The sequence below is a fragment of the Lemur catta genome, chromosome 11 (genome assembly GCF_020740605.2).
Source record: "Lemur catta isolate mLemCat1 chromosome 11, mLemCat1.pri, whole genome shotgun sequence".
In the NCBI taxonomy this organism is placed as follows: domain Eukaryota; kingdom Metazoa; phylum Chordata; class Mammalia; order Primates; family Lemuridae; genus Lemur; species Lemur catta.
Genome location: NC_059138.1, coordinates 3,855,765 through 3,977,660, shown reverse-complemented (window position 1 = coordinate 3,977,660; position 121,896 = coordinate 3,855,765). Strand labels below are relative to the sequence as shown.

The window sequence follows — 121,896 nt, the reverse complement described above, 5'->3', positions numbered from 1 at the left end:
AAAAATAATTTTTTGTAGAGACAGAGTCTCACTATATTGCCCAGGCTGGTCTTGAACTCCTGGCCTCAAGCAATCCTCCTGCCTCTGCCTCCCAAAATGCTGGGTTTATCATGCGAGCCACTGTGCACAGACCAAGGCTGCTTTTCAACATGTAGTTTCTAATTCATTCTTTTCACCACTTCAAAGATATTTCATATCTTCTGGGTTCCATTATTACTATTGAGAATTCTGCTGTCAATCTTAATGTTTTCTTGAAAGTCTTCTTTTTTTTTTTTACACTTAATATTTTTATCTTTGTCTTTGGTTTTCAGAAGTTCTATTCTAATATATCTAAGTGGGATTTTTTCTTTGTATTTATCCTACTTTGAGATTATAGAGCTGTTTGATATCTTTCATCAATTATGGAAAATTCTCAACCATTATTTCTTCAAATATTTCCTCATCTTTATTCTCTCTTTCCTCTCCTTTTGTTACTCCAATTACAAATATTTCAGTCCTTCTACCTCTATCTCTTACCTTCTACTGTTTCCATCATTTTGTCCCTTAGTGCTTCATACTAGATATTTTTCCCTGACCTACCTTCTGATTTATTAATTCTCTCTTCAGCTATGTCTATATGAGGTTAATCCCATATATAGTCATCCCTTGGTATCTGCAGGGAATTGGTTGCAGGACCTCCCACACATACCAAAATCTGCAGATACTCAAATCCCTTATATAAAATGGTGTGGTATTTACATCTAACCTCACATCCTCCTATATACTTTAAATAATTTCTAGATTACTTATAATGCCTAGTACAATATGTAAATGCTATGTAAATAGTTGTTATACTGTATTGTTTAGGGAATAATGGCAAGGAAAAACGTCTATACATGTTCAGTACAGATGCAATTTATTTTTCAAATATTTTCAATCCTTGATTGGTTGAATCCATGAATGTAGAACCCACAGATATGGAGGTATTCTCTATATAGTAATATACTGTATTGAATTCTTAATTTTGGTTATCATATTTTTCAGTCCTATAATTTCCATTTAGTTCTATTTTATAGTTTTCAATTTTCTGCTAAGTTCTCAAGCTTGTCTGAATCTCTTAGAACATGTTCAGTGTATTTATTTTAAAACTTTTGAGTAAGAACTACATTATTTTGCTCCCTTATGGGTCTATTTCTATTGTCTGTTGTTTCTCTAGGCTTCAACTTACTTGACTTCACATACGCTATTTATTTTTTATTGTGTGTAAGACATTGTATATTAATTATTGCAGAAATAATTTGAATCTAATATGTTATCTGTTGTAGAGAAGATTTACATTTGCTTTTAGAAGGTGCCTAGGGACAATAACAATTCTATATAATGTTATTTTAATATAGGCCTTGGGATGATTAGAAGCTGGGGCTTAAGTTCATCCTTTTTTTTTTTTTTTTTCTTTTTTGAGACAGAGTCTAGCTCTCTCATCTGGGCTAGAATACATCGGTGTCATCATAGCTTACTGCAACCTCAAATTTCTGGCCTCAAGTGATCCTCCCACCTCAGCCTCCCAAAGTTTGGGTATTACAGGTGTAAGCCACTGTGCCCGGGGAACCTGCGACCCTGGGGCTACATGTGGCCTTCTGGATCCTTGAATGTGGCCTTTTGACTGAATCCAAATTTTACAGAATAAAAACTTTTAATAAAGGAATTTGTTCTGTGAAGTTTGGATTTGGTTGAGGGGCTGCACTTGGAGATCTGGAGGGCCACACGTGGCCTTGAGGCCACAGGTTCCCCACCCTGGTTGAGTTTCCCAGCTCAAAGCATGAACTTTTTCCCTTCAGGGTTCCCCTTATCTGTAGGTCCCCCTCAAAATATTACATATCTGCTCAGATTCTCAATCTCTCAGTTAACTCTTTAGGAATTGGCAGATGTCCTGGGAGAACAGTAGCCCTAAAGCTGGGCACACCTTCTTGGGTTTACTTCTCTGGATTTCAGTCCTATAATTCTTTACTGTCTTGTTAGTTCCCCAAATGCCTGCAAACAAATTATTCTTATATTTTGTGCAGATTTTCTAGTTGTTTTCAATGGAAAAGTTGTTCATCATTATTTAGTCTGCCATTTTCAGAAGATCTCTAACTCAACCCTTATTAAAATTTTATTCTTACCAGACAAGCTAATAGTAAACAAAATACAGGTTTTTAAAGTTTATGTCACTTTCTGTTTCTTAACTCATTGGTAAAGATGCTATTAAAGTACTTTCTAAATAACTGAGACACAAGGCAGATGGCCAAACAAGACAAAGGAAAAGATCTGGTGAATTCACAAACTATATAGCGTGTCTGAACAATGGAGATAAAAGAAACATTCCCCAAATTAGGTTGAGCAGACATTTTCGCTTTTAAAGGGCAATCCCATTTTCAGTTTTTATGTGTTATTTGTTCCCTGAAGCAAATTTCTCTTTATGCAAAGCATAAAGTAATCAGATATTTCATCAAGTAGAACAGAACTTGTTTTTCCCTTCCTCTGTGACCTGGGGTTGTGCACACCATGTGTCGTGCCAGGGACATAAACAGCACCAGGGTGCAGGTCCAAGCAAGGCAGGTGACCTTATAAGAAGGATTATAGCCCAGTCAGGGATCAAAACTAAACTTATCACTCTAAACCTGGGCCAGGGTAAGTCAGCCAAAGTGGACATGAGCTAAGGGGGCAAGGTGGCACCGGTAGTCAAGCAGGCCGCAGCGCCCCCGGGGAGTCCAACAGGCCTGGAGAGGGCCCAGCAGCCAGAAGGATCCAGTGAGACACTGTACCTGCTTTCATCTCCTTCTGGTCCAGAACCAGCCTCTTTCTGCATGGGACTGGCCTAGAGAAATGCAAGGGAAGGGAATTTCACACTGGCTTCTGTGGGCAGAGAGGGATGCAGAATTTTATACCTCTCCTAACAGAGGCAATTACAGTCTCTAGAAGCAAAGCGAGGGTGATTATTTCCCCAGAGCTGATCCTATTTCTCTCCCGGAGTTGACAATGATTTCAGGACAGGGATACTGTTTGTTGATAATATCTGCCACTGTGCTAATGTGAAACTAAAAAAGAGATGAAATGCACAAGCAAAAAAGCATAAGGAAAAAAACCAAGACAGGGTTGCAGGCTTCTCTCTCACCTTTCTCTAAGAGCCACTGCTCATTCTGCATTCTTGTGCATCTGAGAGGCCAGGGCCCCCTGTACCCTTTCTTTTGTTTTTTTTTGTTTTGTTTTTCTTTTTTGTTTGTTTTTTGAGACAGAGTCTCACTCTGTTGCCCAGGCTAGAGTGCTGTGGCATCAGCCTAGCTCACAGCAACCTCAAACTCCTAGGCTCAAGCAATTCTCCTGCCTCAGCCTCCCAAGTAGCTGGGATTACAGCCATGTGCCATGCCCGGCTAATTTTTCTATATATATTTTTAGTTGTCCATATAATTTCTTTCTATTTTTTTTTTTTTTAGTAGAGATGGGGTCTCGCTCTTGCTCAGGTTGGTCTCAAACTCTTGAGTTCAAACGATCCACCCACCTCGGCCTCCCAGAGTGCTAGGATTACAGGCATGAGCCACTGCGCCCGGCCTGTCACCCTTCTTTTGTAAGGAAATGGGGCAGAACAAGACTACTTCACTTTCCCTGCCTCTCCTGCCTCATCTGTTTCCACCTAATAACCTATTAATAGCAGCTCTAAATTAAAAGGGAACTTGAACTTAGTGATCCTGTCATGATCACATCCTCATCCAAAGCAGGAATTCCTTTTAAAGCACTCGTATCTACTGGTTGACAAGACTCTGCTTAAGTACCATCAGTGTCAGAAACATTGTTAGGGCATTCCTTTTATTTTCATTTTATTGTATGTTAAAACGCATGCAGAACAAAAGAGTGTGCCAGCCAGGCCATTCTCCATCCTTCTTCAGTCTCCCTCCCTGTGGTACCCATTGTTAGGTTTCTGTGTGATTTCATAGGAGGGCTTTGTACACACGACATATGTACAGAACACCCTTCCTTCAAACAGCACCACACACATACTTTTTAAAAAGTAAATGACAGGCCAGGCGTGGTAGCTCACACCTGTAATCCTAGCTCTCTGGGAGTCCGAGGCGGGCGGATTGTTTGAGGTCAGGAGTTTGAGACCAGCCTGAGCAAGAGTGAGACCCCGTCTCCACTAAAAAAATAGAAAGAAATTAGCTGGGCAACTAAAAACATATATATAAAAAATATTAGCCGGGCATGGTGGTGCATGCCTGTAGTCCCAGCTACTCGAGAGGCTGAGGCAGGAGGATCCCTTGAGCCCAGGAGTTTGAGGTTGCTGTGAGCTAGGCTGACGCCATGGCACTGTAGCCCGGGCAACAGAGTTGAGATTCTGTCTCAAAAAAAAAAAAAAAAAAAAAAAAAGCAAATGACAAATAATTCTATATTAAATTCAATTTTTGAGCACTCTAATTGACAGAAAGTTGTATCTAAAATTGGACTGGAATTCCTGTGGGTTTCAAATGGTTAGTCCTCGTTTTGGCTTCTAGAGCATCACAGAATGAGCTGAGCTCTTCTAGGCGGTGCTGGTTCTGCACAGATTTCAAGACAGCTGTTGCTACCTCCTCCAGCCTGCTACGTCTCTCCCACCCAGCCCTTTACCACGCATTCACCACCCCCCAAAATATTTCAAATTTCTTTAACTATTCCTCCTGTGGCATTGTGGAATTAAAATAATTATATGTATTTCTTGCCAAAGAAAAACATTCAGAGTAGTAAGCTTGCTTTGAGTTAGATAAAAGGTTAATTACTTTTGGTGAAAGGTTTGTTTGCTTGTTTTTGCTGTTATAGCATCATTATCTATTGCATAGCATATATTATGATAGCTGAAGACTTTCCATATCTGAATTATCTGAATTTCACTTGCATAAATAAGATAATCAGATACTCATGTGATTTTTTTAAGTTGGAAAAGTAAACTTTAAGAATCAAGATAACCTTTAAAAATGTAAGGAGATCCTTTTGTAGCCCCTAAGCATGATGATGGGGTTTTCACGCTCATATATAAGACGTGCCTCCCTCAAACCTTCTTACCAGGTTACATGTTACCCATCCGACATGAAGGAAATGTATTTCCTAAAGTGAAAACAAGTTTCAATACATTTTATTGTATGGCATGTTTATCGATACTATCAAATTCACTAACTGAAAAGAAAATAAATGGATTAAATTGAAAGAAAATTTTAACTCTCAGCTATATAGACTCTATATGAACTAGAAATTCATTAACCATGATAATCAACTAATTAGGCTTCCCTCCTCAGAGTAATGAAAATGGAGCTACCTCAGGTTCTAGATTTATCAAAGAATTTGTGCTTTGACATGAAGATCAAGAATTGCGGGAGATATTTTAGGACAAGAGGACTTTCCCAAATTCTTAAAATGTATGTGCAAGGAAGGAAAACACTATCTGAATCAGTTGTGTCCCAGTTTTGCTTTTGTTAGTTTTAATCTGAACTGCAGTTTCCTCACCATGTCATCATCATCAAGAATGAATATTTAGTGAGCATTTACTATATGCCAGTCTTACATAAATCATCTGTGTAATCTACGGTTCAACCCTGTGAGGTTCATGCCCTTATTAACCCTGTTTTACAATGAGGATCAGGCTCAGAGAGGTTAGCTACCTTGCCCAAGGACACACAGCCCAAAGTGAGGGAGTTGGATTCACATGAAATAGCCTGAGCCCCACCTCCCCCACAGGAGCTGTATTTTCCTCAATCTATATTACTCAACACTGTCTGCCAGATCTCCCTGCAGGATACTTCTCAGATGGTTCTTTTGTACAAATCTTAACTGTCTCTTGATTTGGATATGTTCAACTCTGCATTTCTAACCTGGCATTCAAGGCCTTTTACAAAGTGCTTCAACTCATCCTTTTAGACATAGAGAGATCTACCCACTGCCCCTAGAAATGTAGTGCCACCCTTTTGTTAAACCAGATTATTCCTATCATAAAAAATTACTGCCTACCCCATCTGAAAATCTGAAGGCAAGGATGGTGAAATTCATATTATTTCCTTAAATATTAATGCAATGTCATATATAGTTATTTGTGTACATGAATTATCTCCTTTAATATCCTATAAGAAGAGAGAAACTAATGTATAGCTCTTCCTGTACCCCTTCTTGGGAACTCAATATTTCCTGAAGACACGAGCTGCTGGCTTTTTCCAGAATTGGGACGGGAGGGATTTGGGGCCTCGTGGGGGTGGAATTGCTCACTGGCCCTGCTGTAAGCTCAGGGAGTCACCTTGGGAGCTAGACAATTACTAGCTTCTTTCAGTATCATTTCTACCTTGTTTTGCCAACAAGGAAAACTGTTAAGCCTCAGGCCATAGGAGTTAAATGGGAATGTCCCTCCTTTCTAGTCAAAGCCAGTGCCTTGGGCTTCAGTGCATTGCAAACTTACCCGGGAAAAGAGAATTCAAGTTCTCATTCAGTTTGGGAACAGTCATTCACTAGAATCTCTTGCAGCCTGTCTGGAAACCAGAATTTGACCCTGTGGGTTTAGGTTGAATGGTTATGCAATGGAGTTAATTGTGGCAATCAAAAGTACCTTTGCATTTTTCTTTTACAGTGCCCCCCATAAGGCTAATGTATTTAAATTGCTGTGATATAGACAATTAAGAATGGCCCCTCACCTCTTTACAGTAAGGGTTTACAGTCCTTCAGCGAGACAGAGAGAAAAAAAAATTTCCTTGACTTGTGGCCTTGCAAACCGACGGCTGGCCAACACTGCCTCCTGGTGTCTAAGGTAGGCACTGCCTCACTGATTCGGCCATGAAGCCATGGTTGGTTGGAGGGGGAGGTTTGGGAGCATGAGTGAGTATGTATTTACTGGCCAGCATAAACTACAGATTTAAAAGTTTAATCATATTATATAACGGATGCCAAACAAGGAACTTTTGACCTTTCGTGTCCAGGATTCAAACCAGGTCTACAAAGTCATACACTTTCATGAGCCTGGCAGGTAGGAATGGGAATGGCAAAGGCATGCCCTTTATGAAGGCATTCGCTTTCCTCAATTTTTAAAATGTCATATGAATCCAAAAACACTTCTGAGGACCACATTAGGCTCTAAAGTACCAGTCTGCATTTAAAGGATTTAAAATGGGAGAAAAGAGATTTTCTTTCTTTTGGAGCTTCTTTTTTATTCTGCAAGGTTGCCAAGGCTAGTGAACTGTGCTGCAGAGTTTGCAAATACAGGCTATGTGTTTTTCCCTGTGTGTACCACAGCACGATAGGGGATTCTGTGCTCTTGTAACCAACGTTGGCTTCATGGGCACGTGACAGGTCCCACGCTTAGGATGGTCCCATGCTTGGTTCATGACTGTAGTCACTATCTTGAAATGCTTAATGCTTTTTGAACCAGGGCACCCACATCTTCATCTTGCAGTGGGACCTGCAAATTATGTAGCAGTGTGGTCCCCAACCCCCAGGCTGTTAGGGACCTGGCTGCAGAGATCCACCGCCCCCCTCTCCCGTCCATGGAAAAATTGTCTTCCATGAAACTTCCAGGGGTGGGGGGTGTGCACAGCAGGGGAAGAGCGGCAGGGAGCGAGCAAAGCTTCATCTGTATTTACAGTCGCTCCCCATCACTCACATCACTGCCTAAGCTCCATACCCTCCCCTTCCCCGTTTGATGGAAAAATTGAATGTCTTCCATGAAACTGGTCCCTGCTACCAAAAACGTTGGGGACTGCTTATGTGGCAGGTCTTGCAGATAATAGAATTTGTTACCTTCGCCTCTTTTCTCTTCTGCCTCTTTCCTGCCTGTACTCTGTTTTTGGTGCCGTGCTAGGCCCTAAACCTTGCCTGGAAGAAGAGAAGAGTTTTGGCAAGGGCAATGGCAATCTGCCCCATCTTTTGCCTCCTACCCGCAGCATCTGAGACCAGGAGTGTGTGTCCTTTTTCGAAGCTCCCCTGCAAGGGTCACCACACAATCGACAGCGAGGCCCAGGCATTACCAGGGTTTGCTTTATCGTCACTTACCAGATCCTCTCTAGTTATCATGTTTATTTTTGCTCCCCACCTTTAAACAGTTAGTTACCCTGATGGCAAACAGGTATCTGGTACAAAAGCACCTGAGGCTGACTGCTCTGTGGCTTAGGGAACGATTGTGACCCATCTCCTTAAGAGCTTACATTCAGTGTCGTATCTTTTCTCTCTGACCACATCTAGCAGGTTTCTGCACTCCTGTACGACTGTCTGCCTACCTGCCTAACCTACCGTCCTACCTGCCTACCATCCTACCTACCTGCCTATGAGAAAGCACACGTGGAATGCCAGCGCCTTGCCAGATGCTGCTAATAGGTTCCGTACCTCCACACCCTCTCATCTTCACCACAAACCACAAGGTTAGTAGTTTATTTCTGCATTTTCCACTTGAGAAAACTGAAGCTCACAGAGAGGTTGAGTAACTTGACTGAGCTGGAAACCAATCTCAGATCCTTCTGCATCCAAAGCCCATTCTTCTTCCTATGTCCCAGTGGTTCTCAAACTGTGGTCTCCAGAGCAGCACCTGGGGACCGGTTAGAAATGCCAATTCTGGCCGGGTGCGGTGGCTCACGCCTGTAATCCTAGCCCTCTGGGAGGCCGAGGCGGGTGGATTGCTCGAGGTCAGGAGTTCGAGACCAGCCTGAGCAAGAGCAAGACCCCATCTCTACTAAAAATAGAAAGAAATTATCTGGCCAACTAAAATACATATGTAGAAAAAAAATTAGCCAGGCATGGTGGCGCATGCCTGTAGTCCCAGCTATTCGGGAGGCTGAGGCAGGAGGATCGCTTGAGTCCAGGAGTTTGAGGCTGCTGTGAGCTAGGCTGACGCCACGGCACTCACTCTAGCCAGGGCAACAGAGTGAGACTCTGTCTAAAAAAAAAAAAAAAAGCAAAGAAAGAAATGCCAATTCCAGGCCCCACCGCAGACCTACCGAATCTGAAACTCTGGAGGCGAAGCCCAGCGATCTGTATTTTAACAAGCGCTCCTGGGCATGTGGATGCCGGCTGGAGGCTGGGAACTGCTGTTCTGCACCACGCTGCACCCTATTCCCATCTGCCATCCCCTCTCACCACATCCTGGAACTGGCAACGAACATTCTGGATCCGTAGATGGTCCCTCAGGTGAGTCACGTCTCCTTCACCCGAGCTCCATCCAGGTAGGTCCATCGCAGGGGCAGAGTGGACCCTGCGTCTGGGTCCCTGCCTTTTGGTCTTTGCCTGGTTACCCTCTTCAAGCTTGCAGATCCCAAACTTCACCTCAAATGTGCCCTGCCCCCCACTCCTTCAGGTTGGTTAATTATTTCACTTCTCTCCCATACCCCCAGGCTGAAAGCCAAAGTTCTCTCTTATTACTCCGTGTACATCATCTTGAAAATATCCCTTTCATTTATCCTGACTCTTCCAGCCCTGGCACGCTGCAGGTCTCTCAGACCCTCATTACTTCTAACCCTCCCACCCTTCTACCTCTTGTCTCTACGTCAGCCTACCCTACACACGATTGAGAGTCTTTCTAGAGAGGGTTCCCGAGCCCACAAGCAGATACAAAAACTTGCAGTCCTTTGGCCTCCCCCTCCCCACACAGCCCTTTCTCTTTCTTCCTTGAGTTAGGAGCATTTGTGTGCTTGCCTGATGTGACGGTTTCTAGAAGGCATTCGATATATTCAGCCTCAGTTTTTTTTTGTGTGTATGTGTTTTTTCAATAGTCACATTGACTAGCTGATTAGACATCTGCCATTGGGAGAGAATGTGAGGGGCATTCCCAGCATTTTTGCAGACCAATAATGAACGTTCCCAATGACCCAGAACAAACTCCCAGGAACCCAGAAACTACTTTTCAGTGACTGCAATGGGAAGGGCCCTACAGCTGAAAGCAGGGAGCTTTTTAAGTGACCATAGAATCACCTTCGGGAAAGTGGCCTCAGGGCCAATTTAAGAAGCAGACAGGTTCTCAGTATTAGGCCTTAATGACACAATTACCACCACCCTCCTTATTTAGTCTGATTCATTAAGCCCTTGCTTTCCATTAACTAAATCCAGGCCTTTTGTTGCTGGTCGAGGTAATAAACGGTGAGTGGCACCTTTCTGCAGCACTCACTTGATTAGTTTAAAATGACCTCATGCTAGTGCTACCCCAGCGTGACTCAGCCTGATGTCATCGACTCCTGTTAAATGACTGCTGATTCCTCGAGCAATCAGCACCTTCCCTAAAGCTTCAACATAGAAGAGTCTTGAAAGCCTTTTGTTCTAACTTTTTCTTTTTGGATGCTGTACAATAGGTTTTAACTTTGAGTTAATTGTCTCTCTTGACATATTAAGTCTTTAATGTTTAGTGTCTTGCATGCAAACAACTTGTTGAGAATGAGCCACCCCTTCATTTCCAGTTTTTAGTAAAAGCTATCCTCTAATGAGACTAAGTGGAATAAAAAATCTAAGTCCAAGAACCAGTTTACTCTGGTTAGAGAGTGTTAGTGTTTCAGTTCATGAATTATTAATAATAACACCTGACATTTGTATAGCTCTTCTTGTCTCATCAAAGCACTTTCACATTTATTATCTCATTTGACCTTCAGGCGGATGGGGAGGGCGTTGGGAGCTGCCTTGGTGAACAGCAAGGGTGAGCTGGTCAGTTAGCTGCGGGTGGCAGGGAACGCCATTCTTAGAGCCTCTGCAAACAAGAGGTTGATGCTAAGAAATCTAAATATCAGTAATACCTTAAAATTTTAAAAAGTGGACTGGTGATCCTAGGAAATATTAATAGAAGAAACAGGAGTTAAGAGGAGGAAGAGTTGGGGTGGAAGGGAAGGAGAGAAAGAGGGAGAAAAAAAATTCCTATGAGTGGACAGCAAATCTCAACTCTCCGAACCTGAAGAAAAATATATCAGCCAGTTTTAAAAAACTAATGGGCATCAGTAGTTTCAAACTGACAGCATCCTCTTTTTACAGACAACTTCTGGACTTTTTAATATCACCATAGTGAGCAGCTAGAATTGGAATGGTGGGGATATTTTAAAAGTTCAGAACTGGGAACTCGAAGAGACAAAAGTGTGCACATGGGAAAAGAATTTCTGTTCAACACCAGGGTCAGACTGACCTTAGGGACAAGGATGTCTCTGCTCTCTAAAGTCCCAGCCTTGGGCTTACAGTGCCCCCAGCTGCTCCCATCTCACTCTTCCCTGCGAGCATTCACCTGCTGCCGGGTGTTGAGAAGAGCCTCCTGCCCACACCGTGGCTGCTGGGGCCTTAGTTCTCTATGACTCAATCCTGTGCAGCCTGGCCCCGGCCTGTCACCCAGTTGACTAGATCTGTCATGTGTTCCACTCTTATGTAAAAACTCACTCTAGGGCTGATCTGGAAGCCTACAAGATTGAGAATTTGGTATTGGTGTTGACAATAAGATATTTAAAAATAACGTGTACTGAATATGTGTCCTACAGGGTTTTCTGAAGCAGCCTGGCTGTCTGGCTGGCAAGGAATCAATCAATAGCTGTTTATTGAGCATTTATTTTGTGTTGTACACGGTAATAGGTGCCGGTAACAAAAGCTTACATTTGACAAGTGCGTTACTGGTTTCTAAATCATGCTCATAATCATCTCCCCACTGAATCTCACACCCTCTGAGATAGGCCGGCAGTGTAGGTATTCTCTCCTTTTGGCATACAAAGAAAGAGGCACACTAGACTTCACTAATTAATGACTGCGATTTGCCAAAGTATGATCGTTTTTATTGACTTCCACTGCCTGGGTACTTCACCTAGAAGGGTTTTTTTGTTTGTTTGTTTTGTTTTGTTTTGTTTTTTTGAGACAGAGTCTTGCTTTGTTGCCCGGGCTAGAGTGAGTGCTGTGGCCTCAGCCTAGCTCACAGCAACCTCAAACTGCTGGGCTTAAGCGATCCTACTGCCTCAGCCTCCTGAGTAGCTGGGACTACAGGCATGCGCCACCATGCCCGGCTAATTTTTTCTATATATATTTTAGTTGGCCAGATAATTTCTTTCTATTTTTAGTAGAGATGGGGTCTCACTCTTGCTCAGGCTGGTCTCGAACTCCTGACCTCGAGCGATCCACCCGCCTCGGCCTCCCAGAGTGCTAGGATTACAGGTGTGAGCCACCGCGCCCGGCCTTGTTTGTTTGTTTGTTTGTTTGTTAGTTATGGAATCTTTATACCTAAGGGAGATGGGGAGGAAACTGCTGGCTCTTGATCAAGAGTTTCAGGCAGTATGAAAGGTAAGATGAACTGTAACAGAACTTTAACGCAATTGGCAGACAAATTTGTAGGGTAAATGTGAAATGATTAAAAAAAGAAATAACGATGTACTAGCATGGTAACTAAGGATTGAAAATTATGGAAGTTTATATGGAATATTATTGTTTTTTATTGTTTTTGAGGAGCTAGAACATGCATTCAGTAGACATAGCTCAATGAATTTTTACATATGTATAAAGTGGTCTTGATCACCATCCAAAACAAGATATAGACTATTTCCAGCACCTGACAATGTTCAATACCCACTCTCCCCACCCAGAGCGAAGAGCTATTCAGAATTCTATAACCATCTATTAGTTGTGCTTACTCTTAACTTTCGTATACATGGACCGTGGACCCAGGCAGTTCCTACTTTTTGTGTCTGCCTCTTGCTCGACATAATGTCTGTGAGATTCATCTTGCTGTGCCCAGCTCTAGTTCCTAGTTGTTAGTTGTTACATAGTATTCTATTTATTTTTTTTTTTGAGACAGAGTGTCACTTTGTTGCCCTGGCTAGAGTGAGTGCCGTGGCATCAGCCTAGCTCACAGCAACCTCAAACTCCTGGGCTCAAGTGATCCTTCTGCCTCAGCCTCCTGAGTAGCTGGGACTACAGGCATGCACCACCATGCCCGGCTAATTTTTTCTATATATATTTTAGGTGGCCAGCTAATTTCTTTCTATTTTTAGTAGAGACGGGGGTCTCGCTCTTGCTCAGGCTGGTGTCAAACTCCTGACCTCAAGCGATCCACCCGCCTTGGCCTCCTAGAGTGCTAGGATTACAGGCGTGAGCCACCGCACCCGGCCCATAGTATTCTATTGAATGGCTGTGCCATTATTTATCCATTCTACTGTGAACAGATATTTGGGTTATTTCCAGTTTTGGGTTTTTATAGCAAAGGCACTAGGAGCATTTTTGTACAGGTCTTTTGGAGAATCTATGTGTCCCTCATCTTGGATATGTAGTTAGAATTGGAATGGCTGGGTCACAGAGTTAAACTTTAGTCAGTATTGCCAGACAGTTTTCCAAAGTGGTTGTACCAGTTTACACTCACACCAGCAGCGTATGGGATTTCAGTCTCATGAACACTTGCTACTGGATCCAGAAGCTTGATCCGACTGAGGTGGGATCTCTTTGGCAAGACCAAAGGTATTAATAGTAGTTTGTTCTTTATCAGGGCACACACAATGTCTGTTTTTCATTCTTCTTTCATGTTAGCAGCCATTGACATTCAATGTTCAGATCTATTAATTCACTAGGGGTTGCAAAATGGTTATATCCTAATTCTATCTTTCATTTTAATTTATAAACTGAAATAATTTTATAAGAATAAACTACCCCTCACTTAAGTAACCCATTGGTAAAGTTCATACAGGAAAGTCAGGATAAATGCTTATTTCCTTTTATTTACTAAGTTTTCAAATAATGAATTGGTTTCCTGTCATCCTTAGAAGGTAACCAATTTAAAAAAACATACTATTATGAACTTACAGATTTTAGCCTACTTGGGTTTTAATTCATCGCGTTTCTTACCTTTCTTGAAACTCAACTGGTTCCATCTCTGGCCAGCGGGGGCCTCTGTAGGTTGGCTCTTATGTCCTTTTGCCATAAGCCTCATAGCCTTTGCTCGCCTCCTTGCTTCCTGATAGGTCAGGATGTTCTAGGCTTATCTTGTACATTTCCTGCCCCAGACCTGGAACCAGCCAGTTCTGTAAGACGCCTTCATTTATTTTAATGGGAAATGGGTTTCAGGACTATGATCTGAGAACTAGGCATGCTTTTTCCTACTGGGTTAATATCTTATGAATTCATATTAATATTTAAAATTCAATCTGTAGAAAAATGCAAAAATACCCTTTGAGAGTGATAACAGTTTAACTAAGTGGTCTGTCTGCTAAATGCATTAGCATTGTGAAGCATGGGGTCAGAAGGGCTGCTCAAATTCCTATTTTGTTGCTTACCAGCCTTGTGATCTTGGACAGTTTCTTAACCTCTCTGGGACTTGGATCCCTCATCTATAAAATGATGATAATGCCAACCTCGGAAGGTTCTTTTATTAAGACTTTCTAGGTTTAGACAAGGTAGGCTCCATGAACTAAGACATGAGTGTCCACAGCAGCCTTAAGACTCTCACACCTCTCCATGAGCCCACTCCCAATAAAACTCCTTCCTGACCTTTTCCTATGTGTGCAACACTCTCATGTTCATGCAACACCTAGAAAAGCAATAATGCGGATGAGTATTGACCATTTTTGTTCACCATTACATCACCGGAGCCTAACATAGGCTATGTGGGAGAAGAGGAAGGAGCTATTGAATCTGTTTGGTGATTATTGAACTTTTCCAACTCTGTAAAGAAGGTATTCTTATATTCCAATGTTGCAGGTAAGGAAGCTAAAACTAGAGGTTAAGGAACTTGTCCAAGATAATAGAACTTGTCAGTGGCAGAAGAGCTTAGAAACTGAGTCATAGGTACTACTGAAATTTGTGAAAAGTTTTAAAGTAATGCATCCTTCCCTAAGAGTTAAAATCAATTTCTAGAATATATTATGGTCTTTTGTGTTTTTCCCCTTGTATTCCAGTACTTTCTATCCCATAGACAAAATTGCAAAGCCAAATAAAGGAGTTGTTGTTGTGCTTTTTTTTTTTTTAACTTCGTGATTGGTTCCATTGATCCAATCAATTTAGCTTGAGAACTTTCATCATTTTTCTCTTTTGTTAACGGTAGGTACTCCCGATGAGGACTGTAAATATAACTGGATTGCTATGAGGTTGGCTGCTGCGATGGGCTGTGTGGAAATACTTTGATGATCTGCCTGCATGTATGTTGCTGGGGGGAATCCTATTTACTGTGTCATGATAAAGTTCCTGAGAATTGAAAGAAGAAATCTGCCATTATCTGACTACTCTTTTGGTGAACCTGTCCCAGTCTCTTGTTAGGTAGTGTGTTATTTCCAAGTGTTCCCTCCTGCGCTTACATTTCTGCCTCCAAAGCAGGGGTGGCAGTTGGGGGGTGTGGTCCCTGCCATTTTCTGAATTCTTATTAAGGGCCAGGCACACTTTACGTCCACGTTATTTAATCTTCACCCCCTTTCTATGAGGTTGGCATTGTTTCCCCTCCTTTTAAAGCTGAATGTATTAGTTTTCAGAGAGAGTGAGCAACTTGCCCAGGGCAGCTCAGCTGACAGTGGCGGAATCCGAACTTGAGCCCGTGTCTGTTTGGCGCAGGGCGCCTGCTCCCAGCCATCGCTCACACCACCTCCTGCGAGAATGGTGCCCAGAATCGCCTTGCTGAGTGACAATCTTTCTTCTTTCCGGAATGAAAACAAGTGACTACCACTAACACAGTTGATCCGTGTCACACCTGAGGAGCGTGTTGTATTGGAGTCTGGTTGCTGATCTGCCGTTTAGTTTCTAAACCTTCCTGTATCTATAAAATGACTGTGGTAATAGGACTGATATCACAGAGTGTTGCAGGGATTAAATGGAATTACTCGTATGACAAAGCATTCAGCACAGCGGCAAGTGTTTAAGAGTGTTAGCTACTCTGGTTATCAGACAGCTCCCAACTTAAACACGGATCAAGTCCAAAAGTCCATTTTACATTTGGTCGTTTGAACTCAGAACAGAGCCATCCACATAAAGAATAGTAGACATTTTCTGTAGTTCCCCGTAAACGTGGGTCTAATGTTGCTAGCAGGGGGCTGAGGGGCCTGGCGATGCATCCTAGGTGCTGGGCCGTGCGGGAGGAGGCAGAAGCCACCGGCCCCAGGCCTCTCTTCTCAGCAGGCGCGGTCCAAGGGCCCTCAAGCTGCCTCAGGCCGCCTCAAGCCTTCTGTTCTATGGGAGGTTCTCTGCTTCAGAAATTATCCTCTCCCTGCAGTAGCAATTAAATATTCAGTGCCTCTGGCAGCTGTCCAACTTTAACAAAATAAACAACCCCTTGCCCTCTGTGCCCTGCATCAAGGCTCCCATCTCCTTGTGGCTGCCTCAGGAAGGCACCCATTGATTTATGGTGGTAGTAGATGCCCCATACCCCTTAAGCTTCTCTGAGTTGTTTACGTTTTTAAAGGAACTGGATGGAGAATTTCAGGAAGTGACACAGGGAACAATTCCAGAATCTGCAGTGCGGGAGGTTAACAACGCCCTTCTTGGACGTTGTGAGAATGAAGTGCTCCTCAGACGATTAATTGCTTCCGCAGTCTGTTTTCTGACACTTTTGCTGCGGACAGTGCTTTAAGGCAGATCAGCTATACCTGGACTTTCACCTGGGATCATCTCTCTTAAGCTGGCCTCTTTTCCTTCATCACCTCTTTCTTTCTTCCATTTCTTGAGCCAGTTTTTCTAAGAGTCCCTGGATTTTTTTTTTTTTTCTTTTTGCAGAGAGTTCTAAGATAGAGGGGCTCTGGTAAAACCTGGGAGGATGCGGGGACCCCTGATGGGGTCTATGCTTGTTCAGGACCAGGTCAGGGGTTGTCTGCGCCTTGGTGGGATGAAACGAGTGTGTGCAGTCCAGTGACAGAAGATGTGTTTTATGGATGACTGATGACTAAGGTGATCATGTTGTCCAAGCCAAAAACTGGGACACATTCTGACAAGTACAAATAAATTTATGGGGACAATGGAACCGAATAATTGAACTGGGATGGAAGCCAAAGTTATGCAGCTGACTGAGCTGGGCAGAGCACTGGGAAGAGGGGATGAGAGTTCTGACATTTCCGCATCCCTGTGTCAGAGACAGAGAGGAAGACGCATCACCCACGACTCATTGCGCTCCTTCCAAACACGAGCGAGGTCAGCTCTGACCTCCTTGCGGTCCTGGTGCAGTGCCCGCCCTCTCTGCCCAGCTCTGGGCACACATCTCCAACCGGCTGCCAGAGCATCTGTCCGCGGACACCATAGAACAGCCTCAAAGGGAACCTTCGGATCCTTCTTCAATCTCAATTCACGGCTTCACCATGCATATAGCCTGCTAAGCTATTATTTTGTTTCCGTCTTCACTTTTTTTTTTTTTTTTGCGAGAAGGCCTTGTTCTGTCACCTGGGCTAGAGTGCAATGGCGTCATCGTAGCTCACTGCAGCCTCAAACTCCTGGGCTCAAGTGGTCCTCCTGCCTCAGCCTCCCAAGTAGCTGGGACATATGACAGCCACTCTGTTAGGTAACTGAGTTCCGAAAGGAGCTGTATATTGGGGTGTAAAGATGGATGTCTGTCTTAGAGCATTTGTGCTGCTGTAACAAAATGCCTGACACTGGGTAATTTATAAAGAACAGAAATTTATTTCTGACAGTTCTGGAGTCCAAGATCAAGGGGCTGGCATTGGTGTCTGATGGAGGCTGCTCACTGCTTCCAAGTGGCACCTTGTTGCCATGACCACCAGAGGAGCCCAGTGGTGTGTCCTCACATGGCCCACGAGGCAGAAGGGCTACAAAACACTCCCTTCAACCTTGAGCCCTTTTATAAGGATGCTAATCTCACTCACAGGGGTAAAGCCCTCCCGAATTAATCGCCTCCCAAAGTCCGTCCCTCTCAATAGCATTGCATTGGGAACTAAGTTTCAGCATGAATTTCAGAGGCAACACCGTCATTTAAACCATAGCGATGTCCACACACAAGCAAGAGGGCGCATGTTCACTAAACCGCAGGCTGCCAACTCTTGCGGTGGGTGTGTCCACGCGAGCCAGAATCTATCTTTGTGAAAATTAAAATTCAGCCACTTGAAAAGTGTGAAACTACACTTACACTAGCTCCAGAGTGGTAGAGAAATCTGTATCATGATGGCATAAATATTCATCTTTCTATACGAATTAGGGAAAAAGGAAATTACAAGCAATCTCTTCTTACCCACTCAGAAGAGTTTTGGGGAGTGTTTCAGCTGAAATATTTGAGTTACTGCTATAAATTTCCTTCTTAGGAACAACACCTGAGTTTAGAATAGGAGAGATGGGCAGAAAAGGGAAACTCAAGAGCTAGATGGATATTTTCTGAAAAAGCAGAGAGTTCCTAAGGAGAGAAAAACAATGACTACTGCAAGGAGGAAGGAGGCTGTGTGGGCTGAGTTTGGGGCAGTCAGGCTGGGGAAGAGCGCGGTGAAGGGGGTGTTGGAGAGGGTGTGCAGGCAGCAGCCGTGTGGACATTCACCCTCAGCCACTCCTCTTCAGTGTTTGCTTGAGGATGCCGTGGTAACTCAGAGTGCTTTGAATGATTTTACTGTCCAGCCAGTGCTTTTTTGAATGAGACTGCTTCAAGGTGCTCACCGGGAAGCTCACAGCTTTGTGCATGTTGCAAGTGCAAAACAACACAGCTTGACATGGGTGCTAATTGCTTTTAAGTTGAGCTTACCTTCTTTTTTCAAGGCAGAAATAAGGTAATTAGCTTGGAATGACTGCAGTATTTTTCAGTAGTAGTTTTTCTATAGCTTAATGGGTTAAAAACTAATTGTTAATGACATCAACCTGGAACATTTGACTTGGACATAATAATTATTATAAAATCATAATGATAGCAACAACAATAATAATAGTTATCATTTATTTAGTACTTGCTATGTACCAGGTACTATTGTAAGGGCTTTCCATAAATTACCTCTTTCTTTCTTTTTTTTTTTTTTTTGAGACAGAGTCTCGCTGTGTTGCCCCGGCTAGAGTGAGTGCCGTGGCATCAGCCCAGCTCACAGCAACCTCAAACTCCTGGGCTTAAGCGATCCTACTGCCTCAGCCTCCCGAGTAGCTGGGACTACAGGCATGTGCCACCATGCCCGGCTAATTTTTTCTCTATATATATTTTAGTTGGCCAGATAATTTCTTTCTATTTTTAGTAGAGACAGGGTCTCACTCTTTCTGAGGCTGGTCTCGAACTCCTGACCTTGAGTGATCCACCCGCCTCGGCCTCCCAGAGTGCTAGGATTACAGGCGTGAGCCACCGCGCCCGGCCATCATAAATTACCTCTTTACTCTTCACACTAAGCCTGGGAAGTAGGTACTATAGTCTCCTGCATTTTCACAACAGGGAAACTGAGGCACAGAGAGGTTAAGTGACTTGCCCAAGGTCACACATGCATAAAGTCAGAGCTAAAATTTAATCCAGTGAGTTTTAAAAAGCCTGTACCTTTGACCACTATGGACTATTTAGTTATGAATTACAAAAGCTTTAGTACCATGACAGTGAAGTGTCTTTGGTCACAAGGGAGAGCTAGTGAGAGGACATGAATACTTTAACACAGCTCATCTTCATTAATGAAAAAAACTTCTCAAATCATAAGTAATACTGAGTTTAGGTCTATTTCAACCCTTTTTAATACCCTAGTTATAATCAAAGTAGCCAAACGAGAGCTGCCTGATTTTGGCCACACAAATCTAAAATTAAGAGAATTACTAATCAGAGGAAAGCAGCCACTGAGGATCAGGGCAGTAATGACACTGAACACATTTTCCATATTATAGTGCCTGGTATTTTTATGCACTAACTTTAAAACTCAGAAAAAACCTTCTTTAGGCTGGGCGTGGTGGCTCACGCCCGTAATCCTAGCACTCTGGGAGGCTGAGGCGGGAGGATCGCTCGAGGTCAGGAGTTCGAGACCAGCCTGAGCAAGAGCGAGACCCCGTCTCTGCTAAAAAATAGAAAGAAATTAGCCGGACAACTAAAAATATATAGAAAAAATTAGCCAGGCATGGTGGCTCATGGCTGTAGTCCCAGCTACTTGGGAGGCTGAGGCAGAAGAATGGCTTGAGCCCAGGAGTTTGAGGTTGCTGTGAACTAGGCTGACACCATGGCACTCTAGCCCGGGCAACAGAGCCAGATTCTGTCTCAAAAAAAAAAAAAAAAAAGAAAGAAAAGAAAAGAAAAAGCCTTCCTTACAGGTAAGAAAACTGAAAGCTCAGAGATAAATTATTTATACAAAAACATACTGAAGTTTCTGAGATGAGATTTGAACAGAGGTCTGAGAGACTTCAAAATGTGGGCTTATTCTACACTGCAGTAAACAAGGACAATTAGTGTTATACATTGTTGTTGGTATAAGTCCATATAATTAAAAATGTTGGGATTAAGAATACAGCATGATTTTTACCTTATTTGCTATCAGCTCTGGCTATCAGGAGCACAGTGACTACGTGTTTTTCTGCAAGCTACTCTTGCTTAGAATCCATTTTGCTCCTTGATAAGTAAGGCAGCACAAAGAACAGTAAGATAAGACACAGGATCATGTTGTAATTTTGCGCCCAGTGTCCAGATACATATTGTTGCAACTAGAGTTTTGGCTGAAAACAGAGCCAAACTCAGCAATTCTTGCTTACTTCTCTCTCGCCTGCTACTGCTCAGCAGCTCCCACTCCATTCGCTGGGACCTCTTTGAGTTTCCCAGCACAACTTCCCTGCCCGAAAGGAACCAGGTCAATATCCAGTGAAGATATTTTTGAAATGACTTTGTCTTGGTTCACTCATTCTACTGCAGTTACATGAGCGTTCTTGCTGCGCGTCTTCTAAAAATGTTCTAGAATGAACATCAATAAGGAGAGGAGAGAGACCCATGGAAAGCTGACTCCTTCAAAACTTGTTGCTGGTGAGATTGCACAATGGCAAGGAACACTTGGACCTGGCTTTTGGCAGTACGCTCTGTCCACATTGCTGGGAGTCCAATTTACACTCCTCAGCAGTTTTGCTCCCTATTGGCAAACGAATTTAATTTTTATTGAATACTACTCAGTCTCTAGAACATATAGTGATTGCCTGATGGGAGTTCATGGGCATTTGTTACTGCAAATAGAAGACATTCAAGGTAAAGAGCTCAAAAATAGAAAAATGCACTTGAAATTATAAAAGGACCGGGTTAGTCTGAAGGACTGACCTCTGAGGCTCCTTCTGGCCTTGACATGTATTATACCTGTGCTTACCAGGTGCTGGGTTTGCAATGCTTTAGCATTCTTCTGCTTCTCAAGAGAGCCTAAAGAGGGTGCTCAGAACAAAATTACATTTTAATCTATGCTAATTTTCAAAGTATGAGCCTCAGTGTTCTTATCTGATTAAGAGAGGTATTTATAATATCCACCTCGTGGGAATGTTGTGAAGATTAAATGTGATGATGTACTGAAAATGCTTTGTAAATGAAGACATTATTGTGATTCAGTTCTCCATGTGAAATAGATAGGAAATTGTTACAAATAAACCCCAAATGCTGTTTGGTAGAACAGAGGGAACTTATTAAAATACAGATCCCCAGATTTCATCTTTAGTTTCTGGCCGGTAGACACAGAATTAGTGATTGATTCTGATGAGATGCATACGGAAACACTCAGCCTATCTTGTTGAATGAATAAATGAAGGCAATGTGACTTGAAATTAGAAGGACGAATGAAATTTGAACAGAGTCTTGAAGGATGAAGAGATGAAGTAGGTGAAGAAGAATGTTCTAGACTGAGGGGCCTGACAGTATAGAGGATTTGAAAAACAGTGTGTGGTCTGGTGTGTCCAGATGTGTCAAGGGGCATAATGTGAGATGAGATTAGAAAGGTAATTTAGGATTGATCATAGAGGACCTTGAATGCCACAATAATGAACCAAATTGCTATTATTGGACCAAATTCCATAGTGATAGGGAATCATTGAAGGTTTTAGGGAAAGAAGACTGACATGACATATAAAGTTTCTGTATTTTGTAAACGATGCCCCTCATAGCAGTACAATTCTCCTGAAAGATGTCTTGTAGAGGCAAAAGCCTGGAGCCAGGGTGGCTGGCTGGTGGGAGGCTATTGAGTAGCTGAGCAAGAGCGACAGTGGGAATGAAAAGCAGGGGTAGAGGCGCAGGGAAGTGGTGGGATTGAGTGACTGGGACTTGGCAGCCGAGCGTATAGGAGGAGAGTGAGGAGGAGGGGTGTAGAGGACTGATTTTCCAGTCTGCATAATTGCCATGGTGGAGATAGAAACATAGCAAAGTTAATCTGAATATATTCAGTTCTCTAGGTAATTTCCTTAAGTCTTGTGGTTTGGGGTCTGTTATTAAGTCCTTGACACTCTCAACACACTCCGGCCAATCAACTCTTGCTTGGACCTTTTTCTCCTGCTGTTGCCAAGACATCAGTGAGGTCCATTGAGTGCAGTGACAGGCCCTTCCTCTTAAAGGAGAATGCCAGCTGCTTTCAAAGGAAGGGGGTTCTAATTTTTTGGTACTCCTTCCTCTGTCTGCATCCTCATGGCAACAAAGAACACACAGATCGCTCCTGCCTACAGCTCTGAGATTACGATTCAGAGCTGCTGGGTGGGCAGTTTCTGAAGAGAGTCTTTTAGTTCTTGTGTTCTTTTTCCTTCTTGGCCCAGCACAAGTAGTTAAATGCAGGAAATTAAGATCACATTGTGCAAGTACTCACGCATTAAATTCCATCAGATGGACGATCTCTAAGCCCTGATTGTTTTGTTCTTCAGCTGCCTTCATAAGCATAAATATGAAGACAGCTTGAAAGGTGTTTATGACAAGGACAAGTTCATTTGAGAGTGGTGCTGGGGTGATGGAGTACTCAGGAGAGTGATTATGAAGCCGTCACATCATCCCCCATGGAGGAGATGCTGAATTCTATACAGGAAGTGTTACGGTTTCCACGTTTCTGCCTGCGGAGCGGGCGGAGTAGGAGGCCATTGTCAGATAGAGGCACAATAAAGAGATGCCTCTTTTGGCTAAAAAAAGCCAACTAAAACACTTCTTTCATTACAAGTGGAACACCAGACATAAGTAAGAAAGGCAGGCTGGGCTACTCAAACAGAAAAGAATCCTAGTTATAATAATATGCATTTAGTAGTAAGACTTTAGCAAAGTATATTGGAGGGAGCAAATCTCCTTAGCGATATAATTGATAAAAATTGTACTCAAAGAGCTTCTTACAGATGCAATCAGTTTCTAATTTATAGGAGTTTATAATCTAAAAGAATAAGAGAGAAGAATATTTGGAGAATTGTCTTAGTTTGCTCTGGCTGCCGTGACAAAATACCACAGGCTGTGTGGTTTAATCAACAGAAATTTATTTTCTCCCAGTTCTCGAGGGCAGAAATCTGAGATCAGTGTGCTGGCATAGTTGGATTCTGGTGAGGCCTCTCTTCTTGGCTTGCAGACAGCCACCTTCTTGTGTTCTCACATAGTGTGTCTTCACACTGTGTCCCAGTGGTCTTTTCTCTTCTTGCTGATCAAACCCAATTTCAGCCATATACTTCAGAGGAGATGAGGCCCTTCTCCAGCCCAAGGGCGTCGACTTCAATAATCTAAGTCAACTCAGTACATCAGTCCCCTTACCAATGATTGCTTTGGCATAGCCTGTGGGTTGAATTGTATCCCGTAAAAAGACAAGTTGAAATTGTAACCTTTGGTACTTGTGAATGTGATCTTGTTTGCAGACGTAATTAAGACGATGTTATTAGGGAAGGCCCTAATCCAATATGACAGGTGAAGAAAACACCATGTGAAGATGCAGACAATCACAGGGAGAATGTATGTGACAATGGAGGCAGGGATTGGAGTGATGCATCTACAAGCCAAGGAATGCCAAGGATTGCCAGCAAACCACCAGAACCTAGGAAAAAGGCATGGAACAGATTGTCTCCTAGAGTCATCAGAGAGAACATGGCTCAGCTGACACCTTGATTTTGGTCTTTTGGCCTCCAGAACTGTGAGAGCATAAATATCTCTTGTTTAAGCCAGCTGGTTTGTGTTACTTTGCTATGGCCACCCTAGAAAAACAGAGCCAGTTAATGAAACAGGAGGGGAAGCAGCTGGGGACTTCTGGGCAAGAGTTTCCTCCAGCTCCCTCTTAGAAAGGGACTCAAGATGGGGTATTGGGTCCCTGTTTTTGGTCCATTACAGTTTTGGTGCATGGAGTGCTGTTGCCATCTCAAAACTGCAAGGGGATAAGCCTGAGGACAAAGGTCCACACGCAGGGCCTCGGTAGAACTGAATGGATGTACTCCTGATGATGCCATTGAATTGCTGAGTTGTCCTGGAATTATTGGATTTCTTACTGTATGACATGATAAATTTGCTCAATCCTCGTGCCCACTTTTAGTTAGGTTTTCTGTTACCTGCCTACAAAATATCTTTTTACATCAAGGGTTAGTGGTCAGGAAATCTTTTATTTTCTGCTGGCTGCTGACTGTGCCCACCATTCCCAATAAGTCTTGTGCAGAGGAGACACTCCCTAAAAATGCACACGCTTTATTACTAGCCAGTCCCAAATTCCTATAAAGGCTTCTTCCCTGGTGAAGTGGACTGGGTCATATATGAGGCTTGAGGTCCTCCTGGCCTTTGTACATGTTTCCCATCCCAGAAACACTCTCCCACCCCACATTCTCCTTACCTAGCTACTCTCTACCACTCTCTGGGTTTCAGCTTAGATACCAATGCTTTGAGAAGCCTCTACTGATTCCCAAGTCAGGGTTAGGTGCCCCTCTATTGGCTGTCTGGGTATCCTGGACTTGCCCCATCTTAGCATTTACAACACTGTATTGCAAGCCTGTTTACTGTCCCTATCTCTCACTAGACTCTTGAGGGGAGATACTCTGAACATCCTGCTTACTGTTGCATGCTCGGTTTAATACAAAGCCTGACATATAGTAGATACTTAGTATATGCATTAAGCAAATGAAAATGAAAGACATGGCAGTGCCAACAGTCTGTAATCTAGAATTTACTACGACGTTTAGGCCAGGGCTATGAAAAACTGGGAGCCGGACATGGCCTTGGAAAATGCAATCTTTGCTCCCAGCCTTAGGGTCTTATACTGGCATTCGTCCACACTTCTGACCTTTCATTTTCCTCTCATCTTCTACTTCTCTCTCCAGTTCTACTGAACATTTTCTAGGTCTGGGCCTATTTGATCCTTACAGGTAAAAAAAGAAATGATAATGGCTTACCTAGGAGTAGCCAACTAATCTATTACTTCTTCTAGGGAAAAAACATAATGCTTTAAGTAAAAACTACATGAAACTACATGTTTCTAGAAAGCTCCTAAAAAATTAATGTCAAGAATTTATGATAAGGCAAGAAATAGGAAGCAAGCGTGACTTTCAGTACCTTTGTAACATAGTAAGTAGGTGTTTGCCTTTTTTGGTCCCTGGTTTCAGCAAAACTTTTTGATAATTATCCCATCATTGATACTTGAAAACCTTTTCCAGTAATGATCTTGGTGCAATGTTGACTCACTTAAGGTCATTCATTCCCTAACGCTGAGCAAACATTTGTTTTACAGATTTTTCTTTTTAGAAGAAATTTTGCAGTGTTAAGTATAATAATTCCAACAGTAATTTTTTCCCTATATAGTGAAGTTTATTCATTCATTCAACAAACATTTGGGTTCTTCCCATGTATGTACCAAATACTGTGTTAAGCATCTGGTCATCAACAGTGAGCAAAACAGATTCAGGCCCTATCCTAGCAGATCTTACAGTCCGGTAGGGGAGACAGACTACAAATAAATACATATAAAAAATTCTGCTCCAAATGTTAGGACTGAAACCAACAGATTGTTGAGATAGAGGATAAAGTGGGGGCAAGGGACCCAGTCAAGGTGATCAGGGACAACTTTCCTGAGGTGACATTTGAGTCAAGACTTAAAGGATGAGAAAAGAGCCAGGCCTCAGAAATGGGGTCACATTCACGTAAGTCAGTTAAAAATAAACCCCAATCTCTCCAGTACCAAGGTTGGATGTGTGGGCCAACAAGCCTCGCTGCCAGCACTAAATATGGCGGGCGAGGGGCGGGGCACGCGCGTCCTGATTGGCCGGCCTGGGAGATGCGTCACGAGGCGGCCGCGGAGCATCCGGGCTCCTGGCGGCGGCGCTGCGGCTGCTCACGGGAGACGCGGCGCGCGGGGCAAGCGGGTGTCCGAGCGCACGGCGGCGGGGCGCTCCCGGGCGGCCGGCTGGGCCCAGCGCCGCGCGTCCCGAGCATGGCGGGCTCCCTGCCTCCCTGCGTGGTGGACTGTGGCACCGGGTAAGAGCCGCTCGGCGCCCACCCCCGCTCCTCCGCGGCCCCGCTCCCGGCCCCTGGCGTGTCGCCCTCACCTGAGGTCGAGCTGCGCCCGCCGCAGGGGGTCTCAGCGCCCCGACCACCTGGGCAGGTGGGGGCGCCGGCACCAGCTTCCCTCCAAGATTCACTCTGACGTTGTAAAACCCCCCTTTCCTCTCCAGGAAGGGCCACTGGAGGAAGGGAATTGAGAGGGAGGGACGCGGTGCCCAGTTGAGTGTGCCCCTCTGCTCCTCGCCGCGCCTCACGTGGCTGGGCGGGGGTCCCCGGGACCCTCGGCACCTCCCCGTCCCGCCGCTGGCGTGGATGCCCTGTCGGGGATCCCGGAGCCAGCAGGACCTCAGCCTGTAGGAATGCCGGCTGGTGAGGCACAGATCACTGCAGCTCTCTCAGCGTCACTTACCTCCTCGCTAACGGTGTCCCTGCCTTCTCACATTCTTAAAACTGGCCCTCATCCTGTGCCCTCGTGTGCGTGTCGTTTCTCCTGGCTGATGATGCTTTACCACCTACTTGTGGCGATATTTGCGTTGATTACCAGCTTGACACCTTTTTTATTGCCCGCTCTGCGCTTTTCCACTATGAAATGGCACACTCAGGCCAAGCTCTTGATTTACTTTGCATAGATTTGCCTTTTCTCTTAGAAATGTGTTTAAAAAGACTCCATTTTGAAAAACAGTCGAAATTTGGGAAAGCCATTTGTGGTATTCTGTATAGGTTTTTTTTCTGTTTTTTTTTTTTTTTTTTTTTTTTTTACTTTTTGAGTGTGATCGCTTCTTTTGATGCTAAAGATATTCAAAAGGGACCTTAGGAAATGTCCTGCAATGTCAGTGCTCCAAGCTTGGCTGGTTTAGCTCATTTTAGAAAGGTGATTGCTGAATCCGTCTAGTTGGTAGTTTGGGAATACAAGTTTGCCTGCTTGCATCATGGATATAGTGCTTAATAAAATAGCCTGGAAGTAAATTTAGTCTCTTAAAAGATTTTTCAAGAAAGGATTTTAATCATTTCTGCCACCAAATATTCCATGGCATGTTCACTTTACCCTTGATTCTTTTGTGTGGAAAAATGCTCTTGGTTTGGTTTCCTTGACAACCTTGTGGGGGTGTCTTTAATTTGCTACAGTCCATCTCCTACTTATAGTTCTTTCCTTTGCTGCTGAAGCGACCAGTTGTGGTTACAGGCTGGAAAAATCTGCCTCTTTGCTGGTGTTAATTATTCTTTTTGATATACACAATTGTATTAGAAGTTTTGTAGCTTTTTATCTTAGAAATAGTTTTTCTACCTAAAACACAAGCCAAAATCAGTACTGATACAACTCCCCAATTACTGGCGTCCTTATCAGGCCCTCTCCCCACAATCTCATTGTTTACCCCATCCCCCCCTCAGGTCTGGTTGTGTCAAGAGTGAAAGCAACATATAAAAGTATTTTTCATTTCACGTTTGCACGTGAGATTTTTACTATTTTTGGTCCTGCAAAACTATTGAAATATAAAGCATCTCTTGGTAGTAATAAAATAATGCTCATAGAATTTGCCATACCTTTATATTAGTAAGCTGGGGACCTTACTCATCATTCTTGCTATAAATATCTAAAATGTCATGTTCAGTTTTGACCTTTTTAGGTAAGTGATTGATGTAACTTTGCTTACTTGGAGATTAAACTTCAGTAAATCATTCGTTTGTGGCCCAAAGTCATGCTTCGGGCTTTGGTGTCAAGACTTAGAAACAGTGGCAGGGAATCTTCCCAGTGGGTTTCACATGAACATATTCTGTTGTGGAGACTACTGTGGTTGTTGTGAATTCCCAGTGTTCAGTGTATGGCCAGAAAGAGCACCCTGAAAGAGCCTGAATTTATGTACTTTAGCACGTTAGTAGTTCTTATATTTCCCAGAGAGCTAAAATTGTTTTTGGATTGACGTTTGCCTCAAAATAGGACAAAAAATGGTAAAATGCAGATAAAAATAACCAGGACTAAGGAAAAGAAGGACCTGGGAAGTCACCCAAACTTTTAGACCGGTGGTTGCTGAAGTTGGGCCTCACGTTTGACCTTAGTTTTCCTGTTTGACGTCATAGGAGTCATTGTTAGTTACGTAATTAATTCCTATTTTCAGGAAGGAAGAGAAATACTTGTTTCTTAGGTTAAAAAGCCTTCTTAGTATGAAATTCTAAAGGAAATATTTATGTTGAGTTATACATAGTGGGCACTAGTGGGGGGTGTAGTGGGCACTAATAATTTAGTAGACAATGTGCTAAACTGTTTTTTATAGCAAACAAATTTCATACCAGCAGCCTCAGATCCTCTGATAAACACTGAGACCAATTGAGTGAGCACAAATGTGCTAGGGGCCAGGATAGTGTGGACAAAGGGATCAGCTGGATCCAAAAATAAAGCTTCATCTATTTAAAGGAATGACTAGGCTGCATAGTTTTCAGAGAATATTTCACAAATCCAGTCTCACTTCTCTTAGCCAAACTTTTCAAATGAGGATTTTTGTATTTTAAAACTTATTTTTGAAAGAATTTCAAATCTGAAAGCTGGAAGAGAACAAAATATTGGCCAAGCACAGTGACTCACGCCCACCATTATCCCAGCATTTTGGGAGGCTGAGGCGGGAGGATCGCTTGAACTCAGGAGTTTGAGACCAGCCTGGGCAATGTAGTGAGACCTTGTCTCTACAAAAAATAGAAAAATTAGCCAGGTGTGACAGTATGTGCCTGTAGTCCCAGCTACTTGGAAGGCTGAGGGAGGAGGATTGCTTGAGCCCAGGAGTTGGAGGTTGCAGTGATCATACCACTGCACTCCAGCCTGGGCAACAGAGTGAGACCCTGTATGAAAAAAAAGAAACAAAAACAAACTATTATGTATTCTTCCAGTTTCACCAACTGTTAACATTTGCTTTATCATTCTCTCTGTATATCTATACATGTTATTATTACTTTACTGTATTGTTTGAGAATAAGTTACATACATCATACTCGTTTATACCAAGATACTTCAGTGTATATTTCCTGAAAACAACGACCTTCTCATATAATCATAAACCAGTTATCAAAATCAGAAAATTTAACATTTATTTATTTATTTTGGAGAAATGGTCTCACTTTGTCTCCCAGGCTAGAGTGCAGTGGCATGATCATAGCTCACTGCAACTGTGACCTCCTGGGTTTAAATGATCCTCCTGGCTCAGCCTCCCGAGTAGCTGGGACTACAGGCACTTGCCACCATGCCTGACTAATTTTTTAAATTTATTTTTTGTAGCGATGGGGTCTTGCTGTGTTGCTCAGGCTGGTATTGAACTCCTGGGCTCAAGCAGTCCCCCTGCCTCGGCCCTCTAAAGAATTAAAGGTATGAGCCACTGTACCCTGCCCAGAAAATTTAACATTTATGCATAGTATCCTATATGCCATATGCATACATGAGAACAGTCTCAGTTATGTCTTTTATGGAATTTCACCCCCCCTCTCTCATCCAGCACCATGCATTGCATTTGGTGTCATGATGTCTTTTAAGTCTCATTTAATCTACAGCGGTTCCTTAGCTTTTTCTTGTCTTTCAAGATGTTGACGTTTTGGCAGCTATTTGTTACCTGATGTTTCCCTATGATAGATACAGTTTATGTATATTTGTCAGGACTACCACAGAAGTGATGTTGATCCTTCTTAGTGCATTCCATGAAAAAGCTTAAGATAGGGATTTGCCTCTTTTTTTTTTTTTTTTAATGAGACCGGGTCTCACTTTGTCACCCAGGCTGAGTGCAGTGGAGCCATCATAGCTCACTGCAGCCTTCAATTCCTGAGCTCAAGGGATCCTTCTACCTCAGCCTCTGGAATAGCTAGGACTACGGGTACATACCACCAAGCCTGGCTAATTTTTATTTCTAAATTTTTTTTGTAGAGATGGAGTCTCACTCTGTTGCTCAGGCTAGTCTCAAACTCCTGGCCTTAAGCAATCCTTCCACCTTGGCCTCCTTAAGTGCTGGGATTACAGTTGGGAGCCACCATGCCCAGCCTTGCCTTATATTTGATGAAGGTCATTTGGATAGGGTGATGTCTACTAGGTTTCTTCATTGTTCAGTTACTGTTTTTCCCTTTGTAATTAATAAGTCATTTGTGGGGAGATATGTTCTTCTTTAAACTTTCACCCATTAGTTTTAGTATCCATTGGTGATTTTTGCCTGAATTAGTTATTATAGTGATGGGTACAAAATGGTGATTTTAAACTCTAGTATTGTCTCCACCTATTAGCAATTTTACTATAAGGAAGAGCTTTTCCATAGTCCCCATTTATTTTTCTTCTGTGTGGATTGTTTTATTGTAAGGGTTGTAATCCATTTTGTCATACTTATTATATTCAGTGGATTATTATCTATTGATATTATTGCCATTGTTTTGATGCTTAAATTGTCCCAGATTTGGCCACCTAAAACTCTTTCAAGCTTGCTTCCATGTTCTTTAGACATGTCTCCATCATTTTTTGGGCATTCTGCTATTATCAAAAGATAATGACAGTCTTGTCATGTATATGTCTTTTTGTATTTTTTTTTTTTTTTTTGCCAGAGTATCGCTGGGATAGATTCCTAGAAGTGGGATTTCTGGGTCAAAGGGCAAATTTGTATGTAATTTTGCTATACGATGTGAAATTCCACTCATTAGTGTGCATTCTCACCAGTGATGTGTGAGAATACCTCTGTTTTACAGACTCATCAACAGAGTACATTGTCAAATCTTTTGATTTTTACCAACCTAGAATACAAGAAATTGTATCTTACTGTCTTAGTTTGCTTTGTATTTCTATAGCAGAATACCACACACTGGATAATTTATAAAGAAGAGAAGTTTATTTGGCTCATGGTTCTGGAGGCTGGGAAGTCTAAGAGCAGCTTGCCAACATCCGGGGAGGGCCTTAGTGCTGTGTTATCCCATGGTGCAAGGTGACAGGCAGGAGAGGGCAAGATTGAGAGGAAGAGAGAGGGTCAACTCGCTGTTATAACAATCCACTCTCCGTAGCGGACCCAATCCCATGATAATGTTCATCTGTTCATCAGACTGGATTAGTTGCTGAGTGAATAATCCATTCCTTAAGAGTGTGGCTCCTCTTAATGGTCCACTTCTAAATGGCAATTAAATTCCAAGATGAATTTTGGAGGGGACATTCAAACCATAGCACTCAACGTAGTTTTAATTTTGATTTGTTATTATGTGGGAAGATAAGCATCTATCCATGTGGTTGAGAGTCCTTTGTATTTCTTTTTTTCTGTCTCTTCCTTTACCTAACCCATTTTTCTCTGGGCTTTTGCTCTTTTGCTTCTTTATTTTTAGATGCTCTTCATATATTACGGTATATCAGGGGTTCCACAGACCACCCCCCAGCTTCAGTGATTGTTACGAGGGCTCTCAGGACTACAGTGAAAAGGTACAAAGCAAAAACATGTGGGAAGTGTCTGGAAGAAACTGGGTGCAAACTTCCAGAGTCCTCTCCCAGTGCAATCATGTACCCGATTCCTCCAGCATCAAGTTGTGACAACACAAGTACAGTGCTGTTCATTGGAGAAGCTTGTCAGAGACTCAGAGCCCAAGGTTTTCACTGGGGGTGGTCATGCAGGCACCCTCCGCATGGCATGCACCAGAATTCCAGAGTCCCAGAAGGAAGGCAAGAGTTTGGTGTAAACTGCATTGTTTGCACAGTGTAGGCACACTCTTGTCATTTAGGGAACGGTGGGAACCCTCCAGAAATCCAGGTTCCCAGATGCCAGCCAGAGGCCAAGACTACAAGCAGATCTTTCAAGGGAAAGCAGTCTTGGGCCTGTTAATGCTTGTCTTCACGTAAGGATATTAACCCTTAATGATATGTTGCAAATATATTTTCCCTATTTATCATTTGTCTTTTATCATGCAAAATTTGTTGTTTTTTTAAAGTAATCAGATTCATTAATCTTTTCCTTATTTCTGGATTTGGAGTCATAGTTAGGTCTTTTTCATTCCTAGATTACATGGTATTTATTATTATTTTTTTTTACTGGTTTCCTTTTTTCATTTAAATCTCTAATCCAGTTGGAATTTATCTTGGGATATATGGTATGAGGAATGGACGCAGTTGGATCCATTTTTTTTTCCTTTTGGCTGTCCTGTTTATCTCAACATCATTTATGGAAAAAACTGAATAACTGGAGATGCTGCCTTTATTGTGTACTAAATTTGTCTATTCGATTGTGTTCATTTCTGGATTTTGTATTGTGTTAGTTTGTTGGTCTATTCATAACCACAGCACTACAGTCTTAATTAGTGAGGGTATTTGAAATGGTTTAGTATCTGATGGTGCCGGCCTCCTCTGCCTATCCTATTCTTCCTTTTTAGGGCTTTCCCATGTATTCTTGCTTGTTCTTCTTCCAAATGAACTTTATATCAGCTTCTCTGTTTCCAAGGGAAAAAGCCTGATGGCATTTTGTATTGGAATTATAGTAGTTTATTTAATGAGCATCATCATCTTTATGTCTTCCCATCAAAGAATATATGATATATCTTTTTATTAGTTCAAGTCTGTTTGTATCTTAGGAATATTGTGGTGTTTCTTCAAGTAGATTTCTTTCTTTTTTTTTTTTTTGGAAACAGAGTCTTGCTCGGTGACCTGGGATAGACTGCAGTGGCATTATGGCATCTCACTGTAACCTCAAACTCCTGGGCTCCTGTCATCCTCCTGCCTCAGTCTCCCCTAGTAGCTGGGACTACAGGTGCATGCCCCTGCACTAGGCTAATTTTTCTTTTTCTTTTCTTTTCTTTTCTTTTTTCTTTTTTGTTTTTGAGACAGAGTCTTGCTCTGTTGCCCTGGGTAGAGTGCTATGGCATCAACCTAACTCACAGCGACCTCAAACTCCTGGGTTGAAACGATGCTCCTGCCTCAGCCTCCCAGAGTGCTAGGATTTACAGGCATGAGCCACCATGCCAGGCCTAATTTTTCTATTTTTAGTAGAGACGGCTCTTGCTGGTGCTCAGGCTGATCTGGAACTACTGAGCTCGAGTGATCCTCTGGCCTCGGCCTCCCAGAGTGCCAGGATTACAGGCGCGACCCACCATGCCCTGCCCTGGTAGATTTCTTGTTAAGTTTACACCTAGGTGTTTGATTTTCTTTTTGCTGTCATAAATGCTGTCTTTTTTTTCATTTTAATCTTATGTTTTTTCTGGAGTATATAAAGGCTATTAGTTTTTATGTGTTAATTTTATAACTTGCTGCTTTACAAAATGTTTATCTTATTTATATGAATTTTTCCCTTGATCTTTAGGGTTTTCTGGATATAAATTTGTCATTGGCAAATGTCCTTTCCATTTTTATGGACACTAATTGCTTTTTAATTGACACATTGCAGGGGCTAATACCTTCAAAACAACATTGAATAGGAGTGGAATTAGTGGACATTAGTAGTTGTGGTGTTTCTAAAACAAGTAAGATGCTGGTTTTTTGGATTGCTGTTTGTGTATATACGTGCACACACATAAAATGTGTATGTATACATATGAATATATGTCATGTTAAGAAAGTAACTGTTACTTTATATTTTCTTGACATGTTTATAGTATGAATGGATGTTGAATTTGCCAGATATCTGTATCATAAATGGAGTATGTAGTTTTCTTTCTTAGCCAGTTAATTATTAATATATTAATGGGTTTTCTGATGTTGAACCACTCTTGCATTCTGGATTAATCCCCACTTGATCATGATGTATTATTTTTTGATGTGCAGGTAGATTCTGTTTGTTAATATTTAGACTTTTACATCGATATAAGTGGGACCAATTTATAGTTTTGTGTTTTGGTGCAATCTTTGTCAGATTTTAGGGTCAGTGTTACATTTTCTTCACAAAACAAATAAAGTTTTCATTTTTTTGTGCCCTGGAATAATTTAAGTAGTATTAAGACTATCTGAGTTTAAAGTCTTGGTAGTAAAACTGGGCTTAGTGCTTTCTTGTGTGTGGAGTTCTGCTCTCCCTATTTCTTCTATGTCTATTTAGATTTTCTGTCCTTGTGGAATCAATATTAATATGTTGCATTTGTCTAAAAAATGTCCACTTCATCTAGATTTTTCAAATGTATATATATAATAGCCTCTTCATTTTTAAAAATCTCTGTTTTTATGGTTATTTTTCTTCTTGTCACTCAAATTTGTGTGTTATCTTTTCACCCCTTTTTCCTGACGGTTTAGCTAGTGGCTTATCTAATTTGCAGATCTATTTTCAAAGTGCAAGCTTTGGGGTTTATTAGTTCTATTATTTTACTGTGTTTGACTCATTTATTTCTGCTTTTATCATTATTAATTTCTTCTGCTCTTCTTTATTTTGTTTTCTTGTTTTTGTTTTGAGTGAGGGAAATATTAATAAATTCATTTTTATTTTTTCCTTTATGTTGAAAAGGTATTTAATAGTACAACACTTTGGCTGCTATGTCTTTAGCCGTATTTATCCCTTAGATTTAGATTTATTTTTTGTTACCATTTTTAAGAAATTTCTGTTTTCTTGTTTTGAATTTCCCTCTTCACTCAATATTTATGTGCTAGCATGTTTTAAAATTTGTAGGTGGAAGGACCTTTTTTTTTTTTTTTTTTGAGACAGAGTCTCACTCTGTTGCCCAGGCTAGAGTGCTGTGGCATCAGCCTAGCTCACAGGAACCTCAGACTCCTGGGCTGAAGCAATCCTTCTGCCTCAGCCTCCCGAGTAGCTGGGATTACAGGGATGTGCCACCATGCCTGTCTAATTTTTTCTATATATTTTTAGTTGTTCAGCTAATTTCTTTCTATTTTTAATAGAGACTGGGTCTTGCTCTTGCTCAGGCTGGTGTCGAACTCCTAAGCTCAAATGATCCACCTCGGCCTCCCAGAGTGCTAGGATTACAGGCGTGAGCCACTGTGCCTGGCCCCTTTTGTTTTTAATTTCTACTCTTATTAGGTTATGGTTAGAGAATGCTGATAGTATTATTTCTGTTCTTTGGACTTCATTTTTTTGTGGACTAAGATATAGTTTGTGAATTCTTTATGTTCTTGGAAAGAAGGTATAATCTCTATTTGTGAGTTCAGAGTTGAACATATATCTATATTAACTATCTTATTGATGTTATTTAGGTCTTCCAATTTTTTTTGTCTACTTAATCTGTCTTGGACTGAGAATAGTATGTTAAGGTCTCCTATTATTAGTGTTTTTCTTGTTTCTCCGTGGGTTTCCTGTATTTTCTGCTTTATGAAAGTTGTTGCTGCCTTACTGGGTACCTGCATATAAATAACTTGTACCTCCCCTTGAGTTGTTGCTTTAGCATTGTAAAGTAGTCTTTTAGTGTTTTCTCCCCGAATTCTTCTTTGTCAGATATCAAGATGTGTGATCTCTGCTTGCTTCTTCTTGTGTTTGCCTGGTATGTATATATTTGTCCATCCTTTTGTAATTATCCTTTCTGAATTGTTTATACCCAACATATTGTTGGATTTTGCTTTCTAGCCAATTTGAAAAGGTTACCTTTTAATGGGTGAATTAAGCACGTTTGTACTTACTATGATTGATATATTTCACCTCAGTTTTGCCATATTTATGTTATTTTTATACATATATGCTTAAATATAATCTTTTGCCATATAGTCAGTTTTATTTGATTTATATCTTTTTTGGTGGACTTTAGGATGGATTATATTTTTGTCTAATAGTTACCTTTATATATAACCCTATTGTGTGGCTGTTTTCTGTTGGCTCTCAACTATGAGCAGAAATGAAATTAGCTTATAATCTCTTCTTCCCCTTCCCTGTCCTCTCTTCCAGGATCTGATTTGAAAAAAGAAAAGAAAGGCTTTTCTAATTAATAACTATTAGACAGTTAGCAAGTTTATTTTATTTTTATGTATGCTATTTTTGTGTTGTATCTATATTGACAGACTCTAGAGCCATTCATTACTACACTTTTTCCCTTATAACTACCATAAAACTTCATTTATGAAAAGTTCTCTGAAGCATTAGTAGCATTGATTTTACCATATATCATACATCCTTTTTTTACTATAAACGTTCTTTCATACTTTGTTGGATGTATCATGGTATAAATATACAGTCACTTAACACTCCTTCATGGAACCTCCCAAAATAAATGAAACTAACCAAAACAGAGAAGAAAATAGCTAAAACTCATATCACATTTTATGAAATTTACAGTGGAATGTGGACCCATTTGCAGGAGGATATGAGATGTGACATCACTGCCCATCTCTGGCAGGTTGCAGGTGTCTAAGCATAAGTTCCTGAAGGCACCGCTCACAGTCCTTACTGCAGGGCTGGGAGCTCAGGGATGAATAGCCCATTGCCAAAGAAGGCATATTCTGGCAGCAGTTCATTTCTGTGCTACGAAATAGCAAGGCATGCTGGGCTAAAGGAGGGATCATGTAGTAATACTGTCTTTATGTTCTTTGACTTTGCATCCTAAAGGGGAAACCTATGAGGATGACCAGCTTATATTTGAGCAGGAATTGCTGATATCTCAGATAAGCCATTTCCCCTTAAACTTCCTGTCCTCCACAGTGAGCTGTGCAATTAGATGTATCCCCAGAACAAAGGGTTTAGCAGACTTAGTGGGAAAGTATACCCAAATTCAGGCTCTGACTGCCCACTGTTGCAGCAAATTTTTCTTTCTTAACCAGCCAAAGGACTGCATAGAGATTTCAAGACATTGTATTCAGTATCTATGTAAGCGGGGAGAAGGGTTGTTTTGTTGTTGAGCAAAGAGCAGGTCCAGAGAGAACTGGTCCCATTCAAAGCTGAGCATTAAGCTGAAAGGACCCATCATGGGAAAGGAATGTGGCAAATAAAAGTAGGTGAAAAATGTACTTTGGAAGGAGTACTTCAAGGATTAGAGTGGAATTTTAGGTAAAACCATCTTGCTCTCAAAAAATTTAGACATGAGCTCAATAAAAGAGGAAAGAATTAATTAAAAAAGATTAAAAGGAAGGTAAAAGGAGGCTATGAAAGTGAGTTGACATCCATAAGGAAGGAAGTAGAAAGGAAACCAAAATCATTTCAGAAATGAAAACCATGTTGAAATTGCAAGAGGTAGTACCAGTGGTTCTGAAATCTTAGTTACATGAAGGATAAACTTTGGGAAATGACATAGAACACAGTGGGGAAGAACAAAGAGATAGTAGTGATTAGAGAGAAGGTAGAAGCTATGGAAGAGAATCAGATCTAGCATAGTCAGAGCTGGTGTTTCTTAATGAGGGAACAGAGTAAGTGAAAAAGATGAAACGTGTAAATGAAAGGTGAAGAAAGTTTTCTTGGAATAAAGGATCGTATAATTATATAGATACAAAGGCTCATTATGAACTGGCAGAAATTCAGTAAAGAGTCATTAAAATGGAGACATATCCTGGAGAATGTAATAAGCCTGAAAGATAAAGAAAGAATCTTACACATATTTAAGAAGGAAAAAAGCAAACAGGCCACCTATAACAGAAAAAATAAAATCAACCCAGTCTCATATTTTTCAGCTATGTAATTTGCTAGAAGGTAATAGAGCAATGTCTAAGAATGGGGGAAGTTGGGGAATAGGGGAGACAATGTGATTGGATTGAAATGTCATTAAAATGTAACATAATGACATCTTCAAATGTGCAAAAGCTCAGGTGTTACAGCATTTCATAAACCTCACCGAAAAATCTACTTGTAGATATAACCCAGCTAAATGAAAGATGAATCAACGAGGAGTCCACAAATGGAGAGGTTGAAGTATGAAAATGCCAGCTTTAATAGTTGAGTAAATACTGACCCAGCCATAAAAATACCAGCATAATGATAACACTACATAGTAAAAATTTCTGAAAGGCAACATAATGGGGATTATTAGGGTTAGGGCAGGGGAGTGGGAGCAGGGGGATGCTTTGTGCTAACTGCTTCATCTTCATAATCTGTAGTTAAGGAATACCGTTTCGTTTTTGAAGTTGATAAATTGAGAAGCCTATTATACTAAAAACAGACTTTGAAATTTACAAATTAGGAGGAAGAAAAACAACTAATAAGAAAACAGATCACTGAGCAAAAGATAGAAAACAAAGGCAACCACAAAGAATAGTATAAAAGCTAAAAGCTAAAACAAGTGTAAGACTTAGGTACTTTGCTCATGAGGTGAACTCACTTGGTATTGACTCAACTAAATTCATATTCTTAACTAAAACTATGTTGGTTACATATAAGTTACAGTCATTCAGAAAGTAAAAGGATGGTAAAAAATACAGCAAACAAATGCAAAGTAAAAGAAAGCAGGAATATCATTTGAATGCAAAAGAAAAATAAGGGTTTATTATTTTTTTGGTTCATTTAAAAAGTTTTGGTTTTAGCCTTGTACTCTGACCGTTGCCAGTTGACTTGAGTCCAAGAACCCTTTGCTTTACACATTCCAGAGAATCAGCTTCAAGAGAGCGCTGGAGCCAGGGAGGAACAAGTGCCCTGCAGTGTGGGGCAGGAGAGGGGCTCTCCCCCTGGCCTCAGTATTTCAGGTACCTGTGCACCAACCACCTCCGGAAACTTTGAGAGTCTGGGGTGTATGTTGGGCTGGTTCTCGGCTCTTGCCTCTGCTGGCTTTCTCACATCTCCAAAGTCAGTTACCACAGGTCCTCAGCTTTCCAGGGCCAGAATCTTGCTATTGTCTCCTTCCTATTCCTGTGAGTTAATATTGCTTTTAAAAAATCATTTTGCTTTTGTTTTAGTGGGATTTCAGGAAAGAGTGATATTAGATCATATGTTTGGTTTGCCGTTTAAACAGTTAAAACATTTTTTGAACACCATTTTTTTTTTTTTCCCAGTGAGATAGGGTTTTGCTCTGTCGCCCACCATGCTGGGCTCAAGTGATGCTCCCACCTCAGCCTCTTGAAACTATAGGCATGTGCCACTATACCTAGCTTTTTTATTTTTATTTAGTTTTTGGTAGAGATGGGGTCTCCCTTTTTGCCCAGGCTGATTTTGAACTCCTGGCCTCAGGTGATCCTTCTGCCTCAGCCTCCCAAAGTGCTGGGATTACAGGTTTGAGCCACAGTGCCCGACCTAAACACCATTTTAACTGGAAGTCAGAGTTCACTTTATAATGTTCAAAATCCACAAAGGGGCAGTACCTCATGATCTTATGTTTACCAAATAATGTAGGGGCAAAGAAAATGCATTTAGATGGAAAAGTAGAAAAGTATGTTAAGTAATATAAAATTTAAAGGCAGATCAAATAGACACACAAAAAAGATACTAGATTTAGAGAAAATAACACCGTTGAACTTATATATTGAATTCTTTGTTCTATAAGCAGAGAATGCACTTTTCTATAGAACAGCCAAGCAACATTAAAAATTGATCATATATTAATTTATAGTGAATAGTATGGGATTGTATTATTTAAAAACTTATATCATTAAGATCTGGGAACAGTTTTACTTTTTTCAAAACCATCTTTAAACCGTGAAGATGTTAGGGGGGAGTAGAGCTATTCTGATTGAAGTTTGGGATTTGAGACTGGCCCTCACAGGGGACTTAATCAAAAGAAGCTCCCTGCAGGATAGAGTTTGAGAACACTATTTAAAGACGTAAAGATGTAAAACACTGTTTTAAGATGTAACATTTCCACTTTAGAACATAAATTAATTGAGCTTACATTGGCACCTTCTGCTCAAGACACATGGTTGTAGGAGGAATTTCAATTATATATAAATATGTTGAGTGAATGGTAGATTAATTCTCCTGACTTTGCAGAATTGAAAGTCTACATGTTACTGCCATTGAAAGATAGTGGCATTTAACAAGAAGAGTGAAAGAGTCTTTGCATGAGGTCTGTTTAAAATGTTTGGGGCAAATAAGGATATATTATATTTATAGAAAGAAACATTGGAAAGATACACTAGAATAGCAGGTGGATGGAAGGCAGAAATGGGGTAGATGGGTGTAGGAATAGGAGTGAAACTTCTTAATGGAGACCTTTTCATACTGCTTTGAATTTTGAACTATGAGAACCTTTTTTGTTTAAAAGGCAGAGGTGTAACTATTGATATTGCCTTAGGAAGTATTGATTCTATTTCCATAGCCTCCGCTTCTGTCTTTCCTGATTACCTTATGAAAAAAGGTCTTAAGTTAGGGTAGGAATGGAAGGAAGGTGGTCTTGAATTTGAGAAAGTGGCTGGCAATCAGTAGTTTATATAATTTGCAGAATGGTGCCTGCCTCTACCATGCTATCTTTTGGAAGGTAGTGTCAGAACTAACAAAAACCAAGGGCAATTAATGTAAGAGTTGATGGTCTTGAATGCTTTGTACACAGGTTTGGGAAATTTGATTAATGTAGTTTTTCCCATTTGGGATAAAAGATATATACATAAAACCAGAAGAGTAGTAATATGACATTTTAGCATATAGAGAGACTTTCAGAGTAGACACATAAAGAAAATTATTCAGGAAAATAATTGGTATATTTGATCATCTAAACTGTTTAAATGATTACATTTCAGAAATTGTATAACTCAGGGTTAAACAACAAACGGAAAAATTAGCAATATATGTGAGCAAGCATTAATATCCTCAGTATGTAAGATTTCACACATATTGATAAGAAGACACTAGAAATTTAGTAGAAAAGTTATCTAAGGACAATTCATGGAAGAAATAGATATCACTAGTACATATCAAGTAATATTTAGTAGTAAGTAAATAAAATTATTATTTTATTTTTATTTTTTTGAGACAGGGCCTTGCTCTGTTGCCCAGGCTGGAGTGCAGTGACGTGATAATAGCTCACTGCAACCTTGAACTCCTGGGCTCAAGCAGGCCTCTTGCTTGCCTCTGGAATAGCTGGGACTACAGGTGCACACCACCACACCTGGCTGATTTTTCTGTTTTTATGTAGAGATGGAATCTCGCTCTTGCTCATGCTGGTCTAACTCCTGGCCTCAAACAATCCTCCTGCCTTGGCCTCCTAAAGTGGTAGGATTACAGGTGTGAGCCACCACACGTGGCCAAAATTAGTGTTATTTTAAAAAATTTTCTTATTTTTGAAGCCTTCCCTAAGTCCCAGATAAAATTATTCAATGAGATCCTACTTTTACTTTTGAATTGGGAAATATTTTCCAAAAATGGTAACATTTAACATTGAGTTGGGGATTATTACCGACATTGTGGAGATGAAGAAACAGGTATGGAGGGATTAATTTTCTTGCCTAAAATCACATAGCTGTTGCTGGTATTTGAACCTGCATTGTGGCACCATTATACTGCCTCACGTCATAATTATATACTGGTTGCAATTGCTTTCAAACTGTATTATGCATCTGTTTATGGCAGTAACTATAAATCTTCATTTTGGATGGTTGTTTGATATTTTACTGAATGGATGTAATATAATTTATTTACTATATCCTCTATTTTGAGTGTTTCTAGTTTTTTGTTTTGCTATTGTAGTGCTTCAGTGAACATTTTTTGTGCATATCTTTGTGTAAATGTAAAAATGCTTCTGTGGGGGTAAATTCCTAGAAATGAGCTATTTGGATAACAGTGTATATGCACGAAAACTATCTGGGCAATAGAGTATTTGCATTAAAAATTTTGATAGATCATGTGAAACTTCTCTTTATAATGACTCTTCAACCTTTTACTACCACCCATGTATAATTTATTACCACCTTCAATATTGGCCCAGATTTGGAATGGTTTTGCATTAAATTTATAGGCAGATTTAGTGTTATTTGATGTTTCTTTTAAAAATATTGATTGATCCTGTATAAGATTAAGGCGTGTCTCTTATTTGCTTGTATATGGAGCGTTTACATCATATAGTTCATTCTTTTTTTTTTTTTTTTGAGGCAGTCTCACTCTGTTGCCTAGGGTAGAGTACCGTGGCGTCAGCCTAGTTCACAGCAACCTGGAACTCGTGGGCTCAAGTGATCCTCCTGCCTCAGCCTCCCAGGTAGCTGGGACTACAGGCACACGCCACCATGCCCGGCTAATTTTTTCTATTTTTTTTTTTAGTTGTTTGGCTAATTTCTTTCTATTTTTCGTAGAGACAGGGTCTCGCTCTTACTCAGGCTGGTCTCAAACTCCTGAGCTCAAGCAATCCTCCTGCCTCGGCCTCCCAGAGTGCTAGGATTACAGGCGTGAGCCACTGTGCCGGGCCCCATATAGTTCATTCTTAAGGGTAATATTATTTTGTTGTTGTTGCCATTCTGAGTGGAATCTTTTCATCCAGTATATATTCTTGTTACTGTTAGATAGGAAAGTTGTTGATTTTTGTCTGTTCACTTAGTAACTGATAAACTTACTAAATTCCCTTATTTCTTTCAGTTTTTCACTTAATTTCCTTAGATATTCCAGGTATTCAGTTATTATCTGTAAGTAATCAAATTTTTGCCTCCTCCTTCCCAGTATTTATTCCTTTTATATATTGTTTGTGATTTATAATATATGGTTCTTCTAAAACAATGTTAAATCAGAATAATGATAATGAGTCTCCTTGGCTAATTCTGACTTTAATAGGGATGCTTCTAGTGTTTCATTTTCTTTTGACTTGAGAGATTTTTTTCCCCCATCATCTCTTTCCAAGGATAACTTGTTTCTGTTTTTAATTTTTTTTCCTGTTATAATAGATGGAGCCTAGATTTTTTTCCCACTACCTCTTAATTACATAAATAGTTTGAATTGAAAAGGATTTCTTACATTTTTTTCATATAGTACCTGAACACATAGTGTTCTAAATAATACGAAATTGGTACATTTGAGTCTTTTCTTCTGAACTTCTGACCAGTACAGAACTTCAACATTATAGATATATCTTACTTGGTAAAAATGGTAGGTGGTTTTGTTAGAATATGAACATGAGGTTGGGAAGCTTGCATTATATAAAAACATTAAAGGTAATTGCATGTGGTGTAGTTTAGGTCAGTGATGCCTCGGCTGGTTGACCATCAGGACCATAGGAGGAGGGCCAGGGAAGTGTGTAAAATGCAGATGCCCAGGTTTCTTCTCTGGAGATTCCCATTAGTGAGTCCTGCACAGGCTGTAGGAATCTGTATTTTTGGAGCTTCCCAAGGTGATCTGATCAGCCAGGTGTGTTTGGTTCTTTCTGGATGCCTACCCAGATGATCTTAAATTTGCCTGCCAGATAAAGTAAGCCATGTTACAACAGAAAAGCTGAATTTGAAGTCATGTATCTAATAGGTAAACATTTTGAGGAACACTTTGAGGACCTGGGCCATGTCATTCCACCTCCTAGCCTGTCCCCCCCCCCCCATATATCCTCAGTCTCTGAATATCCTCAGTGATTAATATGGTGCCTGCTACATAGTTTCTAGTTAGTAAACTGGTTGAAAAAGGGAGCTTTCTTTGTTTTCATAATGGTATCTTGAACACTTTCCATATTTATGAATTGTGTTTTAGCCAGGTGGGGTGGTACGTGCCTGTAATCCGAGCTACTCCGAAAGCTGTGGGAGGATCTCCTGATCCTAGGAATTTGAGACCAGCCTGGGGAACATAGTGAGATGTTGTCTCATTTTAAAAAAAAAAAAGGAATTATGTTTTACTGTTTTTTTGGTCTTGCTCTTTATGTGGTTGAACTGTTATGTTATCATCTCTAATGGGGCATGCCAGTCTAGCATTGAGTTGTCCTAGGAAAGAATTTGAGGAAATGTACTTTTTAGATTATATTTACAGTGTTATATTTAACGTTGTCATTGAAGGTTGAGCCTGTGTTGGTGGAGATTTTATTAAAATTTTAACGTTGAATGTCTCTTCTTGAAAAACCATGTTAGATGTTTGTTACATTGTGATTATTCAAAGTAACAAAACCTCAAGTGTATTTGATACTATTGTATAAGGAATAGCACAGGAAAATTGAAAGATATTAAATTACCATAAAGTGATCTGAATAGTTTGTGCTTTTGCCAGTGGGTTTTTTTTTTTTTTTTATAGCTTCAGTTCTGCTTAGGAGAGCAAAATCTTTTTTTTTTTTTTTTTATATATTTTTTTTGAGACAGAGTCTCACTTTGTTGCCCGGGCTAAAGTGAGTGCCGTGGCATCAGCCTAGCTCACAGCAACCTCAGACTCCTGGGCTTAAGCAATCCTACTGCCTCAGCCTCCCGAGTAGCTGGGACTACAGGCATGAGCCACCATGCCTGGCTAATTTTTTTTGTTTATATATTTTTAGTTGGCCAGATAATTTCTTTCTATTTTTAGTAGAGACGGGGTCTCACTCTTGCTCAGGCTGGTCTCGAACTCCTGACCTCGAACGATCCACCCGCCTTGGCCTCCCAGAGCTAGGATTACAGGCGTGAGCCACCGCGCCCGGCCAGGAGAGCAAAATCTTATAGTAAGTTGTTAATACATAAGAGTATTAACATATCTTCATATCAGTGAAGGAACAGGGTAAAAAAAAAAAAACCCCAAAAATCAAACAGAAACTTAATGTATTTTCATATTAGTTTTCCTCAGTCATGAAAATCATTGTTTGCTTATGTTATTGATATTGAAGGTACCCATGCGACTCTATGCAGAGGCCTCCTTTCAAGGCCATACTGTCTTAAAGAATCTGAAGCTTCAGAATCTGAACATTCCAGCAGCTGTTGCTGAGTGACATCATCGATATTTAGTTGAATTTTAGAGCTTTGGGCCTAAAAGTGCTCAAGTCCATTTCTGTAGTCTGACCTTTTGCTGCTGTGGGGCATAGTTATGATTTCAGGGTACAAAACTTTGGGACATAGTTGTGGAAGGCTGTCTGGTATCTATTAGATTCACCATTCATTTGTGCATTTCATTCTCACCACTACACAACTTAGACTGTCCACTGTGTACAGCAGAAAGAATGAATGCTGTGACTTGGAACATAGAACACATTGCTTTTTGTTTTTTCAACGTTTGAAAATTTTAACTTAGGAAATATTTCAAACATAAAGAAAAATAATAATTAAAACTCGTATAGGTAGCATTGTTCTAATATTTATATATATATATATTAACTCAGTCAATTATGATCCTAACCCTAAGATGTAGGTTATATGGTTATGCCATTTTACAGATGGGGTAAGTTACCTAAAGTTACACATTTGGCAAACAGCAGAGCTGGGATGCAAACTCAGGCAGTATGATGCCAAAGTGCATGATTTTAACCAATGCAGTATACTTGAAATACAAAAAATAACAGCCATGAATGATAATTAACACCTAATCTTAATGAATGTTAACTTTTTACCACATTAGTTTCAGGTTTTTTAAAAAACCCATTATATATTTAATATATGCAAGTGGTTTCTCATCTTTTAAGTAGAAGATTGTAGTAGACAATGTCTGTGGTCTTTTCTGGTTCCATCAGATGCTTTTTCTAACTTTTAGTATCCCTCTTTCACACATTGCTCCTGCTCTCAGCAGTTTGACAGTTATTGCTGTTTTTTTTTTTTTTTTTTTCCCAAATATCTGAGGCCAGACTAGGTGGCTCATACTTGTAATCCTAGCACTCTGGGAAGCCAAGGTGGGAGGATTGCTTCAGGTCAGGAGTTCAAGACCAGCCTGAGCAAGAGCAAGACCCCGTCTCTACTAAAAATAAAAAAATCAGCTGAGTATCATGGCACCTGCCTATAGTCCCAGCTACTTGGGAGGCTGAGGCAGGAGGATTGCTTGAGCCCATGAGTTTGAGGTTGCTGTGAGCTAGGCTGACACCACGACACTCTACCTGGGGCGACAGAGTGAGACTGTGTCTCAAAACAAACAAACGAACAAACAAACACAACCATCTTGTAACAATTCATTCACCAGATATATATGGAGTGTTTGCTGTGTGCCAGATACTGTGCTGGGGGTGTAGATACCGCCATGAGAAAGGACCTTGTTCTGGTTATCGTGGAACTCACAATCTAACAATGTGGGAAAATGGATTTATTTAAGTGCAAAGTGCATGCTTTTTTTGGGGGGCGGGGGTTGGCCAATGTGACTTGTTAAAAACACAAAGTTAGATGATTTTAGTGATTTCTGCCTGCTTATTGGATTCTTTAGGCTTCTTTAGCTTTGAGTTAGTTATTCATTATATTTACTGTCTGGAATATAATTTCAGAATCATGGTCAAATTGGGCATGATCTGGAATTTTAAAGTTCATTCTATGTTGCCTCTATTCTGGAAAGCCCCTGAGCTCTGTGTTGGGTGGGTCTGGGAGCCCTAGAGTGGAGTTCTTGTGGGTCCACTTGGTTGTGTCCCTTATTCTCAGCTCTGTGGAACTTGGGAGGGCTTCAGACGGGTCTTGTCTCCAGAAACTCCTTGCAAGGCCTGAGGGGTCTTAGGGCCTGTTCTGCCCTGCTTCCTGTGGGATGACAACCTTAGATCTGTGGATGCTCAGCAGTAAGGTGTGATTTAAGCAGTGCTGACTTGCTTTTTTTCATCTCTCCAAACCTTATCTATGTACTCTGTGTTCAAAAATAGTAAAATTAGCATGTAGAATACATTTAAGAATCATAAAATTAATTTATTAGAATTTGGAAATATTACCACATCATCAAAATTTAATATCAAGCATCTTGAAATAATTTAAAAAATAGAATGAATTATTAAAGTTATTTTCAACACTGCTAAGCCTTGTTACAGGATGATGGTTTGGTTGTCCAGACTTGACAATTAATTAGAGTGGTCCTAATGGAGAAGGAAGCACTGATGAGTCTTTTCAATTGACTTATTGCCTGTCAGTTTTTCATTTCCAGCAGATGGTTCTAAGTGATGTTTTTTTACCTCCCCCTCCCCATTTTTTTTTATATTTAGGAGATTAGCAAATGCTTTTGGAACAGAGAGTAGTATTTTGGCATTTGTTTTAGTTAAGACTTTTGGAATCTATCATACAGAGTATCTTGACAGAAAATGGGCTCCTTCTGAAATGAGATGATAAAGAGATGCTCCTGTCAGATGATTCTCAGGAGATGGCAGTAGCTGTTTCTAGACATATGCCATGACATTTTAAGAAAATTATGTAACCATTTTCCAACCCCCCGCCCCCCAAAAGTTGAGGAAGTTTGTATAAAAGTTCTAGGAAGTAAGTATACTTCCTACAGAACCTGTGCTGGAATTTGCGTGCATATTTATATTCAAGTTCTTTTTTTGCAGTTCACTAGCTATTTGGCTTTGGGTAGCTTAATTAACTTCTCAGTGCCTCAGTTTTCTTGTCTGCAAAATAGGGATAATATACACTTTATTCACAGGGTTTTTATAAAGACAGAAAGAATGTGAAAGCACTTTTAAAGTTATTAGGGGTACACAAATGTAATTTATGTATTAGTATATATGTTTCTTTTTTCCAGTAGAAACAAGCATAATATTTAAAATTTTTGCAACTGCTTTCTTATTTGGAATTAGTGTTTGGTTCCCAGTGATTGATTCTTTTTTAAAGGGAATATTCTGAGGCTTGATATTTTAGGACATGGAGAGCTTATAATAAGACATTGTTGGAATGTAGATGAGAGTATTGTTATCTAAACATGTGTTGATGACTTTGTGCTTTTAGGTACACCAAGCTTGGCTACGCAGGCAACACTGAGCCACAGTTCATTATTCCTTCATGTAAGTAAAGCTCTATCCTTGGTTTATAAAGGATTGTGTTTCTCAGAATTGTTCTAAGCATTCTAATTCTGTTTTTCAAGGTGTGTTAATTTACTTACCATCATCTTCTTTTAGGAGATTGTTTTGGTTCCCACACCTTTCTAGTCGTTTGATTCCTTTCTGATGCAGCCCTTTGTTACTGTCATTGGAGTTTGTCAGCTTGGGTGGTTGGCAGGGGTCTTTTATTTAATCATAAATGTCTGAACTGCCTAGAAAAAGTATATCTGATTCTTTAAGATTAATTTGTAATTTTAAATAAGTACAGTTCTGTTAGCTTAGCAACTTCATGGACTGAATATCTCCCGTACCACACTATTCACTCTATTGAAAGATTTTTTTTGGAGGGGTGGAAATGAGAGGCCTTGTGACTATTTTTGTTGTATTTAGAAGTATTTTGTTTTTGTTTAATTTTTAGCCAGTACAAAATGATAAGCTTAAAAGAAGAAGTGTCCTCACATTCTGGAATGAGTTCCTCCTACCCACTCTTTATTTCCCACAGGAGTCTCCCCAAGGTCAGGTCAGTTGTTTATAGGGTAGGAATCTCTGAACTATCTAAATTTCCGGTGATTATTTGGAAACAGCTTTCCAAAGAGTAAGATGTATCATTAAAGAGTGAACTGAAACTCTGCTCCCTAAATGTAGCTATTGTAAGATTAGTGTGATCTTAGGGATTCTAAGTTGTTAGGGGGTAAGTAACATTGTGATGACAAACTCTTGTGACCAGAATGGAACTGGGACAGTGGAGGAATGTCAGAGGCAAGGAGCTTGACTAGCATTTATTCAAGGGAAGGCTGAAGCCTTATTTGTCGAATGTGGGTATTCAAATCACTGGAAAGTGTCCTCCAGATTACTTGAAAACGTTTAAATGACCTCAGTCCCGTTCCTTGCCTGCTGGATAACTGACCACAGATGTGATTTTCTAGATCTAAACACTCCAGTGCCATGAATGGGTTGTCCTTGATGATTGGTGTGATTGGTCCACTATATCTTCATTTTAAATTCATAAATGAATCTTAGTCTGCTCAGATTGCCATAACAAAATACCATAGACTGGGTAGCTTAAACAATAGAGATTAATTTTATCCCAGTTCTGAAGTCCAAGATCAGGGCGCTGTCAGGGTTGGTTTCTGGAGGCTGAGAGAGGGCTGCCTTCTCTGTGTGTCCTCACGTGGTCTTTGTGTGGGCGTGGGGGCTTGGGGCTGGGGACAGAACTCTCTGGTGTCTCTTTCACTTTCTATAGAGCCACCACTCTTACCGGTTTAGGATCCCACATGTAACCTTAACCTTAACTACCTCCCTAAAAGTCCTATCTCCAAATGTAGTCCCATTGAGGGTTAGGGCTTCAATATGTGAATTTTGTGGGGATGTGGTTCAGTCTGTAACAATTGGCATTCTGTAGAATGAATTGATATTTTGTGAATTTTATTAATGTGAATGCCCTAGAACTTGATCATTCCATGCCGAGTTGATAAATTGAACTTCCTGACTTTTCAAAGCAGAAAATTCGATTTTAACCTTGTTAAGTGCAACACCTATAAAAGGCTGACCTTACACCTTTTGCTTTAATGTGCTGCCAATTTAAAGCATTCAGTTGGATGCTCCATTTAACCTGTCATCATTAATAGAGAGGGGAATTGAAGACAGTTATTAGCAGGATTTCATTCACTTTCAAAAGGCAGGAGAGCTCTCAGGCTGGTGCTGTCAGAACCTTAGCAGTGGCAGAAGCTAGAAAGATAATAAAGATGTCAAAGAAGTGGGAGTAAAAGAACAGTTACATTGTTGGCTGAATTTGTTGCAAAGGATAGAGAGGCCCCAGGAGGCAAGGCACAGAAGGTCCTCGGGCAGAAGTGATGGTGGTGTAGGGTAGGCATAGGGCCTGGGTTACCTTGGGCAGTTGGCCCACTGCTTGTCTTGGTGCTGGGAGTGGAACCATTTTTCTGGTTACGTATGTGCTAAAGTGACATCAGAAGAGAAAAGGTGGAGCTTTTGTGCAAATGTGCGGCTGTGTGGTAAGTGCTGGAGCAAGACTTTCTGATTCGCTGGGCACAGAGGTGAAACACCACGGGGTGTGGGGAAACAGGACGGGAGGTTGCAGCTCCCAGCAGAGCAGCCGGAGGTGTGTTTGGAAACGTGGAGAAGGGCTGGATAATGAAGGACTTTGAAGACTCCTCTTAAAGAATTTTACTTTTATTTTACATGCCAGGAATTTTCAAGATGTTTCTGAGGGCCTCCATCAGAGGCCTGGCCCCTGGACTAGTGAGCGCCAAGCTCTGCCCCTGCGCTCCAGGGCAGCCCTGCTTGTATCTGGTCCGTGAGAGCTTCTGGGCAGAATTTGCTTGATTGTTTGAAGAAAGTTTTTCCCTACCCTTTTTTTTTTTTTTGGTTATTAAGTTGTTTGAGGATATTGGGAGTCATCTGACTGCTTCAGGCAGAGGAAGTATGAGGGAGGAGAAGGGAGGGGTCAGAGAAAGTCAGTACCTTTCAGACCTGTTTGGTGTTTGGAGAGTTCAGGTGTGCTGGTCCAACAGGCAACTGGGTAAAAGGTTTAATGCTCAGGGAAGAGATCTAGACTGGAGATAGAGATTGAACCCTGAGATGTTTTTGTATTGTTATTAAATAAAGCCTTAAAATTTTGATTTTAGAAAAAAAAAGGCAAAAGAAAACATAATGAAGACCCATGACCCATGGACCTATCACCTGGAATGAACATGTCAACATTATTTCATCTTTGTGTCAGAGTAAATAAATGACCCTTTATAGAGTACTACCCACCTATTTTTTCCCCTCTTCCCTTGCCCTCTGCCTCCTCTGATGGGTATTTTCTGGCAGGTTTCCAGTGCATGTTTTATCCTTACATTACCTATATAAGGATGCATTGTTTTAGGAGTTTAAACATTTCTAAAATGGTATCAAACTATAACTAACTTTATGCGTTGTCTTAAAAAAAACCCTCAATATTATGTTTTTAACATATATATACACACACACACACAGATCTAGATCAGAATTCAAACATGTGAATGTATAACAATTTTTTTTCATTTGGGTATTTTCCACATTTCTTATTATACGAAATGGTTCAATAAATATCTCCTTATGCACATGTGCTAGTTTCCTCTGAGGAAATAATCAGAAATGGAATTGTTTCATCATAGAGTGTACCTCTTCATCTTTATTAGGTATTGACAAATTGCTTTTCCAGGTGGTTGAACTGGTTTATATCCCATCAGCAATGTGTGAGAATGACTGTTTCTGCTTATTCTTGACAACAGTTGTTATTGTGAAACTTAAATTTTTGCCAGTATAATGAATGTAAAATGATGGCTAATTTTTTAAAAAAATGAGTTTTCCCTCAACTCCAAGGTTATTTTTTTTGAGATAAGTTCTCATTCTGTTGCCCTGGCTGCTAGAGCTGGAGTACAGTGGCCTCATCAAAGCTCACTGCAACCTCAAACTCCTGGGCTCAAGTTCTTCTGCATCAGCCTTCCGAGTAGCTGGAACTTTAGGTGCATGCCACTATGCCTGGCTAATTTTTTTTATATTTTGTAGGGATGGAGTCTCACTCTGTTGCTCATGCTACTCTTGAATTCCTGGCCTCAAGTGGTCCTCTCGCCTTGGCCTCCCCAAATGCTGGGATTACAGACATGAGCCACTGCATGCCTGGTCGATGGCTCATTTTAAAATTTACATTTGTCTGATTATTTGTAAGGTTGAGGACCTTTCATTGCCTGTTCATATCTTTGCCCATTTTTCTACTGCATTTTTGTCTCTTTTAGGGAGTTACAGGAACTCTTTGTATATGCTGAATACTGATTTGTTGCAGATATCTTCGTTTATTCCATAACACTTTTAAATGATTTTCTTAATCATCTACATATTTTAAATGTTGATATAGTAAAATTTTTGTCTTTTCCTCTTACAATTTGCTTCTATTTAAAAAAAATGCATTTCTACTCCAAAGTCATAAAGAATTTCTGTATTTTCTGCTAAGAAAATTTTAAGTTATTTTGTTGAATATGGTATGAAAGAGGTAGCTAATTTTTTTGTTTTGTAAGTGGAAGGCCAGTTGTACTGAAGAGTACATTCCAATTTGACATGCTTCTTTAATCATATTGAGGTATCACATATGCCTGGGAATATTTTTGGTCTCTCTGTTTTGTTTTATTGATATGTTTATCTATCTCTGTTCCAGTTTTGCAGTGTTAAATACTGTTACCTTATCATATGTCTTTATCTCATAGGTCCAGTTCCTCTTCATTTTTTTTTTCTCAGGGAAGCTTTGGCCTTTACTCTTTGCTATCAATTTTAGAATTAGCTTTAAGTTCCATGAAAAATTATGATGGAGTTTTGATTAGAGACACATTATTTATAGATTAATTTGGGAAAAATTTGACATCAAATTTGGATTTGACATTTATGGACAGGAATTGAGTATTCCTATCCTTGAATATCCATGATTGAATGTTTTTATCTGTGAATCTAGTATATGTGTTTTATTGTTTATTAATGCCTCTTGTGTTTTTCAGTAGTGTTTCATAATACTCTTTTCTCTCTCTCTCTCTCTTTTTTTTTTTTTGGAGACAAGGTTTCGCTCTGTTGCCTGGGCTAGAATACAGTGACATCACATAGCTCACCACAACCTCAAATGCCTCGGCTCAAGCGATCCTCCTGCCTCAGCCTCCTGAGTAGCTGGCACCACCTCGCCCAGCTAATTTTTCTATTTTTAGTAGACACGATGTCTGGGTCTTACTCTGATTGGTCTTGAACTCCTCACCTCAATCCATCTTCCTGCCTTGGCTTCCATGCTGGGATTACAGGCATGAGCCACCTCGCCTGGCCTCTTTTTTTTTTTTTTTTTTTGTGAGACGAGGTCTCACTCTGTCACCCAGACTAGAGTGCAGTGGTGCATCATAGTTCACTGTAACTGCAACTCCTGGGCTCAAGTGATCCTCCCAGCTCAGCTTCCCAAAGTTCTGGGATTACAGGTGTTAGCCACTGTGCCTGGCCTATAATGTTCCTTAAAAAGCTTTTACACAGCTTTTGCTAGATTTATTTGTAGGTACTTTTATGTTTTTGTTGCTATTGTCAAATTTTTTTTAAAAAATTACATTTTCTAATTAGTCATTGCCAGCATATAGGAATGCTGCTGAGGTTTATAGGTTGTTTTTGAATCCAACAACCTTTCTGACCTTTCTTATTTGTTCTATTAGTCTGTAAATTATGTTAAGTTTTCTATGCAGACTATTGTATCACCTACAAATAATGGTTATTTTGTTTCTTCTAATTCTAATACTTCATGTTCCTTTTCTTGGTGGTGGTGTGCTAGCTGGAACTTCTGCTAAGATAGTGACTAGAACTGGAGATGGCAAATGCTTTTTTCTTTCTGACTTTTAAGACAATGAGATTTTAGTGTTTAGTGATTGCTGTATAGGTTTTTGGGGAAATGCTTTTTCAAATGAAAACAGTGCTCTTCCATTCCTAGGTTAATCGTATTTTTTTTTTCTTTTCTAAATCATGAATGGGTGTTGACATTTATTTAAGGCTTTTTCTTTATTGAGATGATCATACAGTTTTGGACATTTATGCTCTCAATAGGATGGCTTACATTAATATATTTTCAAATACTGAACAGTTATTTAATTTTGGGGATAAACTTTACTTGGTTATGAAATATGAAGTATATGCTGAACTGTAATTGCAAATATTTATTTGGGATCTTTGCATCAATATTGAAAAGTAAGATTTCTCTGTAATTTTCATTTCTTGTACTGTTTTCATCTGGTTTGTGTATCAAGATTATCCTGGCTTCATAAAATAAATTTGTCAGCTTTCTTTTTTTATTCCCTGTAACAGTTTTCTTAGGAATTATTTATTCTTTGAAGCTTTAGTAAAATATGTAACAGTATTTTGAAAATACATTGGATATTTTTATTTTAAAAATTAATAATGTTGTGTCTCAACTGCTGTAGCGAGTGTTCTTAAATATCTATATTTAAATCCTTAGATACACTCTTCCTGAGATACAGTCTTCCTGATAGATAATCTTACATAGATTGTCCTCAGGTGATTTTTTTTGGCTTCACGTGACATTTTAGCATTTAGGAAAATAGTCTGTCTCTTCTGGTTACCCACATTCTATACTCATACAATTTTTTTTTAACTGTAGACCTTTTACATTGTACTTTATTAAGTTTAATCTTGTTAGTGTTTTTCCTTTTTTTTTTTTTTTAAAGAGACAGGGTCTTGCTTTGTCACCCAGGCTGTAGTGCAGTGGCCAATCACTGCAACCTTGAACTCCTGGTTCACTTGATCTTCTGGCGTCAGCCTCCCAAGTAGCTAGAACTACAGGTGTGCACTACCACGCCCAGCTAATTTTTAAAATTTATCATAGAGATCTGGTCTTACTACATGCCCAGGTTGGTCTCGAACTCCTGCCTTGACCTCCCAAAGTACTGGGATTATAGGTCTGGGCCACCGCACCTGGCTGGAGAGTTTTGTTTTTCATAAAGGGTTGCAGGCTGCAGGCTGACCATCTTGCAGGCTGGGAAGCAATAGCTTCAGGCAGAAGCCAACAGCATGTACTTTGAGGGTATGCTATAGGGAACAAGAATTTATGCTGAATGGGGTGGCTGAATATACATAGTTAATAAGCTATATGAGGAGTTATGAATATCTATGAAAGGAGAAACATGCATATGTGCAATTGAGCTTCATGTCCCTTCATGGAATCCATGTTTGGAAAATGGCAGCCTTAACACGAACTGAGGGTGGAATTTTCAGCCCTCTGATGTCAAAAGGTGAAGCAGAGGACACAGAAGCCCTCTCTGCACAGCCTTTGTAGATTGGGCAGAACCACTCCATGGTTGGCATTCTCTTATCAGGAAGGAATGCTGGTCAGTTGTCATATTGAAACTGCCAAAAGTGGGGAGTAATCATGAGATTGGTTTCTGTTTAGCCCTTAGGGAAGAAAGCCTGATAGCTGTTAGCCAGGGGGGTATAATGAAGCGTGTCTGACCTCCTGTTCCATCATGGCTGGGAATTCAGTTTTAAGGTTTCTCTGGGGTCCCTTTTGGCCAAGAGGGGGTCAGGATTTTATTTTAGTTCACAGTTCATAAGGTAGGAACTTACATTATTGATTTGAGACTGTTTCTTTTCTAATGGAAGAATTTAATGCTATTATCCCTCTTAACACTGCTTTAGCTGTGTCTCATATATTTTGATATGCTGCTATATTTTCATTTTATCCTCTCCATGTATTTTTTAGTTTCTCTGAGACTCCTTTTGACCTGTGGATTATTTAGAACTGTGTTGTTTAATTTCCAAGTGTTTGTTGTTCAGGAGATTGTCTCATTATCTTTCTGTTACTGGTTTATGGGTTAATTTTATTATAGTCAGAAAGCACAATCTTTATGACTTAAATTCTTTAAAATTTGTTGAGGTTTGTTTTATGGCCCAGGACAGTGTTTATTTTGGTACAAGTTCCATAGGTATTTGAAAACATGAATATTGCTCTTGTTTGGTAGTGTTGTATAAAAATGTCAATTAGATCCAATAGGTTGATGATATTGTTGAGTTCTTCTATATCCTTGCTTATTTTCTGTCTATTTGTTCTATCAATTGTTGAGAGAGGTATTGAAGTCTACAGTTGTAATTGTGGATTTGTGTATTTCTCCCATCAGTTTTGCTTCACATATTTTGCAGCTTTGTTCTCTGGTGCATATACATTTAAGATTGCTGTCTTCTTGATGAACTAACCCTTTATCATTATGTGATATCCCTGTGTATCTCAGTGGTTAATTTTCTTTGCTCTAAAGCCTACTTTTTCTGATAGCAGTGTAGCCACTTGGCTTTCTTTTGATTACTGTTTACATGGAATCTCTTTTTCCACCATTCAACTTTCAACTTACGTATATCATTACATTTGAAGAGAGTTTCTTATAGACAGCAGAATTCATTCATATATTTTAATCTACTTTGCCAGTATCTTTTAATTGGTGTATTTAGACCATTTACATTTATTGTAATTATATGTGCTTTTACTGTTCATTCTTTTTGTTTCTTATTTCTGTTTTGTTTGCTATCTCTTGTGGGTTACTTGAGCATTTTTAAAAATGCCATTTTGGTTTGTCTGTGTGTAGTGTTTTTGAGTACACCTCATTGTATAGCTTTCTAAATAGTTCTAACCATTATATTTTGTGTCGTGTATATATATAATATGTATATATGTATGTGTGTGTGTGTGTGTGTATATATATATATAATATGTATAAAATCTTTCTTAGTCTACTAGTATCAACATTTTATCAGTTAGAGTGAAATGTAGAAACCATACCTCCTTTTACCCCCATTCTAATAAAACTGTCTTAATCTTTCCTCTGTATACATTGAATCTCATGAGATTCACATCAGTGTTATAATTTTTGCTTTAACTGCCAAACATAATTTAGAAAACTCAAGAGGAAAAGAAAGTAATTGTTGTTGTCCATATTTTTGCTCTTTCCATTGTTTGTTCGTTCTTTCTGTTGTTCCCAGATTTCTTCTTTCATTATTTCCCTTCTCTTTAGAGAACTTCCTTTAGCCATTCTTTTAAAGTAGATATGCTGGTGACAAATTCTGTTATTTTTGCCTTCATTTGAAAATGTCTTGATTTGCTCTTCATTCTCTAGGGATATTTTTGCTGAATACAGAATTCTGGGTGGAAAATTCTTTTAGTACTTCAAATATATTGTACCGCTTCCTTTTATGCTCCGTGATTTCTGATGAGAAATTTTCTTGGAAGCTTTCAGAATTTTTGGTCTGTAGTTTTTAGAAGGGTTTTTTTTTTTTTTTTAAATAATTGTATTATCTGTGTTATCTTGGTTGTTGTTTGTTCATTGTCCTTTCTCATTTCAGTTGAGAAGTTCCTGGTTCTTGCTATGGTGAAAGTTTTTTACTGAAACCTGGACATTTTAGGGATTTGTTATGAGAATCTATTAACAGATCTTATTTTAATTTTGTGTTTTAGCTAGTCTTTTCTGATACTGTTCCAGCAGGGTAAGGAGGGATGATGTCCTTTCATTACTGCCAGTTTGGGGTAGAAGTTCAGGTTCTCCTTTTGGCATTTGTTGACGCTCACTTGGGGTGGAGCTCCATGTTGCTGCTGGGTGGGGGTGGAAGTCAGGGTCTATAGTATGCTGTGGTGTGCTGAAGATTGCTGGGGTGACACAGACCATTTTCCTGTGATAAACATTGGTTTCTCTCTCAGATATGTTTCTCCATTTTGTTCCTCAGAACTGTTTGGGCCACATCTTGGTTTCCATAGGTATAGAAAAAAGATTTTTGAATATAAGCTCTATATACTTTTACTCTATTGCAGATTCACTTGCTTCCTGTATAATAGTTAAAAGAAATATATTTTATGGGTTTTTAAAATTTTCATTTTTAAGGGCCATCAAAACAGATCTACTATGATTTGGGGTCAGATTGATTTGCCTTTTGGGGAAGGATAAGGTTTACTTTGTTGTCATTTAAATTTTTGAGTGTCATAGCTTCATTCTTGATAACTTTAGCATTTTTCTTTAAGGTGATGGTTTTTCTTTTTCTTTTGGTTAAATGTATTGCTATCAAATTCTTGGTAAACTTGAATAATGTCATGAATTGCAGAATGTTTTGTCTTTGTCTTCATAATCTTTTATAGTGACTTGACAGTTTAATTCTAAATTCATGCATAATTAAGTTTGATCTTGTCCAGGGGATAGAATCTGTCACTTGTACTGGCAGATTGTGTGAGGACTTTTGAGGTCTGCTGTAAGCCATCTTGCCAGTGGCCCTTTGGAATACCTAACTTGTGGATCAGATGGTTCTGTGTGGTGTCAGTCTGTGCCACTGAATGGGATGGTCAGTTTTCAGAGATGGGTTTTATTTGTATCTACAGATCACCTCAGTCATTTGTGGCCCACTGGACTTTTCTCGCTTATTCTCAGCCTCAAGGCCTCAGGCATTCTCACCATTTCTCATTCCAGGTTCTCTCTAGCTCAGTCACCAGCATTTCTACTTCACTCTTGCTTTCTTCAGTTCTGCAGAAGTCTGTCCCTTAGATCTGCAGTTCCCAACCCCCTGGGCTGCAGAGCTCCAGCACCCCTGACCCCCTAGGTCTGTGGAAAAATTGTCTTCCATGAAACTTAGGAAGCAGGTGGGGCCACACAGCAGGAGGTGAGCTGTGGGCCAGCCAGTGAAGCTTCTGTATTTACAGCTGCTTCCCTGCCTGAGCTCCGCTGGTCCCGCTGCCACTGCCCCCGTCCACATCCATGGAAACATTGTCTTCCATGAAACCGGTCCCTGGCACCAAAAGTATTGGGGACCCCTGCTTTAGATTGTACCACCTTTTATAACTCAGAAGCTTCAAGACTTTAAATGTGGCAATGAAGTGAGAAATGGAGGTGGGCAGAGTGAGAAATGTGAATAAGAACAGAGTGATAAAAGGAGGTGGACAAAGTGATTTCTACCCTGTATCTTTTTCATCTTTCAGCCTGTTATTTCAAGATGCCTTTCTAAGAAAAAGACCTCAAATTACTCATATAGCTTTGTTGTTATTCTTCATTTGTAATAAATTAGAGTCTAGATAATCTATTTTTAGAAATCATTGTAAATGTTTACTAATTTGTTTTAGAATAAATTTTAAGATAAATTTATAGCTAACTTAATAGCTTCTGTTTAAGAAAATTCTTCAGCCTGACTTACTACCTTCAAAGCTTTTCATTTGAAAATGATGTTTTAAGGGTAAATGAATTTGAGAGGTAATAGAATGAATGCTTTAGCTCACAAACAAAAGAATAGCTTTCAGTTTTATTTTGTTTCTTTGGCTTTTTTTTTTTTCATAGTTGAAAAACCAACATGCTTAGTAGAAGAAAGCAAAAATTCTACCTGTAATTCTACCACCCAGGGGTAACCATTGTTAATCTCTTGGTTAGCCATCTTATTTCCATGAATTTACATTAAATATACACATGTAACTCTGTAAATTTACCGAAATGGAGTCATACTGTGCACATCATTCTGAAAGGGGACTTAGGAACTCCTTTTAAGGATTGGTTATAATTTATCTGCCTGGTCTCTGATTTCAGGCCAGTTATTATAATTTCCCTGCCCCTCATTTGCTGCTGTTACAATTAGTTCTACAAAGAATATCCTTGAATATATATACCTTTATTTACTTTCTGATTATTTCTTTAGAATGAATTTCTAGAAGTGGAATTGCAGGATAAACACATTTTTATAATATTTCCCAGTTCCTCTCCAGAATGGTTGTATCTAGGTACCTTTTAAGTGTTCAGCCAGTCACATTTTTGATTTCCAATTTAGTATAGATAATATTATTCTGTAGTAGGTCTCTTCTAAGCACTTTGTAAACATTATACCATTTATTCCTCACAACCCTGCCAGGTAGTTGGTGGTATGTGTATTTTAGAGGTGAGAATACTGAGGCTCAGTAGTAACTTTCCTCAGGTCAGCTGGCTAGTGAGTGCTGAGCCCAGTGTTCAAACCTGGTTTGTGTAACTTCAAAGTCTGTGTGCTCCTCCCACGTAGAAAAATTAAGTTTGCTGGACTATTTGAAGGAGTTGAATTAGGTCATATGAGAAACATCATTTACCCACCTCTGAAATTCAGTCACAAGGATTTTTTTTTTTTTACTTTTTACTTTTGATTTTTTAAATTGACAGGTAACATTTTATGTTTTTATGTATAATATAATGTTTTGAAATATGTATACATTGTGGAATGGTTTATTGTAGCTAATTAACAAATGTATTTCCTCACATAGTTATTTTTGTGGTGAAAGCATATGACATCTACTCTTGACATTTTTTAAGAATATGTCATCATTAACTATAGTCACCTTGCTGTACAATGGATCTCTTGAAATTTATTCTTCCTATCTAACTGTGATTATGTGTCTTTGACCAGCATTTCCCCATCCTCCCACTCTAGCCTTTGGTAACCATCATTCTACTCTCTACCTCTATGAGATCAATAATTTTAGATTCCAGGTATGAATGAGATCATGTGGTATTTATGTTTCTGTGCCTGGCTTGTTTCATTTAACATAATGTCCTCCAGATTCTTCCATGTTGCAGCAAATGACAGAATTTCCTTTTTTTAGTGGCTGAATGATATTCCATTGTGTGTATAAACTACATTTTCTTTATTCATTCATCTGTTAATGAACACTGGGATTGATTCCATATCTTGGCTATTGTAAATAGTACTGCAGTAAACATGGGAATGTAGATGTCTCTTTAACATACTGATTTCATTGCCTTTGGATATATACCCAGTAATGGGATTGCTGGATTGTATGGTAGTTCTGTTTGTAATTTTTTGAGGAACTTCCATACTGTTTTCCATAATGGCTGTACTAATTTACATTCCCACCAACATTTGTATAAAGGTTCTCTTTTCTCACATCCTTGCCAACACGTATTGTCTTTTGTCTTTTTGATAATTGCCATTCTCATTGGGGTGAGGTGATACTGCATTGTGGTTTTGATTTGCATTTCCCTCATGATTAGTAATGTTGAATATTTTTCGTATACCTGTTGGCCATTTGTATGTCGTCTTTAGAGAAAAGCATACTCAGGTCTTTTGCCAATTTTCTGCTCAGGTTACTTGTTTTTTGCTGTTGGTTTGAGTTCCTTATATATTTTGGATATTAATCCTTTAACAACTGTACAGTTTGCAGATATTTTCTCCCATTCTGTAGGTTGTCTTATCACTCTGTTGATTGTTTTCTTTGCTGTACAAAAGCTTTTTAGTTTGATGTAATCTCTTTTGTCTATATTTTCTTTTGATGCCTTTGCTTTTGAGGTCTTAGCCAAAAAAATCCTTGCCTAGACCAATGTCATGAAGTGTTTCCTCTGTGTTTTGTTTGTTTGTTTCTTTTTTTTTTTTTCTTAAGAGACAGGGTCTTGTTCTTTCACCCAGGCTGGAGTGCGGTGCCTGGGTCAACCATACCTCACTACAGCGTTGAATTCCTGGGCTCAAGTGATTCTCCTGCCTTGGCCTCCCAAGTAGCTGGGACTACAGGCAGTTACCACCATACCAGGCTATTTCCCCTATGTTTTCTTCTAGTAGTTTCATAGTTTTGGGCCTTAAATTAATGTCTTTAATCAATTTTGAATTAATTTTAGCATATGGCAAGAGATAAGGGTCTAATTTCATTCTTCAGCCTGTGGATATCCAGTTTAACCAAAACCATTTATTGAAGAAACTGTCCTTGCTCCAGGATATGTTCTTGGGATCTTTGTAGAAAATCAGTTAGCTGTAAATGTTCGGGTTTATTTCAGGGTTCTCTATTCTGTTTCGTTGGTCTATGTGTCTGTTTTTATGCCAGTACCATGCTGTTTTGATTACTGTAGCTTTGGATACTTTGAAATCAGATGGTGTGATAGCTCCAGCTTTGTTCTTTTTTTTTTGAAACAGAGTCTCACTTTGTTGCCCGGGCTAGAGTGAGTGCCGTGGCGTCAGCCTAGCTCACAGCAACCTCAAACTCCTGGGCTTAAGCGACCCTACTGCCTCAGCCTCCCGAGTAGCTGGGACTACAGGCATGTGCCACCATGCCCGGCTAATTTTTTCTATATATTTTTAGTTGTCCAGATAATTTTTATTTCTATTTTTAGTAGAGACAGAGTCTCGCTCAGGCTGGTCTCGAACTCCTAACCTCGAGCAATCCACCAGCCTCGGCCTCCCAGAGGGCTAGGATTACAGGCGTGAACCCCCGTGCCCAGCCCAGCTTTGTTCTTTTTGTCCAAGGTTACTTTGGCAAATAGCCAAAGGGGTCTTTAGTACATAGTTGGTACATATGAATTTTAGGATTTTTTTCTCTATTTCTGTGAAGAACGTCATTGGTATTTTTTTAGAGATTACATTGAATCTGTAGATGACTTTAGGTAGTAAATCACAAGGATTTTGATGTTTTAATTCAGAGAAATTATTTCTAGCACTTTGGTGCTAGAGAGCCATAGTTTCATCAGAAATGTATTAAGGGTAATGAGATTCCATTAGTATATTTATGTAATTAGGTTTATATTAAAATTATTTAGGTAGGGTTTGAACATTTTTCAAATCTACAATAAGTATTTTAGTGGAGTAGAATATTTACCAAATATTTCTTTAATGACTGTAGCCTGCTTAGGTGCAAGTCCTGGTTCTCTTAGAAGCTGTGTGACTTTGATAGTTTGTTAAGCTTCCAACTTTGTAAAATGCAAATAATAGTACCTACCTCATAAGCTTTTGTGAGGATTAAATGAAATACTGTACAAAAGGAAACACTTAGCAGAATACTTGATAAATATAAGCTTTCATTATTACTAATAGTTATTGAAATCTCTGCCTGCCATTAGAGAAACAGTAGAAGATTTGTTATCTGACTTCAAGGAATCTACAGTCTAGTTGATAGATTGAGCATAAATAATTATAATTCATTCTGAAAAATACCTTAATGGAAATATAGAAAGGCCAGTGGAAGCATCAAAATACATCTGAAACTACCAGATTGTTAAGGAAGGCTTCAAGGAAGGAGATAGTGTTTGCATAGACACCTGATACATGAATACAAACTCAGTGTGTGACTAGGAGTTAGAAATTTAAACAGAAAATTGAATCTTTATGAGGCCTTCCATGTTTTATTAGGTGTTAAATTCTGGAGTAAAGTTTGATATGACAATTTACTACTATATATATTCCCAAATATTTAAGATTAAGTTCTTATTAAAATAATATATTATAAAGCCATTAATATTTCAAATTCTTATATAATACAGTTTGATTATTGTCCTTTTTTGCGACAGATATTAGCCAACAATTTCCTAGTTTATCCTTTTAATGGGAAGTCACAGCTTTTTTGTTTTTTTCCCCCATAACTAGACTAAAAATACATTTAAAACTATCTGATATAGAGTTTTATTAAAATGACTTAAGACATAAACATGATTTTTCATTTTATTCTCTTTTTTTCTATTGTGTAGAATTTTGTCCCCTTGTACTTTGTATTTTAAAATTTGGAACCTGCTGATGTATAATCAATCTGTAGGCATTGCACTTACTATCTTGAGGGATTTTTCCAGATGAAAACTGAGAAATTTAGTAATGTAGCTTCTGTCAATATAAGAGCAGACCAGCTAAATTCCTTTGTACTATACTGAAAATAATACCAGAATAACTTTTTTCTGTATTATTTTATGTATGCATTGACAGTGTCTTTTCTGTGAGCATTCCTGGTCCTGGATAGAATCCTGATAATATTTACTTGTACATGTGTAGGGATATAATCTTTTCTTCATCATTTAAATAAATGCAGATAATGATGGGCATCTTTTTTTTTTTTAAGGTATTGCCATCAGAGAGTCAGCAAAAGTAGTTGACCAAGCCCAAAGAAGAGTGTTGAGGGGAGTTGATGACCTTGACTTTTTCATAGGGGATGAAGCTATTGATAAACCTACGTATGCTACGAAGGTAAACTTCTGACAGAAATTTGCTTCTGTAAGTGTTGAGCCAAGAACAGAGCAGTAAAATGAATAATCCAAGTGGCGGATTATCTACAAGCGGTGTTTATGAGTTGTGGAATGTGTTTTTATTCTTGTGTTTGAATGGAGGTGGTGGTAGTTATTGTTTTTGAATAGGGGTATTCTTGAGTGGAGAATCAAGTGAATTAACAAAATCTGGAATGCAGAATTGGCTCAGGTAACACTGGGTCACACATGAAAGCATGATCTGCTGCTCTGGAAAAATTGCAGGTTGACTAATTAAGCTATCGTATATGGAAAATTGCAGATTGATTAATTAAAAAGAAACACTAACATTATTTAAGTAAACCTTTCTCCTTGAAGAGCAAAACAAAAGCTCCAGATTCAGGCCGGGTGCGGTGGCTCACGCCTGTAATCCCAGCACTCTGGGAGGCCGAGGCGGGTGGATCACTCAAGGTCAGGAGTTCGAGACCAGCCTGAGCAAGAGCGAGACCCCGTCTCTACTAAAAATAGAAAGAAATTATCTGGCCAACTAAAAATATATATAGAAAAAATTAGCTGGGCATGGTGGTGCATACCTGTAGTCCCAGCTACTTGGGAGGCTGAGGCAGTAGGATCGCTTGAGCCCAGGAGTTCGAGGTTGCTGTGAGCTGGGCTGATGCCACGGCACTCTAGCCTGGGCAACAGAGCGAGACTCTGTTTCACAAACAAACAAACAAACAAAAGCTCCATATTCAGTTGTATGGTAGATTAGCTGCACTTTCACATCTGTCCCCCGTTTGTTGAGATGTTTCTTTACATGAATTAACAATGACTTCAGGGAGAAGGAGACTGCATTCTTTAATAACACTAAGTTTCCTCTGTGCCTCTGCTGTTAAGCTGTTGCTCCTATTGTCGTGGACTGAAGCTTGACACATTTTGCTTTCTTTTGCTTCAGTGGCCAATACGACATGGAATCATTGAAGACTGGGATCTTATGGAAAGGTTTATGGAGCAAGTGGTTTTTAAATATCTTCGAGCTGAACCTGAGGACCATTATTTTTTAATGGTGAGTAACTGGAACTAAGAGGGATATATTCCTGTAAGTTTCAAATTGCTTAGATTTTATTTATTTATTTTCTGTACTCAATTGAGGTTTATTAAGGCAAGATTCTGAGGACGTGCCTGGGAAAAGCACAGCCCACAAAGTATTCTGTTGTGGGCTGCTGTCTCCAAATTGTTTAGATTTTAAACTCAAGATATTCTTCCCTAAGGGAGTTTTTAATTCCTTGAACAGATATGCATGAATCAGAATACCTTTTTGCAAATATAGAAAGCTCAATAAAAATGTCCAGAATAAAAGGGGCTTATTCTCTCACACAACAGGAAGACCAAGGTTAGGTGGTTCCAGGGCTGGTTACTTCAGCAGCTCGGTGATGGAATCAGGGATGCAGCCTAGAGTCTTAGCTTGGCCTCTTCTGTTGGTTCCCTGCAGGCCCCAGAGTGGCTGCCAAAGTTCCTATATCACCTCTTTGGATATTTCCATACAGAAGTAGAAGAGAAGGTTTTCCTTGCACATCACTTTTGACGAATTTAGAAACCCTTTCCCAGAAACCTTCCCAGCATATCTACTGTATCTACCCATACCTAACCTGGTCACTAGCAACAGGAATGGAATTACCTTGACTGGTTTAAATTAATCAAGATTCTCTCCCTGGGGCTGGGGAAGAGGGGACTGTGTCTGATCACCTGGACCCTGGGAGGAAGGTAAGTACCTAAACAGGCCTCCAACAGCAAGGCCAGTGGAAGGAGGAATGGATTTGGGTAGGAAACCAACTATGTACTTCAATATCCTTGAGAAGTAGCTAGGTAACTGTGATTATTGCCACAGAGCAGAGGACACTGGGTCAAAATGTTATTTTTTCCTAGGGTTTAAATGTTACTGTAAAATAAAATTGAGCTGAGTTATGGGCCCTGATTATGGTACTTAATTGATCTTGTTCAAACACACTTAAGCATTATGGAGAAATGAGAACTATCTCTTGGTTAATGGGATCTATTCTAATTGTTCAACTTCACATTACATGTTTTCTTCCATGAAATGTTCTTTTTAAGTTAAAATTAATTGCATGTACAAAATGCTTTATAGAGAGCAATTTCATGTAACATGTGCTGCATATTAAAATCTATATAATTTAGCTTTGGATTTTTTCCTATGCAAGTACATTGTTAAATGGTCCCAGATCCAATTATATAATTTTTCTAATGTTAGAATATGAAGTGTTCTTTTGAATTATCTGGTATAAGAAATATGTTAACTACAAGGCTAACAGTTAATGGAATCTGTATGTTAACTTCTATAAAGCAAGTCTTTGAAAGTGCTCTGATCTTCCCCTGCTGCATTGTCACAGCTGGAATTGTGAAGTATGGCTTCTGTGTGTTACGGACCGCTCGGTGTGTTTTCTCTCCTGTGCATCCACAGTGGTTTAGAGCCAAGAAGCTGACAGTGTATATGAAGTGGCTTTGTCTTTACAGCCAAGACAAATCACAGATTCCCACCTGTCAGATTTGGTGTTTTTCCTTTAGTAGCATATCACATAACTACCTGTTGAATAGGATTTTAGGACCAGGTGCTGTGCCCACCTGCTTCCTTCTTTGTGCTTCAGCTCACTGTGCCAAGAGTTCCTCTTGCTTCACTTAGAGGGACATCTAATCTTAGGCCTGTGGAGCAAACACAGACCACCAGGACAGAGCTCACAGGAAGCTTTTACTAAAAGAATTTTCTTTTTATCTGATTTAGTTGGCATCTATAAGCTAGTAAAATAAAACCACTTGTCAGGAAGGAATTGGAGGTGTTTGGTGTGAACATGGAAAAGGCCATTTCCTAAAAATAAGTACCTACAATGAATGTTCAGAAATAATCAAGTTTATTATTAGAAAGATAAGGAAATACTGTATTACACGTATTGTGCTTTGAATTCTGCAAGTCAGTTTGTTGCGTGATGTAGTTAAGGAGGTGAGGAGAATGGTCAGCTTCCTTCAGGTTCATGTCCTTAATTGTCTGTTGATGGAATAAAGGGGAGTGAAACAGGTGTAGTTATGGCAAAGCCATAGAAGTGAATTGAAGACATTTACTGAACTGTAATATCAGGTCAAAGCTTCTTGGTTTAAGTGAGTCTAAGAGGCCCAAATAATGGGTCCATTAGGAGCTCACAGAATTATCTGAACATATAGTGTGAGCATGAGCTCATTACCACTGAGTTTTTTCAGGGAGGTTCAGAGACTCATACAGGTTGTGTGAATTGAGCAGGTGGCAAATGGAAATCAGACTCTTCTCTAGTACTGAATTGCTCCAAGTTCAAAACGGAATTGTATATTTTAAAGAGATGCGGTGCTTTTCAGTGGAAATTGAATTATAACTTCAGAAGAGGTTTTCAAACTCTTTGATATAAATCATTCGAGAACAAGGAAGCAGCACATGCAAATGACCAGCAATGAGAGGGCCTGGGGACTTTGAGGACCTGACTAGGTTAGCATGAGCTGAGGGCCGAGTGAGAGGTGGGAGAGAGGAAGACACTGGCTGGCCACTGCATGGTGAGGGTGGAGCCATGCGAACAGGTTCGTGTTTTAGAGAGAACGCCTGGGCAGATGTGACTGGCACAGACAGGGTCTTGGTGCTGAGACAGCGTGAGATGAAGGGGGCCTCCAGGAAGGGTGTGGCAGTGGGGATGGGAGGAGTCAATATAAGGGAGATAATGTCTTTTGTAAGGTTCTTAAAATAGTGGTAAGGGGAAATTTATAGTCAAAACTACCCACGGAAGTCTCTCAGGAAGGCAGGTGTAAGAGACTAACTGTTATAGCTCTCAGTAAGTGAAGAAAACGAATTTTCCTTCAGCGTGGAGGAATTTTCTTCTGCACCAGCTGAGGTAGTTGACTTATATTTAGGGGTACAATACAGTGTATAAAAAGCACACTGCGTTTATTAGAAATTATCCTCAGTCCAGCAATATGCTCACGCTTTGAGAGTATGTAGGTTGAAGTTGAGATCACCTGAAAGACATCAGACCCAGGGAGCCAGTACTCATAGAGTAGAAGGGGGGGGCAGAGTTTTTGGATTATTCATGTAGTTATTTATTCTGCTCTCATATTTGGCCTCATTGTTCTTGCTTGTACCCTCACAGGCTGGTATGCTGTCATTTTTTGAAGCATGTACGGTTGGTTAGGATGAGTTATATATAGGTAGCAGAGATACACAGGAGGTAGAATTGATGCATCTTAGTAGTTAGAATTAGCACAAGGGGAATCTAGGATGATGCAGATTTTTAGGTTGGGCAGTGCATAGATGGTAGTGTGATTGGTTGAGATGCGAAACGTTGGAAGAAACTCACTTGAGGGCGGATGAAGAAGAAGAGTTTAGTTTGTATAAACTGCAGTCTAAGGGTAACTGCTGCACAGGTAAAGAAGCCTGGAAGGAACCAGCTCAGGGTGCAGATGTTGATTTAGGAGTCAGTAGCATTTACATGTTGATTATTGATTAAAAGTTAACTGATTACCAAAAATAAAATACTCCATCCTTGGTTATAGCTCAGGTTACAGCTTTGTGAAAAAACTTTTTTTTTTTTTTTTTTTTTGAGACAGAGTCTCACTGTGTTGCCCTGGCTAGAGGGCAGTGGCGTCTTCATAGCTCACAGCAACTTCAAACTCCTGGGCTCAAGTGATCCTCCTGCCTCAGCCTCCTGAGTAGCTGGGACTACAGGCACGTGCCATTGCAACTGGCTAATTTTTTTATTTTTTGTAGAGACGGGTCTCGCCCTTGCTCAGGCTGGTCTTGAACTCCTGATCTCAAGCGATTCTCCCACCTCGGCCTCCCAGAGTGCTAGGATTACTTACAGGTGTGAGTCCCGCACCTGCCCACCTTATGTTTTTAGCTTGCATTTTTAATAACTTTGACCTCATACATTTTTTCACACGTAGTTGTATTTCCTCTTTTGTGAGTTGCCTGTTCATGCCCTGTGCTCTTTTGTGTATCAATCAATATTTTATTACTTATTGCTATGATACCTATAAACATTTTACTTAATTTTTTTATTGTAAAATACACATAACAAAATTTACCATTTTAATAGTTTCTGAATGCAAAGTTTCGTGACATTAAGTACATTCACTTTATGTCCAACCGTTACCACCGTCTGTCCTCAGAAACTTTTGTTTCTTCCCAAACTGAAACTCTGTACCCATTCAATACCAACTCCCACTGGAAGGTATTTATTTTTTGGATGTAGCATAATTGATTTAATTAGCTCCGTAGTGTAATTTAGGTTGTTTATAATCTTCTAATACTGACAGACAATGCTGACTTTTAACCTTTCTGAGCCACTTCATTTTAGAAGCATCTTACCCCAGAATACAATTTGATTTTATTTTGTTGTTTTTTTTCTTTTCTTTGGGAGAGAGTCTGGCTCTGTTGCCCAGGCTAGAGTGCCATGGCGTCATCCTAGCTCACAGCAACCTCAAAGTCCTGGGCTCAAGCGGTCCTCCTGCCTCAGCCTCCCGAGAAGCTGGGACTATAGGCATGTACCACTATGCCTGGCCAATTTTTTCTATATATTTTTAGTGGTCCAGCTAATTTCTTTCTATTTTTAGTAGAGATGGGGTCTCACCCTTGTTCAGGCTGGTCTCAAACTCCTGACCTCAAGCTATCTTCCCGCCTCGGCCTCCCAGAGTGCTAGGATTACAGGCATGAGCCACCGCACCTGGCCTGTTTTTTGGTTTTAACTGAGAGACTTTTTCTTTTCCTAAGTGAGTTTCCCCTTTATACTTATAATTTTAGTAATAATCACTTCCATTGAGCATATCTGTGTGCTGGGTACTGCTCTGAACATGTTATATTAGGCTGCCTTTAATCTTTCTAACTCTCTGAGCTAGGTACTAATTACTAACGCTTTACTGATGAGGAAACACAGGGAGAGATGAAATAACTTACCAAATTTATTAATAGTAACATAAAAGGCTGGGAATTGACCCCAGCCTATTTGACTTCAGAACTCTTAACCAGACGGTACGGCATGCTGCTGTATGACGGATGTTTGGCCAGAGAGAGAGATTGATTTCCTGTGTCTCTTCCTCCTAGAAGGCCTCCAGTCCTGTAGAATTAGGGCTCCACACCTCCACGCTTGTGACCTCATTTCACCTTAATTACCTTTTTAAAGGCCCTGTCTCCAAATATAGTCACATTGGGGATTAGAGCTTCAATATGTGAATTTTGGTGATGGTGGGGGACCATTCAGGCATAATAATGGGTGATGTGGACTTTTTGCCAGAAGGTCCAGAGAATTTTCTTCTTCTTTTTTTTTTTGTTTTACAGCTTTATATGGAGATATAGCTCCATGTTTGTTGACATGGAAAAAAGTTTGCCGCATATTGCTGAATGAAAAAAAGCAGGTTTATTTATTTTTATGTTTCTATATCCTATCATTTTCTTCTGTTTGATAATGGTTATTGTTTTAAAATAGATATTTGGATTCTCAGAAATGTCTTTGGAAAGTCTTGGAAATTTTCATCTGCTTTGTTTTTATATTTTTCTTGGTATGTTTTTTTTTGTCTGCAATTTGTTTTTTCTATTGCTTTTCTCTCTCTCTTCTCTTTTTCTTTTAGTATTTTTAAATGATCGCTGGCTGGTTTGTTTGTGCTCTTTACTCATCTTTGAATGAGGGGATTTTTTCCTGTACTAGCAATGTGTGTGCGTGTAGGTTGGGGAGGTCCAGGGTAGTGTCTGGGAGAAACTAGGCTTCTACCTTGGACTTCCCTGTCTTGCATCTGGATTGTAAAGATGTGTGGCCTCCCCTTGCCTCCCTGCCGCTCTGGTGTCAGGTGGGTTAGAAGGCTTTGGCAGCTCTCCTCAAACTGAGCCTGCTCCAGGCAAGGGCTTGCTGCTCCTTTGGCTCTCCCCTGGGGGCTGTGCTCATTTGCCTGAGATCTGTAGTGCTTTGGTGTCCTCACTCATCTTGGTTGCATTTTCACTGCCCTTGGCAACTAGCTTCAGGGATATTTAGTTTCAGGATATTTAGGTATTATGTTATTGAAGATAGTGTGTCCTTTTTTGTAACATGTTCTTGTTTGGGGTAGGTAATAAGGGCAGAAGCCTTCAGAAATCTTTACTCTGCCATCCTAAAGCTTTTAAGACCAACAGCCATATTTCTTTAATCGATCACTTTGGGCATCCTCTATCTGTAGAATTTGGGAGTTGTATAATAATATCCTAGCTAACATACTTTCAGGCTAACCTTTTTATGGTTCTGATGTAATTACGTGAAATTTTGGCAAACACTAAATATGATGAATGTTTTCTTATAGACAGAACCTCCACTGAATACACCAGAAAATAGAGAATATCTTGCAGAAATTATGTTTGAATCATTTAATGTACCAGGACTCTACATTGCAGTTCAGGTAAAAACAAAGTTTTTTTGTTTGTTTTTTTTATGATTCCCAAAGAACTTTAGTTATCAAGTAGTGAAAGAAATGGTAATTCCAAAGGTTCTATGTTATAAGATTGTGCTGTTCTTCCTTTTCTAGTCCCTCACCATACATGTGCCATTCAGATTTGAACTAAAAGACTGTAGAGAACATGTTCCATGACTTATATTTTTATATTTGTATTATTGGTATAGAGTTTGTCTTGTCTGGCTCTGTCTTTTTACCTGCATTAAAGTCTAACATATTTTTCTCAGGGTGACAAGCCAGAGGTATAGATGTGGTCCTCCTTCTGGCATTTTTTATTTACTTCTGAACAGAAAAACAAAATAAATATCTTTAGAGGGTTTTGCCGTTTTGATTTTGGGCTCTTACTAGTCCCAGTGTACTCTCTTGGTTCTGAGGGACCCTGCGGTTCCATGTGCTTGCAGAACTTCTTCTGAACCTACCTGTTCTTCATGTGAGGTTTTTTGGTTGCTTTTGGTTATTATTTGCCATCTTATATAAGAGAGTTGACTGAAATTTTTTGGGAACAAATGAGATGGGTGTTTCCCAGATGTTCTAACCTCAGTGCGCTGGATTGGGCAATTCTTTGTCATGGGGGCTGTCCCGTGCGTTGCAGGGTGTTCAGCAGCATCTCTGGCCTCTGCCCACTAGAAGCAGTGGCACCACCGCCAGCCTCCCTTCCCCGACAGTGAAAAATGGTGCCAGACATTGCCAGATGTCCCGAGGGCCAAAATTGCCCCGAGTAAGAAACTGTCCTGTACCTGCCATATTAGAATTTCTGGGTGTGACGCCTAGTAATGTGTATTTTTAAAGACTCCACAGGTGATTTTACTGTAGCCAATCTGTGGCCCCACATTGGAAGCCAGGGAATTAAAAATTAAAATCTTCTGACTCTAGAATGAAATTCCTTTCTTGTTGGCTTTTCTTTGTAAAACTTCATGGGAAACTTGACTCCTAGAGTTTTAAGTACACAAAATTTTCATGTTAGTTTTCCAAATTGGACATGAAATTTTGGGGGTAGAGGTATATGAAGGATAGATAGGGAAAGGAAAGAGTTAGACTTACTAAGTAAAAGAGAGTTTGTTGATTGAACTTGAGCACAAGCAGGCAGAATGCTTTAGAAAATGCTCCCCGTGTGCAAGTGGTTAACATGTCTTTTCTCCAGGCAGTGCTGGCCTTAGCAGCATCTTGGACATCCCGACAAGTTGGCGAGCGTACGTTAACAGGGATAGTCATTGACAGTGGCGATGGAGTTACCCACGTGATCCCAGTGGTAAGCAGAATAGTGAATAGTTTTAACTACATTATTATTATATTTAACACCTGATTTGAGGTAAAGAAAAAATGATAAAAACACCCTTCTGCAATTAAAATACTACTTTTTAAGTGATAGTTGTACTTAGAAAATGTGACAAGAGTTTTAAAAACCCAGGCACATGAAAAAGAATAAAAAACATGACCAGTATTTACGGCTTTGGCAATTTTGAATTCACAGTGGCAAATTTCTACAGTCAGGATGTCAGTGGCTGTTTGGGATCCCCAGGGCCTCTGCCTGGTTCCTGTGGGTATCATGTCAACAGGACACCTTCCTGGCTTATAATGCTGAAATGCTGGGAGGCAGAAGTCATTCTGGATGTCTGATTCGTAGGTGCAGTGCATGACCATTTGAAGGATTGTGTCTGTGTTCTGTGAAAAGATGTGAATGGCTTTAATTGGCTCATGCTTTAGAGAAATTGCTTCTTGTTTTTTAAATTTATTTAAAAGCCAAGAAGGAGAGATCATACATTTTGGATTGCAGAAGGTTCTGCAATATCACTTTTTGGTTTTAATTTTCAAAATATTAGAGAAATGATTCCTAATTCAGGTTTCAAGAGATCACTATATTTTTCTTTTGCACCAATGGACTATTTAAAAGAATTATTTAAAATTAATTTTTCGAAAATTAACTGGAACCATCTGAAGAGGGTATCCAGGGGAAAGTTAGACTCCTCCTCATCTTCCTTCTGTCACATCCTCTCCTCAGTAACCACCGGAGCTAGTTATTTATGTATGTTATAAGTATGTTTTCTGCGTATATGGGTGTGTGTATGTATACACTTTTAAAAAATGCAAATTAGAATTTTTAAAAACCATTCATTCACTTTAATTGAAAAAATGGTCACCATTTTATTGCAAGAAGTTGAAGGAATGATGTACTAATATACTAATGCTTTTAATTCTTTAAAGGTCAGAAATTACTGCAGTGGAAAGGCTTAATGATTGATGTGCCTACAGTAAGGGAGAAAAAAAGCCAAATTCCCTGCCCGCTTGTGCTCCTGCCAGTGTGGCCTTTGGGTTGGAGGAGGAGGGGCGCCTCTCCCTGTGCCGTGTGCTCCAGGCTCGAGCCCCCTTCAAGCCGGTCTGAGATTGCTCCTTTCTGTGGATTGCTGAGAAGTGCTAGTGCCCTTGGTTGTGACACTTACTGAGAGTTTAGGCCTCTGGCTTTCGCAGAGGTCAGGTGCTGTGGGCACCTGGGGTTGCTTCCCTTTGGTTCTTGGCCTATTTCGTATATCTGATTTAGGAAAAGGAAACAAAACATATTTTACATGGTGTTCAGGTCCACAGAGTTGTTTTTTAAAATTTTTAACTGTATCTTAGTTCAGATTTTTCCCCCAATTACAAAAATTACGTATTTTTTGAAAATTTGGATAAAATAGAAAAATGTGAAGAAGAAAATAAAATTACCTATAAACTCACCCAGAGAGCCACATTATGCTTTTATTTGTATAGCCTTCCAGGCTCTTTGTCTTTGACACAAACATGTATACATACACACACACACGTATACATTTTAAACAAAACTGGAATATCCCATGTCTGGTTTTAGATTCCAATCGTATAATCCTAGAGTTATGTTTTGCATATTAATTTAACCCTAATTTTTTCTCTTATAGTTAAATAGTCTGTGAACAAATATTTAATAAATATATAATAGCCTTTGTGTGGGCATAGCATAATTCGCTTATTCATTTTCCTGTTGTTGGACGTGTAGCTTGTTTAATGTTTTTGGTGGTGTGATGAGCTGATACTTATTTAACATTGATTGAGTTAATTTTAGAAAATGTTACGTGTAATGCAAAGTATATAATATGAATAGTTTGTGTTAGAAAGCTGATATTACTTTTATGGGTTTAAGGTCATCTTTATTATTATTTTAATAATTTACACAAATCTTTTATCTCTATCTTAAAATATTATACTAATACTTGGACTCTACAGAAAGGCCAAATCTTCTTTTGCTTCTAGAAGTTAGGTACATCAGGAAAAATACCATAGGAGGAATTCGTAAGTTGTCCCTTGTAACTGAACTGGTGACTATATCTAGTGCATGTAATTATTAGAATGAATATATCTGTAAAATAAGTCAGCATTTCACTTCCATTGCCCTGTGTCTCCCTTGGGTATGGTAGCTCAGAAGCTGGAATGTGCTGTAACGTGAAACCTGAGCGTGTCTTTATCTGATGATACTGCGATAGGCGTTGTCCACTCGGAACATCAGGATGTGCCTCCGAGCCTGTAGTCCTGTGGCAAGTCTGTGCCTGCAGGAGGGTCGATGGGGGAGCCCGGGGCCCATTGCTGCTGGGGGCATGTGGACTCCTGGCATCAGCCATGCTGGTGCTTGGCCTCAGACGACAAGTCATTATTGTTTTCTTTCCTGGCACCTCACAGACATGCCTTCACCAGCTCAGGAAGGCAGTGGGGTGAGAGAATCCAAACTCCTGATCAGCGCTGTTCTTCAAATGATGTAGTGTTGAAGAATCATTCCTAACAAATACAAATTTTAGTACAATAAATGCGACATGCCAAAAACAGTGCTATGTGCTTGACTTATGAGATTTCACTTAAACTATTTGTAAATCCCTGTGGCGTATTATTTGCCCCATATTATGGATGAAGGTGCCGAGAATGAAACATGTTAAACTTGTCCACAGTCACTAAGTTAATAAATGTAGAATTGGGATTTGAATCCAGGTTGTTAGAACCTAAGTCCTATGTACTTAACCAAATTGCTGACTTTTAAACATAAGCAGATTTATAGTTGGCTTTACAACTTATGGATAAAACCCTTTCCTCTTTGCAAGAGAAAAAAAAAACCTACTGGATTTATTGTTCTCATAGGCAGTATTACTTTTTGGAATTGAACTATCCTATGTGGTTTTTCTTTTCACATTCCTAATGAAAACATCATTTTGGTTGCTTTTGGAGAGTCTGAGGTTATCTGAATAATTTAGAATTTTAAATATTAATGGATTGCATAAGCAGTCATTTTAAAAGACCTCCTGTACTGAGCTTGCACAGGGTGGGGATCCAGTTGCTTGTTAGAGCCATGAAGGGGCAGGCAGGGAGGATGAGGCAGGAAACTTCATGAGTCCAGGTTGCTGTGGAATTACTTACACGGGCTATTCTGCCTCCTCTTCTTCCCTAGGCGGAAGGTTATGTAATTGGAAGCTGCATCAAACACATCCCGATTGCAGGTAGAGATATTACGTATTTCATTCAACAGCTGCTAAGGGAGAGGGAGGTGGGAATCCCTCCTGAGCAGTCACTGGAGACCGCAAAAGCCATTAAGGTAAAAACAGATGGGTAACTGGCCGGTTTGGGGGTGAAAGAGAAATGGTATTCTGGACATTTGCCCTTGGTGCCACCATCCTGCTCAGACCTTCCTTCCTGTCCCCTTCCCGTGAACCTGGATCCTGATTTGTTGACCACTTGAGTTAAGTGGGCTGAAGACGTAAAGCTTAACCTCTTATGAACGTCAATACTCTGCTGAGGTTCCAGCTGTAAATGGGAGCAGCTGGATAACCGGTGTTGAGCAGGAGCGTGTGCAGTACATCATTTAATTGGAGCCCGATTAATAGAAACTTTGAATTCACCGAGTGCTCCTTCCGCCTCTCCCTCCGTGCTTCACTTTAGAATCAGGAGGCAAACCATAGCAGCAGAGTAAGGCCATTCTGGGATCCGAAATTATTAAACAAAATTCACCTGTATTTTCTAGACTCCAGTTACTATGCCAGAAAAGTTACAGGAAATTTTAGAATTTAATCAATTAAGAATAGAAGACAAATGGCTTATTGGTCTTATTTAAAATGTCTACTTGTCATGATCCATCAGTTTAGTTTACTCTGTCCATGGCATTCGACCTGCCCTATTTAAAGGAATTTTTCTTTTCAGGTTGCAAAATCAGGAAAATTTTTTTTTTTAGTCAAAATGCAAGAAATCCTTAGTAATCTAAAGGTGATAGTAATATAGATGAAGAGGGAAGGATTTTGTTTTTGGAGGAGAGTTTAAGTGTGGGGTATGACAAGTGGGCTTGAGCATGTCCTTCCCACACCACACCACTTTTGAGGGCAGTGGGGGGCCGGTGAGACCCCGTTCTCCTTTCTGCTTTCCTCCCTTCTGAACACCTCATAACTGAGGCTGGCTAAAGGAAAGGAAGCACCAAGAGAGGATTCCCAAGTTTTGCATGACACTTGGTGAAAACAGAGGTACTTTTAGGACAGGAGGCACAGGTGTGGGGCAGGCCCTGCGAGTAGGATTCCATCTGTCCTGCTTTACCTGGGACTAGAGGTTCCAGGGATGGGGGCTCTCAGTGCCAAAATGGTGAAGTCGGGCAGAGTTGGTTCCTTCCCTCTAGGGGAACAGTTTCCAGAGGTGTCATGAGACTGGTTTTCTTAGACTAAAATATTTCCCAAGGTTTTCCCTTCTCCTTTGCCCTTCTTCACTGAAAGAAAATTTTGGATATTTGATGTAAGCTTGCTTGCTACCCTAAATCTGTTAAAAATGTAAATCAGAATCAAACATCTTGTCACTAATGCCCAGGGGTCCTTTTGGTGAGTCCACGTCTTCCCTTTTTCAGTCAGGATTCCTGAGCGGCACAACTGACGGGGTTCACGCTGGGCATTTGCTTTACTCGCTGGCTGGTTCCATTCTGACCCTGAGGTCTGAGTGGCTCGCTCACCTTCTGCCTGTGTATCCCTCAGCTGCGAAGGTCGGGAGTGACAGAGACTCCTTTTGTGGTCACCAAACCAGCTGCCCTGGCCCTGTTGCATGGGGTGGCCCTGTTAGTTCTCACCGCACTTATTTCCTTAAAGAAGGAGATCCTGGAAGGAGTGGCTCAGAGTTCCCCTGTCCCCTGTTGTTGCCGTGACCCCTTGTGGTCATGAGGAGGCCTGAGGGGTGTGCAGTGTGCACATGCGCCCACCTCATAGCATGAATCCAGAACCTTACGACTAGCACTGCTACTCTGCACCCAGCTTTACGGAAGCATTTCATGCTGCAAGTTAAGTGAGTTGAGACGCCCTAGGACACTGACCAGGCCTCTGAGGACAGCTGAAGGTTTTTGTCTCCAGTCGTGGTAAATTTAAAGTTGCATGAACTGCCCTACTCTCTCATCTTTAACCGTCAGTGGTTACAGGGTTACGTAGCCACTTTTGCTTGTCAGTCTTATAATTGTGCTAGAGTACAATAAAGGTACCTGTAAGATCGGATTAGGACATGTTTCAGGAATTCTAAGAATCTTTGAACTTAACATCACGAGAACATCTTCCGAGGTCCTTGAGGGCCATTCCTTCCGGAATGTGTAGTGAGCTCCCGCTGGGTGGTGATGCAGTGCCACGTGCCGAGCTCCAAAGCTAGTACCTGGGTGTCACCTGCTGCTTTGCTGAGGGTAGCCCTAAGGATAGATGATCAACACCAAGGTCCCCAAGAACATCAGTATCACCAGATACTCAGGAAACACTGCACACCCCAGGCTGTTTGCTGGTGGCTGGTGGAAACCATCAGCAAGTTCTCTTGCAGTGGCAACATACTGGCAACTCCAGTCCTCCTACCTGATTTTGCTTTTTCTTTTTCCATGGTACTTATTACCTTATAACGTACCATGTTATTTACTTACTTATTTTAGTTGCTTATTGCCTGACTCTCAGCTAGAGCATAATCTTGGCAGGGATCTGTGTGCTTCGTTCACTTGTGTATCCTAAGTGCCTAGACAATAAACATGTGTTGACTGAGTGACTTAGAGTACCCCATCAACAAGGTGTACTATCTCTAGGCAAACCAGTGGAGCCAGTTTTATGTAACTTATAATACAGTGCTGTGTCAGAGTCCACCCCAGGTTAATGACCAGCAGGTTGATAGTGACCACTCATTTAGTGTCCAGATATTATACTTGCCCTGCCATGTGCTGGTACCCAGAGAAGTCATTGCAGTAAGGCACTAGGGTGTAGACAGTACCCATTCAGTAGGTGAGACTACAGCATAGATATACCTCTGTGGTCCAGAGGTGGAAACAGCAAGCAGGGCAGGCACCACATTTGGAACCTGAGAGGAACAAGGAAGGACCAGACGGAAACAAGATATCGATACTATGTGGACATCTGTAGACATTATTTCAGATAATACGGCAACAAAATTTGATAGACCAAGGCTGAGATCAATTGCTGAATTGCAGAAAAGCAGACTTACCTGTCCAAAGTCCAAGTGTAGTCATGTCTCATATGAAGACAATAGAATATGAGGCTTGATAGCACATCCACACTGGCGTAATGGACTGGGCATATTGATTTTGGGGTTGTGTTTAATGCATGGGGCTCCTGGTTATTTGTCAGAGGGCAGAGACCCTGGGCAGCTGTTAATGCCTGGCGACGTCTTTGTGTGTGTGTATGCAGGAGAAATACTGTTACATTTGCCCTGATATAGTCAAGGAGTTTGCTAAGTATGACGTGGATCCCCGGAAGTGGATCAAACAGTATACGGGTATCAATGCGATCAACCAGAAGAAGTTCATTATAGATGTTGGTTACGAAAGGTTTCTGGGACCTGAAATATTCTTTCACCCAGAGGTAAGAGATTTCTGTTTTGAGTGTGCAGAAGTGTGTGTGCATATGTGGAGTGATACTGCCACCCAGTGGGCATAAAGAGCAATTCTCAGTGACAGTCCAGTGAGCACACTGGCGTCTTTCAGTGATCTCTTTGCGGACTGGGACGGTCCCCTGTGCAATTTGTCTGCTGGTTTCCTCCCCATAGACTTGGTTATCTGCTTTAATAGGGATGGATTATATACCACAAGTGGTTAGGAAGAAGTTTTAGGGACAATGGAAGATAACAGAATTGAAAGTAATCTCAAAGGAGTGGGACAGGGCATATGCTAATAATACAAGTTAATCTCAAAGACTGTCTGTAGGTCAACTCTGCACAAAAATGGGGCAACATATAACCTTTCCATCTTTCGTGATTGTCCTCTTTAATTCCCAGCTTCAGCCGTGGGCGGTTGGTCCTGCTGTGCTCCCTGCTGCAAGTTAGGTAAAGCTTCTATGCGAGGGCCCGCATTGCTGTTATTTAGACAGGTTTATGAATCACAAATGTCATTTTAACTGGTAGTCACAATGAATTAATACTTTTGCAGAGAGCAGTAATTAAGAGGCAACATTTTAAGGTTTACATATAATACATTTTATGTGTTTTGGTATATTTTCCTGCCTAATTCAGTTTATATTCAGTAGGTAGGTTAGTCTTCTTCCTCTGAGATTACTGTGCATTAAAGCTTTCCTTGATATTTCAAATGTACTTGAGTTGAATTATTTATACTTTAGCTAATTTAACTTATGGAATTGAAATTAAGGCTGTTTAGTGAACAATATTATCATGTGGATTGCTTTGTTTTAAAGCTACCAACATCAAATAAACCACCCCTCCCTGCATCATCTAGACCAGGTTTAATTAATCTTTCATTGAACATGTTTTTTTCCACTTACATCCAGGCTAATTTTTTCTTAATATTCACAAATGATATATATGTATGTTTCTCACTACACATTACATAGATTGTGCACATGCTTTTTACCTTCTCTTATTAGCATGAGTCACTGTGTATTCACGATGTGGGGCTGGTCTTTGTTACTGTTGCATGTTTTCCTTCATTAAACCCCATGCTTTTCACCTCTTGAGAAATACATCCTCACCTCTCCCTGCACACATAGTCACGTGGGATTTGTTTGATACGTTCTTAATTCCAATGTGAAGTGTTTTAAGTTATAGTAAATTGTGTATTTGTTAAAGTGGCTTTTTAAAAAGAGTTTTTGTTTTGTTCTATTTGAGAGAAATGTGTAATGTTTCTTTTATATTTATGTACAATTCAGTTTGCCAACCCGGACTTCATGGAGTCTATCTCAGATGTTGTTGATGAAGTAATACAGAATTGTCCCATCGATGTGCGTCGTCCGCTGTATAAGGTATAAGCTGCTTGGGTAAGGTACTTTGATTTCATTCCAAAATTAAAGGCCCATAATTCTTAGAATAGGTTACTAATGTCAATATGCAGACATTCCTATTTTACTTCCTGTTTTATAGGATTAAAGGCAGTATAATAGTAAAATATTTTGCTGGGAGAGGTGATGACTTAAATGTTTGGAAATATGACTCAGTTAACTAGAATTTTTTAATTTAAATATTGTAAATATCTTTTATTCTTACCCGGCTATCTGTATTTTAAGTTGGACAATTTTACCACGTGTACTGATTGAAAGATAAAAGTGATGCCCCCGGAAGCTTCCTGTGAATTCCATTGGTCTTGTTTCATGCATACGTAGGTTCAGTGTTGATATGGTGTTTGTTGTCAGATAGGAATTACAGCCTAAACGGAACAATCAAATAGAATATGCACATGTAATTTTAATATCAAAATTCTTTGATTGCTTGGAATTTTGAAACTTGGAATGAGAAAAATCTGGTCCATGTAACTACTGAATAAAAAGAAAGACTGCTTATAGCCAAATACTGAGAGCAGAAAGTGATGATTAGTTAGTCTTCCTTCATCTTTGGTTAACCTTTGAGTGAGTCATTCTGTCAGCTCTCAGCCTCATGACTTTATCTTACCTTATTCAAACTTAGGTAGCTAAATTTTAAAGAGGAATCAGGCTCAACGAAGAGGACTCAGTAAACATCTGTATGGTGGAATACTATATAGCCTTTAACAAGAACAAGGTAAATCAATGTAAATTCAATTGAAAAGATATCTAGTACATATTGTGAAGTGAAAAAAGCAACTTATAAAATTTACATATAACATATTTCATTCTATATAAAAATAATTTGCATATTTTTTGAATAACATATACTAAATTCTTAAAGTAAATAAAATATCTTTGGGGATGGGATGATGGATAACTTACTTTCTCCATTTTGTGTTTTAAAATTGTCTGAGGGTCATGTGCAGCAACCCACACCTGTAATCTCAGCACTTTGGGAGGCTGAGGCAGGAGGATTGCTTGAGACCAGGAATTCACGACTAGCAACATAGTGAGACCCTGTCTCTACAAAAAATACAAAAAAAAAATTAGCTGGGTATGGTGGTGCATGCCTGTAGTTCCAGCTACTTAAGAGGCTGAGGTGGGAGGATCACTTGAGTCTAGGAGATCCAGGTTACAATGAGCTACAACTGGACCACTGTACTCTAGCCTGGACAAAAGAGCAAGACCCTGTGTCTAAAAAAAAAAAGAAAGACATTAAAAAAAATAAATTGTGTGAAATTTTATAGTCAATGAATATTAGTTTTATAATTAGAAAATATTTTGCAGTTTAGACAAATTGATTGAAGACAAATTATACTTTTGTTTTCATTTGTTGCATATCTTTAATTAAACCTCTCTCTACTAATACAAAGTACCAAGAAGGGAAACTAAAGACAGTCTGCAGTATGAAATTTAAGTGAAACAGTCTCTTATCCTTTCCGTTTCTTAAATCCCACCTAATATTAGCTGTATCTTCTCGTCAGTGAAGGCAAACAACAGGTATACATTGTTTAGTCTTAATTTCTTTTTTTTTTTTTATTTTTTGAGACAGGGTCTTGCTCTGTCGCCCAGGCCGGAATGCAGTGGTACAATCATAGCTGACTACACTCAAACTCCTGGGCTCAAGGGATCCTTCTGCCTCAGCCTCCTGAGTAGCAGGGACTACAGATGTGCACCACCATGCCTGGCTAATATTTCTTATTTTTTGTAGAGATAGGGGTCTCACTATGTTGGCCAGCCTGGTCTTAAACTCCTGGCCTCAAGCAATCCTCCTGCCTCAGCCTCCCAAAGTACTGGGATTACAGGCATGAGCTGCTGTGCCTGGCTGTTTGGCCTTAATTTCATCATAAGGGAAGTGAAACTCTGCCAACAGTTACAGATTGCTCATGATGGGGTGAGTTTTCTAATTGAACAGTTTAGTTCACTTCTCTCAATTTTTGCAGTAGAAATGGCCTTCGAGATCATGTAGATTGAGCCCCTTATTCAACAGATGAAGACACTGAGCCCCAGAGATGGGAAAAGGTGGCAAGAATTAGAGGCATCTGGATGAAATGAAGCAAATTTGCCTTAGATTTTTTTGGTCTTGTTTTATCTCCTATCATAAGACAAATTCCTTAACCTCATAGATTTGAAAAGATAAGATTGAATAAACCAACACAATGATTGTATTTCTTAGAAAAGAGAAGACTGTCTTTGCTACTTGTCCAAGGTCACTTGAAAGAATTGGCCTCTTGTCTGCATGCCCCCCACCCCACACCCAGGTAGGGAGCCCTTTCTTTCTGTCTGACTAGTAATTTCACTGTGATACCGTTTTCAGTCTTGGAATTATTAAATTATTAAGTAACACGGGACTAAATGTGCTAACGCTGAACTCAAGGAAGCTCCATAAACTAGTGAGGCAGTATGTGACCACTGTAGGAACATGGAGTCACCCAGAGTGCACTGTGGCGGATGTAGGGGTGTGGTTCATCACGTGAGGCTGTGGCTGTGGCTGGGGTTTGTTGTCTAAACCTGGAAAAGAGTCATCGGAAGAAGGATTGAAAGTTGGGAGGGGATATAGCTTATAAAGGAGGAGAAAAAAATGAGTTTGGGGGCTGGGAATGAGGATGTCTTATGCAGAGGAAGCTAAGATAAGGTTACTTCATCCTGAGTGTATCTCCCCCCTCACCACTCTCTAGAGGTCGGCCTCAAATTTCTATCTACTTTCTAGACATTTTCAGTTGACTGTCCTGTGGCCACCTCAAAGGTGTACATAGGTAATCCCTGCCTACTGTCCTGTCTCATGATTGTAGGGCTCTTCCCCTAGTCACCCTCACTAGACACGCTAGGATGTATCACAGACAGCTGCAAAGTGGTCAGACCCTACTGGTGTTGCCTGGTGTTGTTACGTGATGTGAGATACTAGTTAGTTAAAAATGTCCCTTCAGAGTCATTCTTAGAGTGAGTATACACTAAAAAGTGGTAAAGGGGTGTTGGCCACTGACTCGCCTGTAGTTAGAGTAATTATCCTGGGCATCGATAGATTTGCAAGTCAGAAGTTTCCTGTGGATCATTTAGCTAAAGGAAGTGAGAACAGAACCCATTGTGGCTAACTAAGGTCAGGATGATGGGATGAAGAAGCCAAAATAAAAACTTGGTCTTGGAAGGGATTCTGTTTGGGTGAGGATCACGAAAGGTAACTTAACAAATATAAGCGTATTTAACCCAATTATTTGGATTTCCGAATACATTTTTTTAAAGTCTCAGTTTCTATCAACTTTATACAGAGAGAGGAAAAAATGATTAAACTTACAAATGTAATTTAAGTGGTAGGAAATTTCAGATTTGATTTTTTGTGGCTCGTTGTTCTCTAGGTACCTCATTATTGTTCAGAAACAACCTTGAGGTTCTTCCATCTAAACCGATTTTACTTGAAATCATTAATCAAAGACTTTTAAAAAATCATTTTTATTATAATAAAAAGCTATAATTTATTGAGTATTTGTGTGTCAAGACCTGGGGTAGCATTTTGCTCACAATGGCCCTGTGTGTAGTGTAGCTACTGTTCCTATTCCCATGTCGCAAACGAAACCGAGAGAGACCCCGAGAGGCCACGTTCTAGGCAGTGCTGTTCTGTGTTCAGTGAGGCTTCTGTGTGCGGGGCCTGTGTGATTGGTGCTTAAAAAACCTGTGTCTTTTAATCCTCATACCCGTCTGTTGAGGTTTCCTTCTTTACAGATCAGGAAACTGCGTTTTGAGAGGGTGAGTGCTAGGTAAGACCATATGGTTGCTAAGTGGCAGGGTTGGATTTTGAGCCCATTTTCGCTTTTTTGAAAACTCATGCATTTTCACCTAAAAATTTTGTAAAATGTGTAGGGAAGATGAGTCTCCAAAGAGGGAGAATCCCTGTCTCTGACCACTTCCCCATTAGGATGATGAGTTTCTTTTCTGTGGCTTTTGGGAGGGTTTTAGCTTGGCCCGGGCTATTAGGTTTGTGCTGAATAAACCCCGAGCTCCATCAGCCGTGTGAGTGTTTCTGTGTGGGACGCTCCAGTGTTACTGCAGCCTTGCAGGTGATGTAGAATTCAAGCAGGGAGCGAGGTGGGAGGGTGAAAGGGTGGAGCTGCCCATGGTTTTCGCCATTGTCACATAGCTAAGCTCTGTTCCCTGTAGGGGAAGGGAGACAAACGAGACTGCTCCTTCTGCCACCTTCCTAAGATACGGGCAGAGGAGACCAGAGCATGTTATGTGAAAGTTAACCCTGAAATCTCAGTGTTCAGTAGCAAAGGTTTATTCTTTTGCTCATGTACATATCTGTTATGGTTGGCAAGGGGTCTGTCACATCTCTGGCTCCTCCTTTTGGCACACATCACCGCACTGGTCTCTGTGGCAGGGGAGGAGGCAGCTGGCAGGTCACTTCAACTCTACTTCCCTGGGCCATCACCGGTCACATGGTGCATCCAGCCTCACCCCAGGCGCTGGAGGGTGGCGAGGGCGATGGAATGTTTGGTGGGCACCTCTGCCTCTGCCACAGCCACCAAGAAAGGGGCTTCTTCCCAAAGCAAGGGGCTTGATAAGTAAATTGAAGTTTAAGATTGAGGCTTAAAAAATGCCTGTTTTTATGTGTGTTAGCCTGCCAGGGAACAGCTGTTATAGTGCTTTCTCCCCCCATGGTACTATCTGGCCAGGAGTTGGCCAACTTTTTCTGTAAAGGGCCAGATGGTGAATCGTTTTGGCTTTGCAGGCCATATGGTCTGTGTTGCATTTGCTCAATTCTGCCAAAGCAGCCAAAGACAGTATGTGAATGACTAGGAGACGCTGGGTTCCTATAAAACTTTATTTACAAAACCGGACAGACAGTCTGTTATAGATATTTGAGTAATTACTTGTGAAAGCCTCATTTTAGTACTTTCCAGATCATTCTCTTATAATGATTTGCTGTCACCAGGCTGTGTATGTAAAGGTGTGTCCTGTCCTGTTAGTTCATGAGCAAGTCAATGCTGCATTTAGGAACAACCATGAGGAGTTATTGGTGGGCTCTGGTCACACACTGTTGGGCCAGTGCTTCTGCTGACTCGGTTTCCGGAAGCTGTCAGCCCTTCTCCCAGAGGGACTGTGTGGCATGGAAGACGAGTCCTCCTGGAAGCAGCATCTTGGAGCCGTGAGGCCGCACTGTCAGGGCCTCCTCTGCTCAGTGCACGCCCTGGTGTTCTGGCCTCCCCTCTCTGACTCCTCCTCCTCCTGAGCGTGGAAGTGAGCTTGTCCTAGAAAGCATCCTTCTGCTTCCACTTCTGTGTTAGTAAATGCACAGATATGTAGGTTTGTGGGTTTTTTAAAAAATAATTTTGAAACACTCTTCTGGTTAGGAGACATACTACGAATACTTCTATAGAACATGCAGTCGTCTTTCTCCAGATAGCCAAGCATTCCGGCGGCTTCAGGTAGTGCATCCTTCCTCTTCAGTCTCATTGTTGCTTCATTATTCCTTTCTCTGTCACTGATTTGCTTCCTATCTGCTGGGCCCACTCTTGCCAGTGCACATGAAAGAAGTGGAAAACAGGGTCTAGACCCAGAGAAATTCATGATTAAAAAAGGGGAAATAACACACCTGCTGAACCCTGATGGATTATGTGGACAGTTGAGATGCCCTGTCTCCAGGAATGAGATGCCGATTCCTGAACTCTGCTACCTGTGCGCTCACACTCTAGTTCCACAGCCCTGTTCGGGCAGCTGCGGTGGCCGTATTAACCAGAGTGGATCCACGTAGACCCAGCGGGAAGGAGTTTTGAGCAAGCTTCTTGGTGCTCTGAAGATCTGTTGTTTGGCTGCAGGTGTCTCTCTCCCTCTGCCGTGCCTGCTCCTCACGGGACTCGTCTAGACCAGTCGAGCCGAGGCTTTTTAGATCTTCTGGATTCACAGTCATGGTGACCTTAGTGGGATTTATTGAGATGAAGCAAGTAGGAGGTGCTTAGGCTCTAAAGAAACATCTGAGACCTTCCTGGTCATTGCTTTAACATGTTACTCAGGGTAACAGATACGAAGAGAACATGAAGACAGTAGAAGGTGACAATAAAAGAGGACTTTGAAAACCTAGAATCTTCCCCCCCTCCAGCTTTATTGAGGTATAATCGACAAGTAAAAGTTTTATATATTTAAAGTATGAAACATGATTTGATGTACATACACATTGTGGAATGATTACCACAATCAAGCTAATGAACACATCCGTCACTTCATATAGTTAACTTTTTTATGTGTGTGGTGAGAATACTTAAGATCTACACTTTTTGCAAATTTTCATTATACAATACTGTTATTAATTGTAGTCAGCGTGTTACACGTTAGGACTCCAGAACTGTTCACCTCCTAACTGCAAGTCTGTACCCTTTGATCAGCATCTCCCCAACCCCAGAGCCTGGTAACCACCATTCTACGCTCTGCTTCTATGAGTTTGACAAAACAATTTAGAATCCTTAAAAGAGCAAAACAGTTTTTCTTCATGAAAGTAGTCATCAGCTGCCTAAGTTTTATTTCAGTCTGACTTGTAGATAAGAGGGTATTTACACACCTGCTGTCTCTGGTCAGCCTCCAGGAATGACAGGTGTGCAGGGGACAAGCCTCAGCCTCATTGCCCGTGGGCTTCACCCTCCCGCGGAGATGCTGGTGTCACTGGGCTCGGGCTGGGTGGAGCCTGGGCCCCTGGAGTTTGAAGAGCTTCCCAGGTGACCGTCATGAATGGAGAACCACTGTCAGCAACTGGCTATCTCTTAGATTAGCCAGTGTTTGGTAACTTGGGTGCTGTACTTGAGGGGGAAGCCAGTCTGAGTTGCTTTGTCATGCAACTGGATGTCTCTCTATTTCTCAGTGCTATTCATGAGGTACCTTGAGTGCCTACTAGGTACAAGGCACTACTGTTGTTGAATTAGAGGATTTAAGTATGTATGTGATATGGTTCTTGTCTTTAAGAGCTTATAAAAAAGGCTAAAAATAGTGAAATAACACTAATGGGAACCACTACAAGCTAAATGTCATTAAAGTGAATAATGCAAATTATGGTAATTGAGAGAAGGGACAGATTGCACTTAATTAGAGGGGAGCAGGACAGGCTGTGAGAAGCGGCCATGTGAGCTGAGTCTGAGGGCTTGGCCCGTGGAGTGGGGGCGGGAGGGAGGACAGTGAGCACAGAGGGGAGAGCAGGGACGGGAGGGAGGACAGTGAGCACAGAGGGGAGAGCAGGGACGCGTTTGAGACATTCTGGCTGGAGCCTGAGGTGTGGAAGGTAGTGGGAAACCAGTCCAGGAGAGAGGGTGGGGCCAGAAGAAAATATCTTTACACCTGCCTTGGCAGTGGGTTAGGAGTTGTTAAAAATTCCTATTTACTGTGTTTGTGAAGCAGTTGCGAGTACATCTTGATATGGTACAAGGATTGATTTTTCTGTAACAAATTGCTTGAATTGGGTATATATCTTATAATTATGTTAATGCCTTTTAAATCAGAGAAGCATAGTGCAAGGTAAATGAGTTATGTATAGTTTTTATTCTTAATGTTGAATAAGTTCAAGTATCTTTAATATTAGGGAAAAATCAGAAAAGATACATATCATTCATTTTTTCATCCTTTTTCAAATAGGTCTTTTATTCAGATGAAATCCTGAAGTCTAATATGTGAACAGATAAAATGGTAGCTGCTTGGTTTGGGCAGGGTAGTGGGCAGAGAAAGTTCCAGAGCTCTGCTCTTTCAGCGCAATTCCACACTCATACCCCCCTTAAATTTAATTGATGCTCTCTGCCCTGCTAATCCATCCCAAAAATGGCAAGATTTTTGTGTCACTGGGAAGGGAAGATGACTGGTATTAATAACGGACTTCAACTTGCCCAGTTGAGAACTTTAAGAAGCCTGTTGCAGTAAGAGAGTGACGAAGGAGTGGCTGCGACGTTCCGTTGCTCTGACAGCACAGTGCCAGGCCCCTCCGCAGGCACCGAGGAACTAACGTGTGTCAGGGCCCCTGGGGTCAGTGCTCTCCCACCTGGTGTTCTGCCGTGATGGAGGTGTCTGCCTGTGTGTCACCCCCCGCTGCATGTGTCACCCCCAGCCCTGACTAGTGCAACTGAGGAATAGCATTTAAAATTGTGTTTAATTTTAATTGATGCCAGTTTAAATAGCTATATGTGGCTAATGGCTACCCAGTGGGACAGCTTAGGTCTGAGCCCTGAAGGCTGTCGTGGATCTGAAAGGAACTGAGCGTCCTTGGACCTAACTTTGGAACATGGGGTTGGGAAGCTTGAAGCCTGGGATGTCCATGGCGCCAGATGACACAGGGCCTATGGGAGAGTGTACGTGAGCCACCGTGTGCTGACTGGGGTTCCAAGGAGAGACGGGACATCCACCTGAGGGGCCTTGCACAGAGTGTGATGTTATCCTGAGGGCATGGAGAGTTTATGCAGGCATGTGGTGTGACCTGACCTAGGCTTTAGAAAGGTGCTTGGGTTGCACCAAAGGACGTGGCTTGGAGGTAGAAAGTTTGGAGCCAGGAAGGCCAGTCAGAAGGCTGCACCAGTACTGGGGGTGCGGCAGGACCGCGCCCACACTGGGAAGTATCAGCAGGAGGCAGACGAAGGACGATGGATGCACAGAGATAAGAGAGGCTTGCAGTGGTCCCTAACATTTTGGCACCAGGGATCGGTTTCACGGAAGACAATTTTCCCACAGACCAGTGCGGGGGGCGGGGGGGTGGTTGGAGCTCAGGTGGTGATGTGTGTGAGGGATGGGGAGCCGCGGTGAATACTGGCTCGCCGCTCACCTCCTGCTGTGCCATTACCTCCCCCCCCCAAGTTTCATGGACGACAATTCTTGCATGGATAGAGGGTGGTGGGGGAGGCAGAGCTCTGCGGCGCAGTCCCTAACAGGCCAAGGACCCTTACCAGCTGGTGGCCCAGTGGTTGGGGATTGCAGCTCTGGAGTATAGATGAGATTTTGATAAGGCAGGAGGAAAGTGTTCAGTTTCTTGTTTACACTTCTAGGAGGATGGGGATGTCATTTACTAAACAGATACAGGAGCAGGGGAGCCCATTTGAGGAGGCAGGAGGTGAGTTCTAGTGTGGGGGGCCGGTGAGTTGTATACATAGGTTGGAAGCTTAGGAAGAAGATCTGAGCTAGATGAAGAGATTCAAGGACACCAGTGTGCAGACAGAAATAAAAGGTCTGCAGATGGATCTGGCTGCAGGGGAGTAGCCAGTGAGAAGACAAGACGGCCTTAGGCAGAACCCACAGGAAGGTCAGTTTTTAAAGGACAGGCGGAGAAAAGAGACCAAAGAGATTATGTCAGTCATGGGGTTCTTCAGAAGAACAGGACAATAGGGTACCTCTAGCTCTACATCTGCATCTGTGTGTCTATGTCTGTAAGATGTATTCTAAGGAATTGACTTCCTTTCAGGCTGGTTAAGTCCAAAATTTGTAGAGCAGGCTGGAAACTCAGGCAGGAGCTGACGTTGCAGTCTTGAGGCAGAATTCCTTCCCTGGGAAACCTCAGTTTTTACTCTTAAAGCCTCAGCTGATTGGATGAGGCCCACCCATGTATGGGGGGTGACCTTTACTTACGTCACCCATGTCTACCAAACACCCTGGCGGCAACACCTAGCTTAGTGTTTGCTTAAATCACTGGGTGCTATAACCTGGCCAAGTTGACACCTAAAATTAGCTGTCACAGAATCCAAGAAGGAATAGTCTAAAAGAGAAAAGAGAGAAAACTCTGGAAGCCAAGGGAAGGCAGCTGTCATTGGCCCTGTCAAGTGACACTGAGAGGTCACACAGATGAGCGTTGAGAAGTAGCCGTTGGATTCACCACGAGGAGGGGAGTAGCCTTGTGAGAGGAGCTGGGCAGAGGCCAGATGACAGCGGTTGAAGGAAAAAGGAGGTACCACGAGGGAGAGGAGACGTGGATAATTCTGGTGAGAAGTTTGCCATTAGGTTGCGGCCCCTACAATCAGGCAGCTGCTTAGAGCCAGCCCTGGAGATTTGCTTGGATTTCCTCCGGGATTCTGGTGGGTATCATACAGCCCATATTTTAGACATAGGTTTGTTCAGACTTTGCTGGGATTGCAATCACTGGGTTCAGTTTGACAGCAGAAAATTCTAGTACCTAAGGAAGGAAAACCTTTCAAGAACACAATGTAGGAATAACAGGGCTTCTGACAGAGTTGTGATCTTAACCTGTAGTGAGGCTGGGCATCTGAACAGAGGAGGGGGCAAGGGGGCACTGTCTCTGTGAGCGGTTCTTTTACATTGCGTCTGCGGTTATACAGGATGGCCGATAGGTGGCACTGTGTGTCTGTCCAGCTGTGTTAAGAATAAAGACCCTTTAGCACAAAATATCCCTTAACATTGCAGGAATGGGAATTTTTGTCATCTTTTATACCATATTAGATATTAATGAAATAAAATTTCTGTTAATATAGATTTTATTTTAAATCTTCCTGATTTAAATTTCAGGAGAGTAACAGGTTATATGTAGTGTTTATAATGGTATGGCTATGACATTCTTTTACCAGCATAAAGACAAGACCTTTCCATTTGCAGAGGTAATTTAAAATTGAGACTTTCATTTTATATCATGAAGTACACATTTATATGGCCAGATAAGGTACTGTTGTTGTTGTTGAGGGCTACTGAAAAGTCCAGTCAACATAGTGAACCTGGCTGGGCATAGTGGCTCATGCCTGTAACCCTGGCACTTTGGGAGGCCAGGGCAGGAGGATCACTTGAGGCCAGGAGTTCAAAACCAGCATGGGTAATAGCAAGACCCTGTCTCTACAAAAAACAGAATAATTAGCTAGGCATGGTGGTGTGTACCTGTAGTCCCAGCTACTTGGGAGGCTGAGGCAGGAGGATGGTTTGAGCCCAGGAGTTAGAGGCTGCAGTGAGCTATGATGATGCCACTGTTCTCTGGCCTGGGCAACAGAGCAAAACCCTGTCACAACGACAACAACAGCGACGAAAAACCCCAAAACATGGTGCACGTGATAAAAAAATAGTGCCTTCCCACCATGTGAAAAGTACAAACAAGGACTCAGCCATTTAGCAGGGGGAGGAGTGGTCAGGGGACTGCACTGTAAAGACATAATTTCTACATAGAAAACTTAGACTCTACAGATGAGCAAACGTTATTATTTCTGATTTAAAATACATGTTCAATTTAGAAAATTTGAAAAGTACCAGAAATTTAATAAAGAAAGCAGAAGTTATTCCTCTGTAATCAGTGTTTATCAGTTATCACTTTGACTGTGTTTTCCTTCTATTTTCATGAAATAACAAATAGGTAAAGATATCATGTTATATTTATGTTTTGTATGCTATGTATTAAATATTAACTTAGCATTATGTTGTGAACACCCAAGTAATTAAAATTCTTCAAAAACATTATATTTAGTGATGTCTGATGCTTCATGCCACGTCTATTTCAATACCAACTCTTTTCCTACATTTAGGTTTTTGGTGTTTTTCTAGTTTAGGTCAAGATTTATTTTTTTACTAGGATATGTATGTTTTTCTGGCATAATCTGACATACACAGGAGTCTGTAATTAATGAAACTTTTAAAGTTGAACGAATGTGGTCTGAGAATTTGCTGGTTCAAGTGAAGCAGATACTTTCTGGCTAAAATGCTTACCTCGAGTATCAAGTCTTTGAATACATTTGGATCCAATCAAATTTTAAGTGGACTTGCAGAAGGGAGTAACTGGGTATCAGGAAAATGTCTTTCCAGAAGACTACTGGTGGCTAGAACTACAAACCATAGAGTTTACTGATCGTTCACATTTTATGTGCTAAGGAATCACTTTGTTTTCTAAATTTAACTGTTTTTAGAATGAATCACCTTGACTTTTAGCTTTTGTTAAAAGTGTTTTGAGGCCAGGCATGGTGGCTCACACCTGTAATCCTAACACTTTGGGAGGCCGAGGTGGGCAGATCGTTTGAACTCAGGAGTTCGAGACCAGCCTGAGCAAGCGTGAGACCTCCGTCTCTACTAAAAATAGAAAGAAATTGTATGGACAACTAAAAATATATAGAAAAAATTAGCCGGGCATGGTGGCGCATGCCTGTAGTCCCAGCTACTCGAGAGGCTGAGGCAGGAGAATTGCTTGAGCCCAGGAGTTTGAGGTTGCTGTGAGCTAGGCTGACGCCACAGCACTCTAGCCTGGGCAACAGAGTGAGACTCTGTCTCCAAAAAAAAAAAAAAAAGTGTTTTGAGAAGTTTTGTTTTATATCCTCATGGTTAAGAGTGTCAGCTCTAGAGCCCAGCTGCCTGGGATTCACACCCACGGAGTCGCTTCCGAGCTTCGTGCTGGTGCTCTGGTTCCTGAGCCTCTCAGAGCCTCTACTTCCTCAGGCGCGAGATGGGCGTCATAAATGTAACTGTCTCAGAATTGCGAGATAATGTGCATGAAGGAGAAAGCATAGTGCTTGATATGTGGTAAACACTATTACAGGCATTACAGGAGCTACTGAGGGTTGAGTTCCAGACCAGCCCAATAAAGTGAATATTGCAGTAAAGTGAGTCACACAAATTTTTTGGTTTCCCAGTACATATAAAAGTTATATTTATACTATATTATAGTTTGTTGAGTGTGTAATAGCATTGTGTCTAAAAAACTCCAATGTATATACCTTAAATAAAAAATACATTATTGCTGAAAAATATTGACACAAAGCACATGCTGTTGGAAAAATGGTGCCAGTATTTTTACTTTTTAAAATTCTTTGTTAATAATTTTTTTTTTTTTTTTTTTTTAAGAGAAAGGGTCTCAGTTTGTTGCCCAGGCTGGAGTGCAATGGCGTGATCATAGCTCACTGCAACCTCAAACTCCTGGGCTCAAGTGATCGCCTCGCTTCTGCCTCCCAAGCAGCCAGGACTGCAAGGACTGCGGGTGCACACCACCACGCCTGGATAGTTTTTTATTTTATTTTTTGTAGAGACAGGTTCTTGCTGTGTTGCCCAGGGTGGTCCTGAACTCCTAGCCTCAAGCAATCCTCCCACTTCAGCCTCCCAAAGTGCTGGGATTACAGGCGTGAGCCAGCACTCCTGGCCTCAATTTATAAAAAACACAGTATCTGTGAAGCAAAAGTGCAATAAAATGAGGTGTGCCTATATTTACTAAGTAAACATTGTTATTACTAATATTAAGTACTAAGTAAATATTATTCTTTTATCATATTCTCTTAATGCCATGGTCCTGAGCACGGGCTCTGAAGTCAGGCAGGTCCACAGTGTACCAGCTGTGTGGCTTTGGGTTGGTTATTTAACTTCTGACCATTGGTACTTTCATCTGAAAATGGGGTAACGATACCGACTTCATAACCTTGTGAGGCTCCAGTGGGACAGTGACCATCACAGCGTAGTGACTGGCACATGCTGAGCATGTTGTTGTTGCTGCTGTTGATACTGATGATAAATTAAGTGGCGAATAAGCCCTTACGAATTAAAAAACAAGACATACAGAAAGAAAGAATCTAGTGAATAATGTGAGGTAGTGTGTGAGCAAACACATGATTGTATGGGGCACATGGGAGTTTGAAATGACTTAGATTTAGTGTGGAGAAAATGCTACAGTTTTATTTTAGTCCAATAGAGTAGTTGTATGAAATATATTTTTCTTATTGAATTGATTCAGTTGAGGGGGAAGGGAGAAATTCTGTTTTGTGATTTTCTAAATCAGTAATCAGATTTGGTTTGACTTTTGGCAGATTAGTGCATTTTGGGTTTTTAACTTTTTATTATAAGACTCTAACAGAGGATATGTATTATGAAAATAACGAGGAGAGACGGTACCCTTCAGCTGAAGTTAGTTTATGGAGGAGCCGGGGTAGGAGTGTGAGGACCCTGGCTCTGGCCAGTGGGGGGACAGTGCTGAGGCGCAGAGGCAGCGTGAGCAGGGTGTCTGCGCCAGCCCTGCAAGGTCCATTCATTCATTTATTCACTGAGCAGTGTTTATGGGGGACCTGCCATCTGCCAGTCATGGTTCTGGCACTGCAGGATCAGCTGTGACCAAAACAGGAGGAGGAGCTGTTTTTTCCTGTCACAGGAAAAAAAATACAATCTACACTTCTGTGCTAACTCACTTTCTGTCAATTAGTATCTTTTCATATAGGGCCAGTGTGTCATTCACATAAGTGATGGGCCATGTGGGAATTCTGTGGTTGGGCAATTACTAGAACATTGTGGGTGGTAATCTCATCCAAGGCAACCCTCTGCTTTGTGTCTTGTAGAATGTCGTTCTTTCAGGGGGCTCAACAATGTTCAGGGATTTTGGACGTCGACTGCAGAGAGATTTGAAAAGAGTGGTGGATGCCAGATTAAAACTCAGCGAGGAGCTCAGCGGTGGGAGAATAAAGGTAGGAGACGGGGCCTCTCCATGCCGATGCACTGGGATTCACTCGGCTCCCTCTTTCTAACACAGAGCTGAAGGAGCTTGGTTGGGTAGCATGAAATAAAAATAACTCTGAACCATTTTCTTACGCACACTGTGAAATTATAAGAGGTTTGTTGCCTGAGCTCATTCCAAGCATGTGGTTAAGACTGATATACATAGTGATGCAGCAACAACAATTTTATACCCTCACTGACCCATGTTTGCCTGTAATTTTCTTTTGTGTTATAAGAAATCAGGCATGTAGTGTAATGACCAGTGTCCCAAGGAGATGGGATTAATTTACAGTGAGGATCTTTAATGCCCTTTGGAAATGTTCTCATTAAACTAAAATGACTAATATTAGCAGGGAGTTACAATGTGTTCCTCCAAGATAGTAATTCTTAACTAGCTGGTGATTTTATTTGGGCTTTTAACCAAGAGTGGGCTTTGATAGAGGAAGTAGGAGCAAGGGAGAGTCCAAGTGGAGTCAACTGTTGGAAAAGTGCAGTTTCTTTTAGTATTTTGGGACAGTTAGTCTCAAATGCAAATCAAAACCACAGTGAGATATTGTGTAACCCTAGTCAGAATGGCTATTAAAAAGACAGAAAAATAACAGATGTTGGCAGGGATGCAGAGAAGAGGGAACCTCTTATACATTGTTGGTGGGGAATGTAAATTAGCACAGCCACTATGGAGAACAGTATGGAGATTTCTCAAAAAACTAAAAATGGAATTACCTTTTGATCCAGAGGTCCCACTACTGGATATCTACTCACAGAAAAAGAAATCGGTATGTCAAAGGGATACCTGCACTCACATGTTTATTGCAGCACTATTCACAGTAGCAAAGGTATGGACTCAACTGAGGTGTCCATCAGCAGATGGGTGGATAAAAGGTGGTATATATACCTAATGGGATACTATTCAGCCATAAAAAAGAATGAAATCCTGTCATTTGCAGCAACATGTATAGAACTGGAGGTCAATATGTTATATGAAATAAGCTAGGCACAGAAAGACAAATATCATGTTTTCTCTTGCATGTGGAAGCTAAACCATTGGAACACAATGGAGGTAGAGGAACAATAGATAACAGAGACTAGGAAGGGTGCAGGGGGTGGGAGGAGGATGGAGAGAAGTGGATTAAAGGTACATACAGTAAGATAGAAGGAATAAATTCATTGTTTGACAGCATAGTAGGATGATTATACTAAAATACCCTAAATACCCTGACTTGATCACTACACGTTATAGACACGTAAAAATTTCCCATGTGCCCCATAAATTTGCACAGATACAAAAAAAAATCAGAAGGCATCTTGTAAAATCTATAATTTTTTTTTATTTGTATGCTTGAACTAAACATATGTTACTTTATTTTCCAGCCCAAGCCCGTGGAGGTTCAGGTAATAACACATCACATGCAGCGCTATGCCGTGTGGTTTGGCGGCTCCATGCTGGCCTCAACTGTAAGTCCCTTTCAGATTGTTCTGTACTTTTATTTCTGTCTTCTCTGTTGAGTTTGGGTAGATACTGTCTAGGAAGGTTAAGTAGTGTGTGTTCTAATTGTCACTTTAAACAGACACTTAAATCTTTTAAGATAGAAAATGTATTTTAACGATCATTAGATTGCATAACTAATTTGAAAGTATCCTTACTAACTAGGGATTACAGATAACATGGACAAGTGAAACCCAAAAATAATCTAAAAAAATCTTTCATTCGTTGTGAGTTCTAATTACTTTTCCAAATAATTATTACTTTTCCTCCTCAAATTCCTTGTAGCTAACACACTGTTAATGTAGGGCCAGCACATAGTTGGTCCTAAGAAAATAGAGTCTAAATAAATATTTGAAAAATGAAATAAACCCTACTTTAGTAGTTTAGTATGTCAAAGAGGTCGAAATCTTACGACAGTTGTCTGGAGAAGGAGAATGGAGGTTTAGATGAGGAGAGTTTCTCATTTGCTTAGGAATTTATCTAATTTTACTTTCTTTCTGAAATATTTATCTTTTCCCTCCACCTGATGCCTCCTGCAGCCAGAGTTCTTTCAGGTCTGTCACACTAAGAAGGACTATGAGGAGTATGGCCCCAGCATCTGCCGCCATAACCCCGTCTTTGGAGTCATGTCTTAGTGTCTGCCTTGAAATCGCTGTTCGATAGCGTCACGTTGGGGAACAAGTGCCCTTCCGCAGCCAGAGAGGACTGCAGTCGCTGTAAATAACGGCGTTCGGTGTTGGTGTCCGAGCCGCGCGCTTGCGTCGCCCCGTGCATGCGGCACCGCGCGAGTTTCCAGTAAAAGCCATCTATTCACGTGCCGACTGTTGTACGCCCGCCCCCGCCCCCGCGCCCCCCGACTCTCCGTTTCCCCTCCTCCTCTTCAGAGCTTCTAGCTGACAAATACAATTCTGAAGGAATTCAAATGTGACTTTAAAAATTGTTAGAGAAAAAACAATTAGAAAATGGCGCAAAATAGTCCCCCCCAAAAGAATGTATGGGTGTAAACCCTTTTCCTCCCAGCCTATTTTTGTAAATAAAATGTTATAAACTTGAAATACAAATCAATGTTTATATTTCCTATCATTTTGTATTTTATGGTATTTGGTACAACTGGTTGATTCTAAGCACGAAATAGATACTGATGTCATGGAGTGCTGTGATAAAAAGTTTTTAATTGTGAGGCATGTTCTGATATGTTTATAGGCGAACAAAATAAAACAGCGACCTTTTTGCCACATGTTTGCTAGAAAATGATTACACTTTATGGGAGCTGACATGAAGTTTGAACGTTAAACAGTATTGTATGAGAATTATTACAGATACTGTATCTTTTAGTTTTTTTGATTGAACTTTCTGGAACTGTTTTATAGAAGATGATGGTTTGTTGTTGGTGAGTGTTGGATAAAATACTACCTTGCACCGTTGTAATAAAAGCTGTTAGAATCTTTATAAATACTTTTCTGCTATAGTGTGGTGGTCTTTTGGTTTTCCCCCTTGTCTCTGTACTTCTTTTAAAGAATATTGAAATTTGTTTCACATCAGTGGAGGATTTGATTAATACCAAGTTTGTGGGAGGAAATTCCTTAGAATGATGTGGACTGCCTGCCTGCAGTGAGCACTCCCTCTCTGGGAGTGCATGAGTGTGGGTAACCATGTTGGAGATGATTTGGGGGCTGGGGTGTAGTGGGAGAAAATTCCTAATGATTTCTAGTGTCCCTTCCTAGAAATTCAGAATTTGTGGCTTTAACGTTTGGTAACTACTCTGACATTTGCTGTGTAGATTGCTGGCTTGAAGGATAATTTGTTAAATTATAATAGATTTAGGTTTATTGCATTCTTTATATAATCTTTATAATTACGTTACTTTTAAAACTGTTATTTATGATATTCTTTCCAAGTTCCTTCTGTGTTTTATCTTCAGAAAATTTGCCTTCATAAAGAAATGTGGGCCGGGCGCGGTGGCTCACGCCTGTAATCCTAGCTCTGGGAGGCCGAGGCGGGTGGATCGCTCGAGGTCAGGAGTTCGAGACCAGCCTGAGCAAGAGTGAGACCCCGTCTCTACTAAAAATAGAAAGAAATTATATGGACAACTAAAAATATATATACAAAAAAAATTAGCCGGGCATGGTGGCTCATGCCTGTAGTCCCAGCTACTCGGGAGGCTGAGGCAGTAGGATCGCTTAAGCCCAGGAGTCTGAGGTTGCTGTGAGCTAGGCTGACGCCACGGCACTCACTCTAGCCCGGGCAACAAAGTGAGACTCTGTCTCAAAAAAAAAAAAAAAAAAGAAATGTGGTTTTATTATTTGAGTTTAGAAAACAAGTTTAGGAAGAATAAAGTCAGTATGGTAAAATCTGAGTTTACCAAGCCTTGGATGGCAGTATTGTCTCCACAGTAGATCCTCAGTCTCCCCAGTCAGGAGTCTGATACCCCTGGTTCTTCTTCATGCAAACAAATTGCTTCTCTGCGTTCCCTCCGGGGTTTGCTACTTCTCTGGATCTTCCAGCTGTCTCACTGTAACAGTTCCCAGTTGTCTGTCTGCCTTCAGTCGCACCCATGCATCCTGAACATGGTGGCAAGAATAATTTCTTCTAACACCATTTCATCCTAGTTCTGTGCTGTTTGGGGACTATGGTGCCTGCCTGGTACATCCACCCAGTCTTACCCGTCTCAGGCGTGCCCTCCCATTTGTGCCCTTGGCCCTCCCCCGTGCAGTGTGCTGTGCGTTTCTCACTGTGGATGCTTTCTTGCACCTTCCTGAATGACACCACTCCTGGACACCAGTACTGGTGCCAACACTAGCTAAGCTAGCGCTAATAAAACCTGTTCTTAGACCACACGACATCTAAAGCTGCCATTTCCCTTGTTTGGGACAAGATGATCTTTGAGATTGTATTTATGTTTGTCAACTTGAAGGATCATGGGAGAGCATTTTGTTGTAAATATAAATTGACAGGACAGAATGACCTATTAGGACATGACTGGTGTAGCAAGAGGTTCTCAGCTCTGGCTGAGCCCACCCTAGATCAAGTGACTCAGGATGGAGGGCTGAGGGCAGGAATTGGGAAGGCATCTGTCTTTTGGTTGTGCTTTTAAACTCCTTAGGTGATGCCAATCTGTAGCTGGGTCTGAAAACCCTCATGAGCATAAAGAAGGGCTTTTGACTCAGATCTGAGTATGAATTCTGGCTGTTCATTAAGCAAATGGTATCTTACCCTATGTTTCCTTATCTATGTGAGAACTGTGATGGTCTTATCTGTTAACAGATTTGAGATATAATTTTTTTTGTTTATATAATAAGCCCACCAGATATTAATATCATAGAAATGAACTGTGATTCTGTAATGTGCATTGGTTACTTCAAAAATTCTTAGTTATGATACTAATTTTAAGAAAATCTGTGCACCTTTTGTTCAGGTTGAATTAATTAGCTCTAGATCATAATATAATAATGAGTTAAGTATTCCTAGAATTGATGGGTAAAATTGATCTTCTATGACAAAATTACAACTCCAAATGAGTAGTTTTCTATAAAAAATTTGAACAAATAATGCTCTTTAAACAAACATATTCTAAAGTAAGTCAACAGCCTTTAGAAGTATTAAACCTTTTAATAGTGTAGGAAGTTGCTTTGGTCTGTTGAACAGATTTAGACATGAACTCCGTGATGGTAAGAATATTATATGAATGACTTTAAACAAATCTGGTGTGTGAATATTAACTACCATTGTCTTTCTAGCCGGATACGATGGCTCCCGCAGTTGCTCTTTACTATGTACCTGTGGGAAAAGCCTCCCATTTCTTCAAATGGGGATATTCATCAGCTGCTCCTGAGAGCTGTCGCTTCTGGTTTTATTAATTTTCTAGCCAAGACTGGATTAAAAAACATGAAGCTTATGAGTCTGTTTGTATGTAAGCTGAGGGTAGGGGAGCGAAACAGGAGAGTGATGGAAGCACTGAAACGGGAGGGGTAGAAAATGACCCGATTAGGGCTGCTGAGGGGATGAGAGGTGACACTGCCTAGAGCACAGGGGGAGGAAGGAGAAACCCAGAGAGCACTAGGCGCTCACAGTGGAGCAAGTGTGTGTTGGCGGAGACTCTGTCCAGCTGGGTTTCCATGTGGCCCAGATGGAGGAGGGAAGAAGGCTGAGAGTTGGCCTTAGAGTTGGGTTTTGCCAGGCAGGTGTCCTGGGGACAGGTGCAGATGTTCAGGGCAGGTGTAGATAGGGGGTTCTTTGTTGCTAACATTATGGACTACAAAGTCCAGGTCGGATGGGGAGTAGAAGGAAACGAGAGATTGGGAAGAATGGAGGATTCCAAGGACTGGGGGCCCTGAGCATCAGGGTTAGGTGGTTGTGGTCTTAAAGAAGAATATTAGTGTTTAAGATTTCAGAGGTAGGGCATTTCTCAGTAATAACAGGGACATGGAAGTGGTCATTATGTGGAGATTGAATTCATTGGAAATTGAAGAATTTAGTGAATTTTGAGGGAAAGGCATTGGATCAGTTGTCCAGTGGGTGCGGGCATCAGCCAAGTGGGTGTGGGGCTTGGAGAGGAGAGCAAAACGTGGCCATTTGCCAGAGTCCTGCCCACCTGGGAAGTGGCCAGAAGGTGAGCAGTGACTCTGGGCTGGGAACGTGGCTGAGAGCTGACTGTGCGTATCCTTCCTTAATCTCAACCCTGTGAAACTGGTGTTACTGCTTCCATTTTCCAGACAGAAAGCTATGGCTGGAAGAAGTTCACTGACGTGCCAACCGCACAGCCAGCAAGCAGAGTGCTCCCGGAGCGTGCTTTGTAACAGTTCCCGGAACAGTAGTTAGACAACGGCAACCGAGTGGGCAAATGGATGGTAAAACCCAATGACACAAGTCTGTAGAATTTCTTTCTCGATCTTTATTGTTTTATGCCTGCCATAGTATTAAACTAAAAGGGAATGCTTTCATAAGAGAGGAAATAGGAAGAGTTTGGAAATGGCATGGGGAGCTGGTAAAAAGTCCCCGTGGAATCCAAATTGCTTGTTATGTAATGTATTCCAGGAAGCTACTGATGGAGGATGTTTAGGTGAAGAATTAGTTTCATTTTTGTTCATAATGCTTTGCTAATATAGTACAGGTTTTGTCATGTGCATTGACTTTATCCTATGTTACAAGGCAAATAAAAGGCAGTTATTAATCTTAGCACTTAGAACCATAATTAGCCCCAATAAGTGTTCAATACATTTCAGCCGCTATTATTCTGTAACAAAGCAGTTATTGTGTCTTAAGAGCCTACTCATCAAAATTGTGTTAAAAAATAGTTTCAGTGGAGGAAAAGGGACTTTTAGATTCATGAACTATATTGCCTTTAGGAATCTCAGTAAGAAAGTGTTAGAAAAGAGATACTGGTATATAGTTGCAGAGTGTAAACATCACTGGGCCTTTTCTTATCCCTACGGCTGATATGACTGACTCACTTACAGTCCGTTTAATAAAAAGCCTCCAGAGCAGCAGCCGTCTCCCTGCACCACTTCGCGCCGTGAGTCGTCCTTTGATAGCCTCGTGAGGATGTCTTCGTTTTGGTTATGCCTGTTCCACAGACACGTTGTTTAGGTGACAACATGGTGGTGTGCATCCTGAAGTGAGCACCCCCCAGAGGTGTCCCCTTTCCCTGCAGTGCCCCCACCTGCCTGGGGTGTTCACTTCCCTCTCCACCGTCACCTCCATGGCCGAGTCAGCCTGTGCATCATCCCTCACCGGGCTGATGGCCTGGAAAACAGGGACCATATGTTGCTTGTCTTTGTCCCCCCCACCCCCACCCTCCAGGCCTTCACAATGCCTGGCACATGGTAGATGCCCAATAAATACTTATTGAGCTAAATTCCTGTTGAAAAAGAAGGACCCATCATGGTTTTTCTCGGCTGCCTGTGCTCTGGTGCTGAGAAGCAGTACCTGCTTGGATGACTTTAGGTGAAAGCTGGATTGTGAGTGTCTGGGAGGTTAACCATCATTTCCTTAGGAGTTTAACTGGCATCATAAAATCTGACTCTCAGGTTTGGACTTAAATAGATGTTTCGTGTACCTGAAGCGCACGCAATCAAGCCTGTATGCTGATGTAGCGCATCTTGCGCGGGCGGCCTTCCCTCCGCTCTGGCTTCTGTCTGCAGTGGGATCTGCAAGAGAGGCCGACGGGAGAGATTCCCCCACAGAGATCTTGGAGACAGAGGTGTATTTTATGGTAGTCATAGTTCATTCTGCAACTTTACTAATATGAATAATGAGCTCTTGTGTGACTGAAGTATGGATCGTCTGTGGTTAATTCCTTCTTTATGATCCGTCCTTTCTATCTCATTTGTAAAAATTACGATTGTGCCAAACAAGCTTGTGAGGTTAATCAAGTGCACAGCTTTTTTAAAACCCCAAGAGAGTCCCATTAAGAATATTTATCTGTTAAATAATTCTTTACTTAATTGAAGAATATTTCATAATGTTTCTTTTAAAAGTAACTGTCAGGCTTATTAGATAGGAATATAAATTGATTGGCAAAATAATTGCGTGGGGCTCTAATTGGCAATTACGTCAATTTCACTTGGTCAGATAGAAATAAATCTTTTTAAAAAGAGGAAAAGAAACTACAGCTTGATCTTGGTATCATTATGAAAGGGTTTCTTAGTTTTAAAATATTAGTTCTTTTTACCCTGTATTGTTTCTTAAAAGTAAGCAGCTGTTTATTCTCAGGTCTTATTTTTTTTTGTTTTGTTTGGGGTGCTTCAGTTTATTTCTATGTGTGTAATCACATACGTGTGTATAATCATCTGTGTATATCGTTGTTAATAGTATATTGCTATAAAGAATTTCAAAAATTTTTAATTGACAAGAGAGTAATATAGCTTTAAATTATTAAAAAAAAACCTAATATAAACCTAAGAGTTTACAATGTCAAGTAAAATTTAAATGATATGTCATTGTGTATTTCCAACATTTAGGGGTCAGATGGACTTTGGCCTTGAGCGATTTTTCTTTTGCTTCTCCTTTGTGAAAGGCGATAGTGACCATCTGATAAAGGTTTTTTGATGAAGGGTGCTTTGTGTCCTGTTTGTAGCCGTGTCCTGCGGCGTGGGGTGGGGCGGAGAGCCGGCCATCCGGAGCCCTGAGTTCAGACTCTGGCACTGCTCTTGGCTTGTCCTTGGTGCCTGTTGATGTCAGTTTGTTTCTGTCTTGTCTGTCTGCTTTGCTTCCCCACTGGAGTTCATGGCCACAGGACCCCCAGCTACTGAACAACTCGGAGAACGAGTTTGGTGGCGAGGTGAGACACGTGGGTGGCAGCGGAAGCTGATGTGGGCCCCGTGCAGGCCAGCACGTGGGACTGCACCCGCCACACGCCGGGCCTTCCGGTCCTGGGGGGCGGGCTGTCCCCACTCGTCCTCCTTGCCTCAAGTTGTGTTTTGTTTTTTTGAATGTGCGGTTCTGGGTGGCATATTACTACGTGCCCATCCCGGCGGGAGAGGTGGGCGTGGGGCACACGCACGCTGTGTCATGGCACTCTGTGACGGGGGGACGGAAGCGGGGTGCGTGCAGCCCACCGCAGGCCCCGCGCGGGGCTGTGAGCGCGGGGGGCCGGGACGGGGCTGAGGTCCCCCCAGGAGCAGCGGCCACCAGGGCCCGGGGAGCCATCCGGGAGGTGGACAAGGTCGAAATGGCTGTTTCTGCGGGTCAAAAACAGCCAGATGTCGGTAACGAGGGACTCCCTGGCAGCTCAGCCCGGAGCAGAAGGAGGCGGGGGTGCGGGGTGTTGGGGGCGGGGGGGGGTCGTCTGAAAAGGGGCGGGACTAGGATTCAGTCTTTATCCTGAGATGAAAATCCATAGACACATAGAAAGATTTTAAACAGAAGAGTGGGTGCCCAGGTTTGCGCTACATCAAAAGCAGACGCACCTAGAAGTTTCGACCCAGAGGGAGCTTTTCTTTAGGGGCACGGAGCCCACCGGGGGGCGGAGGTGAACGGCTGGGTGCGAGGCCGCCCCCGTGCCCCAACCCGGAGCGCTAGGGATGACAGCAGTGACTTGAACATGGCCCGGCGGGTGCAGCCGGGCGGGGAGAAACCGCCTCACTCTGTAAATCCGTGGGCAGTGTCGACACTGGTGCGGGAAGGGGCTCGGAAAGCTGCGCGGCCACATGCTGTTCCCTTCAGCTGAAGGAAGGGAACGGACTTGTTGAAGTTTAGTGTAATAAAACATATAGCTAGTGAATGCGGCTAGTTTTTAGTTTTAAGATTGAATACTAATAAGGTCATTTCTCTTCCAAATTTAGAAGTGGTTGGTTGTGCTTTTTTGTTTGTTTTTTGTTTTGCATTGTGCTTTATTTCTTTTGCAGGGAAAAAGCTACTGGGATTTGTTCAGGATCAGGGGTATTTGAGCACTATTAAAGAAGAATTTATGATACATCACAGTGTAGAGGAGCTAGATGTGGAAATAATAATTAGAAATAAGCTAGCTAGAGAAGTCAGTTTGTGAGCTATAAAGGTGCAAATGACGAATTGATATTTCTCACTGACATCTTTTATCTTAATTAGGGTGGTATACTGAGCTTGCATTTCTGATTATGCAATCATTTTCTTGAGCTGAATTAGCATGTTTTAACATATTTATTCATTAGGTCTTATGTCCATGATAAATTAAATTTTATAGGTAATCAAAACATTATTGCACGATATAATTACAGCTCTCTGAATTAGAGTTTAAGAATGTTATTGCCATACTCTACATAACTTAAATGTCCCCTAATGGCAAAGATTAATAGTATTATAAACTTCCTGGTAATGTGCAGTTCACGTCCGGGTTGATTTACAGTTGGGTAACTTTTAAAGAGCTGACAGCCATTGTGCTGAGACTTCATGAACGGCATCGTTTCCAAGGGGATCGTTTCCAGGGGGGGTGTCCTCTGTAATTTAGTGCTAGTCATTAACCGACTCATAATGATGTGTGTACTAAGTTTATTGTGCCAGTGCTCTGAGAAGTTATTTTCGTGACATAGTAAAGTAGGTGCTTAATTTCACATGGAAATGGAATAACAATTATGTTGATAGGACTCAGTACCACGCCCAGGACAATTTTTCAGGCTTCCCCCCTTCTCTTAAAAATGAAGTGGTTGATATATTCAAATGAAGGGGATATACATTCTTGATCATATATATATATATGTATATATATATATATAATATTATTTATTTATTTAATTTTGGAGTCTCGCTCTGTCACCTGGACTAGAGTGCCGTGGTGTCAGCCTAGCTCACAGCAACTTCAAACTCCTGGGCTCAAGCGATCCTCCTGCCTCAGCCTCTTGAGTAGCTGGGATTGCAGGTGCATGCCACCACACCCCGCCTATTTTTCTATTTTTGATGGAGACAGGGTTTCGTTCTTGCTCAGGCTGGTCTCAAACTCCTGACCTCAAGTGATCTTCCTGCCTCGGCCTCCCAGAGTGCTAGGATTATAGGTGTGAGCCACCACAGCCGGGCTGGATAATATATATTTAATTTAAACTCCATCATTATGGCAGATTGCTCTGGGAAGCCTTGGGCTATGAATACTGGAATTACACCTGTTAGGCCCCTACCTCCAGGCGATGCTTGTGGCCAGTTTGAATAGATCAGGAAGTGAGCGTGGTGTCCATCCCCCAATGTTAGAGATGGACTGTGGGGATGACAGAGTTATAGACCGTTAGACCGACCGTCCACCAATCCTGCCCACGCCGTGTATCAGGGAGGTCATCCATGACATTCAGTGAGGAAGGACTGATGTGATCAGAATTCCAGTCTGTCCATGGGACAGAGTCAAGTTCACCGGCTTACACAGGAGTCAGTCCAGTGGTCCCTGTGGAGGAGGACACCAGAGTGAACCGTGGCTTTATACTAAACGATTGCTGCTGAGTGTACTTGTATGGCAGAGACATGAAACAAGTCCAAGGTCAAATGTTTGGGAACCTCTGGGCCAGCAGTCTCAGGGCTGTGAGAGCTTCCGGCACGCTGGGGCGCATTGTGTCTGGAGCAGGCAGCCTCGGCAGCCTGGCGCACAGCCTTTCCCAGCAGTGTGCCCCTGGGGTGCATGTGCACACCCTGCGCTCCAAACCAGACATCAGAGATGGGGAACCGGCTTCCTGGGATCCCCCTTGGAGAGCTGCCCTCAGATGAGCTGTCTGTGGGGGAAATCCTGCGTTCTTGCTCTCGGTAGACTGTGTGAAGTGAGAGAGAAGTTTTGGTTTGTAAAAAACGATTTTTTTTTTTACTTACAAATATTACTTTTATTTTACTGTGAACTGAAGAGAAATGATAATGGTGCTTTTGATGGTTGTTGGTGATAAATAATTAAGGAAAATTAAAGTTGCAGAGGGTATTTTGGTACTTTGCAGAAAGAGTATAATTAACAAAATGGACTGTTTGGCATTTCTTTTTGTTATTTTTCATGTCTTTTTTATGCTCATACTCATCATCTAAGATAATGGAAAAATTCAGTCTATTACTCTCTTCAGACTGCATTTAAGCAGCCTCTTTTGAAAAAAGGATATAATTTCCATGTATTGAGATTCTATTTCAAATATAAACAAAAACGCCCCGAAGGGACAGGAGCTACAGATCCTGGTGATTTCATGGTGTTAACTGTGGGGAGTTGACAAGTGTGGTTGTGGTGACCATGGTGACATCAGATTTCTGGTTCTTAGGGAAACCAACTGCTTTCCCGTGTACAATAAAAACAGGAGCACCGTGCTGCCTGACCTGCCTGTTGTTCTCCAGTGAGAACCCTTGTTTTTTTATTTTAGCGTCTGGAGTTGTGTGCCGTGGGAATATTCTGAATGAAGAAAATAAGTTCAGTTCATTTTAGCAGTTTTAGTGGGCACCGTATTTGTGGTTTGGACAAAAAGTGTCTATTAATAAATGTCATTGACGTTTAGTCTCGGCCTGTCCCGGGTCACTGGACTCTCACGTCCCTGCGGTGGGACTCCAGGTCCGGCTGCTGCCTGAGGCTGGCTCACCTCACCGCGGAACGCAGAGGAAGATCAAAAATTAAAACGGTTTTCTTTTTAGTTTTTGGAAAAAATATTTTATTTATTTATTTTTTTGAGACAGAGTCTCACTTTGTTGCCCGGGCTAGAGCAAGTGCCGTGGCGTCAGCCTAGCTCACAGCAACCTCAAACTCCTGGGCTCAATCGATCCTCCTGCCTCAGCCTCCTGAGTAGCTGGGACTACAGGTATGCACCACCACGCCCGGCTAATTTTTTCCATATATATTTTTAGTTGGCCAGATAATTTCTTTCTATTTTTTAGTAGAGACGGGGTCTCGCTCTTGCTCAGGCTGGTCTCGAACTCCTGAGCTCAAACAATCCGCCCGCCTCGGCCTTCCAGAGTGCTAGGATTATAGGCGTGAGCCACCGTGCCCGGCCCTGAGGCTCTTTCTTTGGCTTCATCTAGTCTATTATTGAAGCTTTCAAATGTATTTTGTATTTCCCTCAATGACTTTTTCAGTTCCAGCATATATATATTTTTAAGATATCTATCTCCTTGGTAAATTTTTATTCATATATTGAATTGATTTTCTGATTTCTTTGTGTTAGTTTTCAAATCTCTCTTGTATCTCATTGAGCTTCTTTCAAATCAGTATTTTGAATTCTTTATCTGGCATTTTGAAAAATTCTTCTTGATTGGAATCTGTTGCCACAGACTGTTGTTGTGGTCCTTTGATGATGTCATGTTTCCTTACTTTTTCATGTTTCCTGTGTATTTCTGTTGATATCTGCACATCTGGTATAGCTGTCACTTTTTCCAATTTTTTAAAATTGCTTTCATAGGGGAAAATTTTTTTCCTGAAGACGTATATATGTTGTTGGTTGAGTAGGACACTTGGGTGCCTGCAGTAGTGTGAGCTTTGTTTGTGTGATTTCTTGGGCAGTGCACAGGGTCACTGGTATCTGCAATTTCTGTGGTGGCTTAGGGAATAGTTATTAGTTGAGTGTCTGGTGAAGTTTTGCTGGGGACTTGAATACCAGCCAAGCCAGTCTTTGGGCCCCAGTAGGGGAAACAGTGGGCTGAGTGTGCCAGATTTTTGGCCCCAGAACAGCTTGCAATGGCAGTGTCATTAGTGTGTCCCCCAGTTCTTGGCCTCCAGCTGGCTTGCTCAGAAGTTAGTAGTGGGAGCAGTGGGGCCATGTGTGTGGGCGGGTTCTCAGGCCCCTGGTGTGGTGTGGGAGGTGGCAGTAGTGGTGGGGGAGCCACCCAGAGGGACCCGAGCAGTCTGTGTGGAGTTGCTGATGGCTGCAATGGATTGGCCAGGCTCATCCCCCTCCCACAGCTGCCCACAGCAGGGCAGTGGGTATTGTCCTGAGTGTGCTTGGGAGAGCTTGGTCTCCTCATTCCTCCCTGGCCAGGTGGCAGCTGCAGCCATGTCACTTTGAACTTGGCCTGAGGGCTGGGCACAGCCCAGTTAAACTCTCAAGATGGCACTGGCTGTGGGTCTGCAATCAGAGAGTGGGGGTCACTCTCAGGTGAGCAGTGTGGGCAAGAAACCTGGGGAGTGTGGTCTGGTGGAGCCTCGAGCTCACAGCAGCCTGTGGCAGAGCAGTGGGGAGTGCCGCGGGTGTGTGTGGGAGTGTGTGGCAGAGCTTGCGCTCCCCTGTCCCTCCTCAGCTGGGTGGCAGCTGCATCAGCCTGAACTCAGGCAAAGAATTTTTATAAACTATTGAAAAATTTAAACAACATTTGTCTACTTTTTACTTTTATAGGTTCTATTATTTTCTCCAAAGATTCTTCTATTAATAAGTTAGAATTTTGTCAGTGCTGCGGCAAAGACTGAGGTTGTCCTACAGAATTTATTACTTTCATTTTCCATTTGGGATATATTCTGTCTTACCTACAGATAGAATGCATTGAAGGCACAGGAAGTTAATTCAACAGAGTTAGAGTGAAAGGGGATTTTAAGAAATACTTGCATTGAGGCTTGTTTCTGTCCTTGATCTTTCAAATTTAAATAAAATCTAACTCCAGAAAGGCTGAATACAGAGATTTAGTATAGAATTCCTGAACGAACAGGGGTTTGCATACAAAATACAGCATCATAAATATTTCACTTTCCCATTGTATCGGGGTTTTAGTTACAGACTACCGAATCCAAATTAGTTTTTAAGGAAGAAAAGTGTTAGGGAGCTTTAGAATACCTGGGAGGGCCAGACATACTGCATGTATGTCACCTAGCCAGGAGCAAAATGCCAGGAGAAATGTCCAGCTGGAATTCACAACCACAGCCTCACCCCTGCTGTGTGCTTCCCACCTCCTGCTCCCAGAGCTGGGACAGAAAAAGTCCTTCCACAGCTGCCTGAGAAGAGCTCCAGGCCTCCACCTGTGCCTGCCAGATCTTATTTCCCCTCGTGGGGTTCCCACCTCCCACTGCTGACTTCTGCCTGGTGGACCCTGGTCACACCTGGAGTACTAGCTGCAAAGCCATCTTGGAAGTGGGACTGTGTACAGGAACCGCAGGCACGTACTTGGGCTGGGAGTCGACCATGCCATCATTCAACAACTTCCACACTCCCCCACCACCTTCCACTGCAGACAGGGCGGCCTCCCCGTGCAGCACACAGCCCCTGGGAAGTGCCACCTCATGCCCAGTTTTTCTCTCGTGAGTAAACACGCACTGGAATTCTGGTGAATAAAATTTTCAGTCTCATTATAATTATATCATTGTTAAGAGTTTTTGGTTGTGTTCTGGAGCTGATGCTTTAGTGTCAGGCTGAGGTTATGAATGTGTCAGGAAGATGCTTCCTCCACTTCCCCTCCTGGGTATGTGGTGTCCTCTTGGGTAGATGGTGCCCTGTTGGGTAGATGGCTGTCCTCTTAGTTATATGGTGACCACTTGGGTAGATGGCTGCCCTCTTGGGTAGATGGTGCCCTCTTGGGTAGATGCCTGCCCTCTTGGTAGGTTGCCCTTGCTGCTGCCTCTTGGAGAAGGCAATTGAAATGCCCAGTTCACTTTAGGCTGCCTCTGACCAGAGCTCTTTCCACCTTCCTTTGTTACTGATTTGATTCTAAATATGCTACTTTATTTCCTGTGCTCATTTTAAAGACTTGAACACTGTCTTTAAAGCAGTTAAAAACAAATTGAGTTCCTCCCAGGAGGAAGCACATGCACAAAAGAGGCTGAACCCAACGATAGTCAGAATAATCTGTAAAGAGACAAAGGAACTGAAATAAAAAGAAAAAAGATTGTGTAGGAAGAAAATAGCTGGGCCCACCTGTCTCCTTTGTCAGGAGATAAACGGAGATATAAATTCTAGTCCCAAATTTAGTTAAATTGTATTCTTTATAGTATCAAATTCTTTTAATAATTTTAGAAATCAAAATGTTATCCAGTGACTAAGAATCAGGAGCTGAAACTATTCAGGTCAACTGAAGACAGAAGCTCAATTTTACTATTGGATTGAAATACAAGATGTATCCAAGGATTTAGGCTGTGAAAAACCAAAAAGAAATAATTTAAATTGCTCCTGTTATAGTAGTTCTGTCACCTCTCCTTCAGGGTGAGTAATGATTCCTGCCAAGCAAGTAAGAAAATATTCCCATTTCATGAATCTAATTATCTGCAAACAAGTTTTTCAGGGATAGAAGAGGTTGGTTAAAAATACTGGGTGTAGAGGCTTAATTTTTGCCTCTCTGCATATTTGTTGGGCTGATGTAGGGGTACAGTTTTGTATGTGAATAAAAGAATTTATTTATTTTGACTGCCTTCTCATTCACATTAGCAACCTCGGTGATGTGCTTGCGGAAGTCGAGAGGCTGTTGTCATCTACTCTACATGATTGGAAAGGTAGGGGTGGGGCGGTTGCATGGGGGGTGGTCTGGGAGGAGGGGAAGGACCTGTGAACCCCTAGCCTCGGCCGCACTGGCCTTGCCGACTGCCCCGGGTCTGGGCTGCCACTTAATGCCCCCCCTCTACCCACCCAGATCCAACCCGGGTCCCAGTCCACTGCCAAGCTGTCTCTGCATGTGTCTTCACTCTTTGTCTTCCTAAATGCTGATAGTAGTTTTACCCTAGTTTCTGGCATTTTTCTTTTACTGTTTTGTTTCCTATGTATTAAATTTGTGTTTCCTGTTAGGGTGTAAAATGTGTCACTCTTACCCCTTATTGGGTTGCTCTCCTGACACCTGTGATCCGGGTTTCCCAAGGCATCGGGTATAGGAGGTTTGGGCCCAGAACTAACTCTAAAAATCACAGCAAATGCTTCTTTTTAATTGCATGTATTTTATGCCGGACACCATGCTATGTAATTTATGTGCACTTATACACGTATTAACTTATTTGATACAAGAGTTGCTATTACTGTTGGCATTTCACCTTTGGGGAAACTGAGGAATAGAGGGGTCAAGTCAGTCTGGCTCCAGGGTCGATTTCCTTATCCACTTTTCCGTGTTTGTGCCTCTAAATGTTCTCACCCTACTTGGGGGAACAGCACGATGGCAGGAAGCTCAACGTGGGCTGGAAGACCATGGCCACAATTTATAATGTGCCAGTTCTGTGCCACCCACGTACGAGGTACGTTCTACAAATAACCCCTAATTCTCACAACTGCAGCGCCTATGTCACAGCGGAGGCAGCTGAAGCTCAGAGAAGTTAATGTCCACTCAAAGTCACATGAGCAGCAAGAGACAGCCAAGCCGTTCATGCGGGATACGCCCCCACGACCCGGACGCTTCCACCAGGTCCCACCTGCAACCCTGGGGATCAGATTTCAACACGAGGTTTGCAGGGACCAAACATCCAAACCATGTCAAGGTGTATATGCCAGATGGGGTGGCAGGGTATACATATTCAATAGGGCATAGAAGAAGTTCATGAATATGCATGGAGGAAACCTGCACACGTGCACATTATTACATTTACATGCATGTAAGACATGGAAACATACAACCCATGTTCACTTTGGGGAGATTTAACATTTGAATTCATCGGAAGGTCCTATATGCAAAAAGGTGAAACGCAGGGCACGAGTCCATGAACTGCGCATCCTTGGGAGGTTGGCAGGGCCAGCCTGCGGCTGGCAGTCATCCCTCAGGGCCTTCTGGGGTCCAGGCTGCCACGTCCGAGCCATAAGAACAGGAGGAGGCACCGGGTGGTCAGATGATGTAAGTGAGGGGCCTTCGGCCTTTTGTTCTCTCTGGCCAGCCTTTGATGAAGCCTAGCAGTGATTAGTAAGGGGGACATGACTCCCCTCCCAGCCTGCTGTGGCCGGGAGCTCTAAAATTTAGTGTTTTTAGCTAAAAGAGAGTTGTTCTGTTAGTCTGTTGGAGGGTTTAGGACTTTTACTTTAGTCCTCAGCTCCTAGAGCAGCTGCCATAAACTGCCATAAACTGGGGGGTGGGGGTGGTGCTATTTACTCCCTCACAGTTCTGGAGGCCCGAAGTCCAAGGCCAAGGCTGGCAGGGCTGCGCTCCCTTCACAGTCCTCGGGTTCCTTGGTGGCAGGGGCATCACTCCTTATCTGCCCTTGTAGTCACAGGCCTGTCTTCCCTCTGCGTTTCTTCTCTTCTCCTAAGGACACCTGTCATATTGGATTGGGGCCCACCCTACTCCGGTATGACTTCATCTTCATTGTGTCTTAATTACATCTGCTAAGACCTTATTTCCTAGTAAGATCACGTTCTCAGGCACCAGGGCTTAGGACTTCAGCACACCTTTTTCAGGGACGCAATTCAACCCACACCAGCACAAACCCGTGTCAAGCCGTCCTCCACCGTCGGTGCCAGTGGCTTGTGGATGGCACCTGTTCTGGTTGACCTGTGTATGTGTCATGCTGGGGTCTAAGAAGTTTAACGTCGCCTCTGCACGTGCTTGATCTTTTAACTTCTCTACTGGTTGCAGTGGCATAGGATCTTGAAAGATGGGGTGGAAAAGAAATAAAAAGACCTAAGTTTTGCCAAAGCTCTTGGCTGTGAAGGCCAGAATAAAGGAGTTGACCCTCAACATAGTTGTCTACAGACACCGGATCCCTGCAGCTCAGAGTGTGCTCTGGACTTCAGCCTCGACATCTCCTGAGAACTTGCTAGAAATGAAGAGTCTCAGGGCTCTGGTCCTGCTGAGTCCAAGACGCCACGTTGACAGCCTCCAGGTGATCTGTCTGCATATCAAAGCCCGAGACACGCACGCACACACACATACACACACACGTATGCACACATGCACACACACATGCAGAGCTTGGCGGGGATCCGAGTCTTCGCTGCAGCATGTGACAGAGTGCAGAGTCTGGATTCCGAAGGTAAGGGCTGAAGGTCAAGCGTTTGTGTAACCAGATGCTGGACCTTCAGTTTCCCCATTGATAAGATGAGAAATCTCTTACTTCCCTTATGGGGATGTTGAGACAATCAGATAATATATGTAAAAGTGCTTTGTCAGCTGTCTGCAAAATTACTCTTGTTATGATGATTTTTAGAATTTCACTTGTTGACCAAAATGACGAGATATAAGACATGGCCGCTATTAACAAAAATGTGCAGTTCTGATGCAGAGACATCTGTCATGACTTGCTAAATAATGTGACATATACTTGCCAAATGATGCCATAGCTGGGCCCCCAGGGCCGAGACGCGGTGAGGCCCCGTGGTCTGTGGTGGTCAGAAAGTCTGTCCTGGAGGGGCTGAGACTGAGGCAAGTTTTCCAGTTGGAGGAGGCTGAGCAGAGGCGCCGCTTGCTCACTGACTCCAGCTGGTAGCCGGGCTGGAAATCTGCGGGTGTCTACGGGGTGAGCTCATCATACAGACCTGACAGGAGGGTGTGTTAGGGACTAACTAGAGACGCGGGGTGCATGACTCTGATCAAGAAGATTAGAAAACGACCGAGGCAGTGGGTAATCGACTTTTACAGTGCTGCTCTCAGAAATTCTAATTAGTGGTAGCAACTGGATTCTGTAATTTTTTTCTTCTGTGCAGTCCCAGCAAAACCAATTAACTCTTATTGCATCTATACGTTACCATGTACATAGGCCGTAAGCAAGAGAAGGTATATTTAGTCTAACTGCTGCCTTTTGGCTTTTAATGGAAAATCAATTTATTTCGGCATATTAAACCATTAATGCCTATTGGATATTAACTTCTACTTCTCTTTAGATTTCTCTCCCACTTCCCCTTTCTCCGTCGTTAGGGAGGAAACTTTTGACTTTAAAAGCCCTCCCAGGAAGGAGGGGAAACACCAGGTGCTCACTGGATGTTTCTTAGGCTCTCAAGGGAACCTCTGATTGAATTAAGACGTTCCTGAAGGCTTTTACACTCTCGGATCAAGCGTCGGATTTATTGATTCCATATTCTGTTACAAGGTAGCATCATCAAGGACCTGCTGCACGAGTGTCGTCAACATTGAGGGCTGCACGGGGGTCCGGCAGCCTACGCGAGGCGGCGCTTCTAAAACAGGGCGGGACGCTCACGGTACTTGTGATGACTGGTTTTAGGGGTCAGCCTGGCCAGGCTGGCTCGCGTGGTTGTTGGTCAAATACTAGTGTGGATGTTACCGCGAAGGTGTTTTGTGGGTGTGATTAACATTTACACTGAGTTGACTTTAAGAAGGTCACCCCCATTATGTGGGTGGCCCTCAATCAATCCGCTGAAGGCGTCATGAGCAAAAACCGGGGGCTCCTGGGGAAGAAGGAATCCTGCCTTAACAGTGCGACGTAGAAGTCCAGCCTGAGCTTCCAGCCTGCTGGCCAGTCCTACGAGTCTCAGGACTTGCCAGCCCCCACTGCGCCGTGAGCCAATTCTTAAAATCTCTCTCTCCATCTCTGTCTCTATTTATCTCTCACCCATCTATCCAGCCTTTACCCATCTATCATCTATCTACCTATCTATCCATCCATCCTTCTATCCTCCATCTATATCTTCCTATCGTCTCTCTCATGCACCCCCCCATCCTCCATCTCTCCTTCCTGTGGATTCTGTTTCCCTGGAGAACCCGACTGAGGTGCTGCCTGAACCCCAACCCTCCGTCTCAGGCCCAGGGCGCATATGGCTGTTGCTGACGGTCTTTCCTTCTGAGCCCAGATGCAGCTTCAGCATCATCTGGAAGAGGCAGCGACCGTGATTATTTGGAGTCAGCAACTTGAGAGGAAACCTGTTTGCCATTCTAATTCTAGGGGATATTCATTGTGGATCTTGGCTAATAAAACAAATTGATGCTCTCATATTAAGTACCATCTAATTAATTTTTCTACCGATATTTGTAGGCTTCTGATACTGAAGTGCTGCTAGCATTAGGGGGGACGTCACAACAGATGAGACAGAGCGACAGAAAGATCAGGGCCGAGCATTTCTCCTGACACCCTCACTGGGAGCTCACGGAGGGCAGGGCCGGGTAGGCTGGCCAGGCAGGATGGGGTCCCACCAGTTTCCCAGGACCTCGCTGTCATTTACTGCGTGTGGTAAACTGTGGAGACGGGAAGGAGGCAGGGATGGTGCTCCCCTGGGGCTGGGATCGTGCAGCCACCTGTGAACTTGATACCGGAGCAGCCTGGAATTCTCGGCAAAAGAGGGCGTGTCCACCCGCCCGCCAGTTTTTAATGTGAGGGCTCACAAAGTGACCTCTAAACGTCAAGTAGATATTATAGTGACAGTAATCATTGGATGGACGACAGAATGGAGTTTTTAACCAGAAAGAAGGAGCAAAGGAAGGCCTTCGAAACCCGCGTCGAGGGTGCGTTTGTGCGCACACTGGCTGCGTGGTGGTTGTGGGTATGATTGAAATAACAAATGATGCCATTAATAAATGAGGAGGAGCTTTTAAATTAACAGCAACCCAAGATTGGAGATTAATTTTTTAAATGTTTCTTAACAAGAAAAATGAAGCAAATAAATTCCAACAATTAGGAAGTAATGAAGACCTTGCAAGAATGGCTTATCGCCAGAGGCGGATAGGGGGATTCTCGGTGGGTCTGAAGTGCATGTAAATCAGCAGGCTCGGGTGTGCATCTTCGGGCATTAAGGGAACTGGCGAGCTTGCTTTCTGAACCCAAGTAGGCATCTCTGACATATCTCAGAGACCGTGCCGGGAAAGGCAAGGTGGCAGCACTCCGCGGCCTTCGCAGCCGAGGGGGCACCGCTGGCCGAGTCCCCAGCCCACCCACGCCGCCCTGCACCCCAGTCCGCCCTGCCACCTGCTCTGGGGCGTGTGGTCACATGCCGGGGCTGCGTCCATCCGATGCTCCTGGGATGTGCCTGACCTTGTGGACAGTGGCTGGTGACTGTGGGGAAACAAGAGCGGGGACACTGTGGATGACAGCAAAGGGCTGAGGGGCCTGGAACTGGACAAAGTGGCCAGCGGCCTTGGGTGCATCCCACCTCACACGTCGGGGACGTTTGGTTGGTGGTTGGTACTTTCTGTGGGTGTTTTGTTTCTAAAGCACCAACCAAAGAACATTTCCCCTGTCCTCAATTTGTTCACTCCCGCCACTGCCACACCGTGGTCTCAGCTCCCTGAGGCTGTCGCTCCCTCCCTCCTCAGCCCAAAGCCTGCGCCAGCTTCCGAACGCGGAGTGTCCGCAGGGTGCTTGCCTCTGAGGCCCCTCTGCTCGGCTTGCGGATGCCGTCTCCACCCTCACAAGGTGTCCTGCCCGTGTGCACGTCTGTGTCCACATTTCCCCTCTGATGAAGTCACCAGGCACACCGGACAGGGCCCACCCTACTGACCTCATTTTAACTGACTACCTCTGTAAAGACCCATCTCCACAGAAGGCCACAGCACAGCCCTTCCCCGGCCCTCGTTTCTCTCAGGAGCTGGAAGTGCTGTGCCCAGCGGCCGGCTCCAAGTTCTTAATGATTGACAGAGCTCCAGGTGCCCTGCGTCTCAGTCAAGCTTGGAGTTAATAGCTTCCTTTCTGGTGGCAAGATGTACACCACATCTCACACTTGCAGTTCCAGCATGCGCTGGATGAAGTCAGTCACGCCGTGTTGCCCCAGCAGGGGCCCTGTGAGGACCCGGCACCTGCCTGGCCACTTGCTCCCGTGGGAGACTGAAGGAGACGGTGTGGCTTTAGAAATATGTTTGCAAATTTTCTTTTTGCAGTCTGGACAGCATCTGGCAGTGCTGCCTTTAAAAATTAAATTACCTGTCTAAACTTTCCAGTTCGGCGCTGCAGATGGTGTTTTGGTTTCAAGCTGTTCTCAGGATGATTTATCTAGAAGTGGATCTGTGAGGACTCTCTGGCGCACCTGGAGCAGCCTGTCCTCAGGCGTGAGCCAAACCCGTGCGTTTACCCGGCTGTCACTCCATCATGCCACTGCCCCGGGCACCTGGGGGCTCCTGGCAGCGTCAGGGAAGCTCGTAACGTGTGGGTTTCTGGCCAGACCATGACTCTCCACGGCCAGCTCCCAAAGAAGTGAACTTCGAAAGCTCCCCTGTAGAGTTATACGCGGGAGCTCTCTGAAGGGAGTCTAAGAACTAAGACTCACTAGTCCGAAGATGCTCATCTGCCAGCTCCTTCCCTCTCTCGCCGTGAAGCACTATATGGTGGGTGTGAAATTGGAGCTAACCAGGTCTGGCTGCCGCACTATTCCGCTGTGCAGCGTCTCCGGCCGAGGTTCGGAAGGTGGACTCTGCCCACCGGCCACTGTGCTATACCTTCCTCTCCCCGCTCTTATGCGTTTATTCTGTTTATGGTCCTAAAAATGCCCCTGGGTTCCTTGAGTCTCCCCCACTCTATTCACTTCTACACTTGGGAGGGGCAGCAGCAGGGCAGGTACGTGCTGGGGAGGGAGGGGTTGTGGGCTCAGGGGATCCTCTGTCCCGTTGGGCCTAAAAGGGAGGTGATAGGTTGGTGGCTTGTTGCGCTGTGGGTCTGCCCAGGTAGCACGTGACGCTCTTGGGCAGCCGGATGATGTCAGGGCCCTCTGAGGGCCGATGGGGGGACGGGGGAGGCGGTGCAGGTCGAGTGAGCTGGGGCCCAGAGCAGGCGGGTACAAAGGCCGTGTGCCCCTGTTGGGGTGAGGCGTGGGCCCCGGGCCAGCCGCCGCCCACTCTGTGGGGGTGAGGTGGGCCCCGGAGAATTTGTGGGTGGGGGATGGATTTGTGGTGAAGGGGGTGGAAGGATGGGGTTTGGGGATTTGACTGGGGGGGTTGGGGGGTGTGGCGGAGAGAGGGAGAGGATTTCCCTGAGCTTCGTCCTCACCAAAGCCGCTGGGCCTGCTCTGTGTGGCCAGCGCTGGGCGCCGCTGGGGCCGGGCCCAGTGCTGGTGTGTCGGAGGAGGTCGCATCTGAATCAGGGCTGTTTGGAAAACATAGTCCGCGGCTACCATCAGTTTCTTTCCCATTATAAATGTCATAAAACGTGCTGAGGACCCTGGTGCTGGCTGAGCTTAGCCCCCCAGGCCCTCTCGTTCACACCGCAGGCTGGCTCTCCCCCTCCAGGCCGCGGCCCAGCCTCTGTGCTGCGTCTCCCCACTGCCTTTCTTCCGTACTGTCGGTCACCGGGTCACCACGGGACACCGTGAGGGCAGTGAGCCAACCTGACTGCCCGCGGCAGCACTGCCCGCCTGCGGTTGGCGTTGTGACAGCAGGATGGTGGCCTCCGTAAAGCAGCCCGACTGGGAGTTCAGCTTTGGTTTCTGTCCAGCACGATGGCGAGTGCTGGGTCACGAGCACAGGGCCGTCCTGACAGTCCATGCTGCCTGTGCTGCGGCTGTGACAAGAAATCCGAGGTCACGGAGCCCCCGGCCGGCTCCGGCCTGCAGGCTGGCTGTGGAGCCGAGCGGCACTCCGGCACGGCCTGCTCTCCGAGGCAGCTGCCTCCCGAGTCCACGTGGATCAGCACAGAGTCGCCGAGGTAGGTAACGGCAGATGGGGTGTCTGTGGACGTGTCCCTCTGTATTCTTCCACCACCCATCAGTATGATATTTTCAACAATTACATACAGTACCATTGTTAAATGACAATAAGAATATAACCCGTAGGCTGGGTTGGAGTGCTGGAGGGAGACGGGGTCACATCCCAGCTCCGTTTCTTACCGGTCAGGGGATCTTTGGCCAGTTATTCACCTCTGTGCCCCACTTTTGTCACTTGTAAACTGGAGATAATAATACTATCTACTTCCTGTGGTCGGTGTGAGAGGTCGATGAGTTTACACGTTGAACAGTGTCTGGCTCATTATAAATGCCCAATAACTTTTAGTTTAAGATGTTCCCTATAAAACAGAAGAGATAAAGAAACAGATGCGCAGCTTCCTTTAGGCTTCTAGGTCGGCAGGGCTTGCTGGAAAGACACACATGGCCAGGGTGAAAATGCGGGTGTTGATTGGTGGTGGATGGAGGAAAAAGGTGCAGAGAGAGGAAGTAGGAATAGAAACAGAGAAGTCATCATGACATCATCATGACGTCATCATGACATCATGATGATGCCCTCAAGGCAACAGTGCTGGAGAGGGAGATGGTGCTGCAACTTCTCGAAGCTCAAATCCGAGCCCACAGAACAAGATGGGGACAGGTCTTCACGCAACTCCCTTGCCGTCGCAGGCTAGCAAAGCCTGCCTGGTCTCTACCTTTTCTCCCTGCTCATAGCTCTTTAGGACATCAAACCTCATGGCAAACATCAAATCCGTTATGCTTCCTTGGCACCAGAGCTTTGTGAAGAAGATTTTCTGGCTCCTTTTCAGGCAAGCATCCTGGCAGGAAGAAGCCAGTGCCACTGCATAGTGCAGGCAGCTCCAGTGGCGGCCTGGGGACCAAAGGAGGAGGAGGACCTTCTGCGTGGAGGGGTGGGTGGCCAGGCAGGAGTCAGCGTACTCCTAAGTGCTGTAGCTCACCACGCTGGCCTGCGGGCCAGCCCACACACGCGGGGCTCGGAATATTCCACAGCTCAAGGGAAACCTCCCAAGGAGAGGTCTGTGCTACCACTGGATCAAGACACTTTTACTGGGTACCGGTTTGCGAGGTACAGACTGTGAGAGAGTGGGATTTCCCATTGTTTTCTGAAACGAATGCTCACACTTCCATTAAACTTACTTGTTTGGTTGGCTGGAAGAAATACCTAGACCCATAATCTAAGATATTTTGTAAGCTAGCAAGAGAATTTATTGTTTATATATAGGCAATTTTACTCATAAGAGATTGGTTAGACCAAAGTTACTGAGTTAATTATAACAAGGTTGGCAAATAAATTCAAATTTCTATGGCAAACATTGTTCATAACTCTAAGAGAACAGACAGACTTCCACAACAAACACATTCTAACACGTACGGTTTCCCATAACAAACCTTTCAGGGGATCTTGACTTCATGTAGTCTTAAGATTGAGGACAAATTCTCTGAGGAGGGAGGCTGCATATCATAGCGTTTGTAATTACATGTATCAGACATACAGCATGTTGAATTTCATCTTAAATTTGTCCCCTTGGCAGAGAGCATGTTTTTTCCTGCTGCAGTGCATCTTGCTATAGCACGAATTAGCTGTGTGCAGGTGGCAAGTAGAATGTTTTCAGCATAATGCAGAAGTTACATTTTCCTAGGCGATTGATTTGTCCTTGCATAAAAACTAGTAAAAGAAAACAAACTCAAAGTTAGCAGCAGAAAGGTGGTAATAAAGGCAAGGTCAGAAGTCCATGAAACAGGGAGGAGATAAATAACAGAGAAAATCAATGAAACCAAAAGCTGGCTCTTGGCGAAGACCAACAAGATTGATGAACCTTTAGCAAGACTCATTGGGGAATGAAGAGGTGGGGCCCAAATTGCCAATGCCAGGAACGAGAGGGGGACATCCTACAGGTTCAACACACATTAAAAGGATAATAAGCGAATATTATGAATGATTGTTTGCCAGAAGATTTTGAAATTTAGATAAAATGAATAAATTTATTGAAAGATACAAACTATCAAAACTGACTCAGGAAGGAATGGATATACTGACTATCCCTTCTATCAAAAAATGAGTTTGTAATTAAAAACCTTCACATAAAGAAAACTATAGCCTAATTAGTGAATTCCACTGAAATTTAAGGAAGATATAATACCAGACATAATAATATTGTATACAGACTCTCTCAGAAAACTGAAGCGGTGGGAACACTAGGCCAGAATTGCACAATACTTGCACCAGAAAAAGACATGACAGGAAAGCAAAACCACAGACCAATATCCATCATGAACTTAGGTGCACATGTTCTTAATAGATTTTAGCAACGTGAATCTAAAAATGTATAAAAATATAATACATCGCGGCTGTGATGGTTTGAGGTGTTAACGACTGGGCTGAAGGTGCCCGGGTGGCTGGTAAGGCATTGTTTCTGGGTGTGTCTGGGAGGCTGTTTCCAGCCTCATTAGAGCTAGTGATAGTGGCTGTATTTTGTGTCTTTTTCAGGGGGTGTGGAGATGCGCCACTCAGACCCCCCAAGAGGGACCTGCTGCTCAAGGTGCTGGTGGCGGGATTTGCCAGGTTGGCCTCCTCCAACCGCTACTTGCAACGTTGTGACGACTCTTTCAGGGTGTCCCGTTTGCTCCTGGCCCCCTCGTGGGGTCCGCGTCTCCGTCCGATCCCCCACCCTGCCCTCCATAGGCGCCGGTGCCAGCGGATGCCCTTCCCCAGGCTCCAGCCCGGCCCGCCGCACGGAGGACGTCAGTGTCCATGGGCTTCTGGGAGGGACAGGAATGTCAGACTGACGAAAAGAAGCCACTTAAGGAACGGAAGCGTCCAAGCCACCTGACACAGAGCCCGGAAAGTGCTGCGACGGCGGGTCTGGCCGGGCTGCGCGGGCCGTGATCCATGTCAGGCCGTGTATCTCCCGCCGCGCTCCCCCGGCAGGATGAAGTGCACTCCCGACCACAGGGTTTTCCAATAAAGATTTCATTGTCTCGTCCCCTGTGAGAAGTGATAAGTGAACTTGATATTTCTCTGTTCAACCTTCATCCA

At 41.9% G+C, this 121,896-nt stretch overlaps 1 protein-coding gene and 1 non-coding gene across 7 annotated transcripts; both read left to right on the top strand.

The window, feature by feature from the left end:
- Positions 1-4,971: 4,971 nt before the first annotated feature.
- Positions 4,972-5,074, top strand: LOC123647909. The gene has a single exon (XR_006738433.1). It is a non-coding gene; the product is annotated as a small nucleolar RNA U13 (small nucleolar RNA).
- Positions 5,075-26,032: 20,958 nt separating this feature from the next.
- ACTR3B (actin related protein 3B) lies at positions 26,033-97,467 on the top strand. 6 transcript variants are annotated; one of them, XM_045564254.1, is made up of 12 exons: positions 26,033-26,218; positions 47,751-47,806; positions 63,210-63,334; positions 64,283-64,393; positions 70,678-70,773; positions 71,969-72,076; positions 75,269-75,412; positions 78,510-78,683; positions 79,980-80,072; positions 94,370-94,495; positions 95,898-95,981; positions 96,552-97,467. In XM_045564254.1, exons 1-12 carry the CDS (start codon positions 26,175-26,177, stop codon positions 96,645-96,647), a joined length of 1,257 nt encoding a protein of 418 aa, XP_045420210.1. In that variant the 5' UTR covers positions 26,033-26,174; the 3' UTR covers positions 96,648-97,467. The 6 variants fall into 6 exon arrangements, 4 of the variants coding, with proteins under 4 accessions (XP_045420210.1, XP_045420211.1, XP_045420212.1 ...); XR_006738118.1 differs by lacking the exons at positions 95,898-95,981; positions 96,552-97,467 and adding exons at positions 80,731-80,823; positions 82,306-82,390 and having other exon boundaries at positions 26,103-26,218; positions 94,370-94,428; XM_045564257.1 differs by lacking the exon at positions 26,033-26,218 and adding an exon at positions 31,579-31,661.
- The last annotated feature ends 24,429 nt before the right edge of the window (positions 97,468-121,896 follow it).

What these genes read in the sequence shown, in the direction of transcription:
- ACTR3B (XM_045564254.1), top strand. Translation starts at nt 26,175, where the DNA reads ATGGCGGGCTCCCTGCCTCCCTGCGTGGTGGACTGTGGCACCGG. An exon ending in AGGACCATTATTTTTTAATG is followed by an intron (nt 64,394 to 70,677) that starts GTGAGTAACTGG and finishes GTTTTCTTATAG; the next exon opens with ACAGAACCTCCACTGAATAC. An exon ending in AGACCGCAAAAGCCATTAAG is followed by an intron (nt 75,413 to 78,509) that starts GTAAAAACAGAT and finishes GTGTGTATGCAG; the next exon opens with GAGAAATACTGTTACATTTG.